Source organism: Buteo buteo, chromosome 28, assembly GCF_964188355.1.
Source record: "Buteo buteo chromosome 28, bButBut1.hap1.1, whole genome shotgun sequence".
NCBI lineage: Eukaryota > Metazoa > Chordata > Aves > Accipitriformes > Accipitridae > Buteo > Buteo buteo.
In genome coordinates, this window is record NC_134198.1 from 8,864,660 (window position 1) to 9,008,838 (window position 144,179).

Consider the following 144,179-nt stretch of genomic DNA (forward strand, 5'->3'; position numbering starts at 1 on the left):
ATTACTCACTGTTTAGAAGCAGAACAGAGCAAGACTAATTACCTTATAATACTTAACAGTTGATATAAATACTATTCCACTACATCAAAAGTGAATTCATACAGCAGTTAAGTATACAAATGACTTCTAAGAAAGTGGTAATTTTTCTGTACTGTATAAATGCAATCATATTAAACTCAAATCAGTGAAATGCTAATTCACTTTTTAATGAGCTCCTTTTCAATTCCTGATTTTTTAAGCAACTTTCAACTGGGTTGGTTAAATATAGTTAATAAGATGAAAAGAGTGGTTTTTAATTAACTCAGACAAAATATTCCATTGTATAGATGTGAGTTTTTAAGGCAGTGTGAGGTCAGATTAGAATTCAGGTTTTACTCTGTTTCATCTCCTTGTGAGCTCTGAACTTTGAACACAGCAACCTGAGGTGTGGAGGAGAGGTATCATATCCCCCTCTGTGAAACTTGTGTTTCTGAGGAAAGCTTTTAGTTTTCCTTTTGGACATGACTGCATTATTTTTGACCAGAACATGTTCTTCTTTCTGATCCATGAGAAAACAAAATGATTGCAACCCTTAAGCCTGGCTATCCCATAAAACCTAAATGGGTCATTATGAGCTTCTGTGTTGACTCTGACATTGTATAAAAGGACAGGAAATTATTTTTGAGGCCCCTTTAAGGCCTGTGTCCTAATTCAGAGATACTCTGAATAAAATTGATTTCCCCAAAGCTTAGGAAAAATAACTTATACCCTACTCACCTCCGCCTGTTTGCTGTCTGCAAGCCTGACTGAAAGCTGGCCAGAATCAGTGGAAGTCTTGAAGCTGATTTCAGTGGAATATGTGATCAGGGTCCTTGAATGTGTGATTATATGACCATTATCAATCGAGTAATGAAAAAACCCATGCTTGTTAATTCCCATTCCATAGACACAAAAATGCCTTTTCTCATATGCCATTCAGATCAGGCCTCAGAAGGATATTTACTCTTGATTTGCTCCAGCGTAATTGAGCTCTGGACCTGGTCCACTATAGAAATTGCATTGCGCAAGAGAGCAGTAGCTCGCTCTTTGTTGTTGGCAGGTTACTGCTGTTGCCAACCATCAGAGGATTCATTAGAGAGAATAAAATCGAGGTATCAGAGAGACCTGACTGCGCAGTGTCTTACTACCTTTTACCCAGCACAACTCAGCTGAAGAATTATTCAAAATAAAATGTAATACATTAGAGCGAAAACTTATTTTTCCACACGCCTGATTTTCTCATGCCATTTGTGTATTAAGATTTAGAATCACTGATTCAATTAAGTTATAGCTTTTATTCATATTTTGCAGCTGTTGGACTGAATTTGAAGTCCTCCCTGGTCACCAGTTAGAGAGTTTTAATGATTGGGAGTTTGAATGAAGGTCATTATATCATATCCCACATTACATGCAGGTAATAAAATTCCTTTCCTGCTTTGACTTTAATTGAATACAATCTTTCAAGTGAAACACAATATCAGAAAGACTTGCTTTGTCTAGATAGTAAAGTAAACGTGGCCTATTATTTGTCAATTTTATTGTCATTAAATGCTTCATTGTTACAGAAACTCAACATTGTTTCATTTTCATGCTCTCCAGAAACAGGTCAAAATGTTTTGGAAAATCTTCAAAACTTGGAACAGTTTGCCTGCAAGATGAGAGTCAGGATTCATGGTTTCTTTACACAGCAACTTAACTTTGCAAGCCAGGAAACCTCAGTATTTTCACTGAGTCTCAGCTTCCCTCCCTCCTTCAACCCTCATAAAACACTTTGGTTTAAAACCTGCCTTTCGGTCCAAAATGTTAGCATCCATTTGTTTTAGGTTCTCGCCTATTTCTGAGCAGATGGATATCTCAGGACACCAGTGGCATAATGACACGACTATCTGTAGGAACACTAACATGATAACGTGATAAGAAGCTCTTCAGAAATGGCTCCTTCTGCTCCCACAGCCAGTTCGCCCCCAGCATCTGTCCCCCAGAAGCACCCTCGCTCCGAGTTTGGGTGGCACTCTTGAGCAGGCAAGCAGGTGGGATAAAGCGCTCCCAGAGCATCTGCAAAGTATTTGTCAATCAGATCTTTTGTTACCTAATACTTTTAGCTAAACCTCAAGGATTGACAGCTCTGAACCTAAGCCTACAACTTAGGTAATTCCACATCCACTTGATGAATAACGATGCAGAGCTCCTTGTTTATTTGCTTATTCTGAAATCAGATCTTGTTTATTCTGTGCCCCTTTCTAGTCCTGATATATAACTAATTGTTGGCAGATGTGGCAAGTATCTAGGGCCAAGATATATTTGTTTGCACAGTCTGATTTTTGAGTCTTAACCAGTATCAGGCAATTGCAGCTGGTTTTTATCAAGACTCTGTACACTGTAGACAGTCCACCTGGCAAAACAAGATTTGCCCATGTGACCTTCATATAAAAGCTTTAAATACAGGAGTTCTACTCAAACAATATTTAAAATTTCTGAAAATACCTAATTAAATTAACAAATTGAAGTGAAATGCTAATCAGTGTTTATACATGTAAAAATTGCCCTATGGTTCATATACAATAGCGTGACAGTCTTATTTGTTAATTTTGATTTAAAATCTGAACCATATAATAAGGGTGCTAATTCTCTGAGACAATCTTTCCTTTTTGCAAGCTAGCCAGCATCTACATTTAATCACCTTGCTTGAAACAAAGCAGAAAGCTAGTATTTGTCTAATGTTTGGAAGCAAAGGAAAAACAACAGCAGCAGAAGCAGAAAACAGCATGAATCCAGTTTAGCCGACTAATATCAACACTTCTTTCTTTTCTGATGAGGATCTCACTCCTTCAGTATGCCCAGATGCCAAATTCTTCTTTGTGAGTTTTTTTTTATGACCTTCTTCAATTTTTAAAAACAAATAAAGGATTAACATTGGAGCTAACTTGTTTACTTTAAGCTATAAATTCTCTGAGCCACACTAGTATGTATGTTTTCAACTTCTCATGCTTTTCTGTCAGTGGAAGAATGCTGTTGACTTGTTTCATCCACCCAAAAATATTTTAGGGGAGTAACGCTGTGGAAGATTGTTTCTTTAAAGTGGAAGTGAATAACCTGCAAACTCTGTGGCTACATGGTACTCTTCCCTAATAAAGTAGAAAACCTGTATTCATTTGTTTTCTGTATTTACTCTGTCACTGTCAAAAGCAAATCTGAGAAGAGGTACAGGCTGTTCAGGATTATTTCAGCTCATAGAGTGGAAATACTTCAAGCTAATATGACTGAAAACTATGTGATTTCTCCTGATTTTAATAACACCTATAATTTCACTGATTATTACCAAATTCCCCAATGAATTAAAACACCACAAGTGGGGTCCCGACATCACAGGAGCAAATAAAAATGTGGAATTAATAAAAGATTTTATTTTTTATCTTGTACCTTTGGCTCAGAGAACAGTCAATATTTCTAATTTCACTCTGGAAAGCTTTTCCCTTCCCTTCCCTTCCCTTCCCTTCCCTTCCCTTCCCTTCCCTTCCCTTCCCTTCCCCTTTTCTATTCAGAGGGGGAAAAAAATTGAATACTCATGCTGAAATCAGAAAACAGAACTTTTGCCAGTGTATTCCATGCATTTCACACCACTACAGTGTGAAAGAAATGCTATGGAAATTTCATAGGGTGAATATCAGGTAGAAAAGTAATGAAAAACAAGCTAACAATTTAGACTCTTTTTCAGTTCACCACTCCTCTTCACCAGTTACAATACCTGCATTATCTTTCCTCAACACTAAAACACCACATAAAAATTGTGTTACTTTAGACTTGAGTAACTTCCTACAGATCCCACTAGGTAGGTCTGGAGTGCATCAGGGAATTGTGATTTTCAGGGATGGGCTAAGTCCCCGTATACTAGTACTCACATTAGTGCCACAAAAGAAGGAAGAGTTACCTTCTCCTGAGTCTAGCAGCAGAGCCTAACACAAGGGTGTTTGCCATCTGCATACCAGAAAGGACAACCAAGACAGTCAGAAGGCCACAGCCCAAAATCACGACAGAATTCGCCTTTGGGATGTTTCCATCAGATCATTCCCCAGGTAAAGGCGGTCTCTCCTCCCTCCTCTCCCCTTCGCTACAGAGCAAGGAGCAGGCTTTCCCAGTGACCGCCCAGAGCCAGCCGGCAGCGGACTGCGTCTTTCTTTTATTGCACATTTACAGCAAAAAAGCTCATCTGCCATGATCTGCCAATCCACCTCGGTGGCAAGCCTGGAGTAAGGGAAGAAATATTCTGAAATATATGCTTGCAAGGAAGCATGTTTGTGAATATGATTCTAATATGATATACTTTCTGAATTTGGTGTATTTTTGGAATATGATATTCTTTACTCTTAATTTCATATGTCTGAGGAAAAGGGGAGAAGTGAGATTCTCCTGGAGGCCTGAACACATTTGGGATGTTTATGTGCATAAGCTCTTCACCCCTGGGTGGCTTAGCATGTCTGCCCAGGAGTACTTATTATAAGATGATACACTAGCCTCTGTTTCTAAACCATTAAGTATGATTGTAATACCACAGCATGTATCTTCACTTTTAATGGATATGCCCCATATATTTCAGCATGGTTTAGAGAATTTCCTCCTTCTCCGTGACTGAAAAATGAACTTGGTTCACTCTTTTGCTACAAGAAACTAATACAGGACCTCGGTAATTAAGTGTCTGACCTAGTGAATTCCTTTTTCTTTCGTGTTTTGTCCACAGTCCATGAAAAATTGATGCTCTCTCAGGTAACATGCTTCTTTTTATCTACATGCAACACATTGATCCCCTTCCAATTTGGAGTTAGCTTGTTCATTCCACTATCATTCCCGAGGTAACAAATGATATTTTCATAGGCATGGTTAGTAATCAATATACACAAGCTACTGTCATTGATCTGAGTAAGACCCTTGATCTAGAAAATCACCAATTATAGCTATTTAAAACAGATTCAGCTGGATTAGGTGGAACCCAGCGAAAAACATGGTCTGGGCATTTTGCATAATGATTTAAAACTAAGGTGGAATCATTTAATTAGATGGTATTTACAGAGTGAACTTCAGGCTTTTACCATCTTTAAAAAAGAGCTCTCTGAAGACTATGATGTATGTCCTGAATTTTACTTATATATGTACAATTATTGTAGCCAGACAGAGAAACCTACATAGAATGTGGACTAAATTTGTTACAAACATTTTAAATTTTTACTTAATACGAATAATATAATTTAAATGTTGATATAATGTGGTATATTACAACCTCCTATACTGAGAAATGTGAGCTTTTGTTTCGGGCTCGAGCCTCCCACACCACGCTGCATTCTGTGTATTCCAGCTGCAGCTATCCTGCAAACACGCGAGTTTCTTAGACCTGTACGGCTCAGGAGAACAGGACTAGACAACATATATTTCCATAACCCTATACAGCAACACAAGTTATGATAACTCATCTGCAAGTATTTAACCATATAATTCACACTCACTTTAAAGACCCTTTGCCCTGCCAAAGATGTTTAAAGGGGCTTTAATATAGTAGTGAATCAAGCCCGGTGACCAGCTGTAGCTTGGTATTTCCAAGCTTTTATCAGTCTTCACCACAGCTTTCATGTTATTTTTAGAAACTGGCTGGAATCAGAACTCTAGCCTGAAGTTGTCTGTGTTCTTAGTGACTGATTTTGGCTACATTTTCACCGTGGTTGCAGCTAAACAAATGCCTCTGATTCTGCTCAGGCATCCATCCTATCTTGCTCATCTCTGGTGGGCTACACATATTCTATACCCGCAGCCTTGGTTCCAGGAAGGTTAATAGTCCCCATTTCATTCGTCATTTACAGAAGCCACTTTCTCCTGTTTAGCCAAGAAATTGCTGCAAGTTTGGATGACACCTCTGTGATCTCTATAGAGTTATACAGCTGGAACATCTACACGCAGTATCCCTTACATGTGTTTCAGTACAAAAGAAAGGTGCTTTTAGATTTTAGGGATATAAAGGGACCACACAACACACACAGCACCTTGCAAGTCAAAGAAGGATCTTTCTGCAAAGAAGGAGAGGGAAGTTGCAGGGGAACGGGCAAGTAGTTTTGCAGACTTAACCACAGGAAAGGGAATGTTTTCCTTTCTGAGCGTTGCAACAAAAATTCCTACACAAAGCCCAGCAACAGGGGCTTTCTGCAAGTAGCGGAATTTACATATTCTCTCCCTTGAGCTTTGCAGTAATTCATTACTAGGGAGTGGCCACTGCTGATCATGGGAGTAGTGGTCTGGCTGTGAAGCATGACCAAGGGAACAAGGAGGGTGTAAGAGTCTGAGAACTACCATTCCCATGAGGCACTCAAAATATGAAGCAGATTGATATTGCCCAAAGCAAACATTTGTTTCCGGCTGACAAACTAGAAACAGTGTTTCAGATCAAAAATGTCTAAATATTTCAGTCAAAAAGTTGATAATTTAGGCAAATAATTTTCTACTGATTTTTTTTTTATATTTCCATGTTTGGGTTTTTTTGAAAGAAAGCAAGGAAAAATAGCAGAAATTATTCTAGATCCTCTGCATCTTTCAACTATCTTGAATTCTCTAATAACAGATGTTACCTCTCCCACTCACTTTGCCACTCTTAGAGTCTTAAACTACTACAGATACAGCAGTCCAACAGAGAAAGTTAAACTTAACTTCTTGACTTAGGCACTGGCACAAATCTAAATTGGACCAAGCAAGACCTACAAGTTTCCATTCCAAAGCACACTACGGGGGCTGAGAGGAAAACAAGAGGTATACTTGGACCGCTTGTGGAAATGACATGGATGTCATGGAGATGATGCTCAATGTTTATGCAGGGCAAAAAGTCTTCCTAGGAAAATCTGCTTGAACATTAGCCCAAGCTTTTTTACTAATTTAGTCTCACCATATCTGAATGAATTAAATGTAACCACCAATTAATTCAAAAGTCATGAGTTAACCTACCTCTAGAGATTTTCTGCAGCATGTCAGACTTAATTGTTTAGGGACGTTGCTACCCAAACAGCCCAGTCTCCAAGATGTTGACTTTTGCTTTCTTCATTTCGAAGCTGTCAATAGGTGCATTTGTTCTACTAAAAATCACCATCACGTGTTTGACCTGCCTATACTACTAGTGAGTTTAATAACATTTCTTGTTGTTTCATCACCACCAATGCACTCCATTGGCAGTGGGCAGGAGGTGTGAGCGGGCAGCTGGCGGATTGGCATCCCTCTTTACCAGGGCTGGATCACGCCGAGGCTACAGCACTAAGCCGAAATACGCTGATGCTCCCAATTGCTAGTTAGGTTGCCTGAGGTTTCACTGGTGTGAGTGGGTAATTAAAAGAAATTTGAGAAGGCAATTTTAACAAAAATGCTGGTGCACAAAAGGCCTTGGCCTCTGGCTCTGAAGGAGGGTATTAGCGTTACTGATCAAGATCTCCAACGTTTTATTACATTGCAGTCTGCTTAGGCAGAAGATCTAATCTCTGAGTTTCCCTGACCTTGTGATCTTTTACCTCAAGTGAAAGTCTGTGTTCCATTTTAGAAATGTAAACATTATTAGTGCATATATGAAAGACCACCTCTGCTCTACAATGGAAGATAAATAAATCCAGAAGAAAAGACCAAGGCCTAGGCTGAACCAGCTGCATGTGGTGTGAGCAACCAAGTTACCAGAAAGAAAAAAAATTGTCTTTATTGGATTATACGAAAACAAAGGATGGAGAGAGTTAAACTAAGAACATTGAATAGTTCAAAAATGTTTTATCAAATTTAACTTAGATACTGCTTTCAAAAACCTCAGCTGCTGACTTCACACGTAAATATATGTTCAAATTCTACAGTTTTTATACATATGTATCTGTCTATATAAAATCCTGTGTTTGGCCTGTCCTATATTGAGAAGTTTATTGATATTTCTTACTGCTTCATTGCCCACCAATACATTGCCACTAATGTAGGTGAGAAGTACATATATGTATATGTACATCTATTTAGCTATCTACCTGTCCATTTACTGTAATGTAAATCTGACTGACCTATTTTTCTAATAGCTTTTATTTCTTTACTCTTAAATGCATAACAGTATACAAATTCTTCTCAGCTGCTCCCCCACCACCCCCCAAAAAATAATTAAAAAATCACAAACAAAAAAATTTCTTAAATGAGAATATCTGATCCCCCAAACAAGGGGAAACCACAGTCTCTCAGAGGAGCTGCACGATCAGGGGACAGGGTCCTTACGGAGGCCACTCACAGAGAGCAGGTCCCCCCCAGCATCCTACACCTGGAAGGAGGTGTTTGAGGAGAAAAACAAAGGTGTCTCATCTCCCTTCACTTCCATGCCGGCAGCACAGTTCCATCAGCATTGCATTGCTGCTTTCTTCTTATCCAGATGCGACTGCCATCCCCAGAGGGCTGAAGGAGTTGACGTGAGGTGGTGAAACAGGCCGTTGGCCGGAGAACCTGCTCTGCTGGCCGTGCCCCTTCCCGTCAGGGTGAGGAGCCCTCGCCGTGCACAGCACTGCAGCTCTCACGCTGGCCGTGGCCAGGTCATCGCTCAGATCAGCTCTGCCAGCCACACCGGGTACTCTAGATTTAAGCCAGAAAGACATCGGTGGTGGAAGTATCCATGATTTTTCACATATAACAACTCTTCCTAAGGACTTCTTATTCCTCATTTTTCTCATACTCATCCCCAGTTGCATTGCACTTAGAGTGCTCGTTGATTTTTGAGCAATGCTGTAATGACTCCTAGCCATTAAGTTAAAAAATACCTGCATTATTATACCATACTCATCACCATAACTGCATGGTGACAGTATCCCAAATCACAGTCTATTCCACTAGTTTGGCCAAACACCTCAGCCTGGATTTACGGCACCAGTTTGCAATGGATTTAAAGGATCCTTTTTTCAGTTATGCTGGGAAACACCCAGAATACTGTAAATACTGAGGACACACTAAGGCACCTTAGGTGACTGACCTACTCCAGATAGTATATATAGTGTACAGACCTTGCTCAGGGCAGCTTAATACATTTCTGAATGTATCATTCTGATGTTGCCTCAATTTTTGTAAGAATTGTTTAGGTTCAAGTAGCATTTGTATATTTAATTATGTCACATATCCTTGGTGCTTTTAGATTCAAAACTAATTAGACAACATATTTCACCAGGGTATCTTTCTTCCACCATAAAAAGCTCTGCTAATAAAAGGCATCAGCTTGGGAACCTGAGAATGGAAAAATTGTTTTGGATTGAGTTTCTAACTTTTTTCACTTGAGAAATGTTAGCAAATTGCCAGCTGAAGTATGGATCTGAAGAACAGGAAAACTGACACAGTGGCCATCCTAGCTTATTTATTAGCTTCCTCCTCTGTCCTGGAGGAGGAAAAAGTAGCAATGCTGCTGTGTAAATGCAAAAGATTGCCAGCCAGGTAAAGACAGAGCATTTCTGTTTCCAAAAAGGTTAATTTCGTAAAATATTTTAGTCTTCCAAGTATTGTCTGGTCACTGGCAAGAACCAGAAATGTTGCGTCTCTTGCGTGTCATATTAATGAAGCCAAAAGCTTTGTGTGTAGAGCGGTGTGTGCTCTGAAATAGTTTGAAAGCTTAGCCCTGATACCCTGTGGTGCCAATTGAAACTGTGGGAGGAAAAGCAGGCCACTCTCCAGTTTTAAAACCTGGAAATGTTTTCCTCAAGTAATGTATGGAATAAACTACTTATAATAAATGACTCTAATACTGCGGGAGTTTTCACTGATAGAGGAATGTGTGTAAGACACCCTGACATAAAAAATAAATCAGCTTTGGCTTCAATTATTAAGTGCTAAAAGTAACATTCTTGGATAGAAAAGGGTGGGCTTCCTGCTTTTTAATGATAAATATGTATGAAAAAGAGAAGTGTCACCATGGAAACCAAAGTCTTGCCATAGTTTTTCATACAGGCAAATGTTATAATGGAAACTTGTGTTCATTGCAAAAACAAACAGCTCGAGACTGAGGCGAAGGTAGTATTACAGCATTGTCAACTTCGTCAGCACGAGCCCCTTTGCAGTTCATTTTCTTTTATCCAAGTCTTCCTGTGTTTCCCATCTGGATTACACTGTCATACTTCAACCTGCTGTCTAAGGTGAAAAGTTTAATATTTTTCCAGTTCAATAAAAGAAAAACTTTAATAAAGATGAAAGGAAGATAAGTATCCAAAAATGCTTCTCTTCACCTGTATTTAATCATAATGACAAAAACTACTTAAATCAATTTGAAATATTAAACAAACAACAAAAAAAGGAAATGAAATTAAGGCACTAATCCTACAGGCACAGTTCTTCATGAGTTTAAACTCCTGAGTAACTTTACTGTTGTGACTACTGCCTTTGTAATCAAGGAGATGTTTATGTGAGTGTTCATTAGCAAGCTCAGGACTTGAATGTATGAGTATAGAAAATACATAGAAGCTCACAGATGTCATTAAATAACATAGTATACTAAGAAGGAGAAAACACGAGCAAATGGGACTGTTAACACACAAAACCCGCATCCCAAAATGCTGGCAAGGATTATGACCCCCTGTTGGCTACATTTGTTCAGTAAACAGAGATGATAAAGCATGTGCTAATTTGGAAGCTGTGTACTGGAGCAGATGCCTTTCAGCATGTCTCATTTGCCAAGACTCTATGCCAATTTGCCAAAACACTTTACCACAGCTGGGCAGCGCAATGTTGCTACATCTTACTTTCTTGGAGTCAAATCAAGAACCCATTGCCCACAGGCAAGAAACGCTATTCTCCCAAGGACTCCCTTTGGTTTTAATAGGTCTCATTGTGTGAATGAATAACCACCAAGGAATGTGAACGAGAGGCTCGAAATCTGGCCGCTGAATCACCTCTCTGTAAGCCAAGTGGACAGCCGGGGTAAGTAAGGGCCACTGCTGGCCATGGCATCATTCCCCACCCTACGAACCCGCATGCTACGGGGCTCCCCGAATATCTTCATGATAACTTGGCTGACTTTCTATTATCAACTGTTCTATTTCTTCTATACAGCACAGGAGTTCTTTGAGTTATTATGGGCTATTATTTAAATGCATATTTAAATTCCTGTAGACAGGAGATTTTTAACCCCAATAGACTACAACTGCTCCATTAAATCTGTTTCAGCATTTCATGTCTATTTGGCTGCTGCACATACAGAACAATCTGTAAGCAGTTATGAAATTTATTATTTTTAAAATTAGGTTGTGGGTGTATGTGTGTATGAATGACCAGTTAGAAAAAATATTAGTTATCTGGCATTTTGAAAATAGCCCTCAACACTTCTCTGTCTTTTAAAGACTAATGACCTGCAAAATTTAATTTAAAAATATTTTTTTTAGTTTCATAAGCTAAAAAAGGCATCTAATATCACACCATTCCTATACTTTTCATTTATGTGACATAATAACAGCTGAAACAATTTGCTTCCATTTTTTTCTTAAGATCAGCTGCATTTGAGCTAAGAGTCTATAGTTTCATCCCAGAGAAGACTTCAGCCTTGGACCTACACAATATGCCCAACCTTAATTCTATGCGCTGGGTTGTCTCATTGCAGCTAGCAGGGCTACTGAAACAGAGAAAGCCACAGTACTGCATTTACAGCCACACTTAACTTCGCTACCAGGGCTACTCGCAGCAGTCAAGTTAAGCATATGTATATGTTTTTCTCCAGGACCTGGGTCTAAGTCTTTTTTACAGGACTGGACTCCTAATGGTTTCATCATAAAAATCTGAATCAAGGAGTTATAAATGAAAAATACGACATAAATGTACCCGGAGTGGCACAAATGGCATCATCATAGTAATCACACTAGAGACTTTCAGGGAGCAAAACAATATAAAATAATTCAAATCTTTCTACTGAGGAAAGAAAAAAAAGAGTTAATTGAATAAAGTACTTCAGAGGATTGTAGCCCACTTATGTTTTCATTTAAATACACATTAAGATTTTTCTAAAAAGGCCAAAGACAGTTTTTGTAACGCCACATATGGATGTCGGCAGTGTATGTAAAATGGAGAGAGAACAGTTCATTCTCGTTAGGTTTAGTGCCATATTTTTCTAGGTAAGATCAGCTGTAATAGTGGTATTTCATTGTGATTTTGAACCATTAATTTGCTCAATAAAAAGTGCTGGATTTTTAATAAATGGAAACCTCAGAATACATGCATGTTCATGGTCAAGTGCCAGGCATGATTTAAAGAAGGCTATTGTAAGTCTACTTTTATTGTTCTTCATAGACCACCAGGATCAAATAGTGTGTGGCCTACAAAGCAATTAGGCATTTACAAAGGATTCACTGCTGGAATAGCATGCCCAGAAACAAAAGGAAATCAGATTTGTAAACAGCAAATACTCAAGGTAGGAATCTGTGCTACAATTCTGTGCTCTTTATAGTCTGTAAAAATAGATGAAGATTTATCATATTAAAAAGAGAGTGGTTATTGAAATTTTCTTCAGGTCACATAACAGTGGAAATTGTCTACTTGATCATATTATTTTGCATAGTGATGAATGCTAGGTCCTGGTGCCAGCTGACGACAGCGGGAAAGTTTCATCTTCCTTCCTCGCTCTAGCTTCTCTCCATGCTCTCCATGCTCTAGCACCAGGCAAACCAATCTGAGGCCCAAATGCCGCTTTCCTCCAGTTGACCTGCATGGCTCTAGAGAGGAATACATGCTACTCCTCCAAAGGCTGAACCAGTGCGTATCATTCACCCTGGCACTCCTGGATTTGGTGGTCTTGGCTCTCCCTGTTCAGCGGTTGATGCACGGCCAGCGCAGGCACTGCGGTTGTCTCTTGCTCGTTTTCCCCGCACGGTTTTAGTAGTGGCGGGGCTGCTCTGCAGCCTGGCTGCAGCCTCGCTGAGCATCTCCAGAGCACAGCCCCTGCCTCAACCAAGGGCCATATTCTTCTGGTGGTCCAGGCAGCAAATAAGGCCTTTAACATAGACCCTGAAGGGCCATCAAAAACTACTGTAGACACACGTTGCCTCAGCCATTCCTGGTAGTAGCACCCTTATTCCTCATCACTGTCCCCCAGCAGTGCTAAAGACACAATTTTGTCTCAGGAGGAATTTCCCTATGAGGTGTTCTCATCAACAACAATGCAAGGGGCATCCGGGTAGATCCATGTACTCCTGACGCCTTGTCAGGGACAGTGTTTAAGGTGACATCTGAGGGCTGTACGGAGAGGAACAAACCTTCACAAGAACTTGGGCAGCCTGTGCTTCCTATTACTCTCAGATAAATAAAGGAACTTTACTGTTTCTTGTAAACAGAGACAAGGAAATACAAACCAAAGTAGCAGCAATTCAAATCAAATGTCCAGTCTACCCAGTTGAGAATCGGCTCCAGCATACATATTTTTTAAAGGCTATACCTACCTACATGCTGAAAGGACTGTTAGGGTCTGAATGCATACTATTAAGGTACCATATTCTGATGTATGGTATCAAGCTGAAAAATACATGTGGCTTTAAATTATTTGTTTATATTCCTCTGAATTTAACAGAAAGTAAAAATTTAACAGGCAGAATTATAGCTGGTATAAATCTGTACAGCTTCACTGACTGTTCTGATTTATATCAACTGGAGATCTGGCCCACACTATTGCACCATCAAGGAAAACATTCTGTGTTTGCTTGAGTACTATACCCAAACTATTTTTTATTATTTAAAACCAATTTTTTTCCTTTCCCTTCCTTTCCTTTCCTTTCCTTTCCTTTCCTTTCCTTTCCTTTCCTTTCCTTTCCTTTCCTTTCCTTTCCTTTCCTTTCCTTTCCTTTCCTTTCCTTTCCTTTCCTTTCCTTTCCTTTCCTTCCCTTCCCTTCCCTTCCCTTCCCTTCCCTTTCCTCTCCTCTCCTCTCCTCTCCTCTCCTCTCCTCTCCTCTCCTCTCCTCTCCTCTCCTCTCCTCTCCTCTTTGTTGAAAATTTCCAGAAACACAAAATGCAACTTGTAAATAATTTTTGGCTTGGCAAGCTCTCATGTGCACTAACGGTTTACATATTGTTCTGATTAGGCAAGCTAAACATGGTACTAAATATGCAGACGTGTTTCAACTCATGATGACAGCTTGTGTATGATTTACAGCACCGGCTGCTAAAGGCAATTGTTCTGGTTCAATATTCCTATTTATTTATGCCAGCATTTTGCTGTAAACAAAGCCATTTATGTATCAGATGGCTACTGACAAAGAGTTTTCTGAAAGCTCAGTCCCAACAAATGTGCAGACGTATATCCACACTTTAAATAAGTATGCTGGTATTCTTTATACTTTTTTGGGTTGAAATCAAACTGAAGAGAGATGTTTCTATGGCAATTCAGAGGTTGTTTTTGTCTGATTCTGTTTCCTCATAAACAGAAATGTAATGCCAACCCAACAGACTGGTAATATCCCAAACATGAAAACAATGCAAATGTGATGGGTCCGGAGTCTCCGTAGTACAATTCATACGGGGAAAGAAGCCATCTCAAATATTTTCTTTAAGTCAGAATTAATAATTTCATTAGAATTTTGTTTCCTTAGACTCACAGTGGATCTCAGCTGTACTATTATTCTCTTACTACCTATGCAGACCCATACATAAACTGACTGATAGTTGGTATGTCCCAGTGAAGTAAGGTTACAGACAAAGCTCAAAAGCCTTATAATCTGCTGCAAACCCTGTAACTATGTGACCAGAAGGCAATATTCTGGTTTGCATAGGCAGAATGGGTAGCTTCCATTAACAATGAATGGCAATGAAAAAAACTACCTTAGGGAGAAAATTGGTGATACTTTCAGCAAATGGATTGAAAATAGACTCCTTCTCTCTCTCTGAAGCTCTCCATGGGTATTGGATCCTGGACCTTCAGTGGTTACACATGAACTATTACATCTAGTGTTTCCCAGGCAAAGGAGTTACTATACAGATAGGTTTTTCCCTTTTCTAGGCTGGCAATTGTAAAGTTAACCCATATTTCAATAAGAAAGTCACTGATGGATACCTGACCCAACCCTGCCAAACCAGTGGCAAGATCAGCAACTCTACCAGTCCATACAGCAGTGAGTAGGCTACCAGCTTGGATCAGAAAGCACCACGCTCCACCAAAGAGCACCAAGAGCAAATTGAACTCTCTGGAATTAATTTCTCTGCATTCAAATATAAGGATGTTTCTCCCTGCCCAATATTGTTCTCTTCTGAGATTTTTAATTTGCAAACTTCTCTCTCCTCTTTTATTCTCCAAGATGAAAACCTGTCTCCAGAGCACACATTCTCCACAGCATCTTGGGAGGGGGTTCTTCCTCTGGTAAAATGGTAACAGGTTTTTTACCTTCTTGTGGTGCATGGTGGCCTTCTCCTCAGAAGCCATCCTTGGCCACTAGATGTTGTCACAATTGCAACCTTCCCCAGAAATCTCCACCAAAGCCACTGTGAGGTCTAACATGCAGAGAAACATCTTCCCAAAGAAGTAACATAGGATAACAATTTGGTTAGCACTGCTGCTAAAGAACGTCACCTATAAACCTCCCACACTGACCATGTATTTTTCGTCCTACATGAATGTAAAAAAAAAGAAAAAAAAACACAACTAAAAAAAAGCCCCTGCAAATCACAAGAGTAGGCTAATTGAAAACTGTAGCTACTACTGACAGCAGGTGAGGGGTCTGCAGAACAAGGACACTTCCAGAGATAATACAATCCTTTCTCATTTTCCTAATTTATAGTAATAGCTAAGCCAGAGTCCAGGAAAAGATGAACTAAAAATATTGGGGTCATGGGTCTATTTAATGCAGCAGTTAGCAGCAATGGATTTATGGGAGAAACTAAGGGGCACATACTCTGGGTCATGAGCTGAAGAAAATGCTGCTCTCTCTGTATCACCATTGCAGCTGTATCCAGCTCTGGCTAAGAACGTGGCAGCCCTTCCCCATCACTTACTAGGCTGGAATGTTTCCCCAAACAGGCGAGGCAAGGGCTCTCATCCTTAGCTGTCACTTTGCAGTCCAAAGAAGTACTGGGGCTGCTCTGCCCCAGGAGATGGGTAGGAGCTACACAGCTTATTGGGCAGACACTGGTACTTAATGCATTTCCTACCCCTGGCGCATGCCAAAGGCAGCATAGCCCAGAGGATACACTGCGAATCGGGAAAACTGGGTTCTGCGTATGACCACTCTGTCTCTCTGGATTCACTCTCTCTCCCTTCAGTACAAATGAATAATGAATCTGGTCTTTCTTTCCCCTTCTGTAAGCCCTAGCAGTAATGACAGCCCTCAGGCTACAACGAACCGTGTGGAACTACTGTAAAGGATTGAGAAATTAACTGCATTGAACGTCTACCAGGATTTCGAAACAAAAATGGCCTCCTCATGCAGAAGGAGAGGATGAAGAAGGTTTCTTACCCCCACCTTCCTCCTCCATAATGGAAAGACGTCTGCAGCCACTGGGCTCAGAGGACTGTGCAGCCTTCTCAGCCTCCCAGGATTTACACTGGTAGGGAAGGAGGGACTTCCCTCTCCACGCTGAGTCAGGAAGGTGCTCACTGCTTGCAGGGAAGCTCTGAGATCAGTGATCTCGCTCTCCTACAGGCTACTGGCTCTACCCTCAGCATTGTCCTCTCTGACTGCAAACCCCTACTTCTTTCTTCACTTGAACAATAGAATTTAAACACACAAGTGGGCGGCTGCACAATTGCCATTGCCCCTGCAGAGGTAAAACAACCGTGTCTCATCAGGTGCCAGCAGCTTCATTAAAGAAGGCCAATAGTCACAGTATGTATCAGCCTACGTTAGCGTGGTCAGGGTGTCTGGCTCTGCGTAAGCCTTGTAGTAGGAGTATCATGGTCCAAAGTTTGGTCTATTAAACATTTAAACAACGTAATTATACTAAGAATTATGACTGCATGATTTTCTACTACCTAGCCCCTGCATAGCTTTATGTGCTTAGGCAAACTGAGTGCCAAGAGGCAAAATTGGGAAGGTAGCTTTCTACATCCACTCTGGAAAGGTGGGAACAGTGAGGGAGATGGAAATGGAAAATCAGGCCTGTTAAAACTTTTAGGGGAAAGATTTTTTGTTACTGAACAAGTAATTTGGAATCATAAAAGGAATACCGAGAATGTCTTTGTTTTTAAAATACTGAGTGTGATCTCACAGAACTGTAAATAAGCAGTAACTCCACTGAAGTTTCCAGCTGCACTACAGTGAAGGTAGTGTAAGTGCCATCAGAATCCGGATGTACACTATCATTTTAACAATCCCAGTAAGATATTGTGGGGAGTATGTATTCATGCTGTAACTCCACAATTTGTTAGTAGGAAATAGGCTTCAGCTTGAATTCTTTCAGCACAGCCTGAATGGTGCGATTATGGCCCCATAATATTTCTTTACAGTGCTTTCTTGCTCAATTCACAGTAATTTTTGCTACAGTATCCTTTTCCATAACTTTCTGGCTTTTTTCATCTTGTAATTTTGGCCAGGTTGTAACACCCTACTGCTACTAATCCAAGCCCCTTTGTTTCCCCCCACTGTTGAACAGTGCCTACCTCCCTGTTTAACAGGGGAATCTCCTCCCTTATTCTGACTTTCTTCAGCATGATACCAGCATTGATCTACTGCAGTATGTTCTTCTTCACCTCCTACATGCAACTAACTCCCTGTGCTAAGAAGATGCTCTCCACCTGTCTTCTTCCACCGTCCTTGGAAATTGGAAAATTCTTCCTATCCCATGCATATTGATATTGCCTTCTAGCCGGTATCAATGTGCTTTGCTGTACTTTCTTCAAAAATGGTTTGCCTTGTTTATGGGGCTGGGATTCAGTTTGCGTTTCGTTCTGTTTTCTTCATGTCCTTTGCTTTTATTTATCAGAACGACGTAACTTTACGTAAGTTGGATGACATTGTGTTTCATCTGTGTAGCAAGTATAAGGGAAGCAACATCCTGCAAGAATTTAAAACAATAAGAACATAGTAAACAAAGAAGTTTCATGTGGTTTGGTTTGGGGTTTTTTTTCATAATAAGGTTATGAAAAAAAAGATTAGTACCACTGTTAATATCCCATTTTTTATTAAAAGAAAAATGCATGGCAGAGTGGAAGTAGTTACACACTAGAACTTTACTGTCAAGTCATGTGGGAAAATACACCTTTTTTATTTTTTTTCCCCTTTCCCCAAAAAAGCAGAAATGAATGTAAAAGGGTTCACGTTTGCAATTATGGGATCTAAGTTTATACCGTATCCTAGGTGTCCTCAGGAGAGTTTGAAGCATCACGCTGCCTGTCTCTCAGTAGTAAGGCCCTTTTTACCGTAGCATATTGTTTTATCTGGTCAAATTTTCAACCTTTTGGAAGCCAAGGTGAAAGCTCAAACTTCTTTGCTAAAGTATATCCATTGTGTATTAAAATATCCAGGATGATTCATTCAGTCAAGCCAACATCTACTCATCAGCAGGAGAACAAGCTGAGGAGGCATTATATCTTTCTCTAGCACACCACTTAAAGCCAGGCATTCCAATCTAAAAGGCAGAATTGTTCCTTTGAGTAAAATAATTAACGAGCGCAGGAGCGGGAAAGCTGTAACCAGAGAGACCTCTAGCGGCGGCAGCCCCAGCCCGGGGGCCCCGCGGGGCCGCCTTGTCCTCTGCCCCCCCCGCCCCGCTCCGCGCCCCGCTCCGCGCATCGCCCCGCGCCCCGCGCCCCGCCCCGCCCCGCGCTCCGCCGCGCCCCGCCGCTCCCGGCGCTCGGCCCCGGGCGGAGGGCGGGCTGCGCTTCTCGGAGGGGCTGCCCGCCGGCGCCGTCCTCCTGCCAGGGGACCGGCCGGCTAAACGGGCAAAAACCGCCTCTCGCTCCGTTTCAGGCGTTAATTTAGCGTGTTAGGCAGCAGCGCGCTGGGGGACGCGCTATTAAAAATTAAAATGTTGCTATAAATCCCAGGTGACTTTTTTTTTTCCTTAAATACAAAATATTTCAAGGTACAGAAAACTGGTTTTGGTTTACAGCGCCTGTTTGTTGAGCCCTCTTAGGCTTACTTGGGTGACTCATTTGGAAAAGCATAGGGGTTCGGTGATGCGATGTATGTTCTTACTAACAAGAGCCTACCCGCTGCTGTCACACCTTAATAATTCCATATAGTAACGTCCTCTTACTTGTTTACGGGAAGGATCTTGCTTATTTTGCTTTTCTATTTCATCATAGCAGCTCAAATGGCAACTATTTGTCTCAAGTCGTTTGCAGCTACAATCACTATTCGCAGCCTGATCTCACAAATTCCTCTTTCTTCCTGGATGGAATGTTACTGCAAGTGGTCCCATTGGTATCACGTCTGTTAGCACAGAGTCGTGTCCCTGGGACAGCTCAACCATCATGCCCAATGCAAAGAGTTTGCACAATTAGGCCCAAAGTGTGTGAAAACGAGCAAAAAAAAAAAAAAAAAAAATCAGGGCTATTTTTTATTTTAATAAGCAGATTCAAAATATGCAGGGGCAGAGAGAGGGGAGACATGCAGTGTGTATTAAGTGCAGGTTATCAAAAAGAAACTGTCTCTGGATTATGTACAGTTTCACTTGACTGAAGCTTCATGGAAGATTAAGCTTCTTTTGTTCTCTGTGCTGTTTCACATAGATCGGTTGATGATGTGCAGAATAATTTTAACCACATATTAAACAGTGGTTAATCTAAGATAAGGAGATGAGCAAATATGAATAGTGAATAGTGTTTTTAGTGTTAATGCTAATTAGAGATGGAGGAAGCATTTTGTCAGAAATTTAAACTCTTTGTGCAGGGTTCTCAAAAATATATGTATAAAGAGAAGGCCTATTTACTATCGCAATGTTTACCAGCCAGTCTCCTGTGCGGTACACATAATTCATAAAGGAATCAATCACTCCTCTCTGATTTATAGAGAATAATAGCACTGAGGTGACTGACTTCTGGAACTGCTGCAGACATGGAAAATAAAATAGGCAGAAAGTGTTAAAATCCAGGACGCTGTGTCAAAGAGTTGCGAGTATTAAGCTAGTTGGGTAGCATTTCTAACAGGAGAGGGAGGTGGAGTTGTGGGGTTCTGCAGCACATAAAAATAACACATTGTATTCTCCTTAAATTATGGCATTTCCAAAATATTACACTTCAGACTTTTGCTGGCCCCACAGGAGACCTTTTCAGTGCCTTTTCTCTTGTAAAGATTTAATTGATCTCTTTTGAGGCTAGGAGAGATCTAATATTTTGCAGATCTATTTTTATTTTCAGCTTTTGCCTTAATCCCCTTCATACACCTTTAATTTCTTCATTTGAATTAATTAAGCTCTCCTCAGATATATGAAGATGATGAGATTTCTCAACCCCATTCATCACACAGGTTATTCACAGTTCTTTCAGGAATTTTACCAACAGTTCTCAGCAATTTGCTGCGGAAACCTGTTTGTTACTTGTGTGTGAGTATCTCAGCAAGCCCATGAATCGGACAACTGGCACTTTGGAATTTGCAGTGAGAGCATTTATCTTTTTCAATAGGCTCTAATAGCATAAAAATTGTTCATATAGCTTTGTTTTCTAGGTGACAATAGGACATCACTGGGGAAAGGAATAAGTACATAGTAGTTTAAGTAAGCAATGACATTATTAAAAATGGGAGAAAAAGCTTGATTCCTTCTTTCTGAATTCACCTTTTTTTTCTTTTTACTCTTTTTTAACTTCTCATTTCCTTTTTCTTTTTGGAAGACAAAAGACAAGTTAATGGTACAGTTTACATGCTGTATTATCTCCTTTCAGCCACCTGCTTTTGTGCTCCCATCACATTTACTCTTACGTGGTGCATCTTCATTTCTCCTTCCTCATCCTTCAGAGGTTTATTGCATGAAAACAAGCCTTATCAATCAGTTCCTTGAATATATTGCTGATGGCAGAAGAACTATGGGGTCTACTTTAGTGAATAACTTCATCATCTTTGCCTCATCATCTCTGATCAGATAGGTGTCTGGGCTACTTTTCCCCTGTAGGTGGACTCCTCTCTAAATATTATTTAGACTATTGCTGGAGGTGGTCTGCTGCAGAAATGTATCTGGCACTGCAATCTTTGTGCATAAATTATATGTTGATCCTTTAAACATGAAAAGATTCATTGCTAGTCCTGCAAAAATGTAAAAAATTTGAAGAAGTGTACCGTATTAGGAATGAGTAGGGAGAAAATGGTTAACCAAATGTAATTTACCAATCATTCCTATAAAGAGAGACACATGGTTTCAATTTTCTTATTGAAATTGAATTATTGGTTTAGGACAGGTTGGCAGAGTAAAACCATTTCATATGGAGCCATCCAATACTCACTCCCTTTCTTTTTAATCTCCAAATATATCTGGCAAGTTCAGAGACTGTTTTCTGGAGTCAAGGGATCCCAAACAGTGATCCTCTCACTGTGATATTTTTTCTCACTTTTTATTTTTTGATTTTCTGTTAATGCAAATAAACAGGGATTTGTAAACTTAAAAAGTCAGAGAATTATTTTCCCTGCTTTTTGAGTATCCTTTTCTTAAATGTTTGTAGAGGCAAACAAACTCTGTTCCCACATCCCTCACAGGAGATGAATACGTTTAGGAGTATACTTTTTGTTGGGGATTAGATTAACTGTGTACATCGTCGTTGCTTGAATTGTCAAGGAAAACACCTAGGAAAGATTTTTATCCCTTTTTTCACTATTACAAACCACCAGACACAAATATCCCAGTGTAAATGTGAAAAAAAAAAATCTCAGTAATCATTGAATTTTTATTAGCTTTACCAGGCACCTGAATTTCTCTTTAAACATCTGGGCAACATTTTGCAGCATTCACAGAGCTCTGCTCATCTGTCTCCCACGTCTGTACGTGCTTCACATGCTTGCCACGCAGTGGTGAGACATTTGCTTGCAAAATATCTGTAGCTGCTCAGTTTCTGAGGCTATTGGCGTTCACCTTCACTACAGCCTCTTCAGTGCTTGACTCAAGTGAACGTGTTCTTCCTTGTGCTGGAGTTCCCCATCGGACGGCCCTGCTCTGAAACCTGAAGGGTGACGACCAACAACGGAGTTGTGGTTACAGCTCCATTGCTGTAGCTGCTTTGCAGATGAGGTTATGCCTACCCACACGGTTCCTTTTCACAAACATACACATAACTACCAAAGTCCTGCTCAGAGCATCAGATCCTGTCAAAACCCACGGCCCCCTCCACTTAACCCACCAGTGCTACTTTATCACATCTCTCTAGTGCACATCTAAGCTGCACCAGGTACGCTAGGACAAGAAGACTGTGCACAGTAATTCAAAGAACAGCTCTCTGGGCATTCTTGTGGGATGTCTGAAACCCTAATGGCAGTTAATCTGAAAGAGGAGCCTGATCTGGGGTCTTTTGTTATCAAAGAAGCTAGGCTGCTCTTACCACTAGGCTATCATCTAGTGTTGAGGTTTTTTAATAATATCTCCTGATTGAAAAAGTTTCATGTCCTATTAGAAACAAAAACAAATAAACAAAACAAACCAAAACCAACCAGCCAAACACCCCCTCAAAACACTGAAGTCAATTGGGAAAAGATGAATGCCTTATTTAAAGTGCTCATCAGTGACATGGATGGAAAAAGTGCTAAGCCTGACATTAAACAAGGCAAAACAAGTATTTCAAAGCCAGGTCTCTTACCCTTGGGTGATTGCCTGTGCCCGTTTTGCTCAGGAAGGCTTGGTGGTTAAATCTCATTCTGAATTTTCATCTAAATGCCACTAATGCCTCATGCCAAGGAAAAATTAATGTCTGAGAAAAGAACAAAATGAAGTGCATCACTCAGGCACACACAAAAAGGTTGAAGTTCTGCCCTTTTTCTGGCGGGTTCCTCTGGGGTTGGTCAGTTGGTTCCCAGTTCCCTACCCTCAGATGTTTAATTGCCCCTCGTCTTGTCGGGGTGAGTTTGAGCTAGAGGCGCTGTGCACCTTGTCGCAAGCCCCGTGAAGGTTCCCAGGCTGCTGGGGAGGGAGAGACCGAGAGCTGCAGAGCACCCCGCGAGCCGAGAATCTGGGGTTGTAGAGAGAAATTTGCTTCAGTTGCTAGCTGTGGGTTGCAATAAATGGTGTGGGGAGGCAAGTGGAAAGGTGCCACAGAAAGAGGAGAAAGGACATTCAGTGAGAATGAACAGTGACAGCTGATAAAGGCTTCCCAGTTTGGGTCAACGTATCCCATAAAAGGAAGAGATGTGGCAAACTTATTACTGCACGGGGGTGCAGTGAGCACCGTGGCTTTATTCCCTTACTTTCTTGATCACAACAAATGACATCACAGTGCTGGTGTCTGAGCTCCAGAGTACAAAACCAGACTTTTTTACAAAAATAAACAAAATAGTGCTAGGAGGAAAATAAGATCGTGGCTCACAAACATTAGATCAAAGGCTGAAGAGCTATTTTTTTCAAATGGATTTCTTTATTAGTGCCATTCCTTAATATCTATATGAACAGCTTTTTGTTCATAAACTAGGTAGTGACTGATTAATAACGTTCACTAATTCAATCTGGGAGCAGGAACAACGTCATTATATCTTGGCAAACAATCATTGCTGTGAAAGAAATGCTGTACAGGTGAGGTAAAATGTGTGTGAGCAGACAATCGGCTGAAATACGTTTTGATAATCCATATAAAACTTGGGAATTACAAATACCTCTGCAGAAACCAGGACTGTGAAATAATTCCCAAATGAACAAAAGCTAGGAACACATTTGTGACCAATTAAGCTATGTGATTGGTTCTAATATATATTATCATTTTCCCAGGTAGCTTTAAAAGTATGAAAAGATGAACAAAATGACCATTTCATAATAACATACTTCCTTAGCATGATGGATAACATTTATTATTTATTTCATCAAATACTTCATTAACTCAATGAATGCTTCCACGTTCCAAAAATAACATTTCCCAGGGTTAAAGTCTTTTAGACAAAGGATCTGAGAACAAAAGTGAGAGCAGGTACATTGAAAGTAGGAGAGAAAATCAAAGAAGAGAGGGGTGGTGAATACAAGCGGTAATGCAGGATGCTCTCCCCCAGCAGGTCCTGCCAGTTCTGTGAGCTGTTGCCATCACCCTAATGCTTTACCTGCCAGGCGGTCCCTGCAGGGGGTTCTGGGTGGGAGGGTGCGGATATGCCTTGGGGTGGGCTCCTCTTAATATTTTTTTCATTGTTAGAAAGTAGTTTTTGCCTTAGCTAGAAGACTGTATTTCTAGGCAACCCTGTCAACATCTGTTATTTCTTTTGATTTCTATAGACTTTTGGAAATATTGAAGAATTCATAGATGCTTATACAGGTATATTTAAAAATTCATATTTTTTCTGCATTATAAAGCATCCCCTGGAGTAGCAGAAAACAAAATTATTTTTAAATACAAATTATAGTGTGTACTTTCAGTGAAACTTAGAAACCTTGATCATATATACTTTCAAAATCTTGAAGAGGATATTTTCCCTAAATGTTGAAGGAGTATTTCTTATTTTAATCATATGTATTTTCTGTAGCACTTTCTAAATCTAAATACACTTTATAATCCCTTGGAACTGCGATGAGCATAAGTCTTAGTAGAATTTGATCTCATAAACAATTGTGTTTGGTTCATAAACAGTCCCATTCATGAAGAGGATGATACAGACAAATAAAACACTGCATTTGAAGCATGAGCAATTCAAAACCTGCCTTCCAGATTGACCCACAGAGACAAAGTTCTGCTCCGAGACCCTTAGAGGGAAAATGGCCATTTGCCATATCACAGTTGCGAGTATTTCTTATTTTCCAGCCATTACTGAACATGTTTAGGATACTCATGCACTGTTTTGGCACATACTTATTGATGCATTTTAAGTCTTTTGTTAGCTATAGTCTTTAGTCATTTTAGTACATTGAGAACTAATCTCCAAGTCTGTCAGCCCCATTTTGCATTACAAATCATTTGTAGTTTTATAACTGTCATTTCCAAGGACATGTGGAAAAGATGGATTTATGAAAGGTTATCGTGCATTCTAAGGAGGCCGGGAATTAGCATGACTTTGTAAAGGTTCTTGTAAATTGAGCAGCAGCCATCACTGGCAATAAGCTGTTTTCTGCTCTAGTCAAGTATCTTTATTTAAATATTAAGGAAGAGGTGTGACCTTTGGCCTCAAAGATCACTATGATACAGCAATAGCACAATCTATTAGCTGTCAATGAAGTATTATGGCCCTGGCTCTCTCAAGACACCTATTTGTGGACAGTGTTATAATAACCCTTCCATTAGGCATCCCCAAGGCAAATAACCTTGGCTTTAACAGAGTCAGTTTAAAATTCCTTGGAGTAACATTAAGAGAATATCTGGTTTGTGTCAGTTTAGGATCAACTACCAGCATTAGTCCTGTTCTGTAAATTGTAAGTAGCGGTGGATTTATTAGAATTTTTTTATACATGCCCACAGGTAAATATTAAATACAAAGGATGTGAAAACTCATATTGCTTTCTACTTCCTACATGGAATATATATAGATTAATGGACATCTGACAGGTCTGAGCGTTTTAAAACAGGATCCATTTTCTACTGTATACATTTTATTTCTTTTGTTGATGGAAATTACACAGTGCCACTAGAATTAAATTGCACCAAAAAAAAAAAAAAAGAAAGAAAGAAAATAAAACAGTGAACATGATAAAAAGTAGTCTAGATAACATTCCTAGGAGTTGGTATGTTGTCCTAGATAAATAGTTAGGTACAGCTGCAATAAGATTAGGGGACTATCTAAAAATCTAAGAAATTTTCACATGCTGTGTCTTGTTTGTCTCCACTGCATTTCCTGCTCTTCAGGTATCAGTGTACTTAATGCTCAAAGTTAAGTCCAAGACCAAGTATTTTTAAACTTGTGGGATGTTCAGAACAAGTTTTTTCTTCAGGTCTCCTCCATTGTTTAGACAAAATAAATCTGATTATGCTCCCTTAATATCAGCTGAACTGCTTTGAAAACTGCAAGAGTTGCCCTACATATATAAAACCTGCTAAGGTTGTTTTTTACATCTTCTGCAAGAGAGCAGCTCTACAGCCACCTTTCATCAGAGGTAACAGTCAAGGTCAAACTCAATTTAAATACTTCAAGAAAGCAGAGGTACCCACAAGTATTAAAAACAACCTCCTAAAAATCCTATTAACGTTTCAAGTATTTTGGCTGGTATACCAGTTATAGTGTTTCTTCTGAATCCAGCTTTAATGTCTAATACAAATGGCTTTTGTTGCTGAAACACAGCAAACAATTGAATGTGCTTGCTGTTGTGAAACCAGAAGAGGTTGGACTGGTTCTGCAAGTACAGCTTCTATACAACTTTATTTTCTGTTGATTTTTAGCAGCAGTAAGTCATTCCTTAGGCAGGAATAAAAGCATTTGTGTGCCGGGAAGCTGCAGGAGCTGTCCCCCTGCCTCCACGCCACCTCCCTGTCCCCAGAAGGCCTTTGATGGAGCCAAGGCAGTGATGGATCCCCTCCAGCCACTGCCCCCAGGACTCCTCTGCTCAAGGAAGGTTTACACATCGCAGAGGAAGAAAGCACCTGAATTAAAATAACTCAGTGCTAAATTGGCCAGTTCTCTCTGCTTAGTTTTGAAAAGTCCCCTTTCCACCCCCTCACCACCCGCAGTTCTTGACCTCCTGAGGGGATTTTATAGGAGGAAGGTGAATAAAGGGGAAAAAAAGCTGTGGAGGCAGTAGTCTACCATGCTGTGATCCACCTCCTAATGGGTGCGTTGGGATTTGTCCCCTTACCTAACAAAGGCAGGAGAGACAACTTCTACCTGGGTCAAGACTGGAAATATTCAAAACTGCCGGTGCGGATTCACGCTACAGCCAAGGGTCTTTGGCTCCTGTACGAATGTCATCACCACCCTGGGCAACGTGGGCTTCAGGACCAATCTTTTCAGCCAGGGAGCTCTGCTCTCCCCGAGCAGGTCCGGGGATGGCAGCCAGCCCCTGGCAAGAGAAAGAAGCTCCTGAGTCAGACTAGACAATGCCAAAATTTTGCAGCAGCCGCTTTGGCCCTGACGGCCTCAGAGTTAGAAGCTGTGGGTCCAAAAACTACAGCACAGTGAAAGATGGCCTCACCTTTCTTGTGACCCTGACAAGCTTATTTCAAACCAGTGCTAGGAAACTCCATGTAGTTTCAAAGCAAACAATTAAGTTGAGGATTACAGTAGTTGTTTTCAAGTGTTCAGTTCTCACATATTGCACACCGAGAAGGCAATATTCGCTCTCAATAAAGGGCACTTGACTTTTGGTTCATTCTCCCTTTAGCACTCCTCTTACAGTGATATTGGATACAAAGCCATTTTCTTTCGTAGGGCGATACGTGGCAGAATCTAGGATGTAATTTAAGGGTCTCTATTGATACCATAAATTACAAGAAGTCTGCCAAAGCAGTTTATGAATGGCAGTAAAAACCTGAAACTGAATTACATCATTAGAATCATGCACCACATACATGTATTATTATTTATAATACAGACATAAGTAGCCCTGTATTTTATAGACAAGAAAGATACCACAGGCCTTGTGCTAAATAGCAATAGGACTAGGAATAGGAATAGCCTCTTGCTAGCAGATATGCTCCAATAATGGAATAGAAAAGTGATGTTTCTGAAGTTACTTCACAGAGGAAAGAAACCCAGGTCTCTAAGCCTGGGAAAGTGAGACATCACTGCAATGGTTTCTACAAGATCAGCTCCTTGTGCCGCTCTGAGTAACATCTTAGCTCCACATACCAGCAGAGTGAATTTGAGGAGGACGCTGAGCATCTTAATTATTTTGGTACACAGAATCTGTGTTCAAGTTTCAGAGTACATACATGAATCTGATTTGGGCAATAGCTGTCAAGCAGATCATCGTCCTTGTGCTTTTAAATTCTCTGGCAGGTACCAGAATCTAGCGCAAGCACTTTAACAATATGGTTAAGCAAAGGCAGAAAGAATAATAAGAAATTTATAGTCTCACAGAAACAGTCTGTGAATGGTCCTGAATCACTTGCTCTTAGTTCACTTAAGAATTTAGTTCCCCAAAACAAAGTAATGCATGGCCTGTATTCAGACTCCAGACATCTGCTTCAGGAAACGGGCTTTGAAGGGGAAAGACCAAATAGACACATTTTTGCAAATATTTTCGTGTGAAATGTACTTACTTCTCTGCCTTGATACACTGGCAAAACAGGACATGAGGCTGATAGCTACAGTAATAACCGAATTTTTATTGGTCTAGCAAAAAGATACTTTTGTAAGCTCAAGCATAAACCCCCTTATTTAGAAGAAAGTCCTCAGTAAAGCCAACAGGCCCTTGATGTAAAGGGCCAGCCAGGTTGTCAAGAGCAAGCCATGTGCACCTCCTGGTAACGCTGAAAGTGCCTGCAGCCAACAACCATCCAGTTTGGGACTTCAGGGACCGAAGGGAACCGAACAACTATTTCTTACTGGATTGCAATACACTGGGCATCAAAACTAATTCCTCTGAAATGGCAAGGCTTAAAGGGCAAGTAAGTTTATTTTATTCCCACACTTGGTAACACTGAGGATCAAGATATGGAGAAAACCATTTCTGGCTTTTAATTAATGACATAATTACGTGTCACCAGTAGTCCATTGGCATTGTTTCACAGCTACCGACCTGTTAAACCACTGACTGACCTGCCCAGCTCAGCCGAGGCTGCAGCTGGTCTCTGACGAGCAGGAGGAGCTGATGCTCCTCACACTTGCACCAGCCTCTGGAGGAGGAAGAGCAGTAAGGAAGGGAGAGAAGAATATTTGCGTTCTATCCTCCAGAATCCGGCACAGTTTAAAAAGAGAAAGAATGATGTGAAAGAGCTGGGTGAGGAGAGGTACTCGTAACTTACCCCACTGGAAGCTGCAAACACCGTGAAATAAGCTCCTTTCTTTTCTGCGGGACGGGACAGGCTCTGCCAGAGCCCACGCCGGCACTCCCCCGCCGCTTTTCAGGCTGACATTGGGCTTGGAGCAGAGATCTTCCCTCGGGTGCACCAGATCCCACTTGTGACTTTTGGGGATCAAGAATGTACCTTCTTTTGTTTCCCATGCTCCTTAACCTCAGCCGTCTCAGGCTTTGCTTTCACTTGCCCAAAGGGTGCTCTACCCACTGCAAAAGGGCAAGTCAAATTTAGTGGAATTTAGAGCGTAAATTCCCAAGGGGAGACAACGCCCCTTGAGTGTTTATTGCAGAAGCCGTTTCTCTGGTCCATGCTTACGGTTGACCATGCCTAGTGTACTTCGCAGTAAGACTAAATTGCTCTGTGTGGGTTTGTTTTTATAGCCAGCTGGCTGTGGATATTAGCTGTCCTGCAGTAGAAACCTTTTTCCGGTGGAAATGATGGAATGGTATTTCTGCAATGACTTTGGGTATTCACTTTACTTTCCAAATGGCTCTGTAGCAATGCAGGATTTTTTCTTGGTGAGGTTCCTCACCCTAATAATGAAGAAAGGTGCCCATACCACAGTCAACTAATTGATAAAGAGACATTTTATTAAGAATTTTTAATGCTGTCATCTTAGGTTTTAAAAAGACACATTTCCTTTAACTCAGCCTACTCCTGGGAGAGTATGTAAAATACTTAGCTAACAGATTTTTTTCCAAATTCTGTATATTAAACTTAAACAATTTGGAATCATTTAGTAACCGAAGGCAAGTCCATTACAAGTCAATACTATGTATAAACATGCATTTATGTAAAATGCTTTAAAAAAACCCCAAACTCCTGTTAACCACCATTCACAAAATTAATGTTCTCCCAGGGTTTGTAGCAGGGAGAGCTCTTGGCCTGTGCTGGGCTTTGGCTACCTTGTTGTTCAAAGCCCCTGAAGCTCAGTGGGAGGAAGCCTGGGAGGTCTGCAGAGGAGCCCAAGCGCATTGCCAAACCCTTGATCGCTATCGCGAGCAACCAGATTGTGTAACCTCCTTTTTGCACGTATGGATTTTGAGCCTAGGTGTTAGCAGGGTTGCAAGGTGACCCCGCTCTGGATTTGAGGCAGGACGATTAGGAGACCTGTGCCAGCTCCGAGGAAGAAATCCAGGTGGAAAGCGGGACTGGGGAGAGGTGTTCCTCTCTGGAGAGACGGGAGGATGGGGCTCACCGCCCGAGGCTTTGTTCGTTTGGCTCTGCCGGCGGTGGGACTGGTTGCAGAGAAGAGTGATGGCCGTCCCTGCCGCCTGCGTCGCACAGATACGCGGTCCTGGGACATCCCTGGGGTATCGTCAGGGGGTGGCTTAGGGCACATAAATCTTACATGCTTGAGCTCCAGAGGCCTTAAAGAGAAAGTAAATTTCTAATCCAAGGAGTCGGTTTCTGGAATGCAAAAGCACTTTGGGGGAGCCATTACTTTTTGAATGGTTCCTCTTTTGCAAACACAACGCCCGTCTAGGAATGTTTATGTTTTAATTCCAGAAAATCAATAGATATAGTATCACTTGGATCAAAGCACTTGACAGAAAACACTGTTTATTGCCTCCTTTCACACAGAGGGAAGTTTCCAACATTAATGTATCTGCTAATTGCAGTAATCTGCGGTGTAGCTTTCTGGATAACCTAGCAACAACAAAAAAATATTTTTTAATACGTGAAAATTAACATCTTAACTCCCACCTAGAAATCAAAGAGAAAAAGGTCTTAAGTCTAGGCTCTGGGTGCTGATGCAAGGACTGCTAGGTTTTCTAAGAAAGTAAGATGATTAGAGTAACTGGCCATCCAAATCTTTTGAGATCTACCCTGATATACTGCTGTGAAATGGGACAATAAAAATACCAGTCTTGAAATTTTCTGACGAAACTACATGGCAGGTAAGGATGCCAACATATTAAAGTGCATGAATGAAATGAATGTATTAGCCACGATTTTAGCACTTTAGTACATATACTTAGGCACAGGGTTCTGATTTGAGGGAAAAATACAGTTTGCAATGTAACTGAGATGATATATCTCAATGAGGTTTGAAAAAAATATTGGCTATTTCTTATGATTTGGGGCATTTCCCCTTCTCATACAAAGTGTTGTCTATCAAACTCATAAGCATATGAATCTCTTTGACTATACTATTGTTCAATCTGCCTGTTCATAACTTAGCCTCTTATTCCATTATAATGCTTGAATGATTCACATGCAATGTTTCCAATCCACTTTTCCTATCTTGTGAAACTTTTTAACGAAATGTTAGCATTTGCAGGCACCAGATGTTTTGACATAAGGAGAAGCAATATGTAAATTTTAATCCATGCTAGGAACAATAGCCTGGAGGCACCTTTTTCTTATTACATGAATCATATACTTAACCACAATGTGGTGGATTATATCAAAATCATCACCACCCTGAATATAGAACACCTGTCTTGTGGTTGCCAATTAATGAAACTGATATATATTTAACTTGATGGGTACCAGTGATTTAACCAATAAGCCTTAGCATACTTCACTGCTGCAGCCTCTTTTATAATTAGACTTTTGGTCTGATTATTATCACAACTTCATACATTTTCCTCTAATCTCCCGTTGGTTGTCAGTGCAAATGATGCTGACATTAAATCTGTTTGTCTGTCAATTGCAAATATCACTACTTTTAATCAAGCAGTGTATCATATAGTGCTTTTCTAATCTCTGAACTAACTTTTGATTTCATTTTCTGATGCTGTTTATTTAATCGTTAAGTGTCTGAGTCTGCAACAGGCTGGGTATTGCCTTTCTTCAAAGTGAACTGAGGGCTCTCAGTCCCTCACAAAGGAGCTGAGTACATTTTATGATCAAATCCTAAGTACATAATAAACATGTAAAAAAAACAAAGCTTCCTTCCACGGCTAATCACTGAACTTTAAATAATATTTATAATAATATTCTGTTTTATGACTGATAGGGGTGTCTTAATGTTTCGATGAAATAAAAAGCCTGGAGAACATCTTTATTACAAACAGAATGTTTATCTGATGTAGACAAACAATGAGCGCTCTTTTACATGAAAAAAATGAACTATTACAAAACTATAGCTGAAATATATATTACTACTCAAGAACTTTTGCATCATTTCATGCACAGAAAGCACCAAATGTCTTCTAAAGAAAGCAGCACTTTTGATATTAGGAATTCAAAATGCCATCCAAATTGGTACTTAATTCATTAAGTAAGAGTATCTTTTAGTGGCAAATGCTACCTAATTATCAGCTTTAAAAAAATGTTTTACATCTTAAAATACAGTATTCTGTTTATCCTAGGTTGTCTGGGGAACATCCAGTACATTAAAAGGTTTTTGTAGAGCTTCTTAGTGATTTAACTGATATCATCGTGCCTGCTAGCAATTTTGCAACATTCTGAAAACACTTTCCATAAATCAAAGCCTTAGCAGCAGGAATAAGCAGATGGCAGGAGACCATATTAAAGAATGTATCAATTATTTTTATTAATGGGAGGCTACTGGATCATGATGTATCATAATGGACTCAATGTTTAGCAGTTGTGAAGTGTTTTGTCTGTTAGGTATCTCAGATGTTCTTAGCGGATGTTATTATATCATCTTGTGATGGCATTCTTTGAAGGACCCGATAGTGAAGTTTCACAAGGGACATATAAGGAGATGTTTTAATTTCAGCCCTTTAATTGTATTCATATAATAAACATAAAATACCAGCATGTATAAAATGTAATTTTAAAAAGATTGCATGTACAGTGCGCAATAAAGTACATTCTGTCTGCATACATTGACTTAGAAAACAAGATACTATACGGTTAACAATGAAAAATAGCAATTATTATAAAAATATTCTACAGTCTCATAATAGTAATGTAAATGCCTTTACTTATCTAAGAGACTTAACATAATTTTAAATTACAATAATTTTACATCCTCCATTCATATATACAGCCCTATTAAAGTCAAAAGGTATTATAATAACAATGTTCTTATTAAGATTAAATGACTGAATTATATTTAGTTATTTTACTATGTAAAGCAACTGTGTTCCTGTTTGTTAAAACTGTTTGCACTTACTGTAGCTTTTCACACTACTCACTCTATGCGCAACGAAATAATTTAGGTTTCTGTTCTTAGTATAGTATGTATGTCCATTTCATGAATTAAACAGGATGTTAATATTTCAACTCCCTTTCCTTTTGTGTAATTATCTGTCCGCTGTTTTGTGTATTCTATAGCAATATGTCCACTAGCTTTGAACAGCTGCTACTGAAAAGAAGCAAGAACTTCTCATTTAATACATCTTGACAAAAATAGCCAGCTCCCCTCACCCCCTGCCCTGCTTGAGGTCAAACTCTGTAAGTCTTTAAATTCTTTTCGAGGCCCAGAGCCACAGACATATTATGCATCTCTTTCATGAGATTTCATTAAACAGATCTCTGTAGGAAATAGCTAAGAAGTGTATTTTGCTTGCACGACGTTTTACTCCAATAAAACTCGCCTGGACAGAAAGAAATTCTGCCTGAGGAAGGAGGTCAGGATTTGTCCCGGTAGTCAGGAGATCCCTTTCCTCTCTGCAAGCCAGTAGGACCACGCTCTGCTCTCCTCTAACAGTCCTCTCAGCTTCACAGCAGCCTCACCGAACCTGGGGTGGGAGAGGGAGGGCTTGCTCCAGAAAGGCTGGGATACGCTTACCAGCACACCTATCTCCTAAATACCTTCGGTACCACCTATTCCTCCCCGGAATGTCCTAGATTACTGTTTCTCGCACCCTGCACCACCATTCACTTTCAAGGGTGATGCTGTCACACAGGTTAGAGTTACTAGCTAAAATACTAATTATGATGACTTCCTACTAGCCGAAATGTAATAGTAGTGAAACAACGTTGCCGTCATGTACACCTACAGGTATGGATACATTTAGTGTTTTGGGCAAGGGGGTTGGGGATTTTGTGTGAATGAAGACACCTTGAGTACTTTTAATGATAGGTTATTGCATATATATTGAAAAAATATATTGCAAAAGGAGCATTCACTACCTTCTGTTAAGTTTCTCATGCAGGAAGAGAAAAAAAAAATCTGGTGCTTCAGACTGAAGCAATTGTCAGAAGAATGAAAATCAACTTTAAAAAACCTAATGGATGCACTATAATGTTTTTTTAGAACAGTGCTTATAAAAGTGATGAAATTCAGGATGTTATTTAAAGTCAATATAGTTCAGAAGTGTGGTCTAACTCCCATGTAAAAGTTCAATGGGAAAATCATGTAATACATTCATATTTAATTTCTTTTTCTCCATTATGAGCAATCCACACTGGTGTATTTAAAACTAATGTAGTAGAAACTGCAGTACAAGGACAAATGGCATTTGATATCGACCAAGTATCCCTTCCTTTCATCAGCTGAAATGGACAATACGTATCATACATGAGACATAATGTGGGCATAAAAGTTACTCTTAATTCATCGTATTTTGTATTCAAATCTCAATATTAGCTAGTCTTTGGCAAAACTATGACAAAGTGGTTCGTCTTTTAATGAGCCTAATTTATAGAAGCACTCAAATTAAAATGCTGATCAGCCCTATGTTCAATTACCTTTGGTTAATACTCATTCGTCTTTCCATTTCTTTCCTCCATGCTACCAAAAAAAGAAAATGACCAGAACCCTGTTTGTTGTTGTTATTATTTTTAACCAAGCAGTGGAAGTGTATCATAGCCTCTTCTGAGGGCTGGGCTGCCTGGGAATCCACACATACGCAACAAGAAGATCAGTTCTGCTCTGTTCCGCTTACATCCAAGTAGCTTGCACAGGCTCATAGAAATCCTTGAGTTTCCTAAAAACTTAAATATTCTTGTGAAACTGGATACTCCATCATCTTTCATAGCCATCTGGATGTAATTTATTATCCCACTTCTAACTTTCTAATTAAGAAACTATCGCGACAATAGCTGGGTTGGTCAGCAATGGGCTACGGCCCTGGAGGAACACAAACCTCATAAGGACTGTGAGGAGGACCCAGGTACCATTAACAGAAGAGGCGATAGGGAGAAACAATTGCTCTGTTCTTGGATAATATGTTTAAATAAATTGAAAACTTTCACGCAAACAACAATCCACTTTAATCTCTTCTTACTATTTCCAGTCCTGTGACACTCTTGGGGCGTGAGCCAGGCTCAGTGACAGCAAAATTAATACACACTTTTGAAATATATTTTGAATTGTTACAGAACTCCCTAATGTGATCTTTTGGCTTCGGTTGAGGAAGAGCTATGAAGAACCTGTGCCAGCTTATTTTCCCAGGTATTAATATTACAATTAGGATGATTGCACTTAATGTCCTCCAGGAACATACATCACTCTCCAGAATTTCACTATATATAGAAATTATATGCCTTCTACCTGCCCTTTAACCGCCAAGCCTTTACTGAGTCACCAAAACGCGTTTTCTGAACGCACCCTCCCAGCAAGCTAGCTATGAGAAGCAGTGCATCACATCAACACTTCTGAATATCCCCTTTGGTTTCGAAAGTTTTCCTTTTCAGCTTTTCTGTAGTGAATCCCAAGCCAAATTTGAAATTAAATTCTTTTTGTTTCAAGTGTATGAAATGGGAATCTTGTCATTTCCCTCCATTTCCAAATGGATCAAAGGCACGCGTATGGATAGAGTCCCTTTGGAAAAACCTTCCCGTGCTGCCAAAGGAAAGCACTGTCCAGAAGCGCACTGTTGTGTCTCTGAATTCTGATCTCTTCCACACAAAAAAGGACACAGTTGGAATATTCTTGGAATAAGCAGCTGACATAGCACTGTTACCAGTAGTGCTTGTTTTAAATTGTGCTAATTGTAACATGGAGTACCTTTGTTGAGTCTTGTACATCCATACAGTCTTTCTGCTGAAATGTCATATCTTTTTCTGTCTGAGTTCGTTTGAGTTTCTGTCATTATGTTAGTTTCCTTTTTTTTTTCTGTATCATTAAAATATATATTAAAAGTCTGGTTTTTTTCTACAAATGAAATTTTAAAAAAATGGAATTCCATGAAAAGCTTAATGGATTTTCTCTTTTTAAAAAGAAGCCTACACAGTTTAAATTTCATGCTCACTTCACTTGTGCTAAAGCATTACTGTCTGGTTTTTTTCAGATTTTAAAACCTGTAACATCTCTACAGTTCCCAGCTTAAATAGTTCCCTGTTGCTTCATGTTTTGTAGAATTTTTAGTTTTATATAAAAAAGAAATTAACAAATAACTCACTGTTTATAGCAGAGAAAAGTGAACACAGTTTGAAGAGAGAGTTTGAATACACTTTTGTAACATGGATTTTCCTTTTGTGGTAACCATTTTCAGAGTGCTGTACAAAGTCATGGAATGGTAGTAAAAACGTTCCCAGTGAAGAAAGATTTGTGCAAATGTCAGCTGTGAACAGAGGGTGTGAATCTGAGGCAAAGTGATATGAGTTCATGTCCATCTATCTCATTTTCTTGTGAAGTAAGGGCTGATTTAAACCCTTGTCATGTAGTAACTTCTCTTCATAGTGGCTCTCCTTGTTCATGTTTAAAATAAGCACAAACACCATGCTTATGTTTGACTCAGTCTTTTAGCAAGTGGTTTAGAGAAGTATGAGGCCCTTTCTGCTTTTATAAATCATCTCCATCGTCTGTGCTAAAGCTGCTTCTCCTGCTGCTCTCTTTCGACGCGGCTGGGGACGTGGAGGACAAGAGGGGGTCTGTTCCAAATGGCGACACGGTGTCATCCAGTAGAATTTCCTCTAGCCGTTGCTCTTCTTTTAAAGCTGCGCTGAAGGACAAATCCGTGAAGTGTGAAAGTGGATCAGAAAAGGCTGTAGATCCATCGCAAGCATCAGAGTTTGGTCCATGCGCCAGAGGCATTTGTTGAGAGTAGTCTACAGAGTTCTCCTCTGGATAAGACTGTTGCTTGATGACCTGTGCAGCTAAATCGACAGCACTGAGTGAAGACATGACTGGAAGGCCGTGTGCACGTGCTTGGATCTCCAGTTCCTAACAGTTCAAACAAAAACAACCAGATAATGACTTTCAAAGACAAAACAACATCTTCAGATTGCAATAAGTATGTGGATTGTACATGCAAATTAATTATACATATATATATTATACATTTTGTCCAGTTTTAAAATAGAAAATTGTTAATCTATTAAAATTTGCTGCTCCAGTGTTTTTATTTCTCCCCCTGTCTTTAAGTAACTGTCCTATGGGAACATAAGAGGTAGGACAGCCCCTCTAAAACCACTGTGTACTGAACCCAATAAAGGTGAGAGAAAAATGTTGCAACTTTCTAGTTCATAATTCACTGCTTTCCAGAGAAACAGAAGACACTTTATTTGGTGATGTTTATGATATACAGATATATGTGTAAATCACCATATATGAGATGATTGATTGTCTGCCTATCTACCTGTTTCACCTTCATATGTGTCTACATTCCAATCTTGCATTTCAAGCCATGCAGGGCTATATTCTGCTGCTTCATGTCACAAGCAGATATAACATGGCACACAACACCCAAGGAAGTGTAACATGTGAAATGGTTACAAAGGGAAAATAAGAGTACTGAAGAGAATTTGGTGTCTAATATTGATTTTTTTGCTGCAGGGTGTGAGAGACTGAATTGTTACCTTGAGCTGTTCGTCTCAAAGATTGTTAGGTGTAGAGAGACTGGACTGTCACCTCAAGCCATTCGTCTCAAGGATTGTTTGATGTGAGAGACTGAATTGTGAACTGCTTATCTCGAGCCCTTTGTCTCTGAGATGGCCTAAGCAGGACACTCCTCTGTCCATAAGGACGACTACCAGGCCACTGAGACATCCAGGGGAGGAAACGCGATGCATGCAGGGATGTGGAGACTACCATTCTCATGGAAACTGTAGTCTTTGAGATAAGATACAGGTTTCTGGTGTTGATCACGCAACGGTCGTATGATAGACGAAACCTACAGCGCGTGAACAGTACGTATGTGCACGCATCATCGGACTATGCCCTATAAAAAACCGTGGAGACAAGCCGTGGTGTGCACCCACCACCGAAGAATTGAAGACTGAGGACCACCGGGACACCGCTGGATCCATGGTGGTGACTATCCTTGCAACTCTATCCCATCTGCTTGCTTGATTTCTGCCCTTTCTTCCATTCTATCCTATCGCTACTATTTTCTACTTTTGATACTTTTGATAATAAAAACTCTTTTGGGTATACAGCATTTGACCTCGTTTGTGTCTTAATCTCGCTCCTGGGATCATATCAAAACCTTGCCTGACACTGGATGGGGACACAGGGATTTACTTTTTTTTGCTTCCTTTTTTGTCTTTCTCTGGCTCTAATACATACATAAGGAAACTATTTGTACAAATACTTTATTAACTTTCCATGTATTCCTTTATGTAAGGTCTAATTATCAAAGGAATTTCCTAGAAATCTAAAAAATACATCCTCCCCAATATACACAGCGATAAATAGGGAAAGTCAATTCATTTTTAATAAATGCCATTTGGGGAAAAATGATATAGATTAATAAAATTTGATGAGGGATAAGTACTGAGAAAGCTTTGTAGTTCATGGCGACGCTCTTATACAAACCTGAATTCGGAGTAGAAGTCTTCTGTTAGCATGCTCTAATTTCTTCTGCCTGTGTTCTAATTCTCTGGCTCTCTGTTGTTCTTTTTGTAGCCACTTGATGTACTCCACTGATGCTTTTAAAATAGTTCCTTTGTTCCAGCGCATATCACTGCAGAATGTAGAGATAACCTTTTCACAATTGTGCATGTCAGCAGAATTCATAAGAACTTACAAAATCTTTTACATTAATATGAAATAATGATTTACATGACTATTATTCACTCTTAGATATTATTGCTTCTGAATGGAAATTTTAATAGAATAGTTAAGAAGCCCTTATATAGTAAAATTAATCCCAGAATGAAAATAAGTGTCAAAAGAAAGTAATAAAGTGACTTTTTGTGGGAGAGCTAAATGCAATATCATGATTCTACCATTACAGTTTTTATATTTTTAGTGAAAATTGCTTTTATTATTAACTCTAAGATTAAAATCTATGTGCAGTATTTCTGCATTAATGAACTAGGAAATATACATTACTGAGGACTTAAGCCTAAATTTTTAAAGATCATTTTGAATATACTACTCCTTTTACCTGACTTACTAATGAGGTTGCTTTTATGCTTGTTGAGAAAAAAATGGTCTGTGCTGAATGCCACTCCTCATTGATGGTAGACCAGACAAATCACACTTTCATAACCATAATGGCTATGGAATGACAAAAATCCCGTTCAAAAATCTTGAAACAATATAAACCAAGTTAAAATCCACAGCTACATGCAGACCCCAACTCAAAATAAAAGCCTTGCAAAAAATAAGATTAAACCTGTCCATCATTCAGGAAATCATGGTTTAACTTCCATCTTACAAGCAGTCTTACTAACAACAATAGACTTGTTCAAATGCATCTGTTCAAGGACTTTCATGTACCCATTTATCAACTTTCCATGTATTCCTTTATGTAAGGTCTTGAAGGCCTTGGGACAAGAATGAAATTTGTTGAAAATGTTTAATTTTTCTAATAAGGTTTATGTTACAGGGTGGGCCCACTGCATTAAATATGTAGGGTTTATTCAAACTATCCGCTTCAATGCAAGATGGCTTAGACCGAGCAGAAGATTGGCAGAGGTTCTGGTCCTACAAAACAACCCTGAGAAGGAAAAAGCTATTTAAACCAGTAAGAATCTGCGGTTGGGAGTGACAAGCAACCACTTTAGTGCATTTTTTTTTTTTTTTTAGTACCTATTCCAAATACATATACTTATACACTGGCATTTATAGAGTCAAAAAGAAATATAAATTATACTCCAGTCAATCATCACCTTCCATTATTCCTTGGTTGCTTTAGTTAGTGAGACTCGCTCCCGCTCACATGCTCACCTGTGGTGAGTAAAACTGTGATCTGGAGTGGATTAATTGCAGAAGCGTCTATGCTTTACATTCAGCCTGTCTGTCTAAGGAACCTTGCACCCTTACCCCAAGGCTAAGCATGCTTAGATATTTCCACCAAGGCAGTTGTCTTTCTACTGAATGTACAGGGCAAAAGCCAGGCAGGTACAGGATTTAGGGACCCAGACCACCTGGCCTTTCCTGATGCACTGTACTAGGGATAAAGCCTTATGGAGTTGATAGCTTCAAAGATGCTCAGAAGAATATGCAAAATTATTTGTGATAAAGCATCACAGTGTTTAACTATATCCTAGAATTTAGATCATTTACTAGAGATTTGGGAGAACCAGCTTTTTGATCAGAGAGAGCTTGAATCCACACCTCTGTCCTCTCTGGGCAGCACACAAACCATGGGACTCCAGCACAGTGGGACCCCCCCTCGTCTCAGTGATGTGAGCCAGGAATGCACAGCTTTCGGGATTAGAAGGTGAGGATGTCAGAAAGAAAATAATTGTTGCCTCAGACCTGCTGTCTGCAAAGCCAAAGCATCAGAGGCTGCTTGCTGAAGTGGGTATGTATTCTCATTTAGACATCCCCTGGTCAAAAAAACTAAAGCAGAGGTGGGACTGGGAGCCAAGGGCAGAACCCGTCTCCCTCATGACAGCCGAATCACCTCTTGGCAGTCCCTCTGTCTCCTCGTTCCTCTCCCTGTACTTCTTGCCTAGGTGGGAGGACAGAACATTTTCCTGCCAGCATCCCATGGACTCCCTGCCAGGAGAGGAATTCCTCCTCACGTGTGGGATACCTATGTTCAAAGGTTAAGGAGGTTTTTAGTACACATAATGCTTGTTTTCTGGACAAATCTTTGACTGCCATCACCACGTTATAATCTTGTTTTCTTCAGACCTCTTTGGAAAGTTGGTGAAATATTGAGAGGTCCCTATTTACGCTTGGATTGTCGTGGAGATGGAAAGGCGGTGAGGTGCCTGTCTGTCTGCACCAGAGCACTCCTGAATCAATAGGAGCAGCTAAAGCTAGGAGGACAACAACATTTCAGGCTGGGACTCCCCACTGCCATCTCAGATATGGACTACATGTGCTACGTGTAGCTCAGAATTACAGTGGGTTTTTGGTTAATTTCAAATGAAAAGGACTGATTTAGGACATTTCATGGCAACTTTGAAAAGCGCTATGTATATATATATATGTATATATATATATAGCATAAACTCTGGAGAAACACAATATGCCTAGGCAAGGGGGGTCAGCTCTTCCTAGCATGTAATCAAGACAAAACTAAGTCAGTTTTGGACTGATGGTCTGAACATAAAAATGTAGCACTATGAAATGAGAAATTAATCCATAGCTGGCAAAATGGAAACAATTAAGACATGTAACAGCAGGAGAAAAATATGCATGTATCACATATTTGGCAAATATTTCATAGTGATTTCACAAACAATTTCATATCAGTTATAAAATATTACAAATTCAAAACCAAATTCAGACAAAAATATTTTTGGTTAGTTTTTCCGATTGACATACGAATAAGCTATATATTCATGACTGTATTTGGAATCTTTTTGTGATTAAATTCATTCATGTTACACATAATTGACAACGTTTGTGATATTGTTTACTTTTAGTTCATTTTGCTTTGATAGTTTGAATTTTTACATATATGGTAGTGATATTCTTTCTCATAGGTTGAAATGAATCTTCACTGGAGGTCTAATTCCGAGATTCAAACTCCTCTAGGAAGGATGAGAGCATCTGATCATCTAAGATTAAAACTAATTAACGCAAACAGAGTTTGGGAGAGGGCAATAGCCACAGAGTTTGCCAGCCACAGAGCAGTTACTAATAACAAATACATTTGTGATGTTGAAACTATGTTTGCAGACCATTTCTTTCCCTATTTCTGAGAAATTAGCTGTGAACTATGCTTGCTCAGAGAAATACTTTGAAGGACTTTGCACTTGTTTTGATGACCTGCACAATCACAAAGTCTATTCTCCTGAAAGAGGCAGCAAGTTTCCACTCTATAATAGCATGAGCGTACGCAAGTTTTTCCTTTACAAGAAACGTGGCCGTGCTGGCTGCTAGCGGGTCTGTCCACAGACAGCAGAGAGAAGGTCACGCACAGACAGATGCAGAGAGGGGAGAGTGAGAGCAACCCACTGCTTCTGCCCAAATCCTCAGTGGTTCTCTTAACACCCCAGTTCTGTAGAATGACTAGAATTCTTAAAGGAAAGATTTTTTCTTCTTAGTATTTCTGACAATTCTAGTCCGACTACCATAAAACAGTTCTTGCGTAGGCATTTCCAGACTCCATCACACCTAAAAGGTGGATTCTGAAAGGCTGAACACAAAGGAACCGTGAATGGAAAGCTAGGTATAGTTAAAGGAACAGGTTATGGGTTTTTCAGCTAAATATGACTGGGTATTTGGGGCCTTTTTTAAATTCTATTTTTGAATTATTCTGTGTAACTATTTTGCATTCTGAATCATCTACCACTTGGATATCTAAGCATTGAAAATGAAACAAAAGAGCCAAAGTTCTTTGCAATTTATACTTATCTCCATTTTCTAATGCTGATGAAGTGAACTTTAAACACCCATTCATTTAAGCAATGTAATCCACACTTTTCATCATTAAATTAAAAAAAAAAGAAGTGAAAAGAATAGGGGTTTAAGCCAGTCAAAAGAAAGTCCCTGTGGAAGCTCTGCAGGAGCCAAACAAGTTCACTATATAACTAACAAAACAAAAGTGAAATAAAAACCCCACACACCACTTCTAAGAAATATAAATCATAAAAGGTTTCCAAATAGCATCAAAAATGTCCTTTTCTGTTTCTGAGTCTCAATGTAATCTTCTTGAAGCAAGCCATCTGGGACAGGCATGCTAACCACAATGGCTTAGTTATAGTAGTATTTGCTCTTCAATGCAAAGGCTGATTTGCTTCACTGTCATTAGTCCAAGCATCAGTAAGTTTCTCCTTTTACAGCTAAGTTCCCACTATAAGAAGAATCTTCTAAAATCAATATATGAGGTGAAAATGCTATGTGTGATAAAATGTTACAGATAAAGTATTGTTAGAGATGATACATCTCCTTCTTTCAAAGAAGAAGGGGGCAGATTGGGGGCACAGTAAGGTGTTAGGAAGGAAAAAGCAAGAACTGAAAGAGGGTAAGGACACTGAGTTATGATTTGTCAACACAGGACCATACCAGAAAGAAATAATAATTTTGACCTGCTCAGCCAACAAAACACCATGGTCAAATTATGTTTTTCCCCCTACAAATATATTAAAAAAAAAATGTGTTTACACTTTGGATTAATTTAGCCTGGCACCAAGCTATAGCAAAGCTGTGTTACAACCTAGTTTTTCAAAAGCATCCTGCACCTTTTGATGCCTCTTTTTTCTTAACACCAACTTGAAACCTTTTAAATAGGCCTATTTTCAAAAGGAGTACTGATTACCAGCCTTTTGAAGACAGCAGTCCTCAGAACCTGAAACACTTAAGTTCACCTCGTGCTTTTGTAAACATAAACCACTTTGGGGCTGTCGCACTGTTGAACTCAGTCATGGGTTTGCAGACTAACACAAGAAAAGGCTATTTCTTCAGGATCTATACCTGAATTTTTTTCATCAAGCAACACCACCAAAATCTGTGGGTAAAATCATTCACTCACTGGAGCAAAATTACAGGTCCAGGTCATTCATTTTAAGAAGAGCTTAAGTGCTTGCTCTAGGTATAAATGTTTTGAGTAAGTTCATAAACTAAGCCTAATTCCAGACCAAAACATGTAACTGAAACACCTCTGTAGGCCATCAAAAATCACAACTGGAATTTGTACCTCATGCCCATTTCTAATTGCAGTATAACTTGCTTCCATTATTGCTTTATAGCTGCAAACCAACAGTGCCATCCACTGTTTTTCTGAGAAATCTTTCAATTATTTGCCCAAATGGTCTTGAATACTGAGAGATGCAACAGCAAAATTAAAACCCCTCTACCAGTCTGTGTTTGCAACGGATCACATGTGGCCAAAACTTTATTTAGGTACTTAAAGCACTTCTTATTTTAACTCAGCTGTAATACCTAATTCTATATTAATAACGAGAACGTGCCCATTTATTTAATCTTGGGTGGATGCTGTAGAAGGAGCCGAGTTCATGAATCCTCTAAAATGGATGTGGTACGTTAACTTTCTCTCTGGTGTTTTCACTCCAAGTGGCTTGTTATGACAACCTTGTACTTATGTAAGTCTCACACAGCTTTACATTGTTATAGAAATCCTTAATATAATAAAAAATTTCTTAGTGCTAAGGAAAAAAAAAAAAGGCTGAAATATCAATAGATGTTTTCATTTGAAGTATCATGCAGGTCTGTATTGACATGCAAATGATAAAAAGAAAATCCGTATAATCAATTTTATGTGAGTCACAATCACGCTAGCGCATGGTCTTAAGGCTTCCCTGAGTGACATGAGAAATCTAAGGCTAAAGTTCAGCACTAAATATCACACTGAATTGTTATTGTTAATCCTGCAATAGGCTTTCCTACCGAGGCAGCTTTTTTTTCATATTGATGACAAATAAAAGCTTTAAGGGAATGCAGGTATAATTTAAGAAATACGCATTTCCGTTACTGTAAGTATATGTATTAGTATAAAATGATATTATTATAGCAGTTATTATTTTTATCCTTGCATTTTAGGACTGGTTTCCCTGCACTGACTGGAGGACGTTCAAAAAATGCTCAGTCTACAGAATCTTAAGCTGATACTTTTTTTTCTTAGGCAAAGGGCAGACAGTGACAACATGCATTTTGTTTTATCCCACTAGAGGGCCCATGGCGAGGGCTGAAAACATCACTCCTTCTCCAGAGACACCACACAATTGCTCCCAGGGACAGAGAGCTGGACTGTCTGTTGTTTGCCTTATCTTTTTTTTTGGTTTTGTTTGGTTTTTGTTTTTTTCCCCTGATGTGGCAGTCTCTCTTAAACACTCTGGAATTGCTTTCATTTTATTATCCTTTCAGAGAAGTTTTCCCAACAGCCACCAAAAGGTTTGCTCTGTCAAAGGTTTGTTACTTTAACAGTCTAATCTGAGCCAGTGACCCAGCATGGAAGATTTTGTATCCCATTACTCAATCCTATAGCTAGTATATGCAACTGTCTTTTTTTCCCTGTATTTAAACGATAAACATTATTATAGGAAAGACTGTTGAACTCACGGATCATTAGACTTGGGGATGAGTGTGCCAAGCTCCTTGATTCGGTAATTAATATTATACCTTCTTCTTCTCTCAACTGTTAAAAAGAAACAGTTACTATTTTTATGGTGAAATATTCTTGAAGAAATTCAACATAAAACATTTTAATTAGTTAAAAATGAGTCAGTCAATGTACAGAACATTTCTTCCTCAAATAGAAGTCCCAACATGATCTCTTACCTGACTCTGACTTACTTTCAGGACAAACTCCATGATTAGTACCATCTCTGTATCTTACCCTACCTGTAGGTTCCTCCCCCGTTTACAGCTAGACTCCTAGAGAATGAAATAGTCACATATTGTCTAAACTGAGCTAACACTTCTTTTTTTCTGATGTTCCTATATCATTTCTCCACCCTGCTCCCACACAACAGAGTTTTCAGCTTAGTGGAGTTTTGCTGATGACTTCAACAGGGACACAAGACAACTCATCCAACATTTCATATTTTGGCAGAACTCCTGCTACAGATCACAGTTAACAGCTTCACTATCCCTTATCTACAGCTGTCAGCATTGCGAACCACAGAGAGGACATAAGGGCCACCATATCACCTCACTGAAACAGAGAAAGATTGTGTCCCAGAAACACTTCATCCCCGGCACATCTGTTTCCTTTGGTGATGGACAGCACAGATGTGTTTACAATAACTTTTAAAACACACAGGAGATGAAGAAAAACATAATTTAAACAATAAAAAAAATATTTCTGTGTTTATGCTTCTCCTAAGAAAAAATAGATATGGTATCTTGGTTTACTTGTAGTTTAGTTAGAAATGAAAAAGGAGAAGATAAGCCTCTTAAAATTAGTCCCCCCTCTCTGTGCTCTCAGTCCACTTTCTCGGCATTGTACCACTATCCAAACTGGAGTGTGTGATCCTTCTCTGTACAAAAGGCTCCGTCATCTTTCTGCCTCCCATTTCACTAATTTACAGAGAATTCTCCTCTGCTTCTTCACCAGTTTTTCTCCAGCTACTTTTACATGTAGAAACTTCACATTTTCTAGTGGATAGGCCCAAAGGACATCTCATTGCTTTGGGGAGCTTCTTGTATGTAATTGTGACATAGAAAGTATATTCAGCGAGAATGTAGCCCCATTGTGGTACTGGTCAGTGTCAGAGACCAGCAGTGATGTTCTACTGGTGTGACCTCACACTTTTGTCCACTCCTTCCACGTTGTACTTTAACTCAATCCAAACCTCAGTGAATGGACAGGATTCAGCTTTGGTCCGTCACCAGGATGGCATTTTGCTGTTTGTCTTATCCCTTGCTTCTTGGAAGACCTTACCTTGGGCTCAATACACTAATGCCGCTGTACTCTGTCGGAACAGACCTGGCCAGCCTAGAACATGGGCAGAATGGATACATGTATGGAGATGTGCACTAAAAGTTTGATGTCCTAATTTTGAATATAAGTACGACAAGCCCAGTAGAGCTAAATTAGAAGTGTAAAGCCAAGGGCAGCCTGGTGGGTCTTCCTAAGCTGACTTCAACCTTCTCACAGTCATACGAGCATATTGCTTCCACTTCAGCCCCACCACATAGATCACTTTTAGTTCTTTACTTCTTCCAACACATAAAGGTGTTTTTTCTTCCTGTCTGTGTGAGGCTCTTAGGTTTGTGCAGCCGTCGGTTATTTCCTCTCTAGGTGATTCCAGCTCAGGGAGCTCCGTAGGTGTTATTATTTACCCTGATGAAGTGTTCTGCCTCCGTGAGACGCATTAACTCGTCTATTCTCTCTAGAAACAGGAATTTGACTCAACAGATTAAAGCATCTCGGGTTTTGTAGTCATGATTCACATATTCAGGAGACAGGGTTATAATTCTCCTGAGTGTACTGTTAAGTGACCCCTTGCATTCCATTGGCATGAACGTGCTGGATCTCGTAGGAGAACACAGTGCACAAAAGCACATAGCAACCAAACAATTTAAAAGATGTATTTCAGTTATGTTGGCAAAATAATGGCAGGGCAAACAGAGTTAAAGAATGTGCATTAACTATACAGTCATATGGCATAATAGCTGTTGTTTGATTAATATTTACACTGTGGAAAAGCTCTGCAAGATACTCATCAAAAAGTAGTCAACTAAATGTTGGCAATAAAACAAGGCAAAGAAAAAATTTTCTTTACAAGTGGACACTTATAGAATTCTTTTTCTTTCTGTTTTTGTAGGTTTTCCTGAAAAGAAGCTTCCAGTATGAATTAGGGGGGAAATTTTGAAGCTCAGAAACATGTTTCAATAGAGCTTTCCTGATTTATGTCTGTTACAGTCCAGTGGTATCCCAAGTTATCAATAATATATCAAGTATCAAATTATACCAAAGACAAACCAGAAAATTGTTTTTCAAACTATGTGAACAGGATGACCATATAACAAACAAGTATTACACCTTTAATTCTTTGTCTGGAAAACAAAAAACAAAAATGCCCAACAAAATACATTTAGTAATGGTTTAAACTCTTGCTGTTACATGAAGAAGGGGTTCTATTTCTTAAATCTAAATCCCTTTTCATGGTTTCATTGAGGATCTAACCTTTCAGAAAGAACTTTTTTCTAGTTCCTCCTTGGTATGAGAAGGTACAAGAACATTTCTGTAAAATGTGGGCCTTAATTCAACCTGAAACATGAAAGTTTGTATAATTCTCTGCAAGTTTCGAAACCTGATTTTTCAGACTATCTCTAAAAAAAAGGTACTCATAGAAGAGTAAATCACACTAATAAAGCCTTTATCTGTAATGCATTAATATGTCCAAGCCATCAGATAGTAGAGCTATTGCCAGAGAGACTCCGAAGTATACACTTGGAGCCAAACCAGAAGAGATGTGGGGTGTCTGCGCGCTATCGTCCTGGCATTCAGCCTTCAGCTCCATTGCCAGTGGTGAGGGACAGTTCTCAGACATGTCTTCTGTGTTCAGGAAGGATAAACTCAGAGCCAAAATAACCAATGGAGGCAATGGTAAGACCTGGCATCCCCAATGTATGCGTGTGCCTGTCTTTCCCCTTGCAGTTCCAGACAACTCCTACCCACCACCTTTCCTAGTCCAGCAAAAATTCCCCATTTCTGCCCAAACAAGACAGGCAGCAGCTACATTGGCACTTCAGAGAAGATGTGCTAGCAACAGGCCTAAAAATACACATGGTCTGTCTGTAATCCACAAAAACGTACAGACAGAAAAAAGGATGCCTTCTGGAAAGTCTAAGTAGTAGAAAGTTGTCCATGGTGGTTGCTAGCACATTGTACAGGTGAATGTATACTTCCAGGTGTAATTTCACGCAGGTAAAGCTATAAATCCCTCTAAGATTACCAGAATAGCCAGAGAACCAAGATAGAAATAAGACAACAAAGATATAAATAGCAGCTCTTAACTAATTACCAATTTGGGTTTAAATTCATAGAATCATAGAATATCTCAAGTTGGAAGGGACTCATAAGGATCACTGAGTCCAACTGCCAGACTATTTCTGCTGGAAAAAGTGGAAAGGAGAACTGGAAAATCCAATTGCTATATTCAACACTTTCCAAAAAGAATCCTTTAGGGGGGTTGTTTCAAATTACTCTTAGAAGGGAAAAATTGGCTAATTTTATAGGCATTCTTTCAGCAATAAAAACTGGTTTTTTTCTTTCTATTCTGGATAAACCAAATTGTTGTTTATTTTTATAAAGTTAATATTTAGACACTGAAATATGAATTTCACTATGTTCTAAGCCTAAATTGACTGTGCCTCTAGAACTGAAATGCCTAACATCCGTACATGGCTGCACTGCTGTCCATAAAGGAGACAGAAGTGTAACCCAGCCTTCAAAGGTTGGGGGCTGTGTATCAGCGCAGAGTCAGAGCACCGTGAGTCTCACCCAGTCCTGCCCTGATCTCCTTTTGTGACATACAATTTCCACAACTTTAAGTGCTTAACTAGTGTTTAGAAGTTGTCTGATACCCTCTGTAATTTTTTTTTTTTCCTTCCCATCACCCATAGATACAGCCTCTCGCTTGGGGGATTCAGGAAGTAAGGTATGAAGACTATTTTCACTGTTAGTTTTTTCATCATCTGCCTCCTTTCTTGTCTGTTTTACACTGTAATTCTTAGAGACAACATCAAGTAAAGTGTGCAGGATACATGTACAACTGTAGAATGAAAACATAGTGGCAGGACACGGTATGAAAAGAAATTCATTACAATATGCAAAATATTTTGAAAGACAAAAGTGAAAGACATTAAGTTCAGGGAAGAAAGCTCTGTGGCTGGCTGATTTTGCAGACTGAGTTCAATTTGATTACCCTGGTAAGATGGTAATCTAGAAGAAGAACAGAGATGTGGTAGCTAATGTATATTATTTTTGCATTCCCCATACATTCCATTTAATGAGATGGAAGATGAACATATACTTACTGAGATTGTGGTTATCCTTTTTTTGTCTCTCCTTTGCCATTGCTCGTGTATCTGCTTCTGACAGAAAGTAACATTTATTAAAACAGTCCTTAAGTTGCAATTCCAGTACTTCTTTCACCTTTTCAAAATGGCCTCTTGTCACAAAGGGCAGCCTTCTACTCTTTTTACTTCATTACTCTTTTTATTATTAAACAAGATCATAAGCAAATCTATATTCTACCAGTACTAAATTTTGAGCTAGTCTGGCAGGTTCCTTAAGATTTTTTTATTGCACATTTTTTATTTAAGAACATAGAAATGCCATGGAGGGGTATTTTTCTCTGATTTGCTGTATTTTACATCAGGATAAAACTTACAATACACTAATGTGCGTGGATTTGTATATCCCATAATGCAAGAGTTAATCAGATTTGTAAGATATTGAACAAACTCACTGTTTCCTCTGAGTGACACTAATAAACTGTACATGGTTGTTAGCATTCTTTGGATTAATTGAATGTAACTTTTAAAGTTGTTAATCCACTAATATAGATTTACCTTGAATAGCCTTATTGTAAGGTTTTAAAAGAAGCATTTGTTCTACCCTGGAACAAATTTAATGGATGATAATTTATTTATACCGTTGATCAGGAGCCAACATGTGGAAGAATCCACTATGTTTCCTAAAATAATTAGGTTTATTAGAAGCAAGATGTTCATAAAAAACAAGGGGCAAATATGGTTTCTGAATTGCTAAAGAGGAGAACAGAAAGAAAACATGTCTCCTTGGTCTTTGTTCCTTTCCTTAAATGAAAATACAAACTGCAAAATGCTCAGGAATTTAATTATAAACATCTATTCATGGGTAAGATTTATTCAACTTTTAAGAGAAACACCGTCACTTCTGCAATTATAAAATACTAAAATCTCAGAGTTCTTTTACCTGTGAGTTCCCTTTTTACTGGTAGATTAGCTGGGCAGGAAGCATTTGTGAGACCCATATTGGCTGGTGCCATTCCCTGGTCACTGTTATATATATCCAAAATGCTGCTAGATAGCTTGAGGGGTAGGGGGAGGAAAGAAGAATAAGGAAAAAAAAATATTAAAATAAGTTAAAGGCTTAAAATATTAAAAAAAAAACCCATAAATACAAAGAGCAAACTTTTTTGAATATGTCTGGTGTTCTTTAGAAGTAGTTGTGTATATGTGTCTAAAGGTAAAGCTTACCTTTATGTAGTATTAAGTAAAATTGAAAATGAAGCATCACAGTCTGCCACTATTCCACAAGCAGCTTTCTAAGTGCCCTTTGTGTGGATTTCAGATGCAGAGTGATGGCAGGATATGGCTCCCAGTGTCTGTTTTTCGATCACTTCTATACCATATTTTCCAATAACAGGAATACCACAACTGCATTTCAAACATGAATTAGGTTGAAAGTAAAAATAACCTTGCTGGTTTTGACCTACTCCCCAGTGATTTTTTAACCACATCACTAAATTCTGAATTGGCACTTCATACTGCAGCTGGTTTAGCAGTATAAAGATTCAGTGACCCATATAGATGCAATAGTTAAAATTAGAGTGGACAGAACATCAAAGAACATGCTTTAAGGAAAGAAACTCTGCTGTTGTCAGGATAAACCAGATAACCTAATGGTTTTAACATGTATAACATACACGATAATGTATACCATTACCCTTGTTACCTTCTAAAATGTAATATAACATTATTTAAATAAACCCATAGAATGCACTTAAAGAGAAGTAAGGCTAAAGTATATTTCTATGGATTCCAGATAATTACCCAAATATTACTTTTACTTGAGTAATTTTACATATCTGAAATAACTGTAAAATGTGTAAAAGTTTAGTAAAGAACATTTCAGGTTTTGCTTAGTTTCTATGACCATATAACCAACCTTCCAGCATTGATGATTATCTTATACATTTCCGCACGTTCATGTGAAAACAGCTGTATAAAAAGAGTCCAAGTCCAGATTCACAAATAAAGATTTGTATTCCTATTGCCTTCTAAGGCAGTGAGAGCAGCATATTTTTTTTCATTTTACCATGCATACAAAGTTTGTGCTGACATTTTTTTTTCCTTTGCCGCCAACACACAAGGACTCAGAAATTGAGTTTGGGTCCACCTGGCCAAGAAGAAAGGGGGGAAAAAAAAAAGGGAGGAAAAAGTGGGTGAAAAAAAGTGAGGAAAATTGTGGGTAAAACTACTGACTTGAGACAGAAAAGCATGAAAGGAAATAAGGAGTTATTTAAGAAAATTGTTTTTCATAGAGAAGAAAACATGTTTTTACAGTTCTGCCCTGCACCCATGGATCCTGAAACACCCTGAAGTTTTTCAGGCTGGTCACTGAGACACCAACCATAGATCTGCTGGGAACTAGCTTTTTTTAGGCTCTGATCATTTCTTTTCTTGTAGAGACTGTGAGCTTCACCACAAGCTGTTTTGAATGGAGACACTTTTCCAATGACATGCTCAGTGTGAAATTGTTCCATGGCAGTGCTTGCTATATATTTATATTAAATCTGAAATTTTAGATGTTTTGGTTTTAAATAATGATTTTACTAAATTAACTAATAACTTTACCTGAGAACCTAATTTGTGTTAAATTCTCCCAGTTGTATAACCTATGATGAAATGAAGGAATCAGGATTCTTTCTGAATACACATAAATAACACGCTCATTTTTGAAGTAGAGGTTTATTACTTAGGAGAACTGACAATTCTTAAATACCATTAGAAATCACAACAGCAAGTCAGTTTTGAAAATCTGCTTACATATTTGATCTCTCAATGAAAATACTTTTTAAAAGAATGTTTGGAATTCAGTTGAGTATTACTCAAGAACAAGCTATGTTTAATATGCAGGATTTGAATGCTAAGCGCATTTACCCGTTAAGCACCTTTGTTTCATTCCAGAGTGGTAAACTGACAAGTATTACAGAATTCACTGCAGCTTTACCTTCGCATTTTCTTTGTTCCAGGGCTAGTATAACTATATTACAAGAGTGAACTCATATTAGCTCTAGACACATATTTAATTACTTCCTACATTCATGTCAATGAATTTGGCTTATTGAAATGATATGAAAACAGAATGATATAAAAAATTGAGAGTCAATGTGACTCCTACACTTACTCCAGTGGACTTTGGATAAGGCTGTTATATGGTTTAGGCTACTGTTTTTTGTGAAATTCTAGGAAATAGTAACCACTGAATATAATATAATCTAATAAATAATCTAACAAATTAGAAATGCATATCTATCATATTTTATATATCTCAGATAGCTGTGTACAGGAGGTCAATAACTTGCATGAAACTGGTGGTAATCTTTTCAATTTATAAGGTTATCAATACCATTAATGGAAAAATCACAATTGTAAACCACAGTTTGACACAAACACATGAGATACATCAAGGATTACTTCTAACTTTCAAACAGTGGTTCAACTTTATCCTCAAAATATAGTTAAATTTTTATAGTCTATTCACAAAAGTGTGAATTCAAATGATAAGGCCCAAACCCAAGAGAAAAGGTCATGAATGGCTAACTTAGCTGGTAATGAAAAAATAATACCAACACACCTGAAAGTTCAGAATTGTGTGAGGATTCAAAAAGGGGTGAGTAAACTCAACTTAAAACCACAGGTAGACATTTCAGCTGAATTTGATAACACAGTTGATGGAAGTACTTCTATCTAAAACAGCTGCCATTGTCTGGAGTGATAAGAGTTTATACACCTCTTTCCGTCAGCAGAACTGCTGGGGCAGTGTCATCCCACACAGCCGGGGCTGCAAGCGAATATCTGTCCATGATCTATGTCTGGCTGCACTACTGCTTCCATCGAGCAGTGAAAGGCATGAAATATTTTCCCTATTGTCCCATACCATCTTTGTTTCACACAGACGGTCTCCAGAATTTTTCCCCTCATCATTTGGCAATTTTTCTCAGTCATTAGGAAAACAGAGTCGTAACTCCATGTGGAGATGATGAAAATGAAATCCAAACCCAAGTCATTCACCTACTGATGGCTACAATATTATAAACTCACTGACTCAAATGATTCACACGTGTTAATCCAGAAGGGACAGGCAAGGATGGAGAGGTGGTGGGATAGCCCTGTATGTTACAGAATGTTTTGTCTGTCCAGAGCTTAATGATGGTGACAGTACAGTTGAGTGTTTATGGGTAAGAATCAGGGGGTAGGTCAACAAGGCAGATATTATGGTGGGAGTCTGTTATAGACCACCCAACCAGGATGAAGAGGCAGATGAAATAATCTATAAGCAGCTGGCAGAAGTCTCACAATCGCTAGCCCTTGTTCTCATGGGGACTTCAACTTAGCAGATGTCTGCTGGAAATAAAATACAGCGGAGAGGAAACAGTCTAGGAGGTTCCTGGAGTATGTGGAAGAAAACTTCCTAACACAGCTGGTGAGGGAGCCAACTAGGGAAGGTGCCCAGCTGGACCTGTTGTTTGTGAACAGAGAAGGACTTGTGGGTGATGCGATGGTTGGAGGCTGTCTTGGGCATAGTGATCGCAAAATGATAGAGTTTTCGATTCTCGGAGAAGTAAGGAGGGGGGTCAGCAGAACTGCTCCCTTGGACTCCCAGAGGACAGACTTGGCCTGTTTGACAGAGTCTCTTGGGAGGCAGTCCTGAAGGGCAAAGGGGTCCAGGAAGATTGGACATTCTTCAGGAAGGAAATCTTAAAGACACAGGAGCGGGCCATCCCCATGTGCCAAAAGACGAGCCAGCGGGGAAGAAGACCGGCCTGGCTGAACAGAGAGCTTTGGCTGGAACTCAGGAAAGAAAGGAGACTTTATGACTTTTGGAAGAAAGGGCAGGCAACTCAGGAGGACTACAAGGATGTCATGTAGTTATGCAGGGAGAAAATTAGAAGGGCCAAAGCCCAACCACAACTTAATCTGGCTACTGCTGTAAAAGACTGTAAAAAAAGTTTCTATAAATACATTAGCATCAAAAGGAGGGCTAAGGAGAATCTCCATCCTTTATTGGATGCAGGAGGAAACATAGTGACAAAGGATGAGGAAAAGGCTGAGGTATGTAATGCCTTCTTTGCCTCAGTCTTTAATAGAAAGACCAGTTGTTCTTGGGGTATCCAGCCCCCTGAGCTGGAAGACAGGGATGGGGAGCAGAATGAAGCCCCCATAATCCAAGGGGAAATGGTTAGTGATCATGTAGATCTACACCATGTAGACACACACAGGTCTATGGGGCTGGATGGGATCCACCCAAGGGATGGGTGGATCCCACCCACTGAGGGAGCTGGTGGAAGTGCTCACCGAGCCACTTTCAATCATTTATCAGCAGTCCTGGCTAACTGGGGAGGTCCCAGTTGACTGGAAGTTACCAAATGTGATGCTTTCTGCCACACCATTAAAGAGAAACTTTGATCTAATGTTAACTGTCCTAAATTATTCTCCAGAACTTGGACATCGGAGAATAAGCCTATTCAACAGCACTGTCACAGAGAGCCTACAAAATTCTCACTCATTCACCTATTTTGAAAGCACTAATTTCTGAGCTGCAGAATCTGTCTTTCCAATTGAAACATTCACAGGTGTGACAAATATGACCATTTTTAATAATCCATAGGTAGGGTACTCTTGGGGAATAGAGAATGGGAGGTTTGACCCTCCTTAAGTCTGTCATCATCTCAGTCAGTGCTCTGAAGGATTGGATAACAGAAGAAACAGTTTACTCATCTGGCCATAAAAAGGACACGCAAAAAAAAGGTTCTTTTCTTCATACCTACAGCCCCTCCAGATTTAGGATTGCTGTTTCCCTTCAGTATTTGTCTGGATGATTCTGCTTAGTACGAAAGCAGTTGTACCAATCACAGTATCTACTGCCTCTTTCTTCCTGTGCATTTAGTAGAAAACTCAAGTATATTGTAAAGGCCGCTACGATGGGTAAGTGGCTTCTTTGTGGATAGAGCCATTGGTGATCTCCCTTTGACACACTGTCTTCATTCTCAGTTAGCCAGCACAGCATTTTCACACTTACAGTAGGGCAAAGTGGGTATAAAGCACCAGTAAATTAGACTACCTTTGACAGTCGCTTCGTTCCTACAGAAATGGTGACACATGGAAAAATCTGCTATGAATTAGTGTGAGAGGAATAACTCTCAGTGTCAGGATTCAGGATCAGGAGAAGAAATAGGGGGTGATTAATCTGATCTGTCTTGGACACTTAGAGTGAACTGAATCACCTCTGTTTCTTCTTGACTCTAAAGAAAGCCTGGGGTGACTGTTGCAGGCTTTCCACATGTGCCTTCTCACAAAACCTCACTGTGCTCCTAATATGAAAATTTCCAAACAAACTCTTGTTTTAAAAATCACATAAGAACAACAAAGCAAACCATACTGGATCTTTCTTGACAAATATTCACATTTCTGATTATGAGGGAGTTTTAAAAATACAAAGTAAAAGATGTATCAAAGTATTTTGTTGAAACTCTCTACCTCAATTTGCCCTCCATTGATGTCAAGCATGGAAAGTCCCAAGGAATTTCCTTGCTAATGTTACTGAACACTGAGAACAATCTTAAAATAGAAATTGGCCAATTCTGATACAACATGAGAAAAGATACTTTTTTTGTCTGTCAGAGCAGGAAGCTCTTTTAGAAATGTAGACATCTGGGAAATAACTGATTTTTAAATTACAAAATTAACATATATAGCACAATATGTTAGAGAAATCGTGTGTCAAAATACATCTAGTTGTTTGGATATGCACTAAAACTCCATACACCATAATGTAATTTGTTTCTTACAATGTCATGTAAGCAGGGAAAGTTTTTGCAGTACTGAGGCTTCAAGTAGCTTCCAGTTCTACATTACAAGATAAATATACACACTGACATAATCTTACAAAAATCCAGTGCAATCTTACTAAAAGTAGAAATCATTGCAATGGCATAATTATATGATATGTGTACAATGATAATCTTACAATTACATAGCACTGTCAAACCTGATGAATCCCAAAGCACTTTAAAACTCCAGCTGATTACACTGCGTCAAAAGCACGTTCTTTCTTTCAGTTTAGAGATGTGGAAACACAGACATTTGTGTATGAAAATTCATAAGTCCCAGGAAGTAATCTATTTATCCTGCAGGTGTCATGAGCTATATTGCTTCACACCTGTGTTGTTCTGAGAAGTCCTGGTAAGTCACATAGTGTCCAACCTTTCCCTTCACGATGCACACATTTATGTATGTGTGTCTGAGAATTCAGATGCAAGTGGCTCGTAAGGGGTGAGCACACACATATTAAAAATAGCAGTATATAATTAGCCATTTTTCCTGCTTCTAACATACAGCCAGCTTTGGACAAAAGATTAACAACCTTTAACGCAGCAAATGGTTAAGTGGGAATAACCAGTGACAATGTGGTACAGGAAGAGAATAATACTATATCTAATTAAAACTGCAAGGAGAATTAAAGAAAGCAGACTGTAATTAACGAAGTTAGCATTTGGCAAGGACACTGGGGTTAACGTCCTTCTTTTTGTGTAGAGTGTCATGGGATCTTCAATGCCTGTGTGCAAAGACTGGAACATGAGAATTTCCATTCACAGGGCTCAGTCCTGAAAGATGCTCAACTTTGAAGCTTAGACTAATTATAAAAGCAAACTTCAGCTGCAGTACCTGAGCTAGTAGTGTCTGCCTTGAGCGCGGCAGTACCTCGCAAGGGCCCGTGACCTTGTGCTTGCTGGCAGTGTCCAAGACAAGTACTGTAAAGGCCTCATCCAGAGGAGCTTGTTATATTCAACACTTGGGTCTGAACTGCTATGCAGGCAGGATTGTGTGGCAAATATTAAGGGTTCATTACTTGCATGGATGTCTGGCAATGGACAGCTGTGATCCCAATCTGCAGTCTCTAATACCAAGTTATGGGGTTTTTTTAAAGGAGAACATCACTAAGCCAGGAAAAACATTGCCTCATTAAGGGAAATCATGTGGTAGTCCAAATCCCATAGCATGGCAGCTATTGGTAAATATCATGTAATTTCAAGGAAGACTTAAACCAAAGAGCATTTCCTTATCTTCCAGGAATGAAAGAGAAGGATTCTTAATATGATAAAAAAATATACAGATACAGGTTGTCTGTGTCTGTCACCTGTAGTCCCTAGACAGCTCTATGTCACGATAATGTTCACTTACATGATCACGTACAATTTAAGTATTTTTCTGTTTTGGCTAATCTTTGCATGATGTTTTTGTCTTACAGTAACTTTCAAGCCTGTCAGGATCATGGCTCTATCACAGGCAATGTTGCACAGCTAGAAAATAACAGCCCAACCCTCTTCTGAATTCAGCTAGATTTTTCTTAATTTAAAAATACTGCTGAATGTGGTAATGCCCAGTCTGGACTAGAAAGCATTTCCTGGATATTGGGTTCATTTAACATACCATCACGTAATCCATTTCAGAAAGTAATAATGTTCTGTCTAAAATCAATTAAATCAATTAAGTTTCACATCTCCACTATTTTTATTTGGAGTATGTTCCAAAAGTGGAATGATTGCAAAATATTGTTAAAAATCTTTCTTTTTATTTCCATTCCTAGACAAATTTTGTTTTGGTTTTGTGTCACTTTTAACTTATATAGTTCATTGTTTAACATCCCCATGTGATTATTGTGAGTGACCATAGCTCCCTTAAGCCTTTGGTTTGCTAAGTTGAACAGGCCATGCTTCTTTAGCCAGACTTCCCATGCTACGATGTGTCCTAACAGGCCTCTCTCTACCTTTCCTGCTTTGAATTAGTTTTTCTGAAGGGTGGACACCTTTATTTGTCTACAGCATTCTAAAAGTTTTGTACCCAGTGAATTCTGCAGTGGATATTTCCTTGTAATCTCTCAGAAATCTCTCTTGTGATGGATCCTAAGATCATATTTATCTCCTTTTTGCAGTCCCATCATTTTGATGGTTTATAGTCATCCTCTGAGCAACTAATGTAACCAGATCTTTCTCTGTCATCTCCAGTTAATGAGCTCTCAGCTTACTGCAGACATTCCTGTTATTAGTATTTAAATGAATGACCTTGCACTCAGTACTATTACATTCCTTCCATTTATACTATTCTGTCATCACAGTCATATAATTCTTCCTCTATGATATCCTCATCCTCCTTTGTATTGGCAGTACTTTCTACTTTTGCTACCTCAGTAAATTTCATCAGCATAAACGTATTTTTTGTACCAAGGTCACTAATGAAAATATTAAATAAACTGAAGCTGAGGATTGATTCTTGGAGCACTTCATTAATATCTTCTCTTTTAACAAAATCTTTATCATCTCTTTAGCTTGCCCCTTAACCTGAAAAGAATCCTGTTCAGTTGCTTTCTATATAATCTCTATTGCATTTTATTAATATGCATTCATAAAAGAAGGCTACAATCAATAAACCCTGGATATGCAGGACTAGCTAGAAAGACTAATTCCAGTAGCAGACAGCTCTCCATACATCTAAAAGGATGTCACTAATCATGGAAGTGATGGAGGGTATATACTACTTTAAAGAGCAGACTTCTTACATGTTCTAGTTGCCTAAAATTGCTAAACCCTAGGATAGCAAAAGCTTTTCGCCAAAGGCATCCGGACTGTTCCAACAGGTCAAAAAAATCCATCAGCTAGCCTGCTTTCCCTTGAGGGACCTGGGAACAGGCAGCAGGAGGGACTGTCCTGTTAGTGGAGGCTTATTTCCAGCTACCATTTCTCTCAGGGTCTAGTTCCTCACAGTCACATTCACAAGCCCAAACGTACGATCAGAGGGTGAAGATGCCCCCAGAAAATAGAGAGGTCAGGACTGGACTGCCTCTACCAGAGGTCCTCATTCTGCCCAGGTCAGAAGAGCCCATGAAAAAGAGGGCAAGTGGGAAGCAAGCTGCAGGAATAGTCCTGCTAGCAGAAACTTCCTTTGCTACCCTCTTTTGCAGAGTTAATAACCGCAGACATGCATCTCACCAAGTGTGTCTACATGCCTATATTTCCTGCAGTATCAGAAGTATGGCAGAGCAGCCGTGCAGTACAGATGATTATGAGGATCATTGGCCCCATTGCACGTGGTCAGATTGCCTGTACTGCACCTACTGACTCCGCAAACACATGCTGCTTTACTGGTCACAAGAAGAAACTATGTGGCTGCCTAACCTGAAAGGTTGAGTACTATATCTGCAAGAAAAAATCTCTTTTGGTGCTTGGTAAAAATTAGTACTTGCGCAGACTGCAGCTAGAATGAAGTGTTCACATGTGAAATATTAGTACAATACTTTATCCTTTCCTACCCCTAAATATATCCCACTTAAATCATGTTCTCATGAACCTAATTGATAGCATCACTTCAAAGAACAGTTTTGTAAAATGAGGCTACTTCTTCTTCTTAGCCACAAAACATGTTAGCACCCATCCATTTCAATGTGGTTCTTGCTTATTCATTTTAATTAAAAAATCAAAGCAGGGATTTTACAAAGTTTTTGTACTATTATCCCATATATGCATTCCAAATGTAGAAATCTAAATTTGGAACTGTGTCCACAGTTCATTTTACACATCAGGTAAAAGTTTGTTCAGTGTTTTTGTTACTGGGATACAAAACATAAAAAACACATACTTAATTCCTTGTCATTCCTTTCCTATTTATTCATGACAAGTAAACAAAACTTTTTTCAGTCTTTGAAGTTTGCAGATTAACTTCAAAATATGCACTGAATTTGGCCAAATAGTGAATTGATCAATAAGTGTATAATAACCCAGTCATTGCAAATCCATTTTCTAAATAGCAATATCTGGTATACCGGCTGTTTCCAGGTTTTGACAAGGGAAAAACTGGAGTAATTCTTGTATCTTCAATGTGTGTTTTAGTAAATTGTGCCTTTTCACCTAATTCAAAGGTATTGCAGAGAGGATGCATAATCTTGTGGGTTAATCCAAGTTCTGTACTCAGAAGACTGGGGTTCAACCTCTGGCTTTCTTTTGCAACTGCTGTGTGGCTTGAAGAAAGTTGAACAACATAAGCTGTGATATCTTTTTGCTTTGTAGGGATGTGCTTACACTGTCAACTGTCAAAAAAAGTTGTAGTATACCAGTTTTAGAGTTTTAGGTCCTTCTGTAATTGCAATACAAAATACTTATACTTGAAAATAGATGGTCTTTAGTAATAACTAATACCCAAATGTTCCAGTTCCTCTTTTTACTATCTAAAGAGAACAGCAGAAAAGCAAATGCTTCCCTTTTCAGACTTGTTTTCCTTTGAACAAATTGTATCTCCTTCTATATTTATCTTTAACATGGTTCATAATTACACACTCCTCAACCAGGACTTAATGTTCAGATATATTATATTACATATTATATATTATGCATGAAAACTGGTTCATTTTTTATCTTCAAATAATGATCATCAAGCTGGTTCATTATTCATCAGAGAAAAATGAACTCTGTTCATATTCCCAGTTACAGTACATTCCTGCCCTGATCGTATACATAGAAGTCCATTGTCTAGATAAATGTCTGATCAAATATGACCAAGCAAAGGAATTTTCTGGAGAATCAGCCTTTTGCAAGAGGGTTCTGTTCTTTCAACTGTCATCTCTTAATTATATGTTTTTAGCTGTTCTTGGCTTTTCTTGTTAGAACACTAACATAACAGACACCGACCAAAAGTGAAGTGATGTTGTGATACTGTCATCATCCAACCTGCGGCTGGAAATCAAAGGTCACAGCAGTACTGCCCCACTAACCTCCAGGGTCTGAAACCCAAAGATGACAATTAAATGACAGCTCCGTTAGCTGTTTTACTAAGATTATTTCACTAGCAACACCAGCTAATGCATTAAATCATGGTTCCATCCAACTTCTATTTCTCTGGCTACCAGATGCAAATGCATATACCAAATCATTCAAATTCTTCCTCTAAAAACAATGAACAAATGTCAGCACAAAAACACAAGAAAAGTGAAACATTGAGACTGAGGGACAAGTGAAAACCAGATTTTTTTGAAGGATTAGAATATTGGGCATTTTATTTTAAATATAGGTGCTAACATGTCTATTACCAGTATTTATGTGATATATTTTATATATGTATTATATGCTTTGTATTATGTTCTCTTACATTTCACGTATCACCTAAGTATCTGAATACATTACAGTAAGGTATTTACTGATTTCTGCGATGTAGTGTGTTCAGATGGATTAATATGTACTTTGCAGAGTTTCATTTTGGTTGGAATTCCTTTCTGTAGCAGTTGATTTCTGATATATTCACAAGCGTTTATTTCTAGTGTAAATATAAATGCATAGTTAACTACTTCATAAACCACTGTACACATGTGGTAAAGGTCATAGAGGGCCTTGGCTGATGGAGAAGGAGGTGCTAAGAAAAGTATTTGTATCTTTTAGGGTTTTATTTCTTAAAACAGCCTTCAAGAAATCCTTGTGTTTCCCACAAGTTAGTTTTATCGTGCAGTGAGAAGATTGACTATGCCTGGAGAGCAAAGTAAGTGGCCACTGTTGTTGCCTCTGACATCACAAGTCTTTTATTCAACCTATGTAAATACCATTGACAGAAATTCCTAAAATTTAGCTCCAGAAGCAATCATAACCTATATGCTACAGACCCCAAGGAGCCTGATGTAGTCTTCTCTATTATCTGTCATTACTGAGGACCTCAGGTCTTGCATTGCTGTATGCAGACAGCAAGAGACATGCAGTAGAGGCTGTGCATCAGGGCTTTGGGATAACGCAGAGTCCGCCTGGTGGCCCCAAACAGCAGGAATTTTTTTGCAGATCCTTCTGCACAGGAGCTTAGAGTTAGTGAAGAGTGCATATTAGAAGAACTAGAAACTTCTTTTACATATCCCTTAGTCTTACCTCTGTTCAACATGTGTTAAGCTCTGAGATGAAGACCATGTTTGTAAGAGGTACTTACATACAAACAACTGTGTATTTTAGAGTAATAGTTCCATTTATAACTATTTACCTTTCTGAAAGAGAAAACCAAAGAGGAAAAAAGGAACTTTTCCTTCATTTCATAGTTATGAAAAAATTTACTCCAGTTGCATGAAGCTTGAGTCTTCTAGCTCACTTCAGCCAGAGGGGTCTACCCCCAAAACAGAGAAGGGTTATTAGACATTGTGCTGTTACACTGTTAGAGATGGAGCTGAGCTATTTGGGCACTTTGCACAGCTTTTGAGTGCTGCAGCTATGTGAAAGCAGACCACAGTTCTTCTCCTGACCCAAAGTATTGTACGCTCTATGCTATGAAGAGCTTTTCTGCAGCATGAGGTAAATTGCAAACACTCATACCTGATCTATTGGGAGTACTTACAGCAGGCAAGAGAGCTGGACACTGCCCCTTTCAGCCTCAAACTACTATACTGTGTGAAATACTGAAAACAAACCTTCATCTGGCATCTGTATGACATTCAAAACAGCAGAGGCAGTGATAGCAAAACACTCCTCCAGCTGCAGAAAACAGGCCTGAGGAGTTCTCAGTTTGTGCATTTCATTGTTAGTTCTCTGCAACTGAAAGACACAATTTCCTATCTAGCACCTCTATACTACTGAAGAAAGACAAAGAAAATATTTGCTCACCAGTTTTATTTTTGAGGAGTCTATTATTTCCTCAATAGCTACCGACTGTTCCTTCTCCTTCATTTTTCTTTTTCGTTAAACTTGGAAATGATACCAGGGAGTGCTATACAGGAGTTTATATACTTAGGTGAACTTTGATTCTTCCTTGGACTTTAAGACTAATCTAGTGTAGAATGTGATTGACAAAGCATTTTCATTGATGTTATGCAGCCTTTTCAAGTTACCCAACCTAAGCAAATGAGGTTGTTAATGTTTACTCCGGCCCTTTCTCTAAAATAGTTTTGAACTTTAGCAGATTTTATACACTTATAAAGGTTGCCAAATGACATTGGTATTCACTAAATAAAAAATACTCATGATTATGCAGCAGGGGGCTGCCTAGATCAGCAATGCTATATGCACCTCTAATGGAAACCTGGTTTTACTTCATGACTGAATAATCACGGCAATTATTGAATAAAAGACTTTGGAGGATACTTACTTGAATATCTTTTTTCTGTATGATTTCTGGGAATGGGACAGACAGCAGTTTTTGTAATCCATCCAGATGGTAACCATCAGTATTTGACAAATAATTAATACAAATACAAATTATTAATGCCATGATGAGAAACTGTGACCTCAAAGACCTTGTACTAGCAGTGAGGTTTCGCAGAGTGCACTGTGCTTTTATCAATAAATAGTGTCACCATAAAATCAAATGCAGAGTTAACAGATGTAATCAGAACTTTATACCAGCTGTAGTTAACAGAATCATAAAAATTAGAGAAGGAAAATATCTATCCTGTCCTGTCCTGATCTAACCTCTACACCATGCCTGTACAACACGAGGTTTTTTCAAATGCCAGAGGAGCTCAACAAATACAAGTGAGCCACAGGGCAACTGAGGATTTTCTCCATAAGCTGTTTTCCTGCAAGAGTGAATAGAAGTGGAGTGATCCCAACTGACTTGACTCCAAAGTGGACTTTAAGCAGACCGTAGCTCCCAATCTTAATGAAATAGTGTGCTATGAATGTATAAGTCATGCAAGTGAAGCAACGAAGCCTCCCAGGATCCCTCAAGAGGTGGCCACCTATTCCAAGGCAACGCCTTCGCCCAGCACCGTGCTCCCCGCTCTGTCGCCTTCCCCACCCCGGCTGGCCCCCGGCTCAGCCCTGCCATCCAACGGCTAGAAAACCAGGTGCTTTGGCTTCCCCTCTCTGTTAGTGATTTAATTCTTCTTTTCCCGGCATATAAACCCCACGTACATCAGGTCAGATTCAAAGGAGGGCCGAAGAAATTTGCTTAGCTTCACAGATAGACAAAGTTCCCAACAACAGATTCATTGCTTGTGACAGCTCTAAATCTCTGAGGTGGTGTGGGCTTCAAACCACCAGTGACACCGTAATGATTTCAGTACACAGTTAGAGCTGGAGCTGTTGGAGGAGTTAATGCTGTTTCAAATCTTTAAATATTTCTTTCCTTTAAAGGAGAGAACCATTTTGGAAACTATTTTGGAGATTTTTTTAAAAAAAATAACTTGTTTTTACAGATATTTGCTGCAGCTTTGTCTAGGGCTACCAAGGCTATTCTATTCCCTGAGTGAGAATAATTTAGATCACACTTACAGTGCATTTATCCATATATAATAATAAAATCTGTGCTTTCTATTGGTTAGAAGCCATTGCTTTTAGGAAACATTCCAGTTGGCAAGCTCATTCAAGGGGATAATTAAAGAGAACATTTCTTAAATATTATGAATAAATCAACATAGAAACATTTTTTTCTTGGGTCTATTTAGTACTGGACATGGTAAAAACTTAATAAAAAGGTTTTCCAAGGAGAAGCTTTCGATTTTCTCTGAAGCAATCTGGAAGGAACTGCTCCATTTTGTTTAGTCGCTCACTATTTACTACTCCAGCAACAGTCAGCCCAGTTGATTCAACATATCACCAGCTGGGCCGCTGCTGGTGATTTTTTGAAGACCAGTTTTATGGGAGTGCTCTGCCTCAAGCACTACTCTACACTGCTCCTTAGCTTTCACCACCACCTATCTAATCATTACAGAGCCTCTCTCCCCAGGCTTCTTCAAGAATAATTCTGAAAGCTCTTGTTTTCTTGTGTGTCAGAACAAAAGACAACTTAGAATCCTTGGAAATGTTCACAAAATTAAATTATTTTCTGGCCGGTGCCACCCAGCACGGTGCAAGAGAAGCCTGTGCCTTTGCAGAACATTAATACCCTCTCATTTTATTCTCATTCCAAGCCAGTCAATCTCCTAATGCGCTTGACGTAAGTTTTAGTGGACTGCATGTCAAGTAGAGGACATTATCCCAGTAGCTGTACTGTGATTATTTGGGCTACAGCAGTTATTTCTGAATGAAAGTACTGGTAAAATGCCAAATGTTTTCATAGAGATCACTGTTGTACTTGATAAATTACTAGGTTTTCTGGTGAGTCCTAGGGCTGTATACATATATCAGGAAAACAAAACAACATTTAGTAACAAGTAGAGGTTTACTAGGTCACACACTGTCAAATCACACCCTGAAAAGCACAGAGATCCTATTTTTTAACTCTGTTCTTTTCCGGCTCTCTTCACTGTGACTAATGATCTCCACATCTGCCTTAATACAGCATGTTTCTTAAACTTCCTTTTTTCAGATATTAAAAGGAACATAGACCACAGCTTTTTAGAACTTGCCCTAAACTTTTAATGATGGTGTCATACATGCTTTACATTAACAGACCTGCACATCTACATCTCCTATGTTATGAGCATTTGGAAGTTAAACAACTTTAAATTCACTACAGAATGTTGAATAGCCTGTGAGGATTTTGAATAAGAATGAAAGTTTAATAAAAATGAAAAACATTTACTTTTCAAATGTCTGTCACAATACCTGACATATGTAATGTTAGTTTGCTTCTAAAACTCACTCATATATTCTTTGTTTCATTTTTGTAATGATTCCTATAAAGTCAGGAAGAAACCTGTTGCTCCTAGTATGATACTTAGAGAAGAAATTAATTTCTTACAATGTAGATGAATACGTTGCTGTCTGTTAGTAAACAGTTTCATAAAACTAAATTATTATGAAAAGGAAAAATTACTTTAAATTGGTGTCAACTTCAAGGTTTTTTTAATTAAATCTTACCTTCTTTATGGTGAATAAACAGTTGTCATCAAATGATAGTTCATAAGAATAGTTATGATTTGATTTCAGCTATGTTTTCTGGACAAACATATAACTGGGTTTACAAATACATTCAGAAGAATCAAGACCTCTTGCATATATAGGGAGGACCTAGTCTTGTATTTTAACTGAACTTCTAAAAAATGATTATAAAGGGTAGGTTTCTACCATTAGGGTACTCTTAAGAGCAATAGAAACACAGCCAGAGAATTCCCTACTTTGAGCAATTCTTAAGTTACCACCCAAACCCAGAGAGTTTTATGAAATTATGAATTTGGGTCCAAACACAATAAAAGCCAGACAATCCGCTCTTCAGAAGCTGTAATTATTTTAATGAGAGATGGAAGAATGTTCTTGTTTTCACTTCTCTGATTCTACTAATACATGACTGTAATTCATTAATTCAGGGTCAGACAATGAGCCTCTGAGCAATTATTCACATGAGTGGTCTCATAGAATTCAATGTCCTCATTTAATGTGCCATTAAAATGGTACATGGTTGCATCTAACTAAAGCAAACATTAATTCATTGCAACCCACAACAGGTACCACTGCAAAGTCCCTAATCTCAGCCACTTTCTATTGAGAAAAATAAGAAAAGAAAATGGCTTCATGAGTTTGGCTTGTTCAAGAAAAGATTTTGCTGAAAAAACACCCTAGCCTCACACCACATTCTGAAAACAGAGAGAGTCAGATTTTTTTCAGAATTTTAGAGAGACTACTCTGCACAGTTTGGGAAAATTCAAGAGAATGCCAAGGAGGGAAAAATCTAAGATGAAATTCTAAAAATATTTAAGCATTACACTGGAGAAGTGTAAAGAGGTAGCAAACACCAAATCAGCCAGGCACACGGGCAACTCAGTCCCACTTGTGATCTCACTTACTTTATGTTGATGGCAGCCACCATAGCCAGGCGCCTTGTGCAGAAGTACATAAGAGGTAATATGAATCTTTGTTTAAGTAGAGCACAAAACCAGTTCCTCTTCTCAGGGGAATTAGATGTTCTCTCATTCCTGATCATGTCTCCTAGTCCACCACTGTTGTAATATATATATTTTTAACTCGGTTAAAGAAAATGTCGTTACTTTTAATATGATAATGAAAAACTGGATCTAAAAAACTTATTTTCTACCTGCCTCTCTATCCTTCTCTATTGCACAGCTTATGACCAAAATTTTGCAGGCAGATTTAGGATTTTGCCTGCCTGAAAGATGCCATAAAACGGTGAGTCGTGAGCTAAATGCCTGAAATCACCTCTATATGCTCATTTCTTTCATATATTTTTGGAGTACACATTGCCAAAAGGGAAGGCAGAAGAGGCAGATACACTGCTTGATTGCTTCCACACTGACGCAGTTCGCATGCCTTGTTGAAGGCAGGCTATATTTTGCCATAGTATTGCACAGAGATTTGGAAACACAGGCTATTCCCTGGCTTACCTACTAGCCTGGTGACTTCCTCAGCACAAAACCATATAAACACTATTATCTGGCCCACAGACATTACAGAAGTCTCAAACCTTTGCAAGTAAGATACCAGCTAACAGTCATTCCATATTTCCTTGCTCATCAAGAGTGGGGTATTCAATACATTTTAGAGAGATATGTCCTTCATGGCTGAAGATAAAGGCTAATGAGGCTGGAATTAGCAAAGATTAACATCATCCAGTTTTAAAAGGTGTTGAGGGAGTATGAATCTAATCCAAAACCCAGAATTCATGCCTCTCATCACCATCCCACGGTACCACACCTGAAAGGATCCTCCCCTGCCTCATGTTAATTTAGGCCAAAATATTAATTCACTCCCCAGGGAGCATTTCTTTGTTATGTTCTGTACTGAGATACGTATAAATCAGTCTGACTGTATTAGTTCTGTAGCTGGCATGCAAATGCCAGGTATTCATGGAACAATTAATTGCCCTTAATACTGGACCGTGTAGTGGGCAACACAGAGGCATAGAGATCTTATCTCCTAAGGTATTTTTGTAGCCAGTGATGTTCTGTAGCCAGAAAAAGATGTTCCTTTAGCGGGTGATTAAGAGCAAGCACTTGACTCTGTATTCTGAAATGAACTTTGTAGACTGTTGAAGCCTGTGAAAATCCTTCTGCCTTCACCAGAGTGAAGTTTCCCTTTATCAGTACCCATTTTAAGGCCCTGAGGACAAAATCTGTGGAAAACAGTTCCCAAGATAAATTAGGGTTGAGAGGACAAAGAACTTCCCTTCTGTGAAGTGTGTTGCATTACAGTTCTTGATGGGCGTTATTTTCACAAATAATAATGCTCTATGTATTGTTGTGTCCAGAAAAGGTCCATCCTTCCTATTCAAAGGTGTAACATATATGGAAATGTAAGCAGCCTTCGTTAATCCTCTGTCATTTCTTTACAAAAAGATGTTACAAAAGTATAATTTTGTTACATTTAATCCTATAAAACATTTCACCTAAAAAGTTCCATTTCTCATCTTTGCCCTTAAAATTATTTAACTAAGTGCAACTTGCCTTTATGAAAGTCAAGAAATAGAGCCCACCCTTGCTTCAGCGTAAGTCACTGGAGAAACTACTGTACTGTAGAAAATATTACATGGGAAGCTTTTTTTTTGGATGAGGTAGAAGGATCTTTAAGCAAGACTTTAAAAGGCTTTCTAGGGTCTAGAGACTCCTCTTATCCATAGTGCTGCATGGTACTTAGTACCTCGAATGGGTTATGTGCCAGACCTGGTGCTGGGCTAGAACTCCAAATGCTATTGAGACCACTTAAAACAGCTGTGTCCCACCACATTGGAACCCCTTCCTGTAACATTTGTTGACAAAAAGACAAACAACCAAAGAGAAAGGGGAATAGTCCACTGATAGTACTGCTTAAGCCTCTGAAGTGTGACGTGTGCTTGAATGACTCAGTGAAATTCTCTATAACAAACAGCAAGATGAAATTCCACAATATACTTACAGTTCTTTGCATTAGTAGAGGAGTTTCAGAACAACCTATCCCTTCATCATTAAAACTTGATTCCATATTGATTATGTCTTCAATCACCTCTTCCATCTGATAAAATAATATTTTAAGACCAATCATTACAAATAATAATGGAAACAATGTTATTCTGAAAATACAGAGGAATTAATCTTGAATATTTATTACAGCGATAAAACAATTTCAGAAGTTTACATTTTAAAATTCAAACAATTCAAGCATTTTTACACAATATTCACATTTTTTACTTCTTGTGAAAACAGCTTTTGTGGTTTAGCAAGTTACTTCTTTCCTCCCAAACACCAGCCCATTCCCCTTTTTTAACCCCTTATTGCAACACCAAGATCAGATGACAGGAGTGCATTGCTAAGTTGTAACTGTGAGCTGTCACCTTCATCAAATGTGTCACATCCACAGTGTGTTGTTGCATTGGTGCAGGAAGGCTGAAAGGAACCTGTGGTTCTGCAAGAGCGTGAGTCACTCAAGATTTGGTGGCACACACTGCTCTCCAGATTCAGCAGGCAAAGGTTTGTGTTGTGTTCGGCGGTACACTGGATGCTTCTCCAGACAGCCTTCTGGTCCTAATCTGAATCAAAAACTACTGCAGCAGATGGAATAACTAATTAGTTACTTGGGATGAAACAGTGAATACTTTGCAGACATATCGACATAGATTTGGATGAGGTACAGCATGAGTTTTCAATGATAATCTTGGTCTGGTTCTGTTCACAAAATAAATTGGGAAAGATCCCACGATGAACCTGTCACTGTTAGCTCTACCTCTGCAGGAGCAGTTGGGTCGTGCTCTGAGGCCTTCCAAGCGGCTCTTGGGAGCTGCCTGAAGAGCTGTAGCTGAAGGAAATGTAGAGGGTCCTATGCAAGGAAAGACAGTACCACACTGGCCAGGGACCTTTTAACACAGGCTTTCGGGCCACCTGGCCCAGCACAGCTCATCCACGCACTCCTCTCCTCCTCCAAAAACCAGACATGTGCTGTCCCAGGAGTTGTGCCCAGACTTTTCTAGGAAAGCGCTGTCAGGGCCAAAAGGATGCCGAGAAATGCCAGCAACTAGACAATATGAAGGACTACAGTTCACTGCACCAACCTGTGTGTTGGCTCTAAATTATTTGCTCTATATTATTCGCTAATGTAACTATAGCCTACACTGAACCACAAGGCACACCCACACTAGGAAATTGCCCTGTGCCAGTCACCTCCCTGAGGCCCTGGGATGGGATTATTCAAGTCATTGGAAAGACGCCTGCAAGGATTTTGGCCAGCGCCAACCGTCACTCTCCCAGTCACCACCAAGCCCAGTTCAGGAGGGTGGTTTACAAGCAGCTGCCTTGCTCTCCCGGACAGAGAGTGGGACAAGGGCGGGCGCCAGTTATTCCCGGTCAGGTACTCAAAGTGCCTGGGAATGGTTCCAGCACGCTGCACTCACCAGCACAGAAGTGACCACAGAGGCCTCCACAAAGGCCATCTGAAATAATCTTTGCAGGCTAGTGGCTCCAGAAATCCACAAGCCTGACATAAAACGTCAGTTGTCAATGCAGAAGGAATGGAGGGAGCCCAGATGAGCTCTCCAGGATGTGTCGGGTTTATTTTTTTCAGTTCCCTCGCGCTTAGCTGCGTAACGTCCAAATGCCCAAATGGGTCACAGTGTATTTGTAAGATTCTTCTGTTCTGTTAAAGCCCAAGATATGATACAACATCTCTATTTCTCATTTCTGTAGGAATTCCTTTTACCTAATAAGCAGCCTCTTTTGAAATCTGTTGAAGTATTAAAGGCCATAATGATCCACATCTCACATTGGCTGAGAATCTGACATTGTATAATGGCTGTACCTCTATTAAAATCCATGGTGGCACTAAAGTTAGCATATCCATGCCAATTTACCCAAGATAACCCATACATAAATATACCAGCTAACTGAAAAATGAATGAGCAATCCTTTCAGTTACATCTTTAAGGTAATCAGTATTTAACTTTGTTATGCAGCTAGGATAATACTTTTAGACAGAAATAACTCTCATCTGAAAAAAAAAGGTTTTGCATTGCAAAGTACATATTCAAAAAACGTACAGCAATATATGACGCATAGATAAAAAGATGCAACAGTACATTTTAACTGGCAGTAATTCAGAAGCCTGATCATGCAATAAGCTGTTCATTCAAGGAATCACCCACATAATCCAAAAGGATTCAGGGATTAAGTGCTGCAACTGAAGACCCCATGAAAGTAAAGAAAGTTATCTCTTGCCCACTACCAATACAAGGTGGGTCACGTAACGTTTTTGTCGAAGTACGCAAAGCCCATTTCCCCATTCCTTTCACCAGCCCTGCCCTACCGCATTTTCGTGTTCGCCTCCAAGGGCCAGCAGCTTGGTAACGGGGCTTTCTGGTGTGCCAATATCGCTGACCGGAGGCATGTGTCCGTTTCGTAAAATGGAGGTCACTCCCACAGGCTGGATTGTGTGGGAGTGCGACAGGGAGAGCGTCTGGCTGGACAGCTTGGTGTCGAGGGTCAGGTACTGCTTCACCTGGTGCCTCTGGCTTTGCTGTATATGGTATCTAGACTGATTTTCCAAGTGTGTTTGTACCTGCGAAAGAATGGAAATAATTGCTAAAGTTTCAAGTTACCAGTACCAGTATTTGCCCATATGTTCACTTATAAAACTTCAAAACAATAGATTCAGCTTTAATAACACTTGGATAGAATTATTATTAACCTCAATTATTTTTTTTTCAGTTTTGCACCCTTACACATTTCTTATTTGCATGCTACTTTCACCTAACACAGCTGAATAAACCTTCTGAACAATCATCAAAGAAAAGTTATGAAAGAATTAGGAAAGATAAACATGATCCTGAGAAAAGACCAGAACTATGCTACACATTTTTCTCTTCTCTTTTAAGAATGATCTCTGTTGAAATCGATGGTCATTACAATCAAATCTACAGGCATATATGTACTCTAAAATTAATATCAGTGTATTTACTCTTTCATACTTGAAAGAGTAAATAAATGTATAAAGAAAAACATAATCCAACCAACTTCAATTAATATCAACAGCAGCAGATATTCACTCATACCTAAATCCACATTTGGCTCACCTTGTAGTAAGCACAGTCAGTTAAATGAGGCATTGCTGTACTTTTGAAAAAAAAAAACCAAAACAAACAAAATGAAGAGTCCAAGCTATCGTCCTGGACGACTGTTCACTATCCTCAAACCGCACAGTCTTCTCAAAGTGCCTCTTGAGGACAGAACACTTTTTGAGTTGGTAGGACTTTATAAACTGAGTGGTCATGCCAAAATGGCTAATTGAGTGAGACTTTGGGCCATCCTTTGATTACAGAGATTGACAGTTGCTACTTCAAACAGTTCCCATTCCAGATCAATGTCACATTCCTGCAATTTAACTACCAGAGGAGCACTGCATACACAAACCTTACTGTCATTTCAGCCCTGTGGCTTTCTCCTCTTCCTATGGCATGACTGGTCACAAATTTCTTGTAATAAATTTTTCTCAAGTGGCCTCTGTGTAAGCATGATTAATATTTGTTAAATAGTAGCAAGACTTGCTTTGCAGCCCTTTTTTCTCTAAAAAAAAAAAATTCAGTCATTTAAACAAACTTCTTTTTAATTCCCCTAACATACATAAGCAGAGATAAATAGCCCATAAAAGGGGTTTGCATTTAAATTAGCTGCATTTTTTTACAATATTGCAGTACCTACTTTATTTTTAATCATGTTATGGTGGCATGTCTAGAATTATTTTAATTATGTTTCTTTAAACTAATTTTCTAGTCATAAAAAAAAGATTAAGACATGCAGTAATGAATATAATATTAATTATTTTGATGTAAGCCTTAAAGTTATTAAATAACATTCCATTAAAATATTGATATAAAATCTTAAATATGGTGTTTATATTTTCCTGTTTTATGTTAGGAAGGTATGCATCCCTTGTAAGGTTTTAAAAACTGCATGTGTATTTGGGATTTACTTAAATCATGATACTACTTATCTTAACTGAGATCTTTGTGTTAGTTTTAGAAAGTGTATAATGTCCTGTTAATTTAAGCTCTGATTTATCACGTGTAAAACCATCCCAAATCATTCAGATACTTGTGCATCTATTTGTTCCTTCAGCTTCAGTAAGGCTTAAGCTCATATTGAAAGTTAGACAATCAAGCAGTTTCTTAAATTAGAATCCAAACATGAAATCTACTGCATGCCAGTTTAACCAGAGTATCGATCTTGGGTGAAATGCAATGTGCTGAGCAAAAGAAAACATGTCCCGTTGTATGGCCAGAGCAGGGATTTGCTGCGCACCCTTGTTTTCTGCTGCTGTTTCAGAAGCACCCAGGGACACTTTGTGCTTGTGCTGGACTCTAGGGTCACTGCATGAATCCACGCAAAGTGACCACTACCCAGCCCCTTGCAGTGCCTAAACTGACGAAGATCTCTTTCCAGCAGTGCAGAGCACTGCAATCAACAGCTTTGAAAGTACAGCTTCTTCACATGGCATAAACGGGAGTGGGATCGATGCATAGGCTACAAATGCATCTACTACATTTCACGGCAACTACTTTTTTCTCTTAAATGAAGCTGGTGATAGCTCTGTAATGAGCAACGAATTGTTGTCTTAGAAATTCTCTAGGTCCACCTGAAGCATGAAATTCAGAATATCACATATCTTCAAATTGAATGGGAAACATAAGAAATTTGCAGTGCCTGAAGTCTATACTACTTTGTTTTAAAATTTGTTTTTAATACAGGATTTCAATAAGGAAGTGGGTTCTGCCACAAGAAGTTTGCTGAAAAGTCAATGGCTTGCTTTTTGCTTTCTCTGGACTTCAGATTGCTAGTGGCAGACCAAAACCTCTGTGCAGCCTGATTTCCTAGTGAACCACCACAGGGCCATCCCACCAGGCAAGGGGAGGATCTGTGAAAGACAATCAGCTAACTGCTGACTAAGTAAAAAATCAAGTTTGTCAAATGTACTTATTTTGTACGATATTCTTTCAGTGCTTATATCCTGTCGGTACTGTCCTGAACTTCCACAAACAGGAAAAGAATTTAAAGCTTCGTTGATGGGATCTGTTGCTATGGTTTTGCAAGACTCTCTATCCCCTTTTCTGTGCCAGCCACAGTCATTACAAAGCAGAACCATTGAGGTTAAAAAGACCTATGCCCTGATTTTCAAAAAGCACCTGAAGTTGCAATCCCTGATCATCTTTATATACCTAAATAAGTCTTAGAAGTGAATGCTAATAATAAGAAGTAAAGCACTTTTGAAAGTCAAACCACTATGTAAAGACAAAGCAGAGCTGGAATCCTATTTTTATAATCATATTGCTAGTGTATAATAAATGGGGAAAAAAAGTCATGGTATGCTAAAGGAATACTAAGATTGCAAGTCAAGCTCTCAAAAATCAGAAATGACTGTTAAAACTGCCCATGCAACATGTGTGAAATAGGAGCAGAAACTCAAAACTTAATTTTATGAAACCAGATAGTCCAGTGTCAGATACCAAGTATGATTGGTTTGCTCTCCACTGGGGTGCTGGATGACTTCTATTATCTTATATCAGTAGTATTAAGCTAAGTTTCAGTTTAGGTTTTCTGAAAATTTTAGATGAAATAAACTATTTTAAATAACTATTACCATAATTACAGAGATTAAACATTGACTTGATTTTGAGCTTCTTTTTAATGGTGTAAAAAGAGTGGCTAATCACTGGCATGGATTGCTCACAGATGTTATGGAATTTCCATCCCTGGAGATTTTCAAAACTTGGCTGGACAAGGCCCTGAGCACCTGAGGAAGCAAAAGAAGTCTAGAAATAGCTGGGGAAATTTGAACTGGTAGTCTAAATATTGATACTCTGGATAATTATTATTAAGTCTGGGAAAAAAATGGTATCAGGTTAGGGGTTCAGTGGAATAAATGCAAAAAGTGAAAGAACTGAAAGATCACTTTCCAGTTTTCACCAATCCCTCGCATAAGTAATCCCACAAATAAAACAGTCCAGACTGATATGCACTTAGCTGCTTAAAGACCTTGATCATGTGCATATCTTAGATCCACCAGACAAGGTCCTTCCACAAAAAATTGAAAAAAAAAAAGAATTTTCAGAGTAGAAGCATCGTTATTTTGCCCAATAATCCTAGTACAGTATCCTCCAGCAGTGTTGGGAGACTAATTTTCTAATTCCTTTTGAGGAGTTCCCATAATCTGTGAGACCATTTTGCCAGAGACTATGTGAAATTTTAAGGTGAGGGTGTCTTAAAGCTTCTTTGGAGCAGGGACTTGCAGCGTTGATGCTGACACACCCTTTACTGTCGCAACAGTCTGACGATAGGATTACCTTTTTTTTTTACCTCTCTCTGGGTCAATAATTTGTTTAAAGCAGAACAGCTTGAAAGGAAGACCCTGAGATGGTTTTCAGGGTAGAACGTCCAAGAAGCTGGCAGCTCCATGGAATCTGGCTTCTCATCTCTGATACACATTAAGCAGTGTGATTTGATAAAGCATATCTTCTAGCTCTCAGCAGACCATTTTCTATTAAGTGTCTCTCTGCCTTCCTATTTTTTTGTGAAATGGATGACCTTGCTTGTTAACATGCTTGATTTCTGGGAATCCCTAGCAGAAACAGGGACTCAGTGACCACCTGACGATCCAGATCCTGGCTCAGACAAGCCTCAGATACAGCCCAGGACTTAGTGTTGTCCTGCTGGCACATCTGCTCTAGCTCTTGATATGGTCAGGGACCTGACCCTTCCTGCCAGGTGTTCCTAAAGTTATATAGGCTCTTTTGACTATTGTGTGTGCAAGGTGTAACACGGTGACAAATTTGCACAGACGAAGTGCTGGTTCTCCTCCCAGGCATTCTCTTGCAGCAGCTATGGCCATGTACTTTAAATGCTAATTATTTTAGATTATTTGAGGAGTGAAGGACAGCATAAAGTTCAACAGTAAATAGATTATCCACTCCCTCCTAGGCACTGCTTTTGTCTACTACCTGGCTTTCCTAATCATGGTGAAATTAAAGCCTATTCAGAACCACAGACATCAAGCATGCAGGGAGGCAAAAGCATCCAGCCCAATCTCAAATATTATAATTCCACCAGAACAAAGCTAGAACAGAAATGAACACTTTGAGATGGATTTTTAATCCAGACAAGATCCCAATGCACATGTAACTGACTGTACCTATTTCTATTTTATATCTCACTGACAAGCCAGTTCTGAGAACAAGAACATAACAGCCTTTCAGAATTACAGGTGCATATTCAAACTTCTTCAATCGCTCTTTCTAATTTGAGCACACATCATCATGTTGTAAAGCTGCGGTAGAGTTGTGTAACGTCTTTTCCCACATTCTCACTAATTTTACTTTCATTTCTAATATATCGTACAATGGCATAACTAGGCCTTCAGTAGATTATTTACATAAAATATTTTACTTCCACATTTGCTGATGAGATTTTTTTTCCATTAGTCAAAGAATACCTAGCATGCCAAAAATAAGAAAGAGGGCATATTTAGGGGACCTAAAGGAGGCAAGAACAATGTCAGCAGTATTCCGGCAAGTAGCAGTGCTACATCTTGTATTGGTATTCCACTAAGGGCAAGGAGGTGATACCTGTACTCCCAGGCTGCTTAGCCCTACATCAGTCCTGGGAGAAATAATAGGAATACTGAAAAGATATTCAATTAATAAATTATTAAAAGATAGGAATATAATTAATGCTAGTCAACATAGTTCTGTGCAAAATAAGCCTTGTCAAACAAATCTACTTCTGCTCTTTGATGAGATTTCAAGTTAGGTTGCCAAAGGTAACGATGTAGGTATAATACACTTCAACTTTTGTGTGCCTTTTGACTTAGTATCATTCAATATTCTAATTAAAAATATAGCACTACACAATATCAATAAAGCATGTTTTAACTGGATTAAAAATTGGTTAACGAACATGCATAAGAAAGTAATCAGCAAAGGCTTGGCATCAGAAAGAGGTGCTCTTCAGTCTTGTACTACTCAACATTTCCATCAGTGATTTGGGAGCAATGAAAAATAAAACCAACTAAAAAGAATAAATATTTTTTAGACTAGCGATCCCATTGAAAGAAAATGTGTTCCCAGTCAGCCAAATACACATCTGCATATGCTGGAGGAAGAAATATAGGATGCAACAACAGAGAAAACTGAATGGAGAAAACACTGGAAACAAGGAGTCTGTAAAGAATTTGGGGTCATAACAAACCAATAAAGCAGGAGTGTCCAGGTGATTCTATAGCAAGAATGGGAAAATGGTATAAAGGAAGTAGTGAACAGGAGCCTGGCTTTACTCGTCTTTTATTTATGGCTCACGAGAGATTACTAATGGAATCCTAAAAATATTTCTACCCTGAACATTTTTAAAACACTGTTTAAAAAACTGAAAAAAATGCAGAAAAGAACTATGGAAGTAATTGAAGACCGAGAAGAGTGTTCTGATGAAAGTTTAAAGAAACTCAGCTATGTTCTTGCTGTCAAATTGAAATCTGTGAAATTTGTGGGAGATGCTGAATGTGGCAGGGTTTTTCAGTTAGCACAGAAAGCATGGCAAGAGCCACTGGCCACAAGCTGATGTTAGGCAAGCTCATATTGGAAATTATGTGAATAGACAGTGAAATACTCAAAAGGAAATGCTCTAACTGCTGTTTTCTTCAAACTAAGGGTCGATAGCTTTCTGGAAGAGATGCATTAGCCAAATCCAAGACATACTTTTATCAAACACATTCTTGGACTCAAAGCTGAGTACTAGGATAATAACTGAATGGAATACAAAGCCTGTGATTTTAGAGGAATTAGAATGAGTGGTCTAATAGTCCTTTCTGTGTTTAAATTTTATGGATTTTTTGGATCTGAGAACTGGCTATTATAATAGCAACTTTTTCTTTGATGAAAATTCACTCTGAATTTAATAAATGTTTAAATCTGCTACAACATAATATGCTTAGATATCATCATAGTGTACTGGGCAGAACCCAGTAGACTTCACTACAGTTTGCCATTTACGTTGGATGTTCATTTGTTCCAGTGTTTTTAATAGCTTTTGAAGTTAAATTTCTCACCCCAACGGGATCACATCATTTATCATTAGTCCTGAACACAACACATCTCTGAAACTGTTTGAGTTATGGGGCTTCATGTTCTTTTCAGCCACTGTACCAGAAAATAAGCATCTAATTATGAACTTTTTAATTATTAAAATGTTCTGTAAGTACCCAAAAAGTCTAATTCCATTTTAAGATAAGAAACACAGTCACAACACAGACTATTTTAGCTCTATTTCTGAGGACTTTCAAATGGATTTTAAGGGTTAGGGGAAAGAAAGCATTTTTAGTGATGAAATAATCCTTTTTAACTTCTATTACAAATGAACATCAGTTGTTTGTTTGTCCTGCTCTTTCTATTAAACTTTTGGAGAAAAGGGTATTTGTGAAATTATTTCATAATAAAATGAAATTTCAATTTAACTTAGCAATTATACACTTCTATTCTATCTTAAAAACTATCACCAAATAATGTAGCTGTTCACTTTAATGTTTAGTTTATAAAAGCGTGTGTGATTATGTCAATTAATTACTTAAGCTAAACACAGTAATTAATTTTTAAATGTGAATATTCTTCTTATTGGAACTTTGATCTGACTAGATGAGACCTTCTCCATTAATATGCATGAAGAGAGAATACAAAGCAAAAGACACCCAGTCTGGCAACTCACGGCCGTGTTTAGTTGATGCCTTACAGTAGCTTTCAAGTTAAGAAAAAATTCTCATGTGACTCTAGTGCACTATTTTTCATCTTATTTAACCTTTGACATCATATTCATCAGGAACTTGTGAATGTTCTTTCAAGGGTGAAGAGGAAACATTTTAAAGTTCTTTGACAAAGGCCGTGTCTTCAACAATCACTACCGCTTCTGTATTTTGGTATCTCGGTGTCTAAAAATAGCTGATAATTATAAATGTGGGGTAGGATGGGAGCAATCGGAAATTCTCCATCACACTGCCAACCATTATGAAAAGCGGGAGGAATGTGGGAGCAAAAGAACTGCAGAACGGACTTTGCAGAAACCAGTGCCGGGTAAGGAAACTTTCTCTGCCCAGCGCAGGCAGCAGAACAGCGTTCCTCTGGGGGACGGAAAGGCGGCCGGGCTCTCAGGGCTGTGGCTATTAGAGGCTGGATCTTACAGCTAGCCAGTTCCTCTCAAATCCCCGTGCAGACGCAGGGATTTTGATAGCATTTCCCCATTGTGGTATTCTCCAGCACTCACGGAGCATTGATGGAGCTCAGTCCTTTCAGGTATTCCTCTGTGCTAACCTCCTTGTGCAATCAGAAATGAGGTGGGGGAAGCCAACTACCTGCACTGAGCAGCTACAGAGACGTTATCAAAGCGAGCGCTGCCATTTGCGCCGGTGTACCTGAGACACTCTTGGCTTCTTAATTGAACTCCTGCAGTTAAGATACACACAGCTCTGATGGCTCCTTATCCATCACCAGCTTGACTTCTGAAGAAAGGATCCCTAAGGTCTTAAGGCCAGCTTGTCATGTTTTAAAATAACAATGAGTCTCGATGACTTTGTGGTCCTCACTGGCAGAAAAGACTCAAGTTTTTAACATTGCACTATAAAAACAGCCTATAAAGTTAAGCAAAGCAAACTACAGGAAGTATTTTTAAAAAACTATCCCTTTGATTTAAGTTAGAATCTAAGCTGAAAATCTAAACTGTGAATAAAACCAACCACAACAGTTAATAGGCCACACAAGCATAACAACGGACCACAATCAAGTTATGAATCCCCGGCTAATATCCTTACTCTGACTCTGCACAGTGACCCTGTCCATGCTCTCATTGATTCATGAGATCTGTGAATATAATAAATCTTTACTGTTCCAGTTCCTCTTTATCGTTGATGTTATTAAAGGACAGTGAATGTGACTCGTGCATTTGAAGAATGGAAAGAAACTTTTTGTACGGCTAGCTATGTTTAAAGAGCTAGGTCCTGATACCTTTACTTAACTACGTGTCTGTATCTTCAGAAGTTATTCAGATTAGGACACCTAATAAGATGCTATTAAATGGAGAAGGGGTTCTCACACATGTATTCAAGGAAAATCAGTTTTGAATATGGAAAGTACAATCATCTGGGTTTTAGTTAAATATCATCTGCTAATGAACTTCCAGCAGTGCAGTTTGTTCGGTCCTTGTAGAATAAATAAAATAGCAGCGTGAAAAGTTCTGTATTTGTCAACTGCAACAACTAGCACAGATCCATGAAAATTACAGCTATAGCAGCATGGGAAATCCATAACTAGAATCATGTATTTTGTTCCGAGAGTCGAGGTTTTCTGACAAATATTGTATGTCAAAAAGAAATCTACTCCAAAATATAGGATTGGTATCATACAGGTTGGTAAGGGGATCAGGAATAATGAAAAAGCTTGCAGACATGAAAGTTTATATTTTAATGGCAACATTTTTAACTACTTAGTTTCAGATGAAAGCCTCAGAAAAGACAAAAGATGGCTGTATTATGAAGATCCATATATTCTGTTTTGTTATCCATAGGTAAAGTTTGGAGTATAGGTCTAACATTGGAGAGAACCAGTAGGTACGTGTACTACCTTTATGTATAGATGAGAAAGTCAGGTGACCGAGCTTCAAAATGAATGAACCGAAAGAAGAAAGATCATTGGTGTGATGGCTACTTTAGTAAATTCCTGAATAGTTTCAAAAGGCTCTGGTTTGTTCTTTGATTTCAAATAGTTTTCATGTGACAACTATAATTTTCTCACTTGTATCTCACTTTAAAGGTTAAGAGAATTCAGAGAGAAGTCAGCCTTAGAAAGTATGAAGAGGGAGCATGAAGTAACAAGTTTCTCATTGTTTGCTACACATATTTTCTAGCTCCCCAGGTGAGCAGATGCTGTATCATTTGAGATGCAATGATGGCAGTAATATCCCTCCTGTTCAGTTAGACAGCAAAACAAACCTAGAAGTTAGATCTAAAAAGTGTATTTTCCTGGTATGTAAGGATATGGGCATCAAATATAATGTGGAAAAAAAGTACTGATGGTAAAACTGTAAAAGGAGAAAATAGTACTTTGGCATTTGAGTATACTGATATTTCTGAGGGAAGGGTATGTCTTTCTGTCCTTACTTCTTCATTCCATTGGACAAGTAGTGTTTGCACACAAAAACCAACATTCATAATGCACTTTCCAACAACTTTGTTGTGTTTTGGCAGCACAAGCTGAAGAAGAAAAAGACAAAACCTGAACACAATAAGCCTACCTCTGGCGCGCTATTCTTCTTCAAATATAGAGTAAGCTCAATAGGTTTAGTGATTTTGGATAAAACCACTGGTTTTGCCTATTTCTGCTATGAAAGATTCATGACTGTATGCCAAGGAGACTGCATCAACTTCCTCAAAAAAGTGAAACCCATTGGTTGAAAAGCACGATCAGTTTGTTCAGAGTGGTAACAATTTCACCACCAGATGACAGCACTGCTTATTACTAACTTCTTTCTGTGTGTTCCAGTCCTCCCTCATTTTGAAAACAAACTGTACCGAGGTATGCACCCCCCAGCCCACGCACTGCAAGAACTGAGGAAACAAAGCCGGTGGCATAAGGTGGTTTGGTGAGGTAGTCACATCAGGGAGGCTAATCTGTTGGACAAGTTATTTTAAGTCTGCGAAGGGTTATAGCTTCTGTAAAGACACAGACAAAACCAGCTTCAGCCTGAGAAATGTGCTTTCTATTGCTTTCCTCAGTCTCGGAATGATAAAGAGGGCAAGGGGGGAAGCTTTCAAAGTAGGCATCTTAGGTTTTAGCTTCACAACACGATTTTTGTGAAATCAAGGCAGAAACATCATTTTGAGCCAGCTTAGGATCTGGCCACAAAGTGTGCTTTCATACAAGGGGAGTAGATTGGGTTAGCTGACAGCAGTAGGTGACATTTCCATCAAAAACAGGAATGGCACATCAAGAACAGCTATATGAGAAAAAAGTAACAAAAAAATATTTTGTATCAGTTGTTAAGAGCATTTTTTTTAAAATCCACCTGGTCCATTTTGTGTTCAAATATATTTTATGGCTCTAAGTGGCAATGGGTCTGACCATGTTCATGCTTCAGGATGCTGCTGGCATGCTCTTCATGAGGTTAGCAAACATTACTTTCAGTACTTGAACACCAGCTACAAATCAGTATATTCATTCAGCAATACACTTCCACTTATGTTCTGAGACTAATAACAGTGGATTTACAGTGCAGTAATTACGTGGCCCTTGAAATACTTTAATAATTTCATAGGATTTATGTTTGTCACTATTTGTACAAATAAGAATTAAATAAAGACCCTAGCTGTTAGTGAAAAAACACCTTATAGTCCCAGAAATTATAACAACTATAAATTTTTACTTAAAATTGTATAATTTAGTTAGAGGAGTTTTTTCTGAACTATAGTTTTGCATGTTCGAGTCTGAAAAGATACTTTTCAGCCTAACACTGATAAATATCTGCTAAAGAGGAGAAAGGAAGCTGAGAATTCATTGAGAGAACACTTACAGAGTGCAAGGCTCCAAACACTTCTGTTTTGCTGTACTCTGCAGTTGACTGGAAATGTCACAAAAATAGCATAATTGGTACTTTCAGTACTGAACTGAGCAAGCAGTCTTGCCTTTTGATGTGTATTTAAACTAATCTTAGTTCACAACATGTTCTGTTCAGCAGTAACTCAATTAGCCAAAAAAAAAAAAAGAGAAGATCCTAATACAATTTCTACTGTACAACAGATCAAAATTCAGTTCCTTTCATAATCTCTTAAATTCTGCAATCAGCCTTTAAAAATCTTTAGAACAAGAACTGCTGTAAAAACACCGTAAGTAGAATCGAAAGGCAGCCTAGCAGAAATAGGTACATGTCCTTCAGTGTTAGAGTTGTACATTACAGCATTTCCATTTCCATTCAGGTACAGCAAACATTTGTGTACTTAGTAGGCACTATACAACAGGAGCTGGAGGAGTGATATTAGGGTAAGCTCAAACTACTCAACAGTTTTCAGCCAATATCCACTAAATAAAAACATGTTAATTAACAAAAGATGATTGATTTTACTGGGATTATTCAAGAAAAATTCCCACTTAGTTTGAATGAGAGTTCTGTGTGAATATGGAATTAAAGATTACTACTGGTAAGTCATTATTAAGAGTATTAATTATAAGCTGTGTTGTACAGAACAAGTATTTCAAATGTAATGGTCCTAATGTGGAAAGGAATGTACAAGTTAAAAATAAGTTGTTAGGATTGCCTAGAAAAATGATTGTCATAGCTATGTATCTGTGTGAAATCTTTCTGCCCCCAAAATAATTTTTTTTAGTTGAAAGTAACAATATTTAATAATGGTAACAGTATTTTAAAGAGTCTTCAGTATGTTGCCACAAAACTTTCAGCAGGAAAACATGTCACAGTGTTTGTACTGCAACAAAGCGGTGTGCTGTGAATGTTAACACTAAGATTTAGTAAGTGAGTTTATTAGTATTAACAAATTTATTTAATTATCAAGTCAGTTAATTAGCATGTATCAGCATAATCAGTAGGCCACGTTATGGAAAGAAGGCAAACAGTAGCCCCTTTGGTCTGCCTTAAGAAGATGGCAGATAAAACCGTGATTCCGTCACACGTGCAAAATAAAGCAAGAACCGATTAGCCTGATTTTCATCACACAGTTAAAGTGCAGAAACATTGGTTTGCCAGCATAGTTACCTACCGGCAGTGCCTGGATTTCTGTCAGTTTTATCACCTCTATGAAACAACATCACCCCAGAGCCCAGGTACCCGAACACAGCGGGGCAAACAAGAAAGGTCTAGTACAAATCTGGCCATAAATAATGTGTATCACTGTTTGTATATCCAGTTGGTTCGAGGGAGAGAAAGGAGAAGTGGTTCATAAGGGTATTTCCTTAACTCTGGCTGGAATTTCAGTTAAAGAAGAAGAAATGATGCAGCACTTTTAAGGAAAGAAACTTCCTGTCTGTGTCTTAAATGCATTATTAACTGAAGAATAGATGCGGAAAGAAATCAACAGCATAATAGTATGGCCATGTTTGCTGTTTCCTTCAATCACTTTGTCAGTCTGTCATCACTGTTGCTATTCAAAAGGCCACAAAGCCTAAACATGGAGGCAGAACTCTTCCTATTACAGTCTTCTATTATTATAATATAGAATGAGCTAATTAACTGTAACATCAAACACTAGGGTTATTCTCAAGCCAGTTCACAGTCCCAGTTTATTCAGCACTGTTTCAAAGTAGTTTAACAACATAATTTACTGAGATTTACTTGAGCTTATCACCGTTTCTGTACCTGTATGCAGAGCATATATGTAAGACAGTTACATTTTGATAACACCCTTATTTTTCTCAGTCAAGTCCAGATTTTGTCCTTATATTGGTGGCCCTCAGGACCATCCCACTGAATGAGCAGGTGCATAAATGCTTGCCAGAGTGGGGAAGGCTTTCTTACAGAAAACTGACAGAGAGGACAGCATAGGTAAATGTGGCTTCAGACTGCAAAAGTGCTGGACTCTGAGCTGCGTTTTTGCCTGGTCCCTCCTTCTTTGACAACAGCTGCACGAGTGCACAGCTCACTGTTATAGTCAGGATGGTCCCTATAATGGGCAAGAGTATCCTTCCCTAAAGATTACGAAGTCCCACTACTTGAAGTTCAGAATTCCCGCTGTCCCTCCCCCACAGCTGGATTTCCAGCAGAAGAATTTAGCTTGTCACATTAATCCATGAGGCTCCAGCCCAGCTAAATTTAACCTGCATTTTCAATTCCTGAAGCAAGATTTGCATGTCGCCTACTAAAGTTTCGTTTTCACTTCCAAAGGTACACATTACAGTATTGTAGCCTTTCTCTCTTCAAAAACATTTATAGTGCAGTTGAATCGAAATTTACATTCGACAAGGTAAGTGAAAAGGTCCTTTTCAATTATATCACCAACCCCCTTTTCTCCTGCACAAAGGTCTCCATAAACCTTGAATGAGAAACTAAGCATAGCGGTATCAGCAGGGAATACTCAAGTCACCTGAGGTTTGCAGATGGCATTATCCTCCTATTTGCTGGAAAGCTTTGAGGCAGTGATCAGTGTAGTGGGAAGAGCAGGAAATGCTGACTTGGGATGAATAGGTGCAAAACAAGAACTGCATTTAACATGATTATGAAAGGGGATAATACTATGACTAATAAAATTTAGAAAATTTAGACCAGATGGCTAGATTAGGCTGATAATGTAAATAGAAAAAAAATTGGGCTTGATAAAAGCTGTCAGAAAACTGAGCGATGGAAAGAACATTAATTTCAGTTTCTACTTAAAGATATTTTGCATACCCCTGTATTCCTAGACAGAATACTTGAAAGCAAAGATAAAGCCCTTCACCAAGAAAAGAGGGAAAATCAAACTGTGACAGCAAAGAAAGATGAGTCTGTCATCATAATAAAAACTAAACAACCTTAAAAGAAGAAAAGGGAAATCAAGATAAGACAATTACACAAGGTGGGAAGTAGACAAAACAAAAACAACCAGAGAATGTTGGAACATAATAAAAAGAAGAAATTTAGACCCTATTCCAGTTTTCTAGTGGATAGTTTACTTAGGTGCCAAGTCTAAAACTGGCCCTGGCAGTAAGCAGCACAAAGCAGTGCTGCCATAATAAACATAAAGGATTGGAGTTCCCAGTTTGGCACAAGAAAATGTCCTGGGTGGTTAGGTAGAAGAAATATTTAACTATTAAACAAAACAAAGAAATAGAAAGTGTTCAACATAAAAACAAGCTTGGATGCAGAAAATCTTCATGAGCTCGCTTTCTGTATTTGCACAGAACAAAGGGTCCTAAAGTTACACCTGAAGCTGAAGAGACCACAGGGGTACATCAGTCAGAAAGCCCCTTGCCGGCGTGGGCTGGGGATCATACAAAAGACTACCAGCAAAATAAGACACACTGCTAATCCCCGCCAGGCTTTTGATCATCTTATGGACCCAAAGTAGACCTGGTTGGTTTTTTGCTAGGTTTCTTTTCAAGTTGGCAAAATTGGACCAGACAGTGAATAGGCAAGCAAATAATTTAAAGCTTTAACTGCTTCATTAAAGAAAATCCCAGTCCATCCTCCCTCATAGACAAGAAGATGGTACCGGCTTTACAGTTTCAGTGTTTAGAGGATGTATGCAGAAACTTATCTGAAATAGATTTTATGTCAAAATGTGCAAGGTATGTGTCCAGTGTGCAAAAACTGCCATGGATGGGAGAGGAAAGGTGTCTCATGGAAGAGCAGCCCTGGGCAACAACTAATTTGGTTACTAACCATACTTCAAATACTGAGAAGTGAGGGACCAGGGGATTTTTTTTGGCTGAGGATTCAGTAAAAGCCATAGAGAAAACTCCATAGTAAACATTATTTCTCCCATTCCCAGTATACAATCCCAATTTCAGTGTACCAGGTGCCCAGTAGTCCTAGCAGTTAGACCTCAATAATAAGAAGTGTGTGTTACAAGAGAGATGAACATGGCTATTGATTCCCCAAACCTACCTTTAAAGCACACCATCGGGGAGGCCTGATGTAAGACACTCTGGGATTCCCTGGATGTGACAGATACAGAAAAAAGTCTTTGCATTAAGTCTTTGCAAGACAAGTTAAAATGATTCATGGCACCAGTGACTGCTGTACAGCAAAATTCTAAGTCTTTTTACTGTAGGCTTCAGATCTGGACACCATTTCTGAAGAAAATGTGTGGAGAGTAAAAAAAAAAGAGAAAGGCTGGTAAAAAGGTGAGAACAGGATTACAGCAAGAAGTGGCCTGCACAGCAGTAGGAAATAGATGTCTACATATAATCCTTCATATGTAGATATCATTCACACTCTGATCAATGGCATAAATTCCAGATGTTGTTTTACAGCTGTACAGTAAAATCAACCAGTATTGAAATAGACTATTGCAGATTAGAAAAAAAAGGGACCTTTCAGGGTTGTGACCTTCTCTACTAGTGAGCAATGGAAGTTGAAGGCCTTGTCTCCATCCTCCCACGTCCGAACTCAATAGTTTTAACAACACAGGGAAGACAGAAGGTGGACACAAAAGCGTAGTTGACTTCAGGTAGGATGAAGAAATAAATGTATTTAACAAATATTAATTCTCAAGAATCACTTAGTTCATTCCATTTTTCTGTTTCTCTAGAACTTTTTGTGGTTGTATAGTTTTTGATTTCACAATCAAATAGGTTTTGTTTATTTCCAATTCCCAAATTTCCTGTTAGCTAATTATGAGCTTACTTTGTCACTACCTACTTCCATCTCATTGGAGGTGGGGGGTAGGAGGGGTGGGGGCAGAGTGGGGGGATTGTTTGTTTTATTTAATCACTGCTTATTGCTACAAGAATGTCTTTATCATTGCTAATACCTTTATAGTCCCTGATCCTGCAACTACCTACACTTTTCCCATTTTATCCTACCAAGGTCTTTCACTGATTTCAGGGGAATACTCACATGGACAATTATTTACAGGACTGAAGCCTTAAGCAGTAATTGTCAAGGGCATCCTCTACTAGTGAGCTGTGAAAGAAGTCCTTAAGAAGTATACCACTCTTCGGTTGTGCAACAAAGAAGTTATATTTTATGTCTATTTACATTACTGAGAATTGTTCATATAAACCTTTTAAAAGGATTTTCAATTTTCAGTTTATAGCTATAATGTATTATGAGATCTCATCTTCTGCTCTTGAAAACAGTAGAAATTTTGACTAGCCAAGGGACATGTATGTCTTGGAAGAAGCAAGATGACAAGCTGGCATTTCTTGGCTTAAGTTAACATTCTTTAATCACCAGACCATGTTGTGGCTCCACTACACTGGGTTCTTCCTGAATGCAGCAAAACAGTCATGCCATTCATAGGAAAATCACTCTTTCCACAACACTTGCCAGTAATTTAAATTACAGTGGATTGGCACTCAGGAGTTCTGTGTATTCAGTCCCTGCCCTTGCTATGTTTTCCCTATACGACCTTGAGCAAAATGTTTAATTTATTTTCCTTGATAAATGTGAATTAGTAGTATTTATTTATCACTATGATTATATCTTTTTCTTTTTGGAAAATCTTTGGGGTAAAGATTATTTCAGTCCCATCGGGACAATGGCACCTCCTCTTCACTGGGACCTTTATTTGAATCATTTCTTCTACTACTACTACTACTACTACTACTACTACTACTAATCTCTTACTTATTCCCAGTAAAAAAACAGACTAAGCAATTTTATTTTTCAAGATAAGATATATGGCTTTGAAGCTAAATATAAAAATGCAGTCTTTTCTCTTGTATGACAACCAATTAATCTGTGTTAGTAGACTGATAGTTTATGGACAAGACTAGACATGCAAGTATTTTCTTACCAGTATAAGATTTATCCTCCCAGAGTTCCTCTAAGAGCCTATTACGAAATAAATTGTTGCATCACAAGAAAATTCACTGCAGCCTAAGTTGGTTTTCTTTTGGTTTTTTTGAACTAGCGAAATATGTTTGCTTTAATATGTTTGCAGTGTAAACACCAATCGAGGTTTAATTTTTAATCTGTAAAGGCTTGGCAACAGTATATAAAAGTCTGGATATACCTTTTCATTTTGTCCTTTTATTGATAGAATTTGATGTTTCTATCCTTAACTAGAAATGTCTTGCCTGCTCATGTTTATGCAAAACAGATTTTTTGGAAGAGAAGAAAAAAAAGAGGTACTGTAACATCAGAAGGAAACATCAAAGGACTAGTGGCAACATCTTAAGGCTTTTATCAAAGTAGTGAGGGAATGCATTAAAGCAACACTATATGTAGCTTACAAATGATAGGACTATCAAATTCAACAGTATGTCTGATGAACATAGAGGACATGTTTTACATGCATTCTTTGTTTTAAAAGAAAGACTCGAACAGTGGTTTTGCTTTCAAAACTCTGAGAGAAATATATAAAAAAAAATAATGTAGACTCAGGTCTTTAGGTTGCGTTAATCAATGCAGCTGCAGTGGAGTCAAAGGCAGCAAAGCCCACTTACACCCGATGTCAAGTTACACTTTTATATTTTTTAAAGTCAGTGTTTTCAACATAAAATATATATATATTGGGCTTTTTATTCCTCTCCACTTATGTACTTATATGAGAGTTGAGGAACAGAGTACTGGGATTTGGCCTAATGAATAAGAAGCGTAGATAGTTCTAGTAGCTCAGAACAAGTCTGTTATGAAATGGTGGAGTGTGTCCACAAAATACCTTTCTGTCAACCCTGCTTCCCAAAAGTATTTCAAGAATGTCTACGTCGGCTTCACTTATTAGGAAAATGTTATTCATTGTTTCCTATTTATCCCTAAAACTTGCATTTAAAAAGCTTGCTTTATACAAATAGCAGAACCACCACCATGCAAAAAACTCCAGAACTGAATGAATTATACACAGTCTCATCTCGACTCCAACCCGTGTGGAGCACAGCTGCCTATTCTGTTTAAATTTACAGCTTTTGCAGCCTGCTGTAGGAAAAAATACAGATTGTGACTCCACCCCAGGAAGACATGGCTCCTCTCCCAGTCCCTGCAGTAGTAGTCAGGTATGAGTCCCAGCTTACCCCAAACCCAGACACCACGACTTGCGGTCACAGCAAGTCCACCAACTGCTCCTAATATTTCACTACTTCTCACTGCCATGAATATGCAAAAAGGCTTAATACGTTGGGGGATAATAACTATTCACCAGTTTTACAGCTAAAATAACTGGGAGTTCATATAAAGCTAGTTTAGATAGAGCTGGGATTAAAACCTAGTTCTGTTATACGTGTGTGTGTGTGTATATATATTTTTTTATTTTTTTTTTAATAGCCTAGTCTCAGCCACAGTGTTACACCGAGAATTTAGAAGTAGGCCTGCCCCTCGTAGCAGCAAGACAACATACAGAGAGGCATGGGAACAATCAATTTCCATAATAAGAGATCTGGCTATTTGGTTCATGGGAAGAGTACATGTTAAAAAATGTTTGGGGTCTAGTTCTTGCAAATGATTCCTGCTGGATCATTATTACAGCAGTTACCTTTTATGGAACCATTGAACTCTGGTCAAGAAGGACAAGGAAGATAGAACAAATGCTCAGCATCACTGTGCTCCCTCCGCATGTCTGCTTCACCTGCCAGTGAAGGGCCGTGCGTGTGTTGCTCTGTGTAGGGCGATGTAGGGATGCTAAGCAGCTGCTTTCTATTGATTTGCAGCTCTTACAACATGTTCTGTGGATCTGAAGGCTGTAAGTTCACAGGCAGCTGCTAATCCATGTGGAGGTGAAAAGCAATGGATAAAAATCAGCATAGGGACTTGGAAATAATGGACAGAATCACAAACCTCAACTGCTGGAGTTCTATTGCAAAGCACAGAATTTAGAAAAAAAATCTGATGCTCATGGGAAAACCAGGACATTTGCTTATATGCAACTCATCCCCAGACTGATTAATGATCACTAAGCAGAGATTTATGGATCTTTCTTTCTAATAGCTCCTCCGTGAGCCCAGTACAAGATGGTTTTTGCACATCCTAACTCTCTCATCACAAGCTCTCCACCCATTAATACTACTTCAAAATGTCAGCAGGCCAAAATTGTTCATTAAATCTTATTATTATTTATTAATTGCATTATAGCAGCACAGAGAAGCAGTGGTAGAGCACAATCAAGGAATGAAATGGGTTTCCAGCCCTCATCACCACTTATATCTACCTCCTGCCATCTTGGCAGCCCAGCACCTGCAACCCACTTGATCAATACAACTGCACTGCATGGACACTCAGTAGCTATGTCACTCCTAAGAGCTTGTGATATACCAGAAACCCCTCACGCTATACATTTTGCAAACTCAGAACAAAATTTCAGGCTCTGCCCGACATCGCAGGTTGCTCGGGAGGCACAATCAGCCAATAGTTATAACCACCAGCCTTACAATGTGGCAGGTTTCCTGCTTTTTGAACATGACTGGAAATTTTTGAGCTCCCGGAGTGCAACTCTGATTTTGAAATAAACTCTGAAAGTCTTGTTTCTGTAATACTGGTAAAAATCCAATATATAAAAACCTCTTTGTTAAAACTGAGGAAGTCAAAAGGGCTGAGAAATTTGACAAACACCCATTTCTGTCTATCTATTGGAGCTCTTGATTAGGATCTCACAGATTTATGAAAGAACTAATAATAAATACAGCTCTGAACTAACAAGAAAGAGAGCAGGAACGAATGACTGGGAATACACATTCAGTGCCCATTAATTGCCTTGCTACATGGTCCTCCATGCTTGTGGGAATTCATGTTTTAGAAACATTTATGGAGATATCCAGCAGAGAGCATGATACTCTTTTCAGTAGGCTTACTCATACACCTGCAACTGCTAATGAAATAATGTCAACTTTTTATGAATATTCAGAGTGCTTCTGTTAATGAAAAAAGAAGGCATTACAATAGCCAGTCATTATGTAGGCTGGCACCAACTGTTCAACTTTTCTAACAGAAAAAATAATTGTGTGTGAATTGTATTGCTCATGAAAGTGAGGCAGATGTAGGAAGGCAGGCAGACACCGCAAACACTTGCATCCCACCTCAGGCTCCACCTGGAACACCTGTTATTCAATTACCGCGGCTTACCTCTACAATCCACACAACCTTATGCAGCATTTGTACAATATGGATACGTGGCTAAGGACTAGTTAATATATGCAGAAAAATTTTCAAAACTACAGCACGTCTGTAGACCTGCATCTTTCAGTGTAGGAATTCTGAAACAATAGCATTCAATAAGATCGAGACCAAAAAAATAATGTTGTCCATTTATGGGCTAGTTTAGATTCAAAATGTTATTTATGTAAAGCTTTATATGCCTGCAACAGTTATCAACAGGGATACAGTTTCTAAATGCATCTAAGAGGTATGGTAAACATGCAAAGGCACAGTGACTCCTACATAAGTGTAGCCCCTATTCTAGAGAAAGTAGAGCGGATAAGCTGCTGTTTTTGAAAAAGGCTCTTTCTGGCAGTCTCATTTGCCCTGCAAAGGGTGGTTTTCAGTTTTAGATGAGGGAATTCTGAATTCAGATACATAAAGGGGTGTAGATATCATACAGGTGAGCAGGCAGTGCCTATCTTGAAGACATCTGCCACTCCCTTCCCCCTCCACCCTCCCTTCCAAAGGAGAGTTCTGTCTCTGAGAACAGAGCAAAGGCAGACAGACAGACATTTAGAGCATTCAGAAGATGAATTTTTTTTTTCTAATTGGATCTTACACATTTATCAGAATTCCTCCTCATGACTGAGTGAACTGAATTAAATTGCAATGACATAATTAAGTAATATTCTAGTCATACAAAAAAAATCAAACAAACAATTTGTATAAATCAAAGTGTCTATTATTATTGGTGGGTTTGTCTCTTATTCTGACCTTTTCCACAAATATTCTTCCTGTACAGGCCCTCTTTTCAGATCCAGTTCTACCATGGTGCTGGTAACAGATCCCCCAACGGGAGATGGTCAAGTTGTAGGGCAGGTCAACACAGCTGGCCTTCACTCAGTCATTACAGAGAAAATCTCCTTCCCATCTTTCTGTTCAGTAAAGAATGAGTAACTGAAATGATAACCTCAAATGGTAATTTATGGACTACATATATAGTATACAAATAGCTATGTATGTATTTCTCTCTGTTTCTCATACATGCCTTCCTATAGATGGGCAAACATACAAAGAGCTTTTAAAGCAGAAAAAAAGACTTGCCATTTACCTCAAAACTCTCCATGCACTTGAGTTTCTCATTGTATTATATTAATTAATCTTATTGGCTTTAACATGTATTTTTTATATCCTGAAATGAAAAAGTGAGGTCTATTACGATTACCGATATTTCTAAATTAGCTTTCCCCTCGAATTGAGACAAAATTCTGCCGCCTTTGTGTGCTTCAAATTATGAGCTTGGTTCCCTGCTCACTCTCTGTAGACAACAAAAGCTCTCTCAGAGCAGGGCAGGAGTCAGCCCTACTAATCAGTCTATGATCACAACTAGAAAACTGCAAAACACAGCTTTAATGATCATAAGACATATGTAAGTAAATCACACCTAAATACCTGAAGTAGGTACATAGAGCCACTAACTCCTCAGGCAGTCAAAACGTTAGGTGGGCCAAGCACTATTTAAATTCCTATCCAGTGAAAACAAGATGCAAAAACTTCAAGGGTTACTTCAACAACCCCAATGAACAGACTAAACAGACCACAATGAGAATGAGATTTTCTTCTCCATTGTGGAGTTTCACAGGATGCAAGCACACTGTTGGTCTTCAGCATGTGTTATACACAGGGCAGGACACTGACTGACACATGGAAATAACATTCCTGACATCACTTCATAGAATCATAGAATTATAGAATCATAGAATCACAGAATGGTTTGGGTTGGAAGGGACCTTTAAAGGTCATCTAGTCCAACGCCCCAGCAAGGAGCAGGGACATCTTCAACTAGACCAGGTTGCTCAGAGCCCCGTCCAACCTGACCTTGAGTGCTTCCAGGGATGGGGCATCTACCACCTCTCTGGACAACCTGTGCCAGTGGTTCACCACCTTCATTGTAAAAAATTTCTTCCTTATATCTAATCTGAATCTGCCCTCCTTTAGTTTAAAACCATTACCCCTTGTCCTATCACTACAGGCCCTGCTTAAAAGTCTGTCTCCATCTTTCTTATAAGCCCCCTTTAAGTATTGAAAGGCCTCAATAAGGTGTCCCCAGAGCCTGCTCTTCTCCAGGCTGAACAACCCCAACTCTCTCAGCCTTTCCTCATAGGAGAGGTGTTCCATCCCTCTGATCGTCTCTGTGGCCCTCCTCTGGACCTGCTCCAACAGGTCCATGTCTTTCCTGTACCGAGGACCCAGAACAGAACACAGTACTGCAGGTGGGGGCTCACCAGAGCAGAGTAGAGGGGGAGAATCACCTCCCTCGACCTGCTGGTCACATTTCTTTTGATGCAGCCCAGGACGCGGTTGGCCTTCTGGGGTGTGGGCATCCATTGCTGGTTCATCTCCAGTTTTCATCCACTTCTGAAGTTGCGGATCAATGCACTTCACACATGATGGAGCAAAATATTCAAACTCATGTCTTTTGAGAGTTATGTTTCATTTTTTCTTTAGGACATTCAGTGCAAATGAACTGATTCTTACAAGTATGGAAAATCACCACCATGGAAAGCTATGTGGGCTACAAAATACCATAGACAGTGGCCACTCTCAGGAACACTTCTATCTAGGTTTCTAAATGTGAACTTAAGAGTGGGAAGTCTGGACATAAGACAATCTTAGCTCAGGCATTAAAGACCATGCACAGACATGGCACAGGAAGCTAGCATTAAATATGTGCTTCTGCTAGCCTAGACATCTGTGCTTGCACCTGGGGAGTAAGTGTGCTTTGAATTTCTTAGTCAAAATTAAATTAATTAGCATGCAAAGTCTCATAGATTCAAGTGACCTGTAACATTAATTGCATGATAGTATTCATTAGATTTTGTTTTGGTTTAATCCTGCTAAACTTGAAAATATGCACACTTAAAAAACCCCAACAAAACATAACATTGACATTCAAGTCAGAGAACAAAGGCCATTATCGAACAAAGTTAGGACCAGTCTCTGAATCAATTTTGTCCTGGATGCAGGTAGCAGATTCATGTTCTGTACAGACACAAGTACTTCAAGGAAATGTGAGGGTCAGCAGAAAGAGGAGTCGGGTGTTGATCTTTACCATGCAAAGACAAACATGACTGTTTGATGCAGACTGATGAGAATTCCTTTGGATACTACATGCAGTGACTACCCAGCTTCACCGAGCTCTTGGGCATACTCTCAATCCTACTGTTAGTTTTTATGAGGATTGCAATAGTTCAGCAATTTGTTAGTTATTATCACGTTATATTATTCTGGTCTTTGTAGGAGTCGTTGAAATATCGCTTCCGCCATTTGTAATTATATTTTCTAGAGGCATTAGTGTAATTTGAAGAGCAGTGTGTTTGTCATGTCCCATCATCAGAACAAGAGAGCCCTATTCCATGCCCTGGTTGGATCACTCCTTTTTAAATACTTAATTTTTCTGGAAGCCAGTAAAAAACGATTCCTAAATATACCCTAAGCACCATTGTGGATCTGTGCTTTAATCCTGTCTCATGAATTAAATATACATGTACTTCTCTAATCAGAATTTGATTTGGTCACTTAACCTTGACTTCCTACAGTTTTTGGACAAATCAGGCTCAGTTTAGGCAGCTTAAGCTAACACACCAATGAGAAAAAGTAGTCCAACTTATCTACTTGTCTCAAACAGTATCCATTTTCAGGTATTCAGGAAAAGGAAGGAAATTATATAATCATGAGAATAGCCGTATAGGCAATCCAAATAACAACAGGATTCAATGAGCTGAAAGTTAGTGACTGGCAACTTCCAGCTGAAAGTTAGTGATGGTGAAATAGGAAGTTCTGCATAGAATCTCTCTGAAGATGTTTTACTTTAATGTTCCATAACATTCAGTTATGAATATTCCTCACTTGCACAAAGTCTACACATCTGTAGTGATGAATTCCGCAGGCATATAAAGTTATGTTCAAAAATCTTAAATAACAACATTTATATGATATTTTTAATTTCCTTGACAGCTTTCCTTGCACCTGTTTGACAAAAAGGAGCAAAAAAGCAATGGTACTCCCAGACTTTCAGTAGTTGCTGAATATGTATGACTTTGAAGCTATCTTATTTAATTTCACTTAATAAACTTGTTGACATTTTCCAAATATGAAATTGTGATTGTCCTCATTGTCACAGGCTCTTGGCACAGTCCCCTAACATACAAATGTGACATAGTTTCTCCTCAGCTAAAATTTAAAATAAAATCTAATTGCAATGGTATGAATTCAGAAATAGCAATGTGGAGAAAAATAATGAAGTCAATAGAATTAACATGAAAGAAGATCTTTAAAATTAAAGTGAAAAAAATCAATAGAAAAATGTTTATGCATAAAAATAGTCAACTTTAAACAATATTCAAACAAACAGAAAATAAATTGTTTCAATTATTTTCTGACATAAATAATTATGGTAATTCCAAAAATTAAATTTAAAAGAATTAAGTTTTATCATTATGTATGAGGTTACATTATTAAATGTAACAGGAAATCTACAGTTTGGATCTAACCCTGTAGAAAGGCTTTTTATCATTTAAATATGATTTGAAGGAGGGGGAGGCTCTCCTGCATGTTACTGTCTTCTATTTCATCTTTAATTTAACCCTTTGAGCATTTTGCAGAATGAAACAGGAGTCATGCGCATCAAAGAAGAAGATAAATTTGATTAATTCAGTTTGGTTAAAAAGTAGGAGTATTTCAACTTGCTATCATGTTAGTAACTATAAACTAAAATTCCTGTTGGTGTTTATAATTGGTTGGACACCTTTTTTCAAGGACTTCACTATAAAGCGTGAGAAGCTGCAGACCTGATCAAACATCTGTAGGCACTAAGGTACTGTAGGGATCTCCTGTAGGGAGCCACAGGCACATCCAGAATGACTTACTCCTCAGGGGAGACAGCCAGTATTTAGGTTCTGTCTTTTCTCAGAGACTCTTTTAAGAAATAGTAACTTTCTTTCCAGCTGCTGAACAGGTCATGGGTGTTCTGAGCAGCACCCTCAACTTCATCCACTCTGAGAGGGAGCAGAAAACACCTTAGAGGCATTTGGCACACATACAGCAGAGTCAATCCCGGCTGCCTGTGGTTCCCTAAATAGAGAGGGAACCAGCTCCTCTCACTGCGGTACCAGCCTCACACCTCTCACCACCCACCTCAGGACACCCCTCCTTGAGTGGGTTCTCCAGCAGGCAGATACCGACAGCAGGAATTATGTTACCCCAAAGGTCCTGCAATGTTCATGGAAACAGAATTTGAACATTTCCCACGCTGCAGTGGAAAGACTTTGTTTTATCATCATTAAATATATTAATACCAATGAGCTACAGATGCTGCCAATTATATGGTTTGGGAGTTCTCTCACATGAGTAAGGTAAATGACCGTCCTTATCTTTGTATGCTGGTCACACTGGCTGAGATCATGACTTGCTATAACTCGTTTCATTAAATCCTGAGATATAGTAGCCGAGTATCTGGATCCCTTTAATTAAAGTTTATATGGCATCATAATTTATACAACAAAAATTTGAGCTGTCTTTACCAAAGTTCTGCAAGAAAGATAGGCTAACATTAGCAATTAAAACTGAACAGAGGCCACCCTTAGTTTGGGTTGACAGTGGACTCTAAGAAAAAGTAGTCTGAGTCATGCCATTATTGCTCAAAGTCATTACATTTCACTATCCTATTTTTAGACTTTTTTTTAAACAGATGTCAAGCCCAGAGACTGAAGATTGAGGAAAGTTAAGATGAAAAAGAACACTCAAGTTTTTCATTAGAAGACTCATTTCAAAACAGGGAGGCAAAATTTACTTGATTCACAGGTTAAATTTCATTTAAGTAAATACTTGGAAAGCTGAGTTTTTAAATTTTATCAACATCTTTCTTTTTATTTCATTCTATAAATCATTCCTAATACTCATCTTTTGAGTCTGCCATCTCATCCATGTTTCTGTTGGGTGGTGAATTGCCTGGTTTTGAAATGATTTTCATTTTGTTTCTGCTTTCCCTCCTTTTTTTCCCAGTGTGGAACACATCTTATGTCGAAGATTGACAATATAGTCCACTGACCCTTATATTTACATTCACATACCATCTATGATGCAGCTAAAGCAATTTAATTTCTACAAAAAATAACAAAACAAAACAAAACTAGAAGAATATTTCATGCTTATAGGTATATTGATTACATTTAGCCAATGGAAATTGAAAAGAGAAAAAGTGCAAAGTGATCTGAAAGGTATTTCCACATTTCCAACCCATAACCCATGTGCTATAGATTGTGAATTTCCACTTACAGCACTGTACTCATCAGTTTATATAATAATCAGAAAAAATAAATTTTCCCTTGTTTATTTGGCCATTTTCAAATCAGTACAAGTGAGAGCAGCCACAGTAAAGTCTGTTGTTGAACTGGTTTGCAGCAGAACTGCGTTTGACTCACTGCATCCATTAAACTGGCTCTGAAACTAGCTGCAAAACAAGGCTGAACTTTTTTTGGAGGGTCTGATTATCTTGCAAAATTTTCAGCACTTCCTTTTTCAGATTAGGCTGTGAAGTGTGAGAAGTCTCCTCTCATCCTTCCTTCTCCCCTTCCCCACCTCCAGGCTTTCAGCTATTGCTTAAGACTCTGACTTAATAAGGAAGTTCGGAGAAGCATGGCAAAGTTAATAATATACCCTAGATTAAAATGGATCCAAGACATATGGTGAAGAACTTTGTCTCAGGACAGCAAGGGTGTATTCCCACTTTGGCCAATTCCTGCCACCTCCCTGTGCCGTCCTTCTGCTGCCCTTTTGCCTGCCTTCCCTAGATAAATGATAAATTCTTCAAGGCAAGCCCTATTTCTTGCCACACATTTTTACCCAAGGGGATTCCTCTTGACCAAGTTTAGACACTTCAAAGTTAGACATCTCTACCCACGATGATCCTCTTACTGATGAGAATTCTCCAGGAGATGATTTGTTTGACCAGCTGTGGACAGCTAACTGAGGACTGCACAGAGGTCTCCTGAGTTCTCTCCTCTACTCCATTTGTTATGAAGGCAACCTGGCATTAGTAACTCAGGCTAAGACATCCAACTTCTGGACACGGACATGAGAGCAGATGAAGTCTCTCTAATACAGCCTGTGTGGCCATTACAGACACTTAATACAACCCTAAGTAAAGTTTTATCTGAATTTGGTTGGATTTGCTTTAGTTGAACAGATTTACTCTTCATTTCAAAGTCACAATTCATTAAACAGCTAAAAAGGGGAAAATGATTTTGTGCTGCAATATCTCCCTTCATCCCCTAAAGCCTTTGCAGCACATCCAGCCACGCACAGAGGTGAAGAGGGGGATTCCACTTGTGCAAGGGCGTGCAGCTGGACTGAACACCCTCTGAAGAAGGGAAGCTTTGAAATACCATGCGAAACTGAGGAAAATGGCGAGTATTTCCTACAACTTGTGTAGCCTGAGACTTGAGAAGCAGCTTTCCCTTGGACTACACTTAATTTTTTCCTGAAAGAAACATCAAACCAACAGGTTTTGAACACACCTATATAGTCTCTGTCAAGATGAAAAGTTAATAGATCCCAATGGGTATGGCTGCTTGATCAGCAAGGTTATTTTGTGCTTGGCTGTGCCTGGTTTTGCAAGCGCTCCTTTACCGAACCGTGGTATAATTATCGCTTGCAGGAAAGAGTTTGTTCAGTTCCTAGCCTTGTGCTGACAACAGCCTGCAGCCCTGTGCTGCTTCCCCTGCTTTCACAACTCAGCAGAACCTGTCCCATTGGAACAAGGCCAGGTACAGGCAGATGTGCCCACAACACTGCCCAGCCCGGATTACCTACCATCTAGTTGGGCAACATACTTGGGATACAGTCCCAACAAGCCTCCGAAAAGTATCGGAATGACTGTGACACAAAACCCGGGCCTCTGCCCACTTGCTCACCACTTACTGCTTCGAGGTGGCTTTGCAGCACTCCGATGACACAACCCTCCCGCGCCTTTGTGCAAAAGGATCCCCACAGAGATGTTCCCTTTCTCTTTTTGGTGCAGGGAAAACCACTGCTAGGGAAAATTTACAGTCTTGTGCACTGGCAGTACAACTCTATAAAGGTGAAGCAACATAGAGCGATGGATTAAAACACAACACAGCAGGGCAAAGCACAGCTCAAGGGCAACCTTGCTTTTTACTGACCTGGTTTAGAAATTTCTAATTTGCACCTTCGTTTTCTTAAATACATTTGCATTTACAAATGTGTACACCCTCACACCTGCATCCATCCAACACGACCAGTCACCCTGGAGCAGAGTACGTAAGTGCTTCTCTACTAAGCAAGTGTTATTCCCCAAGGTTGGTGGTCACACTTGTCTTCTCCCATTCAGCAAAGGTGTTGGCTGGGGAGCAAGCAGTAGGTCAATATGAAGAGAAAAGAATGGCTTCGGATCTAACCTTGTTACCATTTTCTTTCTTTTGCTATGTTTCTTCCATACAAATGCATGTTGGTTCCAGAATACAAGTTTTGGATTGAATTAGGGAGTTGTGTCCTAATTATGTCTAAAACAGGCAGATTGATTGCTCTGTGTTACATCTTGCTTCTCCACAATGACAACTGGCTTAGCCCAGATGTCAAACTTTTAGAACAACCCAGATAAGACGAGCTAACTAGGAGCAGCTTTATAATATGACTTGGGATAAATAAGTATGGACTTTTTTAATTTACTTCGATTTAAAATTAGGCATCTAAATTAGCACTCAGTGCTGTCAGTTGCCACAGTAGTATGAGAATACCTTTGTGTATAGCTCTCCAAAACTCAATTGCTCCCCTAAGCATTGCAAGGAGCATACTGACTTTGATGTGAAATTATACATTCAGGATATTCTTGTGAGAACCACAAAAGTGACTCAAGAATGCCAGTCCCCACTGATCTTATTGTAGACTATGCTCTTAAATCACTCTCAGGCTTTGAAAATTCATCTACATCTTGGGCATCCAAATTTGAGAGATTTGTCCATGACCATGGAGGCAAAAAGACCAAGTATGATTTAGATACCAAATAGTAATTATAGGTTTGGGGGACAGAGGGACTTTATTGTTTTTTTCCTTAGATCAGTGGTTTTTATTTTCCTTTCCCTTGGGGACAAATTGTCTATATTTAGAATCAAGTTTTTATGGTGGAGAGTTTAATTGTGAATGAATATAGCTCTCTATATATCCATATACATGGACTTAACATCTGTACATACATGATCATTAAAGTCCCCATAGTTCTAAAAACTGTTTCATAATTAACTATTAAAATTGATTAGGGGAAAGGGTAAACTGCATAATGGAAAAGTGTGGTGTGATGTAAATATTATTTGAATACAGCCTTGCTCTGAAGTTTTCAGCAAAAATTCCACTGAACTAAACAGAAGTTTTGTGTAAATAAGCAGTAAGAAGGTTGTACGGTTTTATGTAGTACAACAAATTAAATTTTATAGAAGAGGGAAATGAAATCTTCTTGTCTCCTCAGAAAGCAGTTTATTAAGTTAAAGGTCTAACTTAAGCCCAGTTAGCTATGGTGCAATGCTATGGCTAGGGAAGTACAATAGTTTAATTGTAACGCAGTCCAAATCCAGATGGCACTGAAAATATCTTTTTAACCAACCAGTTCCTGCCACAAAAATACACTGCAAGTTCAATGGCGGTTCAAATACGAGCATTAAAATCGATTATGAATGACTACACAATGAAGCCCTGTTGTGCAGTCGGTCGCTGCTCTCGCACACCCCCGCCACGAAGCGGTTCGCTGCCCGCCAGGCTGGCACGGGCACGGGGGCTCTCCCCACGGCCGGCACCACCGCTGCCAGACTCCGCACCCTCTCCTGCGGTCCCTGAAGCCAGGTTAGACCCTGCCAGCTGGTTGTCCCCACCACCGAGAAGCAGAACGGTCCCTGGAGGCCGGCAGTTGCCCGTCCCCGTACTCACCCTAGCTCCTTACCCATAGCGCGGGGGGCAGCCGTGACCGGCCGGCTGGAGGTCAGTAATGCCGAGGGAAGCAAGCACCCGTGGGTTTCACAGATCCTGCTTCCTTTCCCATGAAGGGTGGGGACAAGGTTGACCTCTTAAGGAACTACTAGAAATTTGGTTCTATATTTGACTTTCGATGGCTGTTAAAGAAAACTGCTCAGGGCAAAGTTTGCGTAACACCACCTTCCTCTCGCAAACAAAACATGGTTTTTTGGAAGTGAGGTGGAAATTTTAGCTATTACTTTAACAGCTTTAAAATTCTCAGAAATATAAGAGAAAAACCTGCCCCAAAAGCTATCGCATAATAATATTCCATGTACCGAGACAAAATTAATACAAGATGAGATGACTCTTTCATCACAGCAGGGAGACTCGAGAAAAAAAGCCCTGAATATGGATCAAGGTTTTGGGTATTTAAAAGGGCAACTCAGGTGTGTGTGGTGTGGAAGACATGTTTATCTTGGGTTGAGATTAAAAAGTTCTGTAATCAGGATAGGCTTTTGTAATGCAATGATTTCCTCCAAATTATGAATAACTTGAAATCATGCTAAGTCCCCTAAGCCTTTTTTTTTTTTTTCCTTAAAGTAGTGCCTATATGCTAACGCCTTGAGGGAAGCAATTTTGTCTCTTTTAAGGCCAGTTTTTATAACTGCTGTAAGTGTTATGGGCATATTTGAATTTTCACATTCAAATACTTTCAAAGGTGGGAGTTACATCCCCAAGTCCTGTTCAGGAAACACCCATTTTCTCTCACACACTGTATTATTCTCTGTGTAACGTTAGAGTAAAGGATTCATCTAACCCTTCATGAGAAGCAAGAATTGGGATACATGAGAAATGACAGATGAGCTACAGCTAGCATGGTATTTTCCTGGTTTAATTATTCTTTACCTAAAAGACACTAAAATACTTTGAAAGTTCTCACACTCAGTCAAGTTTTTGGTAAAATGCACAAAACCAAAAGCAAGGGGGCTGAAGTTCAAACAGCAGCTCGCAATTTTTAGTAACAATACTGAAAGAAGTTAATAGTGCCTCTGATCTCACCAAGCAAGAAAGAGGTCCAATATGGCAAAAAGTTATACAGGGACAAAACCATCCGAGAGAGATAAAACACTCGGACACTGTCCACCTTGGACACCGAAACAGAGCTGCTTTCTCTTAAAGCTGCTGAAGATTCCATTGCTATTCTCACAGCACTGCAAAACTTAAAAAAATGTCACGAGACCTGCATTTGCCTTCACCTGAGCTCTGCTCTAGACAGGGACAGCCTAGCTCCCCGTGGGCCACTTGAAAAGCTGAGGTGGATTCAAAGCTCCACAAACAAGACAACGTTCAGCAAAGTGGAGTGGGGTTTTTTTTTGTGAGAAAACCTGTTTGGACCTTCAGCCAGAGAAATTCTGGCAAGTGATATAAAAACCATCACGAAGGAGCTCAGGGTGGCAAAGGGGACAGAAATGGAAGCCCTGGCCTTAGGGGAGAGAGGAGAGATGGACTAGTCACTCTCTTCTTGGCTGGCCAATGACACATTAGCAGATACCATATCTAATACGTTCTCCTTGAGTGTTCCCTGTTGTTTCTGGCTTCCACTTCACTGATTTCCATGAGAAATGGTTGATCAGGACTCTGTTCAGCATCCCTGTGCCCTCCAGCATCCTGCCACCCTTTTCCTTGAGATCTAGAGGTGATTCCTTATTCTTTTGTTTAAGGAATGCACTTTGAGAGAAAGTACAAACATTATTGATAACAGAGGTCAGCTCCCTCCCCTCCCCAAGCTATTTCCTTTTTTCACCGTTAGAGACATAACTAAATTAAAATGTCATTACTGTAATATTTCCTTGCTACATAAACTTTTCACCTAAGAATCTCAAAAGGCTTTGTTCTGGGAAATATCATCATCTTTGAGAGGCTTGGTAATGAAGTTGGTATATGACACAGTTTAGGAATAAAACTCAGAAACACAGATTGCACTCCCTAAGTCTAATTACTGTCATCCTATGCTTTTCTCTTTCTGGTACCTAAAAATTTGAAAAAAATATGATTTTCTCTCCCAGACCCATTTAGCCCATATTTTACTAATAGTCCCAGTAATGCACTGTACAGTGGATAACAGGCCAAACGAAACCACACCAAATGAAGATAAAAAAATCATATCTAAGAAGAGTCCGGATTTTGCTAAGTTTACAGCCTTTGAGATATTCAAGCACATAATATCAGCCAAATGAAGACGCTACTTTAGAAAGCATCCAGTTTTTAGTCAAAGACACCTAAGGTTATGCTGAAATGCCTTTTTTTTCAGGGAACAGTGATTTGAACGGAAGCTCAGCACCTCCCTGACCGCAGGCCAGCGTGGATCCAGCCCCTGGGTCCCTTCCTATGGGAACACAAGGCAGAGAGACCTCTTTTCAAAGGAGGTCAGCCTTTGAAACAGGAGCTGACCTTCAGCAACCAAGACTCCCCTCTCCTTTGCAGCCTTCGTGCAGTTTCTATTAGAAAGCAATGCAATGGGGTATATTCTAATTCTCATCTGCTGAACGTCCTTAAAAGCATGCAGTTGTTCCTGTTCTCACTAAAAGACAGGAACTGAGCGCGTTTGAGAGACAGGACTGTCCCTCAGCTCCTCTTCCTTTCCCATATAAGGTTAGTTCTGCTATCAAACCTAATCCATTTGCAGTGTTTAAGAGTAATTTTGATCATCAGGGGTAGAAAGTATGAAGTCCCTGCGTGTTTCTGGGAAACTTTCTGTCGGCTAACAAGGATCCAGGCAAACGCCCAGGCACATTCAGCTTGCTGCTGTTTCTCTGGAGAGGAAGAGGAGTGGATGTCCAGACGAGGGGTGCAGCTGCTTGCAGGAGGGGAGAGCAGGGAATAGCCTTCTGCCATTGTCACTTCCAGGAGAGAGGAGAAAAGCAGGGGGGACCTGCTGGAAAGGATGCACTCAAGGGGGTCCGGAGCTCACATCCCAGCCTGGAATCCAGACTTGTATCCAGCTGCCACAGTCAGAAATCCCACCCTAAATAAAGATGGGCTTCCTTTCCTAGTCGCAGAAAGGGGAGCTGTTTAGGTAAGCCCCACATCATAAATGCATTGTGATACCTCCCCAAAGTGGAATAGCGCTTTTTCCCTGCAAGAGCAGCTGCTCTTTTATGGAGGTTGATAGGTGAGAAATTGGAAAAGTTTTACATTTCATTTAAAATTGAGCCACAGAGCTTTCTAAATCAATATTGGTGCCCTCAAATCTCAGACCAAAAAATACCTGTCAAAGGAAGAGAATGACTGTTCTCATCATTCTAGCCATCAAAGTTATTTTGATCAAGTCTGTGTGTATTTTTAATAACGATTTTCCTTCTCCCCCAAAGTCTTGTTATTCACTTGAAGGTAAAATTATACAAAAGAGGAGCAACTCTCTGAAAAAGTGTGAGAACCTCTGGGACAAGATCAACCAGTATTTTGTCAACTCAGGATCTTGAATTATATGTGTGACAGAAGGCACTGTGACTATGGCTGTTCACAATAGAAATAGTTTTAAAATATTTATTTTAACAACATATAACAGTGGCAAGACTACAATAAATCACAGTTTTCTGTTTGTTTGCCATCTTTAACATTCATGATTGTGAAGATGATATATTTACATCATCCATGCCCCAATGTGAACAGATGGAAAAGACTTCTTCAGTGCTATGAAAAGACTCTCTAAGAACTAGAATTCAAACTTAAAAGAACAACAATCCTGAAATTGTCTCAAAGTGTTTCATATATCGTCTAAGTCATGCCGATATTACACAAGAAACCCCTACCAAAACCAGCTGGAATCAGGGAGAGGGGAAGGCAAACGTTCTAACAGCTTTGTCACACTGGGCTTGTAGCACTGTTCCTAGTGCTAAGCAGTGTCCTACTACAAATATTTGAAATTTTAAAAAAAAAATCTAAGAAGCATTACTTAGAATTTATCAAAAACAACTATTCAATTTAGAATACGTGCTAATAAAGCTTTTCTAAAACCAGAATACTTTTGTCCATGGCACGGACAAAGTTATGGTTAAGGCACGTATTCTAGTGGATGAATCTGCATGATAGAAGATAACAACAAAGAACTACTACACACAGATCAGTGACAGCATTATTTCAAACAGTATAAGCGCACTTAAAGGAGGGGAGGCTGCTGGACATGCATCATATTTATAGCTCTATTTCTTCACTGGTAAATCATACCTTTATCTGAATATTTCATACATAATTGTTGTTCTCAGAAACATGACTAATATCAAAATGAAATACCGCAAGTTGTACCAGAAACTTTTTATCTAACTTTATTATTATTCAAGATTCAACCTTATGATTTCACAATTACAAAATACAGTCCTCTTGAAATGAAATTCTGCATAAATTTTGTTCAAGCTATTTCAAAAAGGCAGTGATGTAGCTGAGATCAGAATCTGACATGTAACACTTAAGCAGCCAATAGTTGCACAAGCAGCTACCTCCTAACAGACTTTTCAGAGGTATTGGGAAGCTCTTAGATTGTTGTCCATAAGTATATGGAGCACAATTCGATGTTTAAAACATTTACAGCATTTTGCGTATTTGCTATGAAACCAAATTCAAAGTAACGTCTCAACTTAAAAGTAATTTTACATCCATTTGTGCGCATTAGCATCCTTCTAAAATTTAAACTACTTCTCAAGTTTCTCAAATACTAAACCAAAAGGGCAGTTTTTAACCATAGTGCCATACAGTTTTTAACTGTAAATGTAATTGGTTTTAATGTGATGGTAATAAATAACAAACAACATATGCCATAGCCTGTAAATAGGGAGAAACAATCATGGCAAAATGAAACAGCAGAGCAAAATTACACATCATTCACTCATTGAAGACAACTGCTCTAATATTCTGCTCTTTATTCTATTACTTACGAAAAGCTATTCTAATTATTTAAATGCATCAGCTAAACAGACATCTTACGACAGCATTTAGCTAGAAACAAAACAGAACAGTGGAGATTCCATTTCTGATTTTGGCCAAAAAATCCCTCAAACCCCCAATTAAAATTTTGCAGATCAGGAAGATATTTTTAAGCATTAAAAGTAATTAATTTTCCTTTTACTGCAATGCTGCCAAAAGGGGGGGGAAAGCCTCTAAACTGTCTCCATTAGTATGCAGATAATGTCATGTACATGTGACACATGATGTCAAGAATTCTATTTCATTTCTTACAGCTGAAGGAACAGAATATAGATGCTGCTGCTATAGTAGCATTTGAAGTGGAGTTATACATACCTGCCCATACCAACTGTATTCCAGCATTGTAACCTCAGTGAACACCAAGTCTTAGAAAACTCAGAGCAAATTCGTGAATACCAACTGTTTCATGTAAGACAAAGCCTATGACTATGCTGCTGCTTTCCCTTTCAAGGGAGTGTGCTACAGTCTACAACTTTTTACTTCGCCACCAGCACTGCTACAATCATAGCTTTGTTGAAGTGTTGTGCTCTTGCAGCTAAAACCTGTTGATAATGAACCTGAACCCATTATTTTGAGTCAATGAATTGAAAGAAATAGGGCAAAGAATGAAAGCCACAGGGCCAATTACCAGCATTCTTTGATGTATTACTTGCTAGCACCCACCAAATCACTTTGTGTCTTTGTCTTGATCCCCTCTGTTATTCATTAATTATTCTGGAAGGGTTAGAGTTCAGATAGCTAATTGCACAGACAGTCTTACTTGGTGGGGATTCTCCCTACACTGACACTTTCCCCAACTGTGCCCAGCCACCTTGTATTATGCCAATTAATCCAATTCTTGGCATTTTTGTACAGTCCTCCAGGTTCTTTTAAAGCTTTGCCTAAAATGTTTTCACTCAGCCTTGTACAACAGAGGCTGAAGAAGATTTGTGAACTGCATAGATAATGTTTTACAATTGTCTTCTTCATTCTTTGTGGAAGTCACTGGTCTTAGCAACCCTGTCTTCCTCCCCCCATGCTTGTTTCTTTATTTACAAGCATAGTGTCTCGTACTTTTATTGCATATGTAGAAATGAGAATCATTTCACAATATTTCATTTTTCCTCTCCGTGCCCCTCCCCACTCTGCATTTTTGTCAGAAGGGATCTTTGTTGAATTGAGGGGTAGATGTCACTTTATATCTTAGATAATCTCTAGGAATAGTCTCGTAGTTAACAAAAAGAAAATATCACATTTCTTTGTTGATATTAGCGTTAGGAATACTTCCATGTCCAAAATTTCATAACAAAAAAAAATAAAATTATAATAATGAGAATACAAAAAAGGGAAATAAAAACTTTCTCTTCTGTGAGGTCAAAGACCAGGCTCCTGTTCACAAACTCAGTAACTGTTCACAGGTTTCCAATTCCAGAAAATGCACACTCAAGACTCTCCATTTTCACCCCAAATGGGAAAGAAAACATCTGTTTCATGGGTTTGGCCACTAATTCTGTGTTTGTTATTCTGCTGCCACAGATACCCACATTCCTGCACCTACAACCCTAGAAAATTAGGAATCTGGGACAATAGTTTGGGGGCACAAATCAGAAGGGGCACAGGTAGGACCAAGCCTATTCGCAGTTAAGTATACCCTACTTTTTAAGTAGTTCCACTGCAGGCAATGTCAGTAATTTTAGGTCCTCATAGTCACTGCCATGTGGCTGGGAAATCAATGGCTCTACCTGAAAAGCTAGAAGCTAAAGAAAAGAGGTAAACCTGGGTCCTCAGAGAGTACTCTGAGATTCAGTGTGCACAGACAAGAAGTCCTTTAAGAAAGTGGTCACTGAAATAACCAGAAAACAGCAGCCACAGATAACATGCTCTGATTATTTTAAATCATAATATTAGGTACATAAGTAATTATCCAACTATGTAATTATTGTTTTTTCAGAGAGACCAGTTAGTTTATAACATTGTACTGCAGATATTAGAGAGCTTAGTAAAATTTTACCCAGGGAGTGCCATCCTCGAATTACACTAAACAGATATTACAACGAGTTAAATGTGAATACTGAAGTCCAAGTTAGGAAAAAAAAGAAAGATTTTGTAATAAATCTGTTTAAAAAAATTTAGCAGTGTTTTAGCACTTCAGGTGATCTGACTGCTAATCTCCATTTGCAGATAACAGAAATCCAATATCCTTCAAGCAACCAGGTCAAAAGAACAGTTCAATAATTACAGGAGTCTTATATAAGAATCTGTAAAACACCCAGGAGCATAGGGCAGTTGAGGAAGATTAAAGAAAGAAAGTTTGTTTATAGATTTCATTTTTCTGTCACAAGAATCTAAATAAGCTTAAGGTGGTGCTTCTTTCCCTTTACAAAGTCCAAACAGAAAGTTATTAATCACCGTGCTGTGAAAGGAGTTATGCTTTGCATATATATCAGAACCACTCAAGCTCCATCTTCAGGAGAATGGTGTGCAAAATATTTCTGTAAGTCTAAACAAAATACTTTCTCCAACTTCACTTCTTAGACTGACCTGTTGACTGGACTAATGCAAAACTCATCATCCATGAATTCATACTTATTAAGCGTTCAATTTCAAATTTGGTTTCATAAGCTATGTTAGCATCAAGACTAAAAAACAGAGTTCTGCGAAGTAATTTATCTTTACATAGTTGTGTCCATGCATAAAATATGGATCTTTCGCGCTCCATGACTTGACTTTTTCCTCATTAAATAAGCCAAACATAAGGTTTCTGTCTCATTAATACATAATTCAGGTAAACCAGATATCAAGTCATTTCTCTTCAAAGAACAGTAATTTTTTAGTATCTGAAAATGAAGATAGTTTACAGAAATAGGAGAATGTTTTCTAACTTTAAAGCAGAAGAGTACCTTGAGTCAATGGTGCAGAGTTGGGCTTGTGATACTATAAAGTTAAAAATTCAAAAAGCAAAAATATTCCCAAAGAATTATTCCTTGAAAGAGATAGAGATTTATGCCAAATCCATAAACTGCCAAAATTGGCTTTGGAAAATCTAGCCTCCCGTCTCTAACTCCCTTGATAATGCTGAATATATCACATAAGAGGGGAAGCCACCATACGTTGTGTTACCAGCACCTTCACCGGGTCGAGGAGGAGCTCTGCTCCGCTGGGATCCAACCTCAGAAAGCTGCTCACAGAAGACTAGCCACAGCTCAGCAAGTGGCTGCTTTCTCCCACTAGTTTCTCGTCTCTCGCTTGAAAAACACAGCTGGCATGACCGCTTACTTTGCTGCTAAATTAAGGCAATATCACACAACCCTCAGCTGTGGGGGCATCCCACCCCAGAGGCTGATGCCCCACTCTCCTGAGCCATGTCTCAGCATTTAAAGCGGGGATGAAATAATCCACTCTGGGGCAAGACAGTGGAGAGTTTGCAGACTGTGCACCAGATAATTTCTCTACATCAGTTTTCTAAATTTCTAAATATTGCTTTTCTACACTGAAGGATCCACTAAAAAATACTTTGCACAGAGTCCTAGCTTTTAAGGAAGATTTCATTGTTACATAAATATTTCAGGACTTTCCAGAATCCCCAGCCCCACTCCTTGAAGTAAGCCCCAGAGCTGAGAACAACTCTTTATTTCAGAGAACAGTTCTTTATTTTGTGTATAGCTCCAACCACCTTTTTAATGTAGAAAAGCAAGACATTGCCAAAGCACTTAAACAAACATACAACTTAAGTATCTGCATTGAATGATTACTGCTATCCTCTCCACTTTTTTTCTGTATTGCTGGATTTGACATTGAGACTTTAGAAGTCTAAGATGTGCTTTCTGTCAATAAAGTCCTTTTTAGCTGTAAGGCCCTTAAGGAAGTGGTTCACTATGTCTGTATAATGCTTTGCACACTGGGGCACTGATCTGGTTGAAGAAACCAGAATTATCCAATAACTTCTGACTACAAGCTCTTTCAGTCACGGCTGGGGCTTCTGAAAGTGCTGTGCTGCTGAGGTCAATACAATTCCTTACAACTTCCACAGGAGCAACCCAGTGCAGAGGTCTTTCAGCAGTCCCATCTCGTGTGGTAGCTAAGTTTGGAAGTCTTCTAGACTCCTTTCTCTATAAATAAAGCAGTATGAAATGTAAATTATTTCCTCCTTGAGTAATCAGAAAGAAAAATTCATATGTGAATAGGCTTATTACAGTTTACAGATTAATATTTAACTCCTAAATCAGAACACTTTAATAAAGGGCCTCCAGGAGCCATGACATAAGCTGAACTTGCACTAGATATGGAAAACAGCAGAGAGCAGAAGTAGGGGTTGATTCCCTACAAGAGCAATCCATTTGAACTTGAAGAAAAGTGCAAACAGCAACAAAATTGCTCGGAGAAAAAGTCCAAGTTATCCTCAACTAGATTCTTAATCGTATGTAACTTAGGTTGCCCTGGTGGACTTAAGCCTGAGTATCTGAACCTTGTATGAACTGAGCATCATTAGGTTAAAACCGCCTGTTTTTCCAAAGTGGAAACAAATTAAATATCTTCTCAGTAATACAATAAATAAGATTTAAAATGCTGTAGTGCAAAGTTAGCTGTCTGCTAAACACAGCAAAAATATTATATAATTCTGAAACTAGTCACATTAATGCATCTTTCTTCTTTCAGTAACGTCATTCAGAAATTGAGCTTTTTCCCTGGCAATTGCATCTTATTTTTAGATCCTCTCTCTTAGCTAATAAGCAGTATGTCTTATTTAAACAGTGGCAAAAGCCTACCATTCTGCTTTTAAAATATTGCCATTTGTTAGGAAGTTTGCCTCAATAATAATTACAGGAATTATTATTGTTATTGTTATTGCTATTGTTACACATTTTCCATGAACTTTCTGCACTGCACAGGACTCTGGTGAAGTAAATGAGGCACCTCAAGTTTTCAGAGGCAAAGGATGTCTATTTTCACATGTGGAGCATTTTAAGCATAGAAACTAAATACAAAACCCAAGTTGAAATTCAACACACCAGTCAAAAGCATTGATTTGTTACACTACCTTAACAACCTGCAGTACAAAAATAGACACAGACGATCAGCCTCAAAATGAGTGTGAGCTGAAGAAATATGATAAATAAAATGTAGCAGGTGTCCCTCTTCTCATGACAATGTTACATATACACAACATAATTTGAATGTTGCATATTAATGAGCTGGTCCGTGAATAGTGAAACTGATACAGTGTTGTTCCCCATGGATTTCTGTTGTATTTCCCTTAAAGCTTTCTTTCCCAGGACTCCCAGTTACCCTTTTTTGGATTGTTTCTCGTGATCCCTGCACCTTCCAAGGGTTGATCACATCTGCTGCCTGGGAAGGGATCTCGCAGCACATGGGCTCCTGAGCCAGAGCCCCACGTTAGCCCGAGAGCCCACCCCACACACCAGCCTCCCTTGCTTATCACTTTGTGGAGTCATTAAAGGCTTTCCTTCCCTGTGGTGCAATTTATGCTTTTTTTCTTACCCGCCTGTGGATTTCCATGTCACCTCAAGGCAATTCTGTTGAAAGTGGCCTGCAGGTTCAAGAACTATTGAGATGGAAGGAAAGAAAGGTTGATGATGAGCAAACAGATGGCAACTGCCATCAAAAAAATGCCACCTTTCTTCAGAAAGCTATGCTCAAAATGATCAAATATTGCTGCCTTGTGAAAGTGATGGGTGCCGCTTTGAAACTGAGCCTCCTAGAACACCACTTCACTATAAGGCATATTCAAAAGTTTCTTTTTCATTTAATACAAGACAACCTGAAGGAGCACCACAGACTTTTTCCCTGTGGAAGACAACAGAAGAAAAACTGGAGTTCCATAGTATACTTCCTTACAAAAGCGAAGATCAAATATATTTACTGAATCTGATTTTATAGACATTTTAGGGGGTTACCAAAACTACAAAACTCTCAACTGATTTCAGAGAAGTTACAAAGTCACCATGTTATCCTTTGAATCCCAGAAAAGCTACAAGCTACAAGACCACATATCTACAATGATATGAAGATGAGACAATACAGAAGTAATAATATTTTTAAAGCAAATATTATTGTTTTGAAAAGCCATTGCGTTTTCTCATAATGTGAGGAATTCTTGTGAAACAACTCTCTAATGTTAACATTAACTGGAAGATAAGAATAGATAGGGTGGAGAATGCAACTTCAGTGTTTTTAATATGTAGCAAAGAGCAGTCAAAAAAAGTAGAAAAGGTTTTAGGCAAGGGCATGTATAGGAGAAAAAATCTGATGCAGTAAAACACTTATATTAAAAATACTTGAGGGCAAAAAAACCCACCAAAACCCCCTGAAAATCATATACGAATCAATCTACACTAAACTGGATTTTCAAGCTGATGAACAGAAGCTCAAATCTTTCTATTAAGTTTCTGAAGTATTAGAATTTGTTCAAACATACCATCAGTGTCTTGTATGATCTACTGGCTGACTATTATCTAATAATTGAAATTATAGTGACTTGCTTACTGAAAGACTTTGCATTAAAGAAGTATATTATATTTGTTGAAGTCTTGAAGAGCACCATTTAATACTTCACCTGGGAAAATTCTCTTTTCAGTGAGTATTTCTGAAATACTTTCTGAAAGAACTAACATGCATGATGAACTTAAGAGCTGCAAAGAAAGCCAGTGAACCAAATGGCTGCATACAGCAAACAATGACAGCAAGGAAACTGCATAAGAGACTAATAATATGCTTATATTTGGAGAACGTCATAGAGATATAAAGAAAATCCACTTTCACCTTCCAACTGTGAAAGAAATAAGTGTAGAAAAAAATAATTGGTAGTGTAGTTCAGGTTAACTACATGAATGTTGTTGACACATCAGAGAGATTTAGGTATTACTGCTGAATGAAGAAAACTAAATAATCACCTGTTTGCTGCATAATTTGGCACTCATTAATTAACTAAAGTCATGGAGACTGCATTTCTAAGTCATGTAGGCATTTTTGAGAATCTCAGCTTAATGTGCCTCATCTAAGCATCTGCTCTAGGAGTTTTATTCTGAATGTCTATCTTCTACAACCATAAACAGTGGGTCAATTCTAGCCACTAGCTTTCTTTTTTTTTTTTTTTTTAAATAAAAGTGAGAAGGTAGTAAATACTGTATTGCAACGACCTTAACAGCAACCATATGTTACTTGTTTGGTTTGACTACCAGGTGCTATGTTGTGAGGGAATCCTTATTTCTGTAATGAAACTGTTGTTGATCCATTAGGAATAGCCAGGGATCAGATTCTTAGGTAGCAGACATTTGGGGACCTTAATTTACTGCTCCTGTGCATATTTATGGTGTCTCATACAATGGAGTGACAATAGGCCACTCCTCACAGCTTTTGACTTTTATATACACTTCCACACATTCACACATACTTATACAGGATATTTTAAGCAGATATATGTATGTGTGGAGGGCGTGATATGTATATTTATATATTAGGTAATATCAAGTAATAAGGAGAAAAAATGATTGGCAAGAGCCCACCCCTTCTAGTAGATTCTCTTTTTATTCTTTTGTCATTTTTGAGAATAAAGTCCAGTTATGCCTCATTTCTTCCAAATCTGTGCTCCACGGAGAAGTGTTTTAGTATTGTTTTTGAATCAATGGGCATAATGCAGAGAAAAAGGTTTCTGTCTGCAGAGGATCATCACATTTTTAGAAGCAATACTGCTGTTATCACAAGAGTGGCCCATTAACTGTAGCACAGGAGTGAGGGAATCACTTCTGAAATGTCATCAACATTTCTTTTGATGTGTGCTTAAAATAGCCCTGTACACATGGAGGCCTGACTTGGTATAAAGATTTCAAATAAGAATACAGAAAATTTTTGTGGATTTGTTTGGGGTTTTTTCCTTTTATGTGTGTTCAATTTTATTCATACAGACACCGGGCTTTTAACTGCTGGGTTCCCCTTAGTTTTATTACCTATAATCCAAAATAATACCTTCCATAGCATGTTTTTTTAATAATGATTTAAATACAAATCAGCAGAGTGTCTGATCAGACCAAGTCTCTTGGAAGTATCACTGGCTGGAATGCTTTCAAAATGTTTTCAGAGTTATTTTTCTTTTTGAACACAGGATGGTCCTTCTTGTAACCCTAAAAATGCTGCTTTTGTAGACTGAAAGTAAAGCTCAATAGAGTCCAATTGTTTTCAGTAGACATTGGAATTAGTCCCAGGTCTTTCAGTTTGCAGATGGCAATCCTTAGCCAGGCCACAGGGAAGCTACATTTGTTTTACTGCAGAACTACTGTAGAAAACTTTTTTACATTGTGAACACTCCAGATAATTAACACACAGTGTCTAACATGAAATACTTTGTGTTAGATATTGGAAGGTATCACATTTACCAGTTCACCTTGTCCTACTTCTACCAGTGGTCACCACCAGAGGAGCAGAAGGCTGTAAGACAAGCATACTGGCAGGCAGGTCATAAAGTTGCCCACATCACTATCCTAAAATATGAGCTTTAGCATCCCACGGTCATTTGTGGGGCAGTATTTGTTGTAATAGGTGCTGATCCTCCTGTGAAAGATGGAAGTACATATTACTGACTTGAAGGGGAGGAAAGACTTTCCACTTCACTTGGATATAAGAGAAGTGGACTGAGTCTCTGGAGGAAGACCATCTGGGTTGTGAGAAGAATGGCTCGGTGGTTACCTGCTACACAAAGACTTCAAAGAGTCTGGTGCCATTTCCTACCTGAACATGGGTCCCTGGATAATTTTGAGCATTCATCACAGGTGACATTCATCTCTAAGAGATAGTTTTCTAGTCTAAGTTAAGAAAAAGTCTGTCTTTTGGACAATAGCAACAGAAAGGACCTCCAGAAAGTGAATCACTTTCAGATACCTCTGAGAGACTTTATATAAAGGCAGGAAATTTTTTTACTATTATTATTATTTTTTATTCCTCTGGATGTGCCTCTCTTTCTTACCATTAACCACAGAGGGAGACTGGGGCAACTGACTTTAATTAGACACCTATTATTCACATGACTAAAAAGTTGGATGCATGTAGGTATTTGTGGAAGCTAAGCCTTATACTGAGCCTTATACTATGAGGAGCTGCATTTGTGTCTGTGCATCTTAAATTTTCACCTGTAAAGTGCGACGCCTTCCTTACAGTGAAACTGTGGGGGGTGAAACTTCAAAATTTATATGATACTGTCAAAATGTCAGGGAGGGCCAGAAAATGGCTTAACATAAATACATAGGAAAGGATGCTGGAGGCAATGAGCCCCAGCCCCCAGAAGGTATGAACTGAATGTTTGTATTCTAATGTTGTTGCCATTTTTACTAACTAAAGGAAAAATCTAGAGACAGGACTAAGTTTGGAGTTTGAATGAACTGGATGATACTTCAAGCATTCTGTATGAAAAGTCTTTTAACTACTAATATTATCACTTCAGCCTCAAAATCCACATTTTTAGTAGCACAAAGTGGATGGCATTGCTTATTTGTATTCAGTCCTACTGAATTTTTCAAGGCAAAATTTTCAAGGCATTTTGCAAGGCAAAATTCTCACTAAATCAGTTGGAGGTTGTTGTAGCAACATTCAATTTTTTTTCATTCTCTGTGTGTTTGATACCATAGCTTATCTCAAGACCTAATGCAACCTACTTTTAATTATTCACAACCTTTGGCCTGTAACTGTAATCTGCCTCTTTCGATATTAAAAAGGCAAGACACAGTTCAATTATTTATGGTTTAGATATGAAGAAAAATATGGACTCTGTTCTTTAGAAATATGTCCATGATTCGTAACAGCACTAATGAAAGTTCCAAGCTTATATTTATTATATGGTTCCAATCCTGTTTTAGTTTCATAATCTTTCTTAAAAAAAAAAAAAAAAAAGGGCAAACAAAAAAAATGGAAAAAATCTTCCTATTTGCTTTAGAAAGTAATTGAGATCCATTCTGCATAAGGAATTGTCTATGACTACAGTTGTATTAATGCACTTCACAAAGTTACTAGACCTGCATGGACCCCTGTTTGGTCCAACCTTGCAAGGTCTTTCAATGTAACAAACTCTGCAGAAATTAACATAAAATATTAATGGAAAAAATTGGCGTATAAATAGACAAAGTTTTGATTATCTGTACATTGGTTTGAAATCACAGTGCACAGAGCAAGTGCTTAGAATCAAGTATCTCACTCTGGAACCAGCTTTGCTACAAATGTTAGTTATACATTTTGGCCAAATGACTTGTTTAGACTATCTGCAATGTTCATGTGATGGACAACAATTTTGATAGGAAAAATAAGCAATGATTACCACATTTTATCACATCTAATGTAAAATGAATGGTGGAGATATAATTTTTCCAGCTTTGTCCTTTTTGCTCTGCTGTTTTCAATGTTTTTCTCTCTGCCTAATTTTTCATCTCTTCTTTGCTTCCTTTCTATGTTTTGATCTCTTTGCTTGTTTACTCTGACTTCCAGCATTACTTCTTATCATTTTGCTTCCTCTCAGACACCTTTTTTTTTTTTCTTCTATTCGTGATATTTCAGCAACATACAGTTCTGGGAAATATAGTTGCTACTACTATGCTGCTGGAATGATTCCTGTGTTGTGGTCTCTATCCAGTTTGATCTCAAATCATTGATTATAGCAGTCCCAAGGGTATAGCAGTGAATATGCACTATGGGTATGATTAAAGCAAGAGCCTGTAATTCCCAATGAAAAAAATCAGAATAATAGAGAAAATAAAACTTACTTACAGAAATTCTTTGTTAACGAGTTTTCCAAATATTCTTTAATCAGGGGGTTAAAAATTATTTCCAAAGCCACCATTGTCAGTGCACATTTTTCTTTTAATTTCTTTGACCTTTGAAAAGAATTAACCATTTGTGTCTCTGAACAACTTATTTTAGGCAAACAAATGTACTTGTTTAGGGATCTGAAATCAAAGGGGTGGTCTTTGTCCTGGGTGGTCTTTGTCCTTATTTTCAGTCATAAGCAATTAATCCTCCATTGTGTGCATATCTTATGAGATGTTCTGCTTTAAAATCACAGTCATTTAAGAAGTACTCAAATCCAAAACATCATCCAAAACTGGCACACTTTCCAGTTACCTGCAAAAGGCTAAATGGAAGATTTGAAACAAAATAGCTCCTGGGTTAGAATCTTGTATGCTGTATTAGCCTTGAGCAAAATTTTACAGTGCAGCTACTTAACCTACAGGCAAAATTTCATAATGGGAATACTGAGAGACCTGTAGCTATAACCAGTACTACTGGGCACCAGTATAATATTTCATTTACACTTCTTACAAAGCAATTTCTGTTAATCTTGCTGCATGAATGAAAAATCTCATCCCATAGTCTCCAATTCACTACCCTCATGAACTCATAAAAAGGTCTTTTAACCACTGCTGTGATTTTCAAGTGGAAATAATAAAATGGCAAGAGTTAAATATTAATATTCAGTTCTTGCATTGTGCTTTCTTTGATACCAATTACAACTTGAACTTCACCTAACTCAGAAAGACTGCAGACTTCACTCAATTAGCAGTAATAGGATTAAAACATAGCTTTGGAACTGAAGATTTAAATAGGAAAAAAAACTTGGCAAATGTACACTACATGTACCAAATTAATCTCAAAATAAATATGCAGCCCTGGGTGAAAGAAGTGGAATGTGGAATGCTAGAGGTGTGGGGGTTATTGTGGGTTTTTTGCTTTCTTGACAACTTCTGCATTGCTTTGCTTTGCTTTGCTTTGAAAACTGTCATGGCTGTAGAGTAACAGTATTTTTTCTTCCTTTAGGTTTATGGACGCTAGAAGAAGTTGCTGCCATTCACAACAGGTATTCTCCTTTGAAGAGCACCAAAGCCCCTTCTGTCTGTTACACTTTTCTCCATTACCAAATTTGTATGGTTCTCAGCTTTGTGAAATTTAAGCAACCCCACAGATGCAAATTACTCCATTCAAACAGCTGTCTCCTGACAAAGGATAAATATGCCCTTTTATAGGTGAAAAGTGTCATGGCGAACAAAGCTATACTACAGATCTGAACAGCAGGCAACTGAATTTGTGGAAGAGAATTCTTGTGTTACTTTACCCATGCTGAGTTGTTTGTGGTTTATTTTGTACTTGCATTTGATGGACAATGAATCACTTCATTTTTACTGCATTTTGAGTATCTGCCTCTACAGTGTAAGATACAATGCCCCAAACTGATGATGCTTTCCATTTTAGGGAGTACATTCGACTTCTGAGATAAAATTGGAATGTCCTAAAATTCCCTGTCAAATCAAAAATTGCTTGATCTCGTTGTAAAGAGCTATTTGTACCCTTTTCTCAGAGGCAAATATGAAAAATTTACATCATGTTTTACTCATCAAAAACTCATACAGTGGGACATTTGAAGTATAGCTAAAGAGATCCAGAACCAGCTGTGGGTCAGGACAGAAGGAAGTGACACACTTAGCTTTTCTTATTTCCTTCCAACTAGTGGAGAATCAAGCCCAAGATTGGCCACAGGTTTCTGTTGACAATAACCATGTGCTTCATTTCTGGAAAAATGCAGTTCAGGAAATACCAGAGAATGACTAAATGCCCTTTTTCAAAATAGTACAAGAAGATGCTACAGAGATTTGGAAATGAGCATCAGCAGTTGCATATTTCCAAAATCTGGCCCTAATATTATCATAGATAACAACTCCACAAAAGAAAAGAATAGTACTTTCATGGATAAAGCTGATTACCCAGGCAGGTTGTGAAAGACTGGTTTGTATTTAAATTCAGTAATAAAAAAATTTCATGGGAGTAGGTATAACAACAATCAGTATGAGGAAAGATAGTGTAGACAAGATCATAACATACCAGAGACCAACAAGGGTTTAGAAGAAACAGGGTTGGTAACAAAAGGAGCAGAAACGCCGTGACGGAAATACAGAGCAATACCTCGGCTCATATGGGCAACAAATTGCAGCACTCCAGAGTACCACGAAAATGGTCTCTTCAGCTCCAAACCTTTAAAATAAGGAAAAAGTGCGCGATCTCTTGAATCAGATTGGCTTCAGTTTCTGTTGTTTTGCTGGACTGCAGGTAATCACGGACAAATCATGACATCTTGACACTATTTCAATCCTATTTAAGTTTGATTTCAACTACTTGTAGAGGCTATCTGGAGTTTCCATTCATTTCAATCCCTTTGCCTCTCACTCCATCCAAAGAAGTTAACCTGAAATCAATTGATCTATAAATTGCAAGGATTCAGTCTGGGTTTTGTAGCAAACATTTTTAATGTCCTACCTCTGAAAAAGTATTACTTTCCCAAGTTTTGAAGTGCTGGCCTCCACAGGTCCTAGATCTTTGCTCAGAAAATAATGTATAGAAGCTAATTCAATTACAAAATAGCTTTAAATGAACCTAACCCTGTCTGGCACTGCTCAGAAAGTAGACCAGCTGCTTAATTAGACAGGATCATCTGTCTTGTGGTAAAAACACACTGAACTTTTGGGGATGGTTGGAAACAGTTTTGAGTAAATGCATGAGATGCATTACCTCCATTGCAGGGCTAGTAAATGGCAGGTGACATATAGCAACATTCTCCCTCTACACAGCTGGATCACAGCATAGGCCAGAGGTCTCTGGCATATCCAAATAGAAATCTCGCTGTCTTCTTTCTAGAGTTTGATTTTAAATTCCCCCTTTATAAAGCAGAGAATCACCTTCTCCTATCTGTCCAGCTACAGAAGTGACCAACACATGGAAAAGACGGGCTGTAGAAGTTGATCTGGACAGATGTGGAACCGATAAATGCCACTTTGGTGAGGAGGGGAGAAGGACAGGATGAACACACAACACAGAGACTCCAGCCATTTAGAGATGGTTGTCATTCTTTATGAAGATTAAGGGACTTGTAACTCTGCATTCCTATTTTAATCCAAAGGCCAGCCGTTGTACAAGCTGCCAGAGTATAGGCTTCCAGACACCGCGCTTGTGATCAGAGCCTTGAGCTAAATGGACTCCAAACTCTGCCGGATTTTTTCTGGTTCTGCTATGTTAACTTTACATGGCAGATAAGCAACACTGATTGCAAAGATCTTTAGAAAACATTTGAGAACAAAAAGACCAATAAATGAGGGCAGTTGAAGAGGAGTCTTTCACACAATGGCCAGTTTACTTGCATATTGGAAGAATATAACCACGTGAATATTTTCCAAAATAAGAAAGCTCTTATAGTAAGAGATAAGAGTCAAACTGTTGGACAACTTGCACATCTGATTTGCTTAAGGAGATCTACACAAACTGCAGAGCAAATGAACTAAAGCTCACAGAATAATGCATGAGGACACAAGGGGGGGGGGTATTTTTAATATATTAATACAGTTGAAAAGAAAACAAATAATCCTGATTTTTCTAGGGAGGTAAGAGAACCATAAACACTACAGGGACTTTGCCCCTAGCATCCAGTGATTTACATATTTTTTATAAAAGTCAGAGTTGGTTTGAAGTCACAAGAAGTAGACCAACCACTGTTAAAATGATTACTTTTTCCCTGTTATGCCTGGGTCCAGTCTATGGCATTAGATTCTCACTTTTATGAGCAATATAAAATTCAGACACCACTTCCAGTTAAAAAGGCAACCATTTCTGCTGGGTCTTCATAACAACCAACAGCTTCTTCCCTTAATTTTTTTCTTTTTTTAAACTCAGTGACAATTCTGATATCCAAAGTGGCAACTAATTGCCCTGACAATTAAATGGTATTGCCACAGCATAGCCTTTATGCATTTGTCCTAATAAATGTCAGATGAAGCTCAACTGCTCACTTCAGCAGATGCTAATTTAGGTTGAATACCACCAGCTATTCAGAGAGAGAATTTTTGCTTTAAATAAGATTAATCTCACAAATGAAGTGTAGGTTTCTTCTTATAACAAAGGCCATTGGTTATTCGTTAAATCTGAATTACAGGTTTAACAAACACTTGCGTAAGAATCATTAATATCATCTGTTATGTAATTACTAATGTAGTGTATAATACTTAATATCTCAACAGTCAGGTCTCTTCAAAATTCAATTACTGTAGCCCTTGTCATAGAGACTAGCACTATATTTCAAAGCTCCTTTTTCCCTAGTGACCCTTCAGTTTGACTACTTCTTGCTTGGCTGCCATTTGTCAGTTCCGGAATAGTATGACTGTCAAGACAAGTGTAGACTTATATCAGACTCCTAACTCCCACCATGGTTCCTACCTTTCTGCTGAAGTCAATAGGAAACTGGGAGTCCTGTTACTCTTTTAACCCTGGGCCAGAAGCTCAAAAAAATGCTGATCTGCTTTGCAAGTCTGTGGAGCTGATTCATTTTCTCTGTTGCAGGTGACAAGAAACTGAGACTCCTTTCATTACCACTGGAAAAGCCTGCACACCCTCAAGGTAGGGCCAGCAGTGTTTTCACTATCGTTCCCTGCTTTACAATTACAAAACCTTTGTTAATTCCAGTTGGGACCTGTTAATATTCCCCATGTAAAAAAAAAAAAAAAAAAAAATAAAAATTGCTTATCTGTCTTGCAAATGGGTTCTACCCCTATTTGCACCACCCATTTTGAAATATACACTGAAGAGCACATTGCTGTCAGAAGAGAAGTTTTACAGGACCCTCTCAAGCTATAATTTTATTCATAAAATTGATATGCTTGGTAATGGCAGTGGGCACTGAGCCCAGAATTCGTGGAAGAGCCCATATCAGTGTCAGTAAATCTCTACCAACTACAAGAACACAACTATTTGCAAAATGACAATTACGAACTGTCCCAGGACCTCGTAACTTCCAAACCTCACTGAGGGAGAGCACTAGTTGGCATAGGCCAAAACTGTGCCAAGAACTCTTCTAAGAGTTGCTGAGAGGATGACTACCTGGACATGACCTGGACATACTTAAATGTACAAGTGTGGACAGACAGCTCACTGCTGCTCAGGATTCTGAGCTGAGAATACATGGGAAGAAATCAAGAGATCCTGTGATTAAAGCATGACTATTTTTCTTCTTAGACCTGTCTTGTACTTTTCTTGGCCTCCTTCATACAAAGAATCACAATACACTTTAGACTGAACCATCCTAACGGTAGACAGCTTCGAGTCCTTACAGGATTGTTACCTGTGATTCTAATTTTGAGTCAAAAATCAAATTTTGATCCAGCATTAATGCTTTCTTCAAGTGATGAAGGTGATGGACCTGCTGAACTTACTCTCTCAGTAGCAGCGACATCAGTGATTTCCATGCTACGGGAATTATCGAACAGAAGTAGGTCAACAGCTGTGCTCAGATGTGAAGAGGTGTGTGCAAGAATAGACATAGCAAAAATAAAAAGGTCTAAAAAAATAACAAAAAATGATGAGGTATATGGGAGGAAGAATGGAGACTGTGGACTTTACACACTGTAAGGTTAAAAAGATGAAGTCTGTGAAGTTTGAAAAGGAGAAGAAAAGAAGAGATATTATAAAAGTCCACAAAATAATGAGTGAGCCTGAGGATCCTACACAGATCTCTCTATTTATTTCCCACTTACCCGTATCTTTTGGTCTCCATTCTGCTCCTCCTCTTTCCAGATCTTCCAAAACGTATTTTGCTCTCCTTCCCATTTCCCTTTTCCCTCTTATTTCTGAACCCCTTCACCTCATTTCCACCTTTCCTTTTCTTTATACACTCTTTCTCATGATATACATCTCAATACCAAATATAAGGATTTTATTAATATCAGTAAATGTAAGTATTATATTAAAAAATAATATTATAGTCCACAGAACTAAAAAGTAACATATTTCAAATGACTGCCATGAAACAATCTATGTGAATTCAGCAAACACACAGACAGCTGTGCTGCTAGAAACTGCTTCAGCAAACAGTTCAGGAAGACTTAAAAAGCATAATAAACTCAATTACTTTACTTGTGGTAATGTGACATAAAATTAAATTTTAACCCTCAAGCGTCAGCTCATAAGTTAATTTTAAAGTGGAATCAAGAAGTTTTGAGACTTCTATCCTTTCTCTGAAGCAAAAGACATAGAGGTGGAATTCATTTGACTTTGCGTGTATGAGAAAATGAAGACGCCTACATCCAGGCTAATCATCTAGACTTTCTTTCAGTCAACAGGGAGAAAAAGGGAACTTTGAGGGTGTGATCCATCTTACTTGAAAGTAAATGCCTAAGATAAGCCAGATAAATTGGATCTTAAAAGCGCTTGCTTGCCCCACTGCCTACAAAAAAGTCACTAAGCATCTAGTTCAGGTTTAGATACTTGTTTCAGAGATGGAGGAGATCCCAAAGAAGGCATTCTGAAACAGATTATTGAGCTATATGGACAGCTGATCTATTCTAACTTAAGTATTCTTATGTTCCTATGTGCTGCTAGTATGTCATTCACACAGGAGCTGTGGCCTGGAGCAAAGCCCTGAGATGGTATTACAGAGCCTACAGAGGCAGGTGAGTTCTATACCTGGATCCGAAAAGGATCTTGGATATATAGTGTGTCTTCATGCTTTCAAATGAAGTATTTTTGTGGGTGTAGTAAGACGCTGCCATTCTGTTCTCCCTTTCATAATGTCTCCTATTCTGTCAAAATTCTGTCAAATTATGTGCCTATCCACCAATGTGGGAAACGTGGGAGTCATTGCAACCGAGGACATCAGAAAAGGAACTGGAAAGATGTCAGCGTAGCAGACACACCGGGTAAATGAGAGTCCCTACATGGGAAATACAAGGCAGGCAGCGCAGGACTTTTAAGTATAACAGATATTTGTGACTTTCAGAATACTTTATAAAAGCCATGACTTCCCTTCTAGCAATGTCTGGACTGGACCTGTTCTGGTTTTAAACATAAAATTTGCCTGCAGAAAGGTTCTAAAAGAGTAAGTATTAAAATTAACCCCAGCAGCTTTAAAACAACTATTTCCAAAAGAAATGTAACCATTTACAGACATGTTTGTGAGAAGCTTACCTCCAAGCTTCCTCAGTGTCCCAGGTCACTGCCATAGTATTATTCTCCCTAGCCACTCGCACAGAAGATTGTAGTAGGGTAGAGATTTCAAACTGGTTAACAGACAGACCCTTATGCAGAGCTTTTCCCAGTATATGCAGGCAAGCATCATTCTGGCCTCACTGGGAGCAATGAGAATTTAGCAAACACCTACCTTGTAGGTACCTGAAATCAGGTGAAAAGATTCTTATCCAGGGACTCCAGCTTTGGCTTCCAACCACTGTCCCCTGCATACCTTTGCTGTGTTCATTGGAGAGCCTGTTCTGAATGTTTTGGTGTCTCTACAGCTGTTAGATTTTCTGCAGGTCTCCTTTAAACCTCATTTTACACTACTTAAACAGATGGTGCTCCCCAAATCTTTCATGATAATATAGATCTTTTTATACTTTAATAATTTGCTGGAGTCTTTGTCTAGTCCTTACCTTCTTACCAGTTTCCTCCTGGATCTGGGGAGATCTGAATTGACACAGCATCCCATAATGGTCAGACCAGCCCCAAATACACAGGTAAGCCAGTATCCCTGGACCTATTCAAGGATTATTTATTTATATTTTTATATACATTTTTAGATATACAAATTTGATTAATTATTTTGCTGCAATGCTGCTCTGGCAGCTCATTTCCACTTGATCAAGGTCTCTGAGTCCCATGTCTTTGACAAAAGTTACAGGTTCCCAGGACAAAGTCCCCCATCTCATTATGGCCTGATAGAGCTTTTCATTTTCTGGAGATGCAGGTTTTGTACTTCTCATTAAAATATACATTATTTAGTTGTGCACACAGTTTTGACAGTTTGAAAAGCCCATGCTATTCTATACCAGTGACATTTTTCTGCACTCTTTTCCACTCCCTCAGCAAAGAAGTCACACATGTAAACTGTTTTCAGTAGTTGATAATATATTTATGTAGCACTGGGCCAAGAACTCATTCTTGTGCTACTCCAAAGGACTATGTCAAAATCAGCAATGATCCCCTATTTCCAAATCCATTTTCACATCTGTCAGTTATTTAGTTTATTAATCCAATTATTGCATGGAAAGTTAATTTGACATGGGTACTAATCAAACACCTTGAGGAAGTCTGGCTATATTATATTAACTGTCTTACCTCTATCAACCAAACTTGAAATTGGATCAAGACAGATACAAAGTTAGTTTGACAAAAACAATTTTCCATAAGGCACATTATCTTTCTTTCATTCTTTAAGTGCGTGCCATATCAACCATTCTTTTGCTATTTATGATGAATAACCTGTTAACTCTTTTAAAATATTGCCAAAACCACAGAGTCCTTCCAGTCATAACACCTTCTCACCAGGGAATATATTTTGGTTCGAATGCTTGTATTGTAATGATTATTTCTGGTTTTAGGAATGATAATTACTATAATACAATATTGCTCTTTTTACTTTAAAGTTGCCAATGGTCTTTACAAAGGACATGCACTATACTGAACTTGTGAACACACAGTTTATCACTGACAACAAAAAGGCATGCCATGGAGAAGGAATATATATATTAATTAAATAATTTAATGTCCACCCAAATGTATCCATTAAAGAATGAGCGAGGGAACAAGATCTGTGGCAACCTGAAATGTTAAATAATTAGTTTGCTTGGCTGATTGCTTGGAGAATAAAAGACACTAAAATTTCCACCAAAACTAATATTTGATAAAAGCCATTCCTAAATAAAATAAATTTTCCTTCAAAGGGGGTTCATAGTCTTTATCTAAGTTGAACGTTGACTAAGACACTGAACACTCCTGAGAAAAGGGCAGCAGAGTATAAACATGGAGAGTAGGAACATGGCCTTTGCCCACTGACTGAAGAATTATATTTCTCACTACATGTTGCCCTTCACCTCATCGGGCATTTATTCAAGAGCAGAAGTCACACTTTTTGAGTCACAAATGGCATCCTACCTTCCTCTGGATTTTCTTTCAAAATCTCCAATCCAGATGTCTGCTAAAGCCAAAGTTTCTTAGTTTATAGGGCTTACAAATACTGCAGGAGAAAATCTGGTAGCTCTTTTACTGCCTCTGGTATTTCTGTAGATTAACCTGTCTTCCTGGAGAGTATAAGCAGCTCTCCTTGATCAACACAGAAATTAATCTGGACCCAGATTTTGTGTCACAAAAAGAGGCCTCAGCATGAGGCCTCAGACTTCGAACTCTCTTAGGCCTTTGCTACTGTTTTTCTAAAGTACCAAACTAACCCTTTCTTGCTACCTTTCCAAATCCTTGATCTCAAAGACAGTTTTCTCAATGGTATTTTACAGTAAAACTTCACTCAAGATGGATTCCTCATTAGTCCTCACTCTGGGCAATGAAACACTGCTTTAAGATTTTTTTATCATTTGACTGCCTTGCAATCGTGCTACACCTATCAACACCAGAACTTCTGTGCATGCAAAGAAAATGCTGGACTTTCAGAAAGGTATAATGGTCTGTCCTTACATACAGTTAACCCCAAGTTCCCACCTGAGACTTTATAACCCCTCAGAGATTTATAGTTCCTCTATTCTTTCCAACAAATCCCTTTTCACCTTCCAGACAGCCAACAAAGGACAGATTGGCTTTGCTGTGAAGCCTCTGGTAGAAAATGTACTCAATCATAAGTTGTGCTACAGAGCAATGACAGTCAGTCCTTAATGGCATGCTGGCAGCCCACAAATGGGTGAAAAGAAATCATGTCTAGAAGTCAACCTGTCTATAGGAATATAACTTAAAACACTGCTACTTAATTATGGATCGGGCATGATTTCTTGTCTAAAACCTGAAATCTGTCTTTGAAAAATTCCTCTGGTGACCTGATCTTCTTTGAGATCTTTTGGAGATGTTGCTTCCTGTCTACCCTGACTTCTGCACAGGAATATTTTTAGTTTTCTCATTTTTTTTTCCTACTTCTAGTATTTCTCTCCAGTTATATATGACTTTCCACATCTTTTTTGTCATTACTTCATTACTTCTTTATTTTTTTTTCTCTCCTCTTATTTGGTTTTTCCCTTCAGTCCTTCCAGTGTCCCTATCTCCTGTTTCTTTCACCGTTTCCATCTCCTATCCCCGCCTTGCTTTACTTTTCCGCAGAGCCCTCCTTACTTTTTCTCCACCTTTTCCCATTTCTCCTCTCCTTGTGATTTCCAACCTGCGAAGAAGTGCTATCCCCACAGGCTCTTCAGCACCCTTTGATCACCCGCTAGCCTCTGCAAGCAAGCTCCTCCAGCAGCTCCACCTGCCCCAGTTAACCCAGAGACTCCAACGGGGTTGAGAGGGACTTGCCCTCCAGCAGGAGCCAGAGGAGGGTTAGCGCTGCCCTGAAAGTTGAAGTAGAGAGGGTCGCTTTGCCAAAGCAGGGAGATAGGCAAGAAGACATGGTGCCAGCCACGCGCCACCTCATTTGTGTTCCCCCCAATTAAAGCAGCCTGTAGGGAAAGTAGCATGCCACTGTAGTGCACTGGTGTACTGACCCCTCTGAGTGCTTGTTAGCGCTCACCATACTCAGCATTTCCTCTCACTGATTGATAGGACGATACGTGTGTGTATGGCAGAGAGCAGATTCATTACAGCACATTAGCCAGACAGGCAGACAAATGCCCACAGGGGCAGAAAAGCTGTAAGAAATAAATAAAAACTTTATTATTTTTCTTAAACTTCTTTTCCCCAGGCTACAGTGAAGAATACTGGAGGAACAGGAGAGCAGAGGGAGCCCAGAAGAGAAAGAAAGTGGCAAGAACTGGAGGGAAAGTTTATTAGCAGTCAAAGAAAGGTTTAAAATATTCATTGTTGGATTCAGAGTTTGGATGGTAGCTGAATCTCTACTTATCTTTTTGTTTTCCTTCCCACTGTTAAACGAGAAAGAAAGGGTCAGTGCATCAGATACCAAGCTATCAGAACATTCCTGATGTAACATCTCTGAAATGGCTACCTGGCTGCTCCACTCACTGCAATTAATCATTCCTCAGTTTTAAAAATGAAAAACAAACTAGTATCAGCCTTTATCAACAGCTGCCACCATGTGGTATCTGAAATACCACAGTTACTTCCCATTCGAACAGAGAGAAATATGGTGGCGTCATCTGATCTGTTCAGCAATGGTTTTAAGCATCCGTTCTGCAACGCATACCTCGCAAGGGACGGCACGGCTGGCGTGCGGCAGCTCTGCACCCCTGCGCACGCCCCGCTGAGGCCGAGGAGTTGGCAGCCTGCGCGGTATTACCCCTGCACCGTGGCCACTGTACCAAACCACATCCCCATCGCTCGTCCTCGGAGCTGGGAGAACAGACCACAGTCCGGCACCACCCCAGGCTGTCAACCGCAGCGGATCAAAAAAATATATTCCCCAATGGCTGATACCAAAACCACATCTGCCAGACACAGATTTACCGGGAGGCAGCATCCTCTCTCCCCATGTCCCGAGAAGCTGCCGGCTCTGCCATGGGGTGAGGGAGCAAACGTGGGGCTGCTGGGCCCTGTTCCCGCTCCTCGCTGGCTGGACCTCAGCCTGTCTGTTGCCTGGAGATACGGCATGATGTGGAAAGAAAGCTCCAGAGACATTCCACTATCCAAAGGGAAGACGGAGTGTAAGTTGTCAGCCCCAGATCATTAGAGAGTTGATCCTAAGATTCATGATTCAAGGAGCATGTTTTGAGGCAGCGTGGGGATAAGACCTAGTTGGTTAATGCCCCGGCATTTGCTTGTTTGAGCCCTAAGTATTTTTTAGAACGTGTTAATTCCAAAAGCTTCACCCCTCACCTCCCTCCTGGATTTCATTTAGGTGCACTTCAAAATGAGCTAATTATGTTACAATTAAGAATAGCTTTCTGCAGGTAACACAACATTCAGAAATCTGCTTTGTAAATATCTGTTGGTAATATAGGTACCTCTGAGATTGCTGGAGCTTTGTTTGATGAAAAGTGTGTTCCCACTGGAAAAAATCCATTGAACCCAGGATACTGTGAAACTGGCGTATGACACTGTGAATAATGTGCATGGGCTTCTTCTCGAGGGTGCTTGTCTGTCCACTCTTGATCCTGTAGCTTTCCTCTGAGCTGAAACTGTAGTCCAGTCAGTGCCTGCAGCATTGCTTTATTTCTTCCCTTTCCACTATTAGCAGAGCTGAAAAAATCACTATAAAACACACACACAAAATAGAAACAGCAATTTAATTTCTTGCACAATGTACCTCTACTATTGAAAATAAAATAAAAATCCTTAAATATAAAACCAAATTAATGTTATGGTTATAGGGCACCCATAAAGACACAATCCCTAACATAGTACTGGGAAAAGAAAAAAAAAAAAAAAAAAAAGATGAGAAGAAACAGTTGGCATTCAGTTAACAATCATGTTTGGAGGTTTGTGACTGACTTTGTTATTCCAAGGGAAGCCAGGTACCAGTCTCTTGGGATTAGGTACAAAGGCGAGAAAAAAGTGGACATGTATGAATCTCAAAGGTGACTGCTGGGTTAATAAAACAGTCTGTTTTCTGTTCACCCACTCTTCCTCTCAGTGTGCAAGTACATTAAAATATGTCAAAAGGAAAGCCATTTGCTGGGGAAAAATAATTCAGCTAAAAGTCAAAATTTCCAGCTGGCGTATTGCCTTGGTGTGTGCAAGTGCGCTAACAAAGTGACCCACACATCTCACTGGATGAAAGTTGGTATCCTCATTAAAGTAGAAACAAACACTTGAAAATAGGAACAACTGCCAGTTATAAAAAAAAGGACCGCAATTGATATGAGAAGCCTTCATTTTTCCACATTCTGTTTCCTACTTGCTCTATAGCAGATACAATATATATTTAAGTAACCTCTTGAAAAGTAATGAAGGTAAAACTGATTCTGTATGCAGTAACCATTCCCGTTTGCTGGAGGAATTGCGTTGCTAACAACCATCCACATTACCATTCTATGTTCAGAAGAAGAAATATTTTCACAGTCCAGTTTCTAAACTGCCACATACAACACAAGGATTGGTTCCTGTGAAGAGTAACCCTTTCAAAAGTGAATAGCTCTGGGGGAGAAAACTTTATATCAGAATTACTCACGCTAGAAAGGGTTTGTAGGATCAGCCTCCAACCCTTTAAAATAAAAGCACACTTATACTGGTGTATACTGCCTTTGCCCCCAGGAAACACAATGAGGCTTGAACACCATTACTAATTCACTGCAGTGTGAGCATTTTTTGTAATATGGACAGCATGAGACATTAGATCTCCTGTTCCTTGGCCCAGGCCCTGGCAGAAAGCATTATCAGATAAACAGAAAGCAAAATGAGGGAAGTGGTACACCATGGTATGAGTCACCTTTTTTTTATTAATGACATGATTCTCTCTGGGTAAAAAAAAAAAAAAAAAAAAAAAAACAAAGACTTTTTCCAAAATCTCTAATGGCAGCAGAGTGTATTACAATGAACTGTCTAAACCACAGAATCCCACCATGGTGAGGTTGGAAAGGACCTCTGGGGATCATCTAGTCCAACTGGCCTGCTCAAAGCAGGGTCAGCCACAGAACATTGCTCAGGGATGTGCTGGGTTTTAAATATCTCCAAGGACGGAGACTCCACAGCCTCCCCAAGCAACCTATTCCAGTGTTTGACCACCTTCACAGTAAAAAGTTTTTTCTTACAGGGGAATTGAAATTTCTCGCCTTTCAGTTTGTGCCTATTGCCTCTTGGCCCATCATTGGGCACCACTCAGAAGAGCCTGGCTCCACAGTTTTTACTCCCCCCCATCAGGTATTTATACACATGAAGAAGATCCTCCCGAGCCTTCCCTTCTCCAGGCTGAACGATACTGGCTCTCTCGCCCTCTCCGCGTAACTCACATGCTCCAAGCCCTTCAGCATCTTTGTGACCCTCTGCTGGACTCCCTCCAGTACACCCATGTCCCTCTCAGACCAGGCAGCCCAGGACTGGACCCAGTACTCCGGCTGTAGTGTAGCCTCCCCGGCGCTGACGAGAGGGGAAGGATCACACCTTTCACTTGCAGTTGATGCAGTGCTGTTCCTGATGCACCCCAGGAGAGGCTCTGGGGCTTCCCTGTTGAAAGGGTGCGTTGCTGGCTCATGGTCCACCAGGACCCCCAGGGCCTTCTCTGCAAAGCTGCCTCCCTGATGGCCAGCCCCAGCCTGCACTAGTGCATGCAGTTATTCCTCCCCAGGTGCAGGGCTTGGCATTTCCATTTGCTGAATTTTTTGAGATACCCGTTACCCCATTTCTCCACATTGTCCCTCTGAAGAGCAGCACAATCATCTGGTATAGCAACCAGTCCTCCTGATTCTCTGTTGTCTGCAAACTTACACTCTGCCCCACCACTTAGGTTATGAATGTAGATTTTAAGCAATATTGGACCCAATATTGACCCCTGAGGGACATCACTAGTTATCAGTCTCCAGACAGTCTTTGTGATGTTGAACACACTTTGAGCTCAGCACTTCAGCCAATTTTCCATTTACTTCACCATCCACAGTCTAGTCAATAATTTGTCAGTTTATCTATGATGATGCTATAGGAGACAGCTTCAAAGGCCTTATTAAAGTCAAGCTAAATAACATCCATTGCTCTCCCCTTACCTACCGAGCTCGTCATCTCACTGTAGAAGCCTATCAGGTTGGTCAGGTAGGATTTTGATTTTTCCTTAGTCTGCATTTTGCTGTTGATCTACCTGTAGAAACCCTTCATGATGCCATTCATATCCCTCTTCAGATTCAATGCCATAAAAAATAAACCAACCAACTTCAGTCCTGAAGTGGTCAGGCAGTTGGACTGGAGGATCATTGCAGGTCCCTTCCAACTGAACTGTTCAGTTCTGTTCTAGTCTAGTCTAGTCTAATAAACTGGGATTTATTAGTTTAGCCAATGTTTCAATGTATATCAACAGGACCTTTTAAAATGTGTTTTATGTTTCTGGTGCTTCAAATTCCTTCCACTGTTAAGCAAATGCTTGCTTAGGGTCTTTTTAAATATGCATTTTATGAACCTGTTAAATTACAATAGCCATTAAATAGCTGTTATGAGCTAAGATGTCAATACATATCCAAGAACATAACAAAAATTTTAAAACATTAAACAGAACTTTTGGTAGTGCCAGCAGCAGCAGTGGAGAAGAAAGCCTTGTAGATTCTTCCCTTTGATCAAGGCTTTTTCAGTGTATTTCTTACTGGCTAATATGCACTAAAGAGGGGATAACTGTAATTGAATAAAAATGTAAGTTTTAACACTCTAACATCCCCTCTTCTTTTTGCTCACAAAATAAACATCACTTCTAAAACTTATCCCAGTAATGTTGACCCCTGCAATTCTGCGTAGAGCACTCCTTGAATGTCCAGAACAAACGTCAGGACAAGGATCTGGCTTTGTTCTTTCAGAGCATCTTCAGCTGAGGCTCTGATGTAAATACATCACAAAAACTACAGCACCGCTTCTCACAGCAGCCTCTTCTAATAGATACAAGCAAGAGGGAAAGCTGAGGAACAGTTTAGCTAACTCATCTGCGCTGATTCAAAAATAAAGTAAGAACAGAAATGTGCTGTATCTCCTAACTGCTAATGTTGTTCCTTAGCCACAAAGAGTAAATGGTTAGTCCTTTTGTATACAGCCTTTGATCCGTTGTGCCTGGATTAACCACCTGCTTTGCAGGTATGTGCATAGTCAGCTCCATCCTAAAGCTCAGCAAAAAACTGAAGTCTTCCCATGTTCCGGGAAGGTCACCTTGTTCTTGTGTCTGAGCGCCAGGCTGCCTCAACCATGGGACTAGCCAGCGTTGTTTCCGAGCTGGTTTGCAGTGTGAAGGGTTTCTCTTCCTTCCCTCGCTGGCCGTCTCTCCTGTTTTGGTCTAACTGCTCCAATGTGAATAGCTGCAGTGTTCTGAAACATGAAAACTGAGAAGATGGCTGTAAGTGCCCCTTCCTGGTCACTGCAGTCTTATCGTCCCTGTTTGGTGGTCACACTTGCATACTAAGAAGCTGATCTTGCAGTCCTTTTGCAAGAAAAACTCCCCATTGACTGGTATGTCTTTGTATTAAAAAATTTACTGGATATGCAGAGCAGCAGTTCTGAACAAAGGAATTTAGTCATTTTTCTTTTAGTTTTCCCCTTCAGAAATGCCCTAAGGCGGTCATCTATTTCAGTCAATGGAAGGCTGAAAATGTTCAATCAAAAAAAAATCTATTTTTGAGCAATAGAAACATAAAAGACATCTAAAACCACAAATATTATTTTTGTACACATTGAGGACCAGATTTCTTCACATTTCATTGACCTTTTTGTTAACTCTTTGCTTGCCAACTTTTTGCCTGGAGCAATTTTTGACAGTGAAGGAATTTGTGTTTATTAAGGAATGCATGCTTATGATCCCTTAGTTATATTAGTGGGGGAGGAGGAGGAGAGTCACATATACAAATGTTATGTATAAAAGACATATACAAACTTCAAGTATATTTCCATTTATAAGTTTCATTTACGTCAGCAATTTTGCAATTAAAAAAGTAAAAAGTAAGTTCAATTAATATTTTGAAAGTGAAATCCAACTTAACTTATATGATTTGCACAGTAGCTTACAAATAGCTAAACAAAGTTAATTCTACTTAATTTCTGTGGCCATTTAAAATACAGTTTGTCTCTTCCCATGCTTCTTTCTTCAGAACTGATCAAGAAGTAACAGTTAAAAAATAATCATGTAATATCTTTTTCATATTTTTATTTTTGTTGATAGTTGAGGCTTTAAAATTTTCTAGTCAGACCAACAAGTCAAAGATTTCCAATGGAAAACAAAAATTGAAAGATGTGTTAAAATTAGAAGTATGTATGAGTTATTTAAGAGTAAAAAAACCTGATAGGAATTTTGCATGAATGTTATGTCGAAATGAAAGGTAAATATATACTGGTTTGGAAATTTCCAGTGAGTTTATCCAAAGAAACTTAACTCTGATCTGTAGCAATGCCAAGCAATAAATGTATATTAATGTTGATAGCTGCTTAGTCTTTGCAGCTCCAGAAAAGACTAAATTGAATTTTAAAAATTCAATATGGTTTATGTAACTCAAAGTCTGGCTTTTTTCTTTCTATTATTATTTCCAGTTTGACTAAAACATAAGATACAGAAATTCTGCAAAAAAAAGTTTTCTATTTTACAAAAGGGCATAGGGAAATAAGTAGGATGAGTTAGAATATTAAATGATGACGATAATGAACAAGTGGGCTTACTTGAGAATTGGAAGGATGATTCACTAAAATAGAATTTCAGCAGCGTGTAAAAGGTATATTGGTGCCATAAAAGACAAGAATGAGAACTGGTCAGAGAGCTGCATTGAGCTATAAACGGGGACACCCAGGAGATTTGGAATTACATATCCAGACGCATCACGTTATGACTCAGGCAAAAGCCTTGCTGTAGAACATTAACACCTGAGAATCACATCTAGAATAATCTAATGAGCAATACATAACTTTTTGAGCAGCCTATACCAGAAAGATGAATTAAGTGGAAGGAAATTAAATGAAGGCAAACACCAAACATTGATAAGGGACTTAGGAGCTGAGTTATGAAGAAAGCTGGGAAGAATTGTGTGACAAATACAGTGTTTTTAACATGATATATATGAAAAATATGAACACCAAGAAAGAAACAATTGTTACAAGAAGAAAATAAGTTATCCTTGTAATTATGGTGATATTGAGAATATTAAATAGAATATCATAACAATTCTTCATAGAGAATATGAAGCAACAGGGATATATTGTCCCAAAGAAAGTGATATAATCCCCATCATTTGATTCGTTTAAATTGAGACTTGGCAAAACATTAGTGAAGTTATTGTACAGTAGGTCATGATCCTGTATTGGCAGGGGATGGACAAAATGACCTAGCAGGTCTTTTCCCTCTCAATCTTCTTTGATTCTAAAAGGCTCTAAGTCAGATGTTTCCATCATTTGTCTAGGAGATCAGCAGAGCTCAGAGCTACCACAGGGAGACCCGTAAGGGTGAGGGTGAATGTAGACTTGGCTAATAAAATATCAGAAGCCCATAACAGTCAAGAAATTCTTTCTCTTTTATCATTATAAATATATATGTATCTTCTTTTCAGGGTTCAGTGTGAATGACCGCACAGAAAACTAAATTTTAAGACATTGAAAGGCAAAATAAGTGTAGAGGTCACTACTGCAGAGGGATCAGGCTGGAGTAGCAGCAAAAGAAAATGTACAGTCCCCTGCCATCAACTTTTTGAAAATGCAGGTCTCAAAGGTAAGAGAGTAGCAGGATTTCAGGCACAAACTTTTTTTTTCTTGATTACCATTCACATAGAAACAAGTTTTTGAAGAAAAGCTCCTGCCAAAAGCTTCATTGCTGCCCATCTATGCTGTTTCCAGTCTTCTTTTAACACTTGGCAGCGATAGAAAGTAATATTTGAGAAATAATCTAAATTCAAAGAAAGCTATTTCATTTGAAGGTGTTCAGGAAAATTCAATACGCTGATGACAATTAGGGTTTCTTGTTATGAAGGCAGGACGTGGTGAGACAGGATAGCAAATAGTGGTTATAAAGGTCTGTAATGCCCGGGTCTGTTGTGACCATAGGGTCTGACCATCAGCCCTAGATTTCACTGAGGGCTTCCTACCTCCACTCTATATCAGCAGTGTGCTCAAATGCATTGGGTGTCAGCCTAACGGTGCGTGAACGGGACAACTAAATACCTCTGCCGACACCACCATTAAGGCTGTGTGTCATGCTGACCTTGTGTAGGGGTGGCCAGCCTAAAGCACAAGTGTAAAAAGACATAGAGGAAGGGCAGCATCAGTAAGCCTCCAGCTGATAACCTACAGAAGTGGAGATGGCTGTGCACGTAGCCACCCTATTTCGCCTCCCTCTGAAGCTGAGGAGGAAGCCCTACGATTTGCTGCCAGCTTCATCTGAGGGAAAGATTGTGTTAGTTCTTTCTTAAACTGACTTCATGTGTAGATCCGATGTTCATGCCAGACAAAATGTTAGACTTATAAAAGGGAGACTGTTAGACACATACAATACCTGTAACAATGTAAGGAGATAGAGCTGATGAGGTTTTTGCTGAAAAAAACCCTGCCTTACAAATCTCTTAGATTTCTTTGAGGCAGTCACTGAGCATATGGAAAAACTGGAGGCAGATTGCACAGTTCACTGGGATTCCAATAGGCTTTTAGAAATTTCCCTCACCAAAGGTGGCTAAAGAGGACGACGGTGCAGAATAAGAGAGCTCCTCATGAGGACTGGTCTCAGGCTGAAAAATAGGAAACTAAAAGTAGGGATAAATGGTCAGTTTTCTCAATGAAATTAGAATAGAGTAGAATAGAATAGAATAGAATAGAATAGAATAGAATAGAATAGAATAGAATAGAATAGACTGTTTCAGTTGGAAGGGTCCTATAGCAATCATCTAGTCCAACTGCCTGACCAATTCAGGGCCGACCAAGTTAAAGCATGTTATTGAAGGCATTGTCCAAATGCCTCTTAAACACTGACAGACTTGCGGCATCGACCACCTCTCTAGGAAGCCTGTTCCAGTGTTTGACCAACCTCTCAGTAAAGAAATGCTTCCTAATGCCCAGTCTAAACCTCCCCTGGTGCAGCTTTGAACCATTCCCACATGTCCTATCACTGGACATCAGGGAGAAGAGATCAGCACCTCCCTCTCCACGTCCCCTCCTCAGGGAGCTGTAGAGAGCAACGAGGTCGCTTCTCAGCCTCCTTTTCACCAAACTAGACAAGCCCAAAGTCCTTAGCCGCTCCACATAGGACATTCCTTCCAGCCCTTTCACCAGCTTTGTTGCCCTCCTCTGGACCCATTCAAGGACCTTCACATCCTTCTTAAATTGTGGGGCCCAGAGCTGCACACGGCGTTCGAGGTGAGGCTGCACCAACGCTGAATACAGCGGGATAATCCCCTCTTTTGACCGGCGGGTTATACTCTGTTTGATCACCCCAGGATGCAGTTTGCCCTCTCGACTGCCAGGACACACTGCTGGCTCGTATTGAGCCTGCTGTCAGCCAGCACCCCCAGATCCCTTTCTGCAGGGCTGCTCGCCAGCCACTCCTCTCCCAATTTATACTTGTGCCCGGCATTACTCCGTCCTAGGTGCCGAATCCTCCATTTTGACTTGTTAAATTTCTTTCCATTAATCATTGCCCAATGCTCCAATCTATCTAGATCCATTTTTGCCATTAGCAAAATCCCAGAGGTATCACAGGATGCTCCGAATGTTCAGAAATAGCCTCTAAAAACTGTAGAGGGGAAAGTAACAAAATTTGCTGGTTATTGGAGGTAGTATAACTGAAGGGTCTCATGACAATGACTGAGCAGTTAAAAAATGGCAGATGAAATTCACTGTCAGCAAAATTATGTGATGTACTTGGGGGAACACATTTCTAACTTTATACAATATTGGCAGAGGCTCTTATAGAACTAGATGTTACCACTTAGGAAAGGGTTTTGAAGCTAAAAAGTTCTCTAAGATGGCAAATCCAATGGTCAGTGCTATCAAACTAACAAAAACAATATTAGAAAGAAACTACACAGAAAACAAGGTAATGTCATGCATTAAATTCAGTGTATTCATACCTCAAATATTGTGTCCTTCTTGTCTATCTGTGTAAAAACAACACTGCAGATATGGAAAGGTGCTAAAAAGAACAGCAAAGGTGGTTGAAGGTATACCATGACTTCTTCATGAGGATCAAGTAAACAGACAAAATTCTCCATCCTGGAGAAAAGACACCTCAGGCAAGATAGGATACAGGTATGCATAAAACATGCATGGAGTGAAGAAGGTGAAGAGAAAACACTTCATACTTTTCATTAGTTAAGAAGTAGGACTGTCATGTCCATGATGAAATGACCACAGGACAAGCTCAGAACAAACAAAAGGGAAACATTTGCACTTATGTCTAAACTGTGGTATTTTTTGCCAGAGGATTACGTAGAGAGGAAAAGGTTACATAGGTTTGAAAAGTCACTGGGCTAACTAATGGAAAAACATCAGGGGCTATAATTTACAAAGATACTATATCTCTGACTCAGGAATTACCTGAGCCACAGATTCCTTGATGCTGGGATTGTTTCCTGGAGGAGTATGATTGCTCTCTGGAGATGTCCTTTGACTCTTATATAGGCTTCTACTACCACTGACTGCTGAAGACTGGATACTGAGCCAGAAAGATGTCTGGTGTGATCCACTATGGTCATTTATTACATTCTTATGAGGAAACAGAGAAGAGCATCTGTGGGGAGGTGGGATTGTTTCCTGTGCAGGGTACATCGCCGAAACCTTTAACAATCAGCCAACTGTATAAGGCCTCAGTGCACCAGAACAGTACTAGCCTTACCAAAGGTATTCATATATCCCAACAGCTACTGAAAATCCTCCAGTTTCCTGAAAACCCACCCAGTTGCCATAAATTTCATTAAGCTTTAATATGACCAGTAGGACAAGAAAATTATTTGGCTTCTCTTCCAGAATGAAATTTTTTTCAAACTTGAAGATCCTTAGCAAGCCATGCAGCTCCCATGTTCTCTGTGCCATAAAAAGAGAACTGGCTTTGACATAGCTTTCAAAGGCCAGAAAAATTGTTGCACAGGAGTCACTGAAGCACAGAGAGGTTAAAAATAAATGTGTTTCTTAACTTGTGGCATTAATGGTTAGCAACCAACAGCAAACACATCAGAAGACTAATAGGCATTTCAGCTCAAGAGGACATCTTTAAATGCTTCCAAAATTATTTTATTTGGGGGAATTCAGTAAGGATGGTTTTTATATTGAGGATAATGGGGTCCATCCCCACCAGAACTTAATAACCTCGCTGAAATCTTTCTTTGTCCTCCTGTCATAGCTACTGCATGTCACTATCAATGACATGCAGTAGCAGCATAACCCAAAGGAAATAGCATGCAAGGAAGAAACAATGAATGCAGCTCGCAGGAAGTTCTAACATGTTACAATACATAGCAGATTTTCTTTTTTTTTTTTTTTTTTAAACTAATGCTTAAAGGCATTGCAAAGTTCATGTGTATTTGTAAACCTGCAGAGTAACCTTTGGGGAATTTTACTGGCTAACCCCAACCTTGCAGAGACAAAGATGTGGCGCCTTGGGCTGAACATGGAAAGGAGTACATAGGACGAAGTCACAAAGTCTTTTGCAAGTACAGCTATTTTTTCTATTTTCCAATGTATAACAACTAGATATTGCACCTTATTAGCATTATCTTAATAAGGAATAGCCTATACCCACCTATATTCTATGATATTGTTCTATTTGACTTTTGGTGTGGTTTTTGAATGTGTACATGCACACTCATGTAAATACATGCACATTTTCCACCCAAGTTAAAATGCATAGGAGCCACCACTGGTTTACAATCTAAACTACATTTATTAGCTAACATAATCTTGTGGTGTAATTCTAAGAAGAATGTTTCCATAACAGAAGTCCCCCTACCTTTCGGTAGGGCATGTGCTCCTCGGTCAGCATGGGGGTTTGAAAATTCCACATCAGTGCCTCTTCCTGCCTTCAGCATCAATGGCAGATTCAGGATTACAGGACATAAAATCCCAATAATTTATTCAAAGGAATATTTTAACACAATAGCAGATATCAGAGACTATAATATGATTAATAGAGAACTTCGAATCACCAGCTCCGGGTACCCTCAGCTGTCACAGCACTTGCCAGTGTGGAGAGTGTTCAGAACCTGCCAGGAGTTTTTGATCCTTAGAGTATTTGTCCCTGAGTCCTTGACATTAATCCATCCTCTGGACTACCACAAAAAAAGAGTATTTTCTGGGTTTTTTAAATAAAAGACAATCTAATCTCTTAGCCTGAAAAACATGCTAAAATGTCAACATTATCTTTTTTTTTAACTTATTTTCTCTATTTTCTTCAATTGTACATCTGCATATATGGTGGTTTTGCAATAATTTCATGAATCACTCCTTGATATCTTACAGACTAGCAACAATCCTCAATTCATAAATGAGAAACATTGCCTTACAGCACTCAAAGTGGAAATGAAGGCAGTACATAGCCAATTAGTATATTAAAATGCTGATAAGTAGTGTCAATTTTGTTAATGAAAATGTTACGGACTCTGAATATTATTTATAGGCTTCTCTTTTAAAATATTATAGCTGATGTAAATCTGCTGGATATTGACACTAAATGTGTATTTTGATTTGAAAAGTTTCTTTTAGCTTGGGGGGAATCTTTTTATATACTGAGATTTAGGTTTCCAACCCACAGAGCCAAAACCAGAAGATCTGGTAGTTACCAGTACAATGGCAACTCTTCTGTGTGCGTGCTGCTGGGGCCAAGAGGATCCCACTGTGCTGGGCAGTTCAGCCCTTGGGAAAGGGCTCCTCAGCACTGTTTGAAGGAAGGAAATTTCACCAGCATTCTAGAGTCCAGAGATGAATGAGGTAGCTCTTCAATTTAGTTTATTATTTTCTTCCATTTATATAACTCACTAATCAATACAGCTAGTTATGTCTGAAAATGTAAAAGCATGCATATTAATAATACAGCCTGTAAGGATACATGCTTAAAGAACTGCATAACTCCATACAAGAAATTCATGCCCTCCACCACCACCAATAAAGGAATAAACACACAGCCCTTTGATCAATAGACTTGATACTGTCAAGACAAGAGTGTCCTGTCCAACTCAAACAAATGGAAGAAGTAACCTCTCTTTCCTGATTTGTTGCACCACGTCATGAAGTCCCTGATTCAGCGAAGCAGCAGGATTAGTTTACATTAAACGCCTGGGGCTATACATAGCCTAGAGATGGTGAGGAAGGCTCCACACAGCACAGCCCTCTCCATCTTCATTCCCACAGCTTACCTCACAAGATAGTCCACTTTTGCTGATAGTCTGCACGCATCCTGATCAAAACTAGGTGTATTGCCAGAAACTCTGATTCTGGATCCCTCCGGGGGCTGCTTCGCTGCCCAAGCTGACCACGTACAACCTTTGCAGCCCTCCCACAGCCAGACCATGGACACCACCGCACTGCAAGCACAGTAGCACAGAAGCATCTCATTAAAATCAAAAGGCACGACCTGTGGTACCCTCCAGAGTTCCCACTTCCACCCAGAAGCAGTCACCCTTATGTTGGTGGGGATGCCTCAGCACCACGGGGACAAGGACAGGCGGCTTCCTGACCCAAAGTGGGCCTCCTGCAGTCCCTTGGGTGTCCCTTCAGTACGGGCTTTAGGACCTCCGGGTCAATGCGATGCAATGTTCTCCATGATCTCTGTTAGAATAAGGGTCTTTTGGATGAATGGAGAACAAATTCAAGTTTCACAGGCACTCTAATGAAAATACACTGTATCCAGTACAGAGTACAAATTCAGATCACATAAGTTTGACAGTCTCTCCTTACCCTAAGTATATCTAAAACAGTGTTATGAATCCATTGAGTTCAATAACTGTACAAAACCCTATGCTATTTCATTAAATAAATTTTTTAAAAATCATAGTTCGGGTTTAAGCTTCTTAACTCTTCAGATTTTTTTCAGTCTCAGAAGAGCCAAAAGCTTATTTCAGAAGAGAGAATGTTTGAGATACTATTGTATTCACATAATTTGAGGAAGTGAGGCATTAAGAAAAACAGAAAAGAGCATAATACTAACAAAAATACCTTAATTGTACGTACAATCACACTACTTGTTAGGGGCTGCATCTCTGAAGTATTTTTACACCAAGAATTAAGCTTCTTTAGGCCAAATATTAAGGGAGGAGGGGAAGAGGAAGTAACACATTCAATAAACGGGCATATACAGTTGATAAAAGCTGCTGATGACATGAATAGTTATGCCATGTTGTCCCAAAGAGGCCTTGCACTCTAATACATTAAGAGGGACCTTTGCATAGGAAAAAAAATGCTCTAGACCATGGGCTAACCTGGCAGCAGCCAACGACAGAAATTGAGAACAAGGCAGGATCCTGTCATTCTCACATTTTTGCTGAGAAATCTGTAACAAGGTGTGCAGCAGACCTGCTACCAGAAGCACAATTGCTACATATTAAATAAGATGAAGAGCACAAAAATTCCTCCAGCAGACAGGCTAAACTACACAGTGTGAATACCTGCTGGCCAGTTTTAAGTTCCTGACATTTCTCAACTTTTCAATAGCTGACTTTCCTGCTTCTAGGTTCTTCTCCATCTCCCTGTCTCTGTAGCAACGGGAGTCCTGGAAATGAAGCTGAAGTATCTCTTTTATCTTCTTTTTGTGACCTCCAGCAGGCAAAAGATCAGCTGTGCAAAAATTGTTCCTTAATCTCTGCAACTATATGCTGAAGTAATGCTCAAAGTGATACAAGGGTTTTGTTGTTATAGTTTAACAAACCCCAAGAGATTATATGCAACCTACAAGGATTGAATCTAATAATCTGGGATTTTTATTTTTTTATTATTATGGGGTTTTTTACATATGTAAGAGCTTTCTGACACTCCGTAGCCTGCTGGGCAAATGTAAAGTACCATCTCCACCTCATGGTAACACAATTTCTTTTCAAGTAGAGAGCTATAAGAGGTTTTAACATTGGCCTAATGTATTTTCTCCATAGCCTTGCTCTCAGAAACGATGGTGCTTTGTCTACAGAAACTTGCCTGGGGCCATGTCCAGCAATGAGAACATTTCAACACTAACAGTTAATAGTTCAGAAACAATCACATGGTTAACAATTTGAGACAATCTAAACAATAGATGCTGCTGTCAGTTTCACCAGAATACACAGATATTTTAATAACATTTTTAATGCACCCCAAGTATTTCCTCCTGTAAGTTTCAGGATAATTTTTATTCTAACGTAACAACTTCAGGCATTGAGCATAATACCACTGTCTAAGGGGGCCCTACCCTGACAAATACGTTTATTTGTGATGTCTTGCTTGCTTGCTCGAGATTTCTTTTCCCTCATGGCAGGTGC

The 144,179-nt window shown here is 39.0% G+C and overlaps 1 protein-coding gene across 1 annotated transcript; it reads right to left on the reverse strand.

Moving 5' to 3' along the window:
* Positions 1-32,048: 32,048 nt before the first annotated feature.
* Positions 32,049-102,252, reverse strand: TFEC (transcription factor EC). Its single transcript, XM_075059101.1, has 8 exons — positions 102,208-102,252; positions 71,780-72,031; positions 69,404-69,499; positions 50,572-50,686; positions 49,650-49,706; positions 45,222-45,297; positions 38,610-38,757; positions 32,049-37,016 (listed from the first exon to the last, which is right to left on the reverse strand). The coding sequence occupies exons 2-8, from the start codon at positions 71,858-71,860 to the stop codon at positions 36,636-36,638; spliced, it is 954 nt and encodes a 317-aa protein (XP_074915202.1). The 5' UTR covers positions 71,861-72,031; positions 102,208-102,252; the 3' UTR covers positions 32,049-36,635.
* Between the last annotated feature and the right edge of the window lie 41,927 nt (positions 102,253-144,179).

What these genes read in the sequence shown, in the direction of transcription:
- TFEC (XM_075059101.1), bottom strand. Translation starts at nt 71,860, where the DNA reads ATGCCTCCGGTCAGCGATATTGGCACACCAGAAAGCCCCGTTACCAAG. An exon ending in GAGGCGAACACGAAAATGCG is followed by an intron (nt 69,500 to 71,779) that starts GTAGGGCAGGGC and finishes TTATTTTATCAG; the next exon opens with ATGGAAGAGGTGATTGAAGA. An exon ending in GACTTCTACTCCGAATTCAG is followed by an intron (nt 37,017 to 38,609) that starts GTTTGTATAAGA and finishes TTGAACTGTTAG; the next exon opens with GAACTGGAGATCCAAGCACG.